The sequence below is a fragment of the Bos indicus genome, chromosome 3 (assembly GCF_029378745.1).
Source record: "Bos indicus isolate NIAB-ARS_2022 breed Sahiwal x Tharparkar chromosome 3, NIAB-ARS_B.indTharparkar_mat_pri_1.0, whole genome shotgun sequence".
NCBI lineage: Eukaryota > Metazoa > Chordata > Mammalia > Artiodactyla > Bovidae > Bos > Bos indicus.
The window spans coordinates 5052585-5196763 of record NC_091762.1 but is presented as its reverse complement, the minus strand read 5'-3'; positions in this window follow the sequence as shown (position 1 = coordinate 5196763).

Here is a 144179-nt window from a genome sequence, read left to right as displayed (position 1 = left end):
AGACATCATTTATTGCCCACTTTGTTCTATATCTTCAACCTCTTCTTTACTACTGGCTCTATCACCTCAGACTATTAACATATTAATCAAGAATAACATTAACATGAAATAAAACCAGAAATGTCAACTCTCCTATCTACCACCCATTGATGTCCCTTTAGCCAAGCATCTTAAAATATATGCATTCAATTATTCATTCATTTATATTTATCAATCCCCTGCTCTGCACTATTCTGAGTACCTGATTATATTGGTAAATAAAACAAATAAAATTTCACATTCTCCATGGAGGCTACATTCTAGTGAGAAGATGTAAATAATAATCAGATAGTATGTTGCAGGATGAAAATTGGTATGGTGAAAAATTAGGGCCTGGCAAAAGACAGTACAAGAGTGAAAAATTGTAAAAAATTACAATTCAAAATAGCACCAAAACCATTAAATTCATGGGGATAATTATAATAAGACCTCTATAGAGAAAGATACATAGTATTATTGAGAAAAATAAGTAAATTTGCTAAGTTCTTGTATTAGAAATTTAAATATTATATAACTGTTATTTCTCTTCAAATTTATCTTTACATTCAGTGCCACATTAATAAATTTTCTATTCAAAATGGAAACAATCAAAAAGACCCAAGACAATCATGAGGAAGAACAAAACTGAACAATTTACAGAAATTAAGACTGTGAGATATTGGCATGAAAATAGACAAATCAATGCAAAAAAAAGGGAGTATAGATACACACCTATACATATTTTGTTACTTGATTTATAAGAAAGATGGTACTGAATAGATGTAGAGAGAAATTAAGGGCTTAAGTCACTGTTGTGGGGCCAACTGGATAGACAGATACATTAGAGCGATAGATATTAATACATCAGTTCAGTTCAATCATTCAGTCGTGGCTGACTCTTTGCAACGCCATGAATTGAAGCATGCCAGGCCTCCCTGTCCATCACGAATTCCCAGAGTTCACACAGACTCACATCCATTGAGTCAGTGATGCCATCCAGCCATCTCATCCTATGTCGTCCCCTTCTCCTCCTGCCCCCAATCCCTCTCAGCATCAGAGTCTTTTCCAATGAGTCAACTCTTTGCATGAGGTGCCCAAAATATTGGAGTTGCAGCTTTAGCATCAGTCCTTTGAAAGAACACCAAGGACTGATCTCCTTCAGAATGGACTGGTTGGATCTCCTTGCAGTCCAAGGCACTCTCAAGAGTCTTCTCCAACACCACAGTTCAAAAGCATCAATTCTTCAGTGCTCAGCTTTCTTCACAGTCCAACTCTCACATTGATACATGACCACTGGGAAAACCATAACCTTGATTAGACGGACCTTTGTTGGCAAAGTAATGTCTCTGCTTTTCAATATGCTGTCTAGATTGGTCGTAACTTTCCTTCCAAGGAGTAAGTGTCTTTTAATTTCATGGCTGCAGTCACCATCTGCAGTGATTTTGGAGCGCCCCGCCCCCACAAAAAAAATAAAGTCTGACACTGTTTCCACTGTTTCCCCACCTATTTCCCATAAAGTAATGGGACCAGATGCCATGATCTTCGATTTCTGAATGTTGAGCTTTAAGCCAACTTTTTCACTCTCCTCTTTCACTTTCATCAACAGGCTTTTTAGTTCCTCTTCACTTTCTGCCATAAGGGTGGTGTCATCTGCATATCTGATGTTATTGATATTTCTCCCAGCAATCGTGATTCCATCTTGTGCTTCTTCCAGCCCAGGGTTTCTCATGAAGTACTCTGTATATAAGTTAAATAAGCAGGGTGACAATATACAGCCTTGACGTACTCCTTTTCCTATTTGGAACCAGTCTATTGTTCCATGTCCAGTTCTAACTGTTGCTTCCTGACCTGCATATAGGTTTCTCAAGAGGTAGGTCAGGTGGTCTGGTATTCCCATGTCTTTCAGAATTTTTCGCAGTTGATTGTGATCCACACAGTCAAAGGCTTTGGCATAGTCAATAAAGCAGAAATCGATGTTTTTCTGGAACTCTCTTGCTTTTTCTATGATCCAGCGGATGTTGGCAGTTTGATATCTGGTTCCTCTACCTTTTCTAAAACCAGCTTGAACATCTGGAATTTCACAGTTCATGTATTTGCTGAAGCCTGGCTTGGAGAATTTTAAGCATTACTTTACTAGCGTGTGAGATGATTTCAGTTGTGCGGTATTTTGAGCGTTCTTTGGTGTTGCGTTTCTTAGGAATTGGAATGAAAACTGACCTCTTCCAGTCCTGTGGCCACTGCTGAGTTTTCCAAATTTGCTGGCATATTGAGTTCAGCACTTTCACAGCATCATCTTTCAGGATTTGAAAGAGCTCAACTGGAATTCCATCACCTCCACTAGCTTTGTTTGTAGTGATGCTTTCTAAGGCCCACTTGACTTCACATTCCAGGATGTCTGGCTCTAGGTCAGTGATCACACCATCATGATTATCTGGGTGATGAAGATCTTTTTTGTATAGTCTTCTGTGTATTCTTGCCACCTCTTCTTAATAACATCTGCTTCTGTTAGGTTCATACCATTTCTGTCCTTTATCGAGCCCATCTTTGCATGAAATGTTCCCTTGGTATCTCTAATTTTCTTGAAGAGATCTCTAGTCTTTCTCATTCTGTTGTTTTCTTCTATTTCTTTGCATTGATCGCTGAGGAAGGCTTTCTTGTCTCTCCTTGGTATTCTTTGGAACTCTGCATTCAGATGCTTTTATCATCTTTTTCTGCTTTGCTTTTCACTTCTCTTCTTTTTGCAGCTGTTTGTAAAGCCTCCCCAGACAGCCATTTTGCTTTTTTGAGTTTTTTTTCCCATGGGGATAGTCTTGATCCCTGTGTCCTGTACAATGTCACGAACCTCCATCCATAGTTCATCAGGCACTCTGTCAGATCTAGTCCCTTAAATATATGTCTCACTTCCACTGTATAATCATAAGGGATTTGATTTAGGTCATACCTGAATGGTCTAGTGGTTTTCCCTACTTTCTTCAATTTCAGTCTGAATTTGGCAATAAGTCGTTCATGATCTGAGCCACAGTCAGCTCCTGGTCTTGTTTTTGCTGACTGTATAGAGCTTCTCCATCTTTGGCTGCAAAGAATATAATCAATCTGATTTTGGTGTTGACCATCTGGTGATGTCCATGTGTAGATTCTTCTCTTGTGTTGTTGGAAGAGGTTGTTTGCTATGACCAGTGCATAATAGATATGATACATCTAGCTAAACAGATGGACTTTGATCTCACACCATACACAACAACAGATTCCAGATGGATTTGAGACCTAAGTGTGAAATTCTAGAAGAAAATATAGAAGCATATCATTACAATCTTGAAGTATTCAAAAATATTTTTAGAGAACATACATACCACTAACAACAAAAAAGATAAAATATCAATAAGTAAGACTACATTAAAATTTAAAATTTCTGTTATACCAAAAGAGAGGGCATTAGAGAATTTTTAACAGAGAGGTGAGTTGATGTTACTCCTTTTTAAAGGACTTACTCTTGGTACTGTCTTGACAGTAGAATGTAAGGAGTCAAATGTGGCAATGAGGAGAGGACTTAGCAATTGGAGAGAATGTGAGTGGTTAAATTCTAGTGAATGTGCAGCTAATGAGATTCACTAAAAAATTCTGAAGTGTGGGAGACAGAGAAGAGTCAAACATGAACCCAATTTTTTTTTTTTATCCAAGTCAAATCAATCAAATAATTTTCAGACTTCTCTGACTATCCAGAAAACATCCTCACTGCTTTATGTGATATTAGCAACTTGCTCATTCTAAAAACATCCTGTTTATCTGTTACTGGTGATGCCCTTTCCTTCTGGCTCTTCTCTTATACCTCTAACTTCTCCCTTTCAAGTCCTCTCATAGCTCCCTGCTCTTTCTCATTTTTTCAGACCTTCATCCATAGGAGTCTGACTCCAGACCACTGCTCTTCCTCTTCTCTATGTATTCTGATCATGATTTAATCAACTCTGGTTTAATTACAACCACATGCTTATGATTACCAAAGATATATTTGTTCACCTGGACATTCATTCAAACTTTAAAATTATGTATGGGGTTTCCTGCTAGATATGTCATCAGATGTCTTCCTAAGTACATCATACTGAAAAATTCAGAACTAAACACAATTTTATTACACTTCACAGTGATGTGCAAGTCCTCCAGGTCTCAGTTCACCCGGTTACTTAATCCCCAAACCAGGGAGTCATCTGAGATTTCTTCTTGTCTATTACTTACTCAGCCCTAATAACTAAGGATTAAGAGTTTTACTTCCTAAATATGTCTTGAACCTATTCCCTTGTATCAAATTTATGTTATTCTGACAAGCCCACCATGGTCTTTCATGCTGATGTAGTGTAATTGTTTTCTGATTGTAATTTTATATTCTTACTCTTGGAATACAATCTGCATATGTACATGGATGACTAATCCAAAAACTGTGATCTTGTCATTCCTCTGCTGAAAACCTTTCTTCTTAAATAAAATTATATTTATAGCATCATTGGAGAACAAAATACTGAGATGAATTAACAAATATTTAAGACCTCTACACTAAAAACTACAAAACACTACTAGAAGAAATAAAGACCTAAACAAAGATCTATATATATCATGTTCAATAAATGGAGTATTAAAGATTTTATTCTTCCAGAACCTATTATTAATTTAATACCACACCATTCAAAATTACAATGGAAATTTTATGCAACACTTACATACAGATTATTTTTTAATTCATTAATTTATTTTAATGGGAAGATAATTGTTGTTGCTGTTGTTCAGCCACTAAGACATGTCAAACTCTTTGCGATCCCATGAACTACAGCATGACAGGCTTCCCGGTCCTTTACTGTCTCCCAGAGTTTGCTCAAACTCTTGTCTGTTGAGTCAGTGATGCCATCCAATAATCTCATCCTCTGTCACCCCTTCCTCTTCTTGCATTCAATCTTTTCCAGTTTCACAGTCTTTTCCAAAGAGTCAGTTCTTATCAGGTGGGCAAAGTGTTGGAGCCTCAGCTTTAGCACCAGTCCTTCTGATGAATATTCAGGGTTGATTTCCTTTAGTACTGACTGGTTTGATCTCCTTGCAGTCCAAGGGACTCTCAAGAGTCATATTCAGTACCATAGTTCAAAAGCATCAATAATTCCTTGCTTAGTCTTCTTTATGATCCGACTCTCAGATCCATACAAGACTACTGGAAAAACCATAGCTTTGACTATATGGATATTTAGCCATAGTAAACAAAGTGAAGTCTCTGCTTTTTAATATGTTGTCTAGGTTTGTCATAGCTATTCTTCCAAGAAGCAAGCATCTTTTAATTTCACAGTTGCAGACACAATCTCCAGTGATTTTGGAGTCCAAGAAAATGAAATCTGACACTGTCTTCACATTTTCCCCATCTATATGCCATGAAGTGACAGGACCAGATGGCATGATCTTCCTTTATTGAATGTTGTGTTTTAAGCCAGCTTATTCACTCTTCTCTTCCACCTTCAACAAGAAGTTCTTTAGTTCATCTTCACTTTGTGCCATTAAACTGGTATCATTTGCATATCTGAGGTTGTTGGTATTTCTCCAGGAAAACTTGATTCCAGCTTGTGATTCATTCACTCTGGCATTTCTGATGATGTCCTGTGCATAGGAGTTAAATAAACAGTATGGAAATATATAGCCTTGATGTACTCCTTTCTGAATTGTGATGGTTTTTGCCATACATAAATTGAATGGGCCATGGGTATATATGTGTCCTCCCCATCCGGAACCCCCTCCCACCTTGCTTCCCACCCTAGGACTCTAGGTTGTCCCAGAGCACTGCCTTTGGGTGCCCTGCTTTGTCATTGTTGCTGTTGAGTTGCTCAGTCCTGTTCCACTTTTTTTTGACCCCATGTACTACAGCACACCTGACTTCTCTGTCCTTCACTATCTCCCAGAGTTTGTTCAAACTCATGTCCATTGTGTCGATGGTGCCATTTAATCATCTCATCCTCTGTCACCTGCTTCTCCTCCTCCCCTCAATCTTTCCCAGCATCAGCGTCTTTCCAAATGATTCAGCTCTTCTTATCAGGTGGGAAAAGTGTTGGACCTTCAGCTTCAGCACCAGTCCTTCCAATATTCAGGGTTGATTTCCTTTAAGATTGATTGATTTGATCTCCTTGAAGTCCAAGGGACTCTCAAGAGTCTTCTCCAGGACTGCAGTTTGAAAGCATCAATTATTCAGTGATCAGCCTACTTTATGGTCCAACTCTTACATCTGTACATGACTACTGGGAAAACTGTAACTTTGACTACATAGACATTTGTCAGCCATGTGATGTCTATGTTTTTTAATATGCTGTCTAGGTTGGTCATAGCTTCTCTTTGAAGGAGCAAATGTCCTTTGATTTCATGGCTGTATCACCATCCACAATGATTCTGGAGCCCAAGAAAATAAAGTATGTCACTGTTTCTATTGCTTCCCCATCTATTTGCCATGAGGTGATGGGACCAGATCCCATGATCATAGTTTCTTGAGTGTTGAGTTTTAAGTCAGCTTTTTCATTCTCCTCGTTCAGCTTCATCAAGAGGCTCTTTAGTTCATCTTCACTTTTGTCATCTGCATATCTGAGGTTATTGATATTTCTCCTAGCAGTCTTGATCGTATCTTGTGATTCATCCTGCAGGAAATTTCACATAATGTACTGTGCATAGATGTTAAATAAGCAAAGTGACAATATATAGCCTCGACATACTCCTTTTCCCAACTTTGACTCAGGGCAGTGTTCCATGTCTGTTTCTAACTGTTGCTTCTTGACCTGCATACAGGTTTCTCAGGAGGCAGGTATGGTGGACTAGTATTCCATCTCTTTAAGAATTTTCTGCAGTTTGTTGTGATTCACACTGTCAAAGGCTTTAGTGTAGTCAATGAAGCAGAAATAAATGTCTTTCTAGAATCCCCTTGCTTTTTTATGATCCAATGGATGTTGGCAATTTGATCTCTAGTTCTTCTGCCTTTTCAAAATCCTACTATACCTCTGGAACTAGGTTCATGTACTGTTGAAGCCTAAAATGAAGGATTTTGACCATTAACTAGCTAACATGTGAAATGAGTGAAATTATGAGGTAGTTTGAATATTCTTTGGCATTGCCGTTCTTTGGGATTGAATGAAAATTGATATTTTCCAGTCCTCTGGCCACTACTGAGTTTTCCAAGTTTGCTGGCATATTGAGTGTAGCATTTTAACAGTATCATCTTTTAGAATTTGGAAATAGCTCAACTGGAATCCCATCACTTCCACTAGCTTTGTTCATAACAATGCTTCCTAAGACCCACTTGACTTCACACTCCAGGATGTCTTGCTTTAGGTGAGTAACCACGGTTGTGTTGTCCTTAGTCACTCAGTCATGTCTGATTCTTTGTGAACCCATGGACTGTAGCCCTCCAAGCTCCTCTGTCCATGAGGATTCTGCAGCCAAGAATACTTGCGTGGGTTGCCATGCCCTCTTTCAGAAGATATTCCCAACGCAGGGATCAAATGCAAGTCTCTTGCACTGCAGGTGGATTCTTTAGTGTCTGAGGAACAAAGGAAGCCCGAGCATTGTGGCATGTGTAGCCTATCCCTTCTCCAGGGGGTCTTCCCAACCCAGGAATTGCACTGGGCTCTTCTGAATTACAGGTGGACTCTTTACCAGCTGAGCTACTAGAGAAGCCCTCCATCATGGTTATCTGGGTCATTAAGAATTTTTTGTACAGTTTTGTGTATTCTTGCCACCTCTTCCCAATATCTTCTGCTTCTCTTAGGTCCAAATCATTTCTGTCTTTTATTGTGTCCATCTTTGTATGAGTTTCCCCTTGGTATCTCTAATTTTCTTGAAGAGATCTCTAGTGTTTCCCATTCAGTTGTTTCCTTTATTTCTTTGCATTGTTCACATAAGAAGGCTTTCTTTCTTCTCCTTGATCTTCTTTGGAACTCTACATCCAGATGTGTATATCTTTCCTTTTCTCCTTTGCCTTTCACTTCTCTTCTTTTCATAGCTGTTGGTAAGGCCTACTCAGACAAACATTTTGCCTTGTTGCATTTCTTTTTCTTGGGTATGGTTTTGGTTACTGCTTCCTGTACAATGTTACAAACCTCTGTCTGTAGTTCTTCAGGCACTCTAATCTATCAGGTCTAATCCCTTGAATCTATTTTTCACTTCCACTATATAATTGAAAGGGATTTGATTTAAGTGATACTTTAATGGTCTAGTGGTTTTCCCTACTTTCTTCAACTTAAGTCTGAATTTTGCAATAAAAGATTCATGATCTAAGCCACAGTAACCCCCCAGGGTTGTTTTTTTTTTTTTTTTCTGATTCTATAGATTTTCTCCATCTTCAGCTGAATATAATCAACCTGATTTTGTACCGACCATCTGGTAATGTCCATGTGTAGAACTATCTCTGTGCTGTTGGAAGAAGGTGTTTGCTATGGCCAGTACATGCTCCTGGCAAAACTCTGTTAGCCTTTGCCCTGCTTCAGTCTGTAATCCAAGGCCAAACTTGCTTGTTACTCCAGGTATCTCTTGACTTCCTATTTTGCATTCCAGTCCCCTATGGTGAAAAAGATACATTTTTTTGGTGTTAGTTCTATGTCTTCTACAGATAATTAAATTTATATGAAATGCAACCAATCTAGAAAAGCAAAAAGGATCCTGGAAAAGATGAACTACATTGGAGAACAAACAGCTCCTGATTGCAAGACTCATACAAATCTACACTAATAAAAGAAAAATTGATCATTTTTTAATTTATTTAAATTTATTTATTGAAGTCAGGATAGGCAAATAGATCAATGGAACTAAAGATAAAGTCCATATAATGACCTACCCCTTGGATAGGTCCAAGGCTATGGTTTTTCCAGTAGTCACGTATGGATGTGAGAGTTGGACTATAAAGAAAGCTGAGTGCCAAAGAATTGATGCTTTTGAACTGTGGTGTTGAAGAAGACTCTTGAGAATCCCTTGGACTGCAAGGAAATCCAACCCATCCATCCTAAAGGAAATCAGTCCTGAGTGTTCATTGGAAGGACTGATGTTGAAGCTGAAACTCCAATACTTTGGCCACATGATGCGAAGAGCTGACTCACTGGAAAAGACCCTGATGCTGGGAAAGATTGAAGGTGGGAGAAGAAAGGGACAACAGATGATGAGATGGTTGGATGACATCACCAACTAGATGGACATGAGTTTGAGCAAGCTTTGAGAGTTGGTGATGGACAGGGAGGCCTGGCGTGCTGCGATTCATGGGGTCGCAAAGAATCAGACATGACTGAGTGACTGAACTGAGCTGAACTGACCCACTGGATGTGGAAAATAAAATCATGTTATATGTGCTGGAACAACTAACAAACAAATAAATCTTCATTACTCATGAAAGTGAAAAATGTGAAAGTGTTAATCTCTCAGTTGTGTCCGACTCTTTGTGACCCCATGCACCATATAACTCACCAGACTCCTCTGTTCATGGAATTCTCCTAGCAAGAATAATAAGAATACTGGAATGGGTAATCATTCTTCTCCAGGGGATCTTCTAAACCCAGGTATCGAACTCAGGTCTCCTGCACTGCAGGCAGGTTATTTACCTTCTGAGGCATCAGGGAAGCCCCTACATTACTCATACTCCATGCAAAAAGAAATTTCAAATAGCTCATATGCACGAAGATAAAGTCTAAAATTCTAAAGCCTCTAGTACAGTGATTGATCAGTTTCACTGTCCCTTCCCCCCATCCTTCCTCTCAGTAACCATAAATTCATTCTGTAAATCTGTGAGTCTTTTTCTGTTTGTAAATAAGCTATTTGTATCATTTTTTTTTAGATTCCACATATAAGTGATATCATATGATGTTTGTTTTTCTCTGAATTCACTTAGTATGATAATCTTGAGGTCCATCATGTTTTTGCAAATGACATTATTTCATTCTTTTTAATGACTGAGTAATACTCTCTCTCTATATATATATGAGTAATATTATATATATATATATATATATATATATATATATATATATATATATATATATTTGTAAGGCCTCCACAGACAGCCATTTTGCTTTCTTGCATTTCTTTTCTATGGGAATGGTCTTGATCCCTGTCTCCTGTACAATGTCACGAACCTCATTCCATAGTTCATCCGGCACTCTATCTATCAGATCTAGGCCCTTAAATCTATTTCTCACTTCCACTGCATAATCATAAGGGATTTGATTTAGGTCATACCTGAATGGTCTAGTGGTTTTCCCTATTTTCTTCAATTTCAGTCTGAATTTGGCAATAAGGAGTTCATGGTCTGAGCCACAGTCAGCACCTGGTCTTGATTTTGCTGACTGTATAGAGCTTCTCCATCTTTGGCTGCAAAGAATATAATCAACCTGATTTCTGTGTTGACCATCTGGTGATGTACATGTGTAGAGTCTTGTGTTGTTGGAAGAGGGTGTTTGCTATGACCAGTGCATTTTCTTGGCTAAACTCTATTAGTCTTTGCCCTGCTTCATTCCGTACTCCATGGTCAAATTTGCCTGTTACTCCAGGTGTTTCTTGACTTCCTACTTTTGCATTCCTGCCCCCTATAATGAAAAGGACATCTTTTTTGGGTGTTAGTTCTAAAAGGTTTGTAGGTCTTCATAGAACCGTTCAACTTCAGCTTGTTCAGCGTTACTGGTTGGGGCATAGACTTGGATTACTGTGATATTGAATGGTTTGCCTTGGAAACGAACAGAGATCATTTTGTCGTTTTTGAGATTGCATCCAAGTACTGCATTTCAGACTCTTTTGTTGACCATGATGGCTACTCCATTTCTTCTGAGGGATTCCTGCCCGCAGTAGTAGATATAATGGTCATCTGAGTTAAATTCACCCATTCCAGTCCATTTCAGTTCGCTGATTCCTAGAAAGTCGACATTCACTCTTGCCATCTCCTGTTTGACCACTTCCAATTTGTCTTGATTCATGGACTTGATATTCCAGGTTCCTATGCAATATTGCTCTTTACAGCAGCAAAGGAGAAAAGGAAAGACATAAACATCTGAATGCAGAGTTCCAAAGAATAGCAAGAAGAGATAAGAAAGTCTTCGTCAGTGATCAATGCAAAGAAATAGAGGAAAACAACAGAATGGGAAAGACTAGGGATCTCTTCAAGAAAATCAGAGATACCAAAGGAACATTTCATGCAAAGATGAGCTCGATAAAGGACAGAAATGGTATGGACCTAACAGAAGCAGAAGATAATAAGAAAAGATGGCAAGGATACACAGAAGAACTGTACAGAAAAGATCTTCACGACCCAGATAATCACAATGGTGTGATCACGGACCTAGAGCCAGACATCCTGGAATGTGAAGTCAAGTGGGCCTTAGAAAGCATCACTATGAACAAAGCTAGTGGAGATGATGGAATTCCAGTTGAGCTATTCCAAATCCTGAAAGATGATGCTGTGAAAGTGCTGCACTCATTTTGCCAGCAAATTTGGAAAACTTAGCTGTTGGCCACAGGACTGGAAAAGGTCAGTTTTCATTCCGATCCCAAAGAAAGGCAATGCCAAAGAATGTTCAAACTACTGCACAATTGCACTCATCTCACAGGCTAGTAAAGTAATGCTCAAAATTCTCCAAGCCAGGCTTCAGCAATATGTGAACTGTGAAATTCCTGATGTTCAAGCTGGTTTTAGAAAAGGCAGAGAAACCAGATATCAAATTGCTAACATCCGCTGGATCATAGAAAAAGCAAGAGTTCCAGAAAAACATCTATTTCTGCTTTATTGACTATGCCAAAGCCTTTGACTGTGTGGATCACAATAAACTGTGGAAAATTCTGAAAGAGATGGGAATACCAGACCACCTGATCTGCCTTTTGAGAAATTTGTATCCAGGTCAGGAAGCAACATTTAGAACTGGACATAGAACAACAGACTGGTTCCAAATAGGAAAAGGAGTTCGTCAAGGCTGTATATTGTCACCCTGTTTATTTAACTTATATGCAGAGTACATCGTGAGAAACGCTGGACTGGAAGAAACACAAGCTGGAATCAAGATTGCCAGGAGAAATATCAATAACCTCAGATATGCAGATGACACCACCTTTATGGCAGAAAGTGAGGAGGAACTCAAAAGCCTCTTGATGAAAGTGAAAGTGGAGAGTGAAAAAGTTGGCTTAAAGCTCAACATTCAGAAAACGAAGATCATGGCATCCATTCCCACCAATTCATGGGAAATAGATGGGGAAACAGTGGAAACAGTGTCAGACTATTTTTCTGGGCTCCAAAATCACTGCAGATGGTGACTGCAGCCATTAAATTAAAAGACGCTTACTCCTTGGAAGGAAAGTTATGACCAACCTAGATGGCATATTCAAAAGCAGAGACATTACTTTGCCAACAAAGGTTTGTCTAGTCAAGGCTATGGTTTTTCCTGTGGTCATGTATGGATGTGAGCGTTGGACTGTGAAGAAGGCTGAGAGTCAAGGAATTGATGCTTTTGAACTGTGGTGTTGGAAAAGACTCTTGAGAGTCCCTTGGACTGCAAGGAGATCCAAGCAGTCCATTCTGAAGGAGATCAGCCCTGGGATTTTTTTGGAAGGAATGATGCTAAAGCTAAAACTCCAGTACTTTGGCCACCTCATGCGAAGAGTTGACTCATTGGAAAAGACTCTGATGCTGGGAGGGATTGGGGGCAGGAGGAGAAGAGGACGACAGAGGATGAGATGCCTGGATGGCAACACTGACTCGATGGACGTGAGTCTCGGTGAAATCCAGGAGTTGGTGATGGACAGGGAGGCCTAGCATGCTGCGATTCATGGGGTTGCAGAATTGGACACGACTGAGTGACTGATCTGATGTGATCAGATATATATATGGATATCTCCAGGTCATGGCTATTGTAATGTGCATGGCTAGTGCAGTGAACACTGGGGTGCATATACCCTTTCAAAAAACATATTTTTTCCAGATATATGCCCAGGAGTGGGATTTCAGGATCATATGGTAGCTTGTTTTTTAAGGAATCTTCTTACTGTTCTCCATAGTGTCTGTACCAATTTACATTCCCACCAACAGTGTAGAAAACTTTCCAATGGCCTTTTATCATTTAAAGGATAAAGCAGAAGTTCTATACCTGTCACTTAAGACCCTCTATAATTTGGTACCTTTTTACTCTCCAATAGCCTTTTCCACTTTCTGTCTTGAATTTTGTGCTTAAATAACTCCAAAATGAAAGTTCTCCCACAAATTTTCCTCCTTTTTTTCTTATAAATACAATTTCCTGTATTTGCAAATCCCTTTTCTTTCTCTTTTCATTCACTACTCACTCACTAATTTCTTCTTATTCTTCTTTGGGACTCAAATCAAATCTAGAATTTAAAATAAAATGATTTGAATTTGAAAAAAAATAATTCCTTCATTTACTAGATAAATGATTTTTATGTCTCCACTTTTTCCTTTATACATCTGGGATAATGAAACTTCAGAGTGTGGGTATAAAGACTGAGATTAGATATTTAAAGTATTTATCTCACTAAGAGTCTATTAAATGTTAAATTTTATCATTGCTAATCTTATTATTATTAAACTTCTAAAGGAGGGCTTCATTCAACTACCAGCTTCAGAAAAGTATTCACATCCACATGCTAGGGTACACTAAAATTAAAGTGCACATATTACATTTACTATATTACAATATATTGATACTTTTTTACATACCATTTCTCCTACCACCAGATTACATAAAATTATGAGAAATGTGGCAGATACTGCTTGATAACCTATGATGTCTACTCTTCTTCCTTTACTATTTGAATTCTATATTTAACTGTGTGTAATGCTTCTGGGAATATTTCCTGTTTTCTTTCTCTTATTTCTTCAAAAAATCATCTTAAAATTTGGTGATTCAAAGCAATACTCTAATTTCATTATCACCTCACATTTTTATGAATAAGAAATTCAGGATATGTCACTCAAGTCATCTGGCTCAGATCTTACATGTATTTTCAAGCCAGCTAGATACAGACTAGGGTGGACTAAACATTAGATGAACTATACAAAAAAAGATCTTCATGACCCAGATAACCAGAATGGTGTGATCACTCACTTAGAGCCAGACATCTTGGAATGTGAAGTCAAGTGGGTCTAAGAAAGCATCACTATGAACAAAGCTAGTGGAGGTGATGGAATTCCAGTTGAGCTATTTCAAATCCTAAAAGATGATGCTGTAAAAGTGTTGAACTCAATATGCCAGCAAATTTGGAAAATTCAGCAGTGGCCACAGGACTGGAAAAGGTCAGCTTTCATTCCAATCTCAAAGAATGGTAATGCCAAAGAATGTTCAAACTATCACGCAATTACACTCATCTCACAGGCTAGCAAAGTAATGCTCAAAGTTCTCCAAGCCAGACTTCAACAGTACATAAATTGTGAACTTCCAGATGTTCAAACTGGATTTTAAAAAGACAGAAGAAGCAGTGGCCAAATTGCCAATATCTTTTAAATCATTGAAAAGGCAAGAGATTTCCAGAAAAACATCTGCTTCCACTTTATTGACTATGCCAAAGCCTTTGACTGTGTGGGTCACAACAAACTGGAAAATTCTTAAAGAGATGGGAATACCAAACCATCTGACCTGTGTCCTGAGAAATTTATGTGCAGGTCAAGAAGCAACAGTTAGAACTGGACATGGCACAGCAGACTGGTTCCAAATAGTGAAAGGAGTACATCAAGGCTGTATATTGTCACCCTGCTTATTTAACTTATATGCAGAGTACATCATGCAAAATGCCAGGCTGGATGAAGCACAAGCTGGAATCAAGATTGTTGGGAGAAATATCAATAACCTCAGATATGCCGATGACACCACCCTTATGGAAGAAAGCAAAGAACAACTAAAGAGGCTCTTGATGAAAGTGAAAGAGGAGAGTGAAAAAGTTGGCTTACAGCTTAACATTCAAAAAACTAAGATCATGGCATCTGGTTCCATCACTTAATGGCAAATAGATGGGGAAACAATCGAAACAGTGAGAGACTTTGTTTTCTTGGGCTCCCAAATCACTGCAGATATTTCACGCAGCCATGAAATTAAAAGACGCTTGCTCCTTGGAAGAAAAGTGAAGACCAACCTAGACAGCTTATTAAAAAGCAAAGACGTTATTTTGCCAACAAAGGTCTGTCTGGTCAAAGCTATGGTTTTTTCAGTAATCATGTATGGATGTGAGCGTTGGACTACAAAGAAAGCTGAGCACTGAAGAATTGATGCTTTTGAACTGTGGTGTTGGAGAAGACTTTTGAGAGTCCCTTAGACTGCAAGAGCAAACCAGTCAATCCTAAAAGAAATCAGTCCTGAATATTCACTGGAAGGACTGATGCTAAAGCTGAAACTCCAATACTTTGGCCACCTGATGAGAGGAACTGACTCATTGGAAAAGACACTGATCCTGGGAAAGATTGAAGGCAGGAGGAGGAGGGGATGACAGAGGATGAGATGGTTGGATGGCATCACTGACTAGATGAACATGAGTTTAAGCAAGCTTTGGGAGTTGGTGATGGACAGGGAAGACTGGAGTGCTGTAGTCCATGGGGTTGCAAGGTGTCAGACACAACTGAGTGACTGAACTAAACTGAACTGAAACATTAGATGAGCAACTGAGAATGTCTCTCCTTATGCAGCTTCAGGGTCTTTTTATGTGGCCCTTATATGGTCTTTTTGGCCATGATCACAGGCCTCAGGACAATCCGATTGTTCTTTCATTCAAAAGAAAGATTTACAAGAGAATCATTTGGAAACCCTATTGCTTATTATCCATCCTCTTAGTGTTACTAAACTCAAGTTTGGTGTCTCACCACTTGAAAGCCAATACTTGAGACAAGTGTTTTTTGGAAAAGGAAAGGTTGCTTTATTCAGGAGGTCAGCAACCTGGGGAGAAGGGAAACTAGTTTCCAAAAACCAACTCCAGAGATTCTGCTTGACCAGAAAAGTTTTTAAAGGGAGAATCATTTGGGCAGGGGGTCAGAGTCTTCTTTGAAATAAGGGGGAGAAATTGGAAGCTTCTTTGAGGAAGTGTGGAAATAATCAGCATCTGCCATCGGGAAGGGAAGTTTTCAAAACATGATTTATTGTACTTTGTTGGATATTACAAATTTTATATTTACCACTTTACTAGGATATGTGTGAACAATTACAAAATTGCAACGTATTTTCTTCAGGAACGTGTGTCCCAGTAGAGTTGAAATTCATGCTGTGTCTGATTCTCATACTATCTGGGAATAGGGGTCTATACTCACTGTGAATCATAACTATCTCTAAAAGAGAATAATGTTAATTAGGCTAGAGCAGATCTGAAGAGACATTACATACAACCACCAAATCCAGCCTCTCCTGCAGGAGAATCGTGGTCCTCTTTGCTTGTTCTTCCTGATGGTGAGGATCTCCCAATCCATCCAATCTTCACTTCAAGCAGGAGATTTTTTTTAACAAGCACAAGCCACATTTTTTCTACCCTAGTCCTTCTCTTTTGAATTTGTGTGCCAACCTCTACTGTTAATGTCTTGGCCACATCATCAAATGCCTATATCCTGACTTCAAATCTCAAACCCTTTCTAGAGCTTACTTATCCTGCACACCATGTTACTTGATACCATCTATTCTCATATGCTCTGATTCTTCATCCTTACTATAGTTTAGACTTGACACTGAAATTGTTCTCATAGCTTGGACTTGGACGTTTCTAAAACCAATAATAAGCCTCCAGTTTAGCTTCATTGTCTCTGGCTACTGGGAATCCATCCCTGTAAGAGTGAACATCAGGCAGCATGGAATTATCTTCTTTGATAGTCTCATTATGGGATTTTTCATGAGACCAAGAGACAGTATATTACATTTGTTAAAAGCTAGACTCTAAGAAAACAAGCAACAACAACAACAAAAAAGGATAGGGCTTTACAGCCAGATGCCTGAAAAGGAATTTCTTTTTAACCTTGACCTTTTGAACTGTGGTGTTGGAAAAGACTCTTGAGAGTCCCTTGGACTGAAAGGAGGTCCAACCAGTCCATCCTAAAGGAGATCAGTCCTGGGTGTTCATTGGAAGGACTGATGAAGCTGAAACTCCAATACTTGGCCACCTGATGTGAAGAGCTGACTCATTTGAAAAGACGCTGATACTGGGGAAGATTGAAGGCAGGAGGAGAAGGGGATGACAGAGGATAAGATGGCTGGATGGTATCACCGACTCAATGGACATGGGTTTGGGTGGACTCCAGGAGTTGGTGATGGGCAGGGGCATGCTGCAGTTCATGGGGTCGCAAAGAGTCAGACACAACTGAGCAACTGAACTGAACTGAACCTTTGACAAGACTTCCTTCTAGCTCCTATAACTGGATCTGCTCTCCAAACATCTGCTGCACTTTACTTCTAATTTCAAAGTCTGGCCCATTTGAACTTACTTCATTTCACTTAAAAATAACCTGCTTCCCCATATTTTAATATATGCAATGGCTAAATTCAAAGTCATATACAAGTTTACATGCTTGTATATTGATTTATCTCATGAAAAAATAAATATTAAAATGCTTAAAGCTTTTTAAAAAAAAATGTCTTGGCATTTATTTTTGGACTTTTTTTTTTTTTACTCTAAAATAAACACTTGACATTTTTCATCTTGAAAAATAATATTAATTTTCATCTCTAGAATATTTTAATTTTAAATCAACTTACTAGCTTTAGTGCATTTGTTCTTCATAACTGCCTTTTAAAAAGTTTGAACCAAAGATCAGAAAGTTTATATAATTTGCTCCAAAATAAAAATAGCGAGAGGCAGAATTTAAAACTAAAGCCAAAATCTCCTGAATTGAAGGTGAGTTCTTTTTTAGTGAAATCGGCTTCTCAAAAAGTGTTAAATTGTGATGGACATGGGAATGAACATAAAAATTATTTTATTATCCATTATTTAGTCAAAATAATCGAAGAATACTTGTGTCCATTTATAAATTTTCTATGTTTTGTCTTCATTTAGTCAGAACAGGGCTAAGGCCTCATGCATGTGCATTGGGTCTTAATTAAATCTGCGAGGGACTCTTTTCTCCTAAAAAGTCCCATATTTTATAGATCTCATACACTAAGAAAGATGATGACAGCCATTCTTCGGACTCATAAACAGTCCTTTCTTTTAGGTCAAGTTTCCAACTAAAAATGTCTTTTAGTGATGCCAAGGGGCAACAAATAAGCTATAGTATATACCTCCTAAACAAAATATTGAATAAGAACTCCCTTTGTGCTTCATGCCATTGTTCTTAGCACTTGAAACGAAATCATAGTAATAGAGAACTTGGTTTTCGAAGCAATGCATGTCACAACTCAGGATGAAGTTGTATGACTGGAGTGTGTCACCTTAATCAGAAGGTGTCAGAAGAAGAGAAAGTTAAAGAGATGTAAATGTTCTGTAATATTATTTTAACAATAGGGCCATCTGGGAAGTGTATATTATAGACAGCACATCCTGAAAATTGAGAAGATAGCCATTAAACATCTCACAGAGAAAATTAGATTTGGCCAAATGATATGAATGAAAAGTATCCAAAAAGAATGTGAGCCTCCCTGAGGACTTTGCCAGCTAGAACAATTTTTGAGTAAACTTTTTAAGCACAAAATACTATACTATATATGGCTACTCAGGATGCATTCAACAGAAACCAAAGTGGTAGCACCAACCTTAAGTTTATATTGGGAAAATATATATTTAAAATGACATAATTAAACACACATATAATATTTATACATATCAACCAATATAGCACACATTGATACACATATGTTGAAAGAGAAATATACAGTATAGAAATGGTCAGGGTTGAGTAAGAGGTAATGAAAGAAGGTTTCTAGAGAGATGTTTCACATGTGTCTTTGAACTAGGGCTCAAAATACTGTAGAGAACAGGGAAAGTGACTTCCATTTAGGGTGAATTGAATAAGGAAAGATAAACACAGTTTAAATATGAGAAATGGCAAAGCAGTTAGCTTGGTTCCTGTAGAAATGACTCTATTGACAAAAAGAGAGAGAGAGAGAGAAATCATATTGACATATAATAATTTCATTTTGATATGAAAAAAAATGATGTGTAACTAAACTAAAAATCCTACCATACCAGAATCAATCTTCTGATAGCACTGTTTAGATCATATTACTCTTCTGCACACAAGCCTATATTGACTCCCACTATTTGTTAAGCAGAGGAGTGAGATCATCAGAAGTGAGTTCCATAGTCAGACCTTTGGCTGCATCCTGCATTTCTAATTTACTTTCTCACTACTCACAACCCCCAACACCATACTCTGATCATTTTCTTCAGCCAATTAGACAACTTACCATTCTTTGAAATCACCTTACATAGTCCCATTTCTCTGCTTGTTGTTGTGACATCCCATCAGCCTATTTTATTTTCTTAAGCATCTTTGGAGTATAAATTCATTGCATAAAATGTACCCATTTAAAATGTATACTGCAACAGTTTTAGTGTGTTGAGAGTGTGCAATCGTCACCATAATCTATTTAGAACATTTGCATCATATTCAATAGAAACTCCTATCCAATAGCAGTTACTTTCCATTCTTATCACTCTTTATCCCTTCCTTAGACACTTGCTAATCTACTTTTAGTATATAAATTCACCAATTCTGAACTTTTTATATAAGGAGAATCAGAAAATACATCATGTTTTCTGACTAGGCTTCTTTATGTAACACATTTTCTTTCTTTCTTTTTTTTTTTAATTGGAAGCTAATTACTTTAAAATATTGTGGTGGTTTTTGCCATACATTCACATGAATCCACCATGGGTATACATATGTTCCCCATTCTGACCCTCCCTCCCACCTCCCTTCCCATCCCGTCTCTCAGGGTCATCCCAGTGCACAGCCCTGAGCACCCTGCCTCATACATCAAACCCAGACTGGTGAACTGTTACACATATGATAATATACATGTTTCAATGTTTTTCTCTCAAATCATCCCACCCTCGCCTTCTCCCACCAAGTTTAACAGTCTGTCCTTTACATTTGTGTCTCTTTTGCTATCTCCCATATAGGGTCATCATTACCATCTTTCTAAATTCCATATATATGCATTAATATACTGTATTACAGTTTTTCTTTCTGACTTAATTCGCTCTGTAAAATAGGCTCCAGTTTCATCCATCTCATTAGAACTGATTCAAATGCATTCTTTTTAATACCTGAGTAATATTCCATTGTGTATATGTACCACAAATTTCTTATCTGTTTGTCTGCTGTTGAACATCTAAGTTGCTTCCGTGTCCTAGCTATTATAAACAGTGCTGTGATGAACATTGGGGTACATGTGTCTCTTTAAATTCTGGTTTCCTTGGTGTGTATGCCCAGCAGTGGGATTGCTGGGTTATATGGCAGTTCTATTTTCAGCTTTTTAAGGAAACTCCACGCTGTTCTCCATAGTGGCTGAACTAGTTTGCCCACTAGTTCCCACCAACAGTGTAAGAGGGTTCCCTTTTCTCTACACCCTCTCCAATGTTTATTGTTTGTAGATTTTTGGATAGCAGCCATTCTGACCGGCGTGAGATGGTACCTCATTGTGGTTTTGATTTACATTTCTCTGATAATGAGTGATGTTGAGCATCTTTTCATGTTTGTTAGCCATCTGTATGTCTTCTCTGGAGAAATGTCTGTTTAGTTCTTTGGCCCATTTTTTCATTGGGTCGCTTTTTTTTTTTTTTTTTCCTGGAATTGAGCTGCAGGAGTTGCTTGTATATTTTTGAGATTAATTCTTTGTCATTTGCTTCTTTTGCTGTTATATTCTCCCATTCTGAAGGCTGTCTTTTCACCTTGCTTATAGTTTCCTTTGTTGTACAGCAGTTTTTAAGTTTAATTAGGTCCCATTGTTCATTTTTACTTTTATTTCCATTATTCTGGGAGGTGGGTCATAGAGGATCCTGCTGTGATTTATGTCAAAGACTGTTTTGCCTGTGTTTTCCTCTAGGAGTTTTTTGTTTCTGGTCTTACATTTAGATCTTTAATCCATTTTGAGTTTTTTATTTTGTATGATGTTAGAAAATGTTCTAGTTTCATTCTTTCACAGGTGGTTGTTGAGTTTTCCCAGCACCACTTGTTCAACAGATTGTCTTTTCTCCATTGTATATTCTTGCCTCCTTTGTCAAAGATAAGGTGTCCATAGGTGCGTGAATTTATCTCTGGCAATGCTACTTTGTTTCACTGATCTATGTTTCTGGTTTTTTGCCAGTACCATATTGTCTTGATGACTGTGGCTTTGAAGTATAGCTTGAAGTCAGGCAGGTTGATTTCTCCAGTTCCATTCTTCTTCTTTTTTTTTTTTTTATTTAATTTTTTATTTTTATTTTTTATTTTATTTTTTTTCTAATTTTATTTTATTTTTAAACTTTACATAATTGTATTAGTTTTGTCAAATATCATTCTTCTTTCTCAAGATTTCTTTGGCTATTCAAAGTTTTTTTTGTATTTCCATACAAATTGTGAAATTATTTGTTCTAATTCTCTGAAAAATATCATTAGTGACTTGATAGGGAATGCTTTGAATCTATAGATTGCTTCATGTAGTATACTCATTTTCACTATATTGATTCTTCTGATCCATGAACATGGTATATTTCTCCATCTATTTGTGTCATCTTTGATTTCTTTCATCAGTGTTTTATAGTTTTCTGTATATAGGTCTTTCAGTTTTTTAGATAGATTTATTCCTAAGTATTTTATTCTTTTCAGTGCAATGGTGAATGGAATTGTTTCCTTAATTTCTCTTTCTGTTTTCTCATTGAGAGTGTATAGAAATGCAAGGGATTTCTGCATATTAATTTTACTCATTGATTAGCTCTAGTAATTTTCTGGTGGCATCTTTAGGGTTTTCTATGCAGACGATCATGTCATCTGCAAAAAGTAAGAGTTTTACTTCTTCTTTTCCAATCTGGAGGCATTTTATTTCTTTTTATGCTCTAATTGCTGTGGCCAAAACTTCCAAAACTATGTTTAATAGTAGTGGTGAGAGTGGGCATCATTAACTTGTGGGGAAATGCTTTTAATTTTTCACCACTGAGGATAATGTTTGCTATGGGTTTGTCATATATGGCTTTTATTATGTTGAAGTATGTTCCTTCTACACCTGCTTTCTGAAGGTTTTTTTTTTTTTTTTAATTGTAAATGGACGTTGAAATTTGTCAAAGGCTTTCTCTGTGTCTATTGAGATAATCATATGGTTTTTATCTTTCAATTTGTTAATGTGGTGTATTACTTTGATTGATTTGCGAATATTGAAGAACCCTTGCATTCCTGGGGTAAACCCCACTTTGTCACAATGTATGATCTTTTGAATATGTTGTTGGAATCTGTTTGCTAGAATTTTGTTAAGGATTTTTGCATCTGTGTTCACCACTGATATTGGCCTGTAGTTTTCTTTTTTGTGTGTTGCACCTTTTTTTGGGTTTGGTATTAGGGTGATTGTGGCCTCATAGAATGTTTGGAAGTTTACCTTCCTCTGCAATTTTCTGGAAGAGTTTGAGTAGGATAGGTCTCAGCTCTTCTCTAAATTTTTGGTAGAATTCAGCTGTGAAGCCATCTGGTTCTGGGCTTTTGTTTGTTGGAAGATTTCTGCTTACAGTTTTGATTTCTCTGCTTGTGATGGGTCTATTAAGATTTTCTATTTCTTCCTAGTTCAGTTTTGGAAAGTTATATTTTTCTAAGAATTTGTCTGTTTCTTCCAAGTTGTCCATTTTATTGGCATATAGTTACTGATAGTAGTCTCTTATGATCCTTTGTATTTTGGTGCTGTCCGTTGTGATTTCTCCATTTTCATTTTGAATTTTGTTGATTTGATTCTTCTCCCTTTGTTTCTTGATGAGTCTGGCTAATGGCTTTTCTATTTTATTTATCTTCTCGAAGAACCAGCTTTAACCTCTGTTGATTTTTCCTATAGTCTCTCTCTCTCTCTTTTGTTTTTTTTGTATTTATTTCTGCCCTAATTATTGTGATGTCCTTTCTTCTACTAACCGAAGAGGTGGAAAGAATACACAGAAGAACTGTACAAAAAATATCTTCATGACCCAGATAATCATGATAGTGTGATCACTCAACTAGAGCCAGACATCCTGGAATGTGAAGTCAAGTGGGCCTTAGGAAGCATCACTACGAACAAAGCTAGTGGAGGTGATGGAATTCCAGTTGAGCTATTTCAAATCCTAAAAGATGATGCTGTGAAAGTGTTGCACTCAATATGCAAACAAATTTGGAAAACTCAGCAGTGGCCACAGGACTGGAAAATGTCAGTTTTCATTCCAAATACAAAGAAAAGCAATGCCAAAGAATGCTTAAACTACTGCACAATTGCACTCATCTCACATGCTAGTAAAGTAATGCTCAAAATTCTCCAAGCCAAGCTTCAGCAATAAGTGAACCGTGAACATCCAGATGTTCAAGCAGGTTTTAGAAAAGGCAGAGGAACCAGATACCAAATTACCAACATCTGCTGAATCATGGAAAAAGCAAGAGAGTTCCAGAAAAACATCTATTTCTGCTTTATTGACTATGCCAAAGCCTTTGACTGTGTGGATCACAAAGAACTGTGGAAAATTCTGAAAGAGATGGGGATACCAGACCACCTGATCTGCCTCTTGAGAAACCTGTATGCAAGTCAGGAAGCAACAGTTATAACTGGACATGGAACAACAGACTGGTTCCAAGCAGGAAAAGGAGTACGTCAAGGCTGTATAACGTCACCCTGCTTATTTAACTTATATGCAGAGTACATCATGAGAAATGCTGGGCTGGAGGAAGCACAAGTTGGAATCAAGATTGCTGGGAGAAATTTCAATAACCTCAGATATGCAGATGACACCACCCTTATGGCAGAAAGTGAAGAACTAAAGAGGCTCTTGATGAAAGTGAAAGAGGAGAGTGAAAAGTTGGCTTAAAGCTCAACATTCAGAAAACTAAGATCATGTCATCCAGTCCCATCACTTCATGGCAAATAGATGGGGAAACAGTGGGAACAGTGGCTGACTTTATTTTTTTGGGCTCCAAAATCACTGCAGATGGTGACTGCAGCCATGAAATTAAAAGACGCTTACTCCTTGGAAGGAAAGTTATGACCAACCTAGATAGCATATTAAAAAGCAGAGACATTACTTTGCCAACAAAGTTCTGTCTAGTCAAGACTATGGTCTTTTCATTGGTCATGTACTGATGTGAGAGTTGGACTATAAAGAAAGTTGAGCACCGAAGAATTGATGCTTTTGAACTGTGGTGTTGGAGAAGACTCTTGAGAGTCCCTTGGACTGCAAGGAGATTCAACCAGTCCATCCTAAAGGAAATCAGTCTGGGTGTTCATGGGAAGGACTGATGTTGAAGTGAAACTCCAAAACTTTGGCCACCTGATGCGAAGAGCTGACTCATCTGAAAAGACCCTGTGCTGGGAAAGATTGAGGGGAGGAGGAGAAGGGGATGACAGAGGATGAGATGCTTCAATGGCATCACTGACTCGATAGACATGGGTTTGTGTGGACTCCAGGAGTGGTGATGGACAGGGAGGCCTGGCGTGCTGCAGTTTATGGGGTCACAAAAAGTCAGACATGACTGAGCAACTGATGTGAACTAACCCTGTGGTTCTTCATTTCTTCCTTTTCTAGTTGCTTTAAGTGTAGAGTACTTATGTGATTTCTTTCCTGTTTTTTGAGGTAGGCTTGTATTGCTATAAACCTTCCCCTTAACACTGTTTTTACTGAATCCCATAAGTTTTGGGCTATTGTGTTTTCATTTTCATTCATTTCTATGCATATTTTTATTTCTTTTTTGATTTCTTCTGTAATTTGTTGGTTTTTCAGAAGTGTGTTGTTTAGCCTCCATGTGTTTGTATTTTCCATAGTTTGTTTTTCCTGTAGTTGACATCTAATCTTACCACATTGTGATCAGAAAAGATGCTCGAGATGATTTCAATTTTTTTGAATTTATCAAGGCTAGATTTATGGCCCAGGATGTGATCTATCCTGGAAAAGGTTCTGTGTGCACTTGAGAAAAAGGTGAAATTCATTGTTTTTGGGTGAAATGTCCTATAGATATCAGTTAGGTCTAACTGGTCCATTTTATCATTTAAAGTTTGTGTTTTCTTGCTAATTTTCTGTTTAACTGATCTATCCATAGGTGTGAGCGGGGTATTAAAGTCTCTCACTATTATTGTGTTACTGTTAATTTCCCTTTTCATATTTTTTAGCATTTGTCTTACATATTGCAGTGCTTCTATGTTGAGTGCATATATATTTATAATTGTTATATCTTCTTCTTGGATTGATCCTTGGATCATTATGGAGGGTCACTCTTTGTCTCTTTTCACAGCCTTTATTTCTAAGTCTATTTTATCTGATATCAGTATTGCTATTCCTGCTTTCTTTTGGTCTACATTTGCATGAAATATCTTTTCTGAGCCCTTCACTTTCAGTTTGTATGTGTCCCTAGGTTTGAGGTGGGTCTCTTGTAGATAGCGTATATAGGGGTCTTGTTTTTGTATCCATTCAGCCAGTCTGTGTCTTTTGCTTAGGACATTCAACCTATTTACATTTAAGGTAATTATTGATAAGTATGATCACTAAGTGCAGGTGGCCGCGACTGGCGCGCTAAGCGCAGGCAGTCACGACCGGCGCGCTAAGCGTGGCCGAAAGGAGCTACCCCACGTCCGAGGTCAGGGGCAGAAGCCAGGAGGACCCGATGCCCGAAGGCCGGTGGCCAAGAGGAGTTACCCCACGTCCAAGGTCAGGGACAGTGGCCGAGAGTGCCAGGCTGCGACGGCACAGGAACGGCCGAGAAGAGCTATCCCGAGTCTGAGGTCGGGGGAGGGGGGTCCCGAGAGGAGCTACCCCGCATCCGAGGTCAGGGGCAGCGATGAAAGGAGTTATCCCGCGTCCCAGGTCAGGGGCGGCGGCCAGGAGGAGCTACCCCACGCCCCCAAGCCCAAGCCCAGGGGCAGTGGCCTGGAGGAGCTACCCCACGCTCCAATGCCCAAGGACAGGGGAGGCGGCTGGAAAGACCAACCCCACGTCCAAGGAGCCATGGCTGCGTGGGTGCAGGAGGGCCTAGAGGAGCTATCCCACATTGAAGGTCAGGAACGGCGGTGGTGAGGAGATACCCCTCGTCCAAGGTAAGGAGCAACGGCTGTGCTTTGCTGGAGCAGCCATGAAGAGATACCCCATGCCCAAGGTAAGAGAAACCCAAGTAAGATGGTAGGTGTTGCAAGAGGGCATCAGAGGGCAGACACACTGAAACCATACTCACAGAAAACTAGTCAATCTAATCACACTAGGACCACAGCCTTGTCTAACTCAATGAAACTAAGCCATGCCCATGGGGCAACCCAAGACGGGCGGGTCATGGTGGAGAGATCTGACAGAATGTGGTCCACTGGAGAAGGGAATGGCAAATCACTTCAGTATTCTTGCCTTGAGAACCCCATGAACAGTATGAAAAGGCAAATGATAGGATACTGAAAGAGGAAATCCCTAGGTCAGTAGGTGCCCAATATGCTACTGGAGATCAGTGGAGAAATAACTCCAGAAAGAATGAAGGGATGGAGCCAAAGCAAAAAGAATACACAGCTGAGATGTGACTGGTGATAGAAGCAAGGTCCGATGCTGTAAAGAGCAATACTGCATAGGAACCTGGAATGTCAGGTCCATGAATCAAGGCAAATTGGAAGTTGTCAAACAAGAGATGGCAAGAGTGAGCGTCGACATTCTAGGAATCAGCAAACTAAAATGGACTGGAATGGGTGAATTTAACTCAGATGACCATTATATCTACTACTGCGGGCAGGAATCCCTCAGAAGAAATGGAGTAGCCATCATGGTCAACAAAAGAGTCTGAAATGCAGTACTTGGATGCAATCTCAAAAACGACAAAATGATCTCTGTTCGTTTCCAAGGCAAACCATTCAGTATCACAGTAATCCAAGTCTATGCCCCAACCAGTAACGCTGAACAAGCTGAAGTTGAACGGTTCTATGAAGACCTACAAACCTTTTAGAACTAACACCCAAAAAAGATGTCCTTTTCATTATAGGGGGCAGGAATGCAAAAGTAGGAAGTCAAGAAACACCTGGAGTAACAGGCAAATTTGACCATGGAGTACGGAATGAAGCAGGGCAAAGACTAATAGAGTTTAGCCAAGAAAATGCACTGGTCATAGCAAACACCCTCTTCCAACAACACAAGAGAAGACTCTACACATGTACATCACCAGATGGCCAACACCAAAATCAGATTGATTATATTCTTTGCAGCCAAAGATGGAGAAGCTCTATACAGTCAGCAAAAACAAGACCAGGAGCTGGCTGTGGCTCAGATCATGAACTCCTTATTACCAAATTCAGACTTAAATTGAAGAAAGTAGGGAAAACCACTAGACCATTAGGTATGACCTGAATCAAACCCCTTATTATTATACAGTGGAAGTGAGAAATAGATTTAAGGGCCTAGATCTGATAGATAGAGTGCCTGGTGAACTATGGAATGAGGTTCATGACATTGCACAGGAGACTGGGATCAAGACCAACCCTGTGGAAAAGAAATGCAAAAAAAGCAAAATGGCTGTCTGGGGAGGCCTTACAAATACCTGTGAAAAGAAGAGAAGCGTAAGCAAAGGAGAAAAGAAAAGATATAAGCATCTGGATGCAGAGTTCCAAAGAATAGCAAGAAGAGATAAGAAAGCCTTCCTCAGCGGTCAATGCAAAGAAATAGAGGAAAACAACAGAATGGGAAAGACTAGAGATCTCTTCAAGAAAATTAGAGATACCAAGGGAACATTTCATGCAAAGATAGGCTCGATAAAGGACAGAAATGGTATGGACTAACAGAAGCAGAAGATATTAAGAAGAGGTGGCAAGAATACACAGAAGAACTGTACAAAAAAGATCTTCACGACCCAGATAATCACGATGGTGTGATCACTGACCTAGAGCCAGACATCCTGGAATGTGAAGTCAAGTGGGCCTTAGAAAGCATCACTACGAACAAAGCTAGTGGAGGTGATGGAATTCCAGTTGAGCTCTTTCAAATCCTGAAAGATGATGCTGTGAAAGTGTTGAACTCCATATTCCAACAAATTTGGAAGACTCAGCAGTGGCCACAGGACTGGAAAAGGTCAGTTTTCATTTCAATTCCAAAGAAAGGCAATGCCAAAGAATGCTCAAACTACCGCACAATTGCACTCATCTCACACGCTAGTAAAGTAATGCTCAAAATTATCCAAGCCAGGCTTCAGCAATATGTGAACCGTGAATTTCCTGATGTTCAAGCTGGGTTTAGAAAAGGCAGAGGAACCAGAGATCAAATTGCCAACATCCGCTGGATCATGGAAAAAGCTAGAGAGTACCAGAAAAACATCTGTTTCTACTTTATTGACTATGCCAAAGCCTTTTACTGTTAATCATAATAAACTGTGGAAAATTCTTCAAGAGATGGGAATACCAGACCACCTGACCTGCCTCTTGAGAAATCTGTATGCAGGTCAGGAAGCAACAGTTAGAACTGGACATGAAACAACAGACTGGTTCCAAATAGGAAAAGGAGTACGTCAAGGCTGTATATTGTCACCCTGCTTATTTAACTTATATGCAGAGTACATCATGAGAAACACTGGCTGGAAGAAGCACAAGCTGGAATCAAGATTGCCGGGAGAAATATCAATAACCTCAGATATGCAGATGACACCACCCTTATGGCAGAAAGTGAGGAGGAACTAAAAAGCCTGTTGATGAAAGTGAAAGTGGAGAGTGAAAAAGTTAACTTAAAGCTCAACATTCAGAAAACGAAGATCATGGCATTTGGTCCCATCACTTCATGGGAAATTGATGGGGAAACAGTGGAAACAGTGTCAGACTTTATTTTTTTTTGGCTCCAAGATCACTGCAGATGGTGACTGCAGCCATGAAATTAAAAGACGCTTACTCCTTGCAAGGAAAGTTATGACCAACCTAGATAGCATATTCAAAAGCAGAGACATTACTTTGCCAACAAATGTTCGTCTAGTCAAGGCTATGGTTTTTCCAGTGGTCATGTATGGATGTGAGAGTTGGACTGCAAAGAAGGCTGAGTGCCGAAGAATTGATGCTTTTGAACTGTGGTTTTGGAGGAGACTCTTGAGAGTCCCTTGGACTGCAAGGAGATCCAACCAGTCCATTCTAAAGGAGATCAACCCTGGGTTTCCTTTGGAAGGAATGATGCTAAAGCTGAAACTCCAGTACTTTGGCCGCCTCATGCGAAGATTTGACTCATTGGAAAAGACTCTGATGCTGGAAGGGATTGGGAGCAAGAGGCGAAGGGGACGACAGAGGATGAGCTGGCTGGATGGCATCACTGACTCGATGGACGTGATTCCGGGTGAACTTCGGGAGTTGGTGATGGACAGGGAGGCCTGGCGTGCTGTGATTCATGGGGTCACAAATAGTCGGACACGACTGAGCGACTGAACTGAACTGAACTGAACTGATGATCCTGTTGGCATTTACTTTGTTGTTTTGGATTCAAGTTTATACACCTTCTCTGTGTTTCCTGTCTGGAGAAGATCCTTTAGCATTTGTTGAAGAGCTAGTTTGGTGGTGCTTAATTCTCTTGGTTTCTCCTTTTCTGTAAAGTTTTTGATTTCTCCTTCATATTTGATTGAGATCCTTGCTGGGTACAGTAATCTGGGTTGTAGGCTTTTATCTTTCACCACTTTAAGTATGTCCTGCCATTCCCTTATGGCTTGAAGAGTTTCTGTTTAAAGATCAGCTCTTATCCTTATGGGGATCCCCTTGTGGGTTAATTGTGGTTTCTCCCTTCCTGCTTTTAATATTTGTTCTTTGTGTTTGATCTTTGTTAATTTGATTAATATTTGCCTTGTGGTGTTTTGCCTTGGGTTTATCCTGTTTGGGACTCTCTGGGTTTCTTGGACTTGGGTGACTATCTCCTTCCCCATTTTAAAGAAGTTTTCATCTATTACCTTCTCAAGTATTTTCTCACGGCCGGTCTGCAGCTGGCTAGCTCTCCTCTGGTATTCACTCAGTCCTTAATGCATATGGTGATTTCAGTCATGAAATTAAAAGACGATTACTCCTTCGAAGGAAAGTTATGACCAACCTAGATAGCATATTAAAAAGCAGAGATATTACTTTGCCAACAAAGGTCCATCTAGTCAAGGCTATGGTTTTTCCTGTGGTCATGTATGGATGTGACAGTTGGACTTTGAAAAAGCTGAGCCCTGAAGAATTGATGCTTTTGAACTGTGGTGTTGGAGAAGACTCTTGAGAGTCCCTTGGACTGTAAGGAGTTGCAACCAGTCCATTCTAAAGGAGATCAGTCCTGGGTGTTCATTGGAAGGACTGATGTTGAAACTGAAACTCCAATACTTTGGCCACCTCATGTGAGAGTTGACTCATTGGAAAAGACCCTGATGCTGGTAGGGATCGTGGACAGGAGGAGAAGGGGACGAGAGAGGATGAGATGGCTGGATGGCATCACTGACTCGATGGACATGAGTTTGAGTGAACTCCAGGAGTTGGTGATGGACAGGGAGGCCTGACATGCTGCGATTCATTGGTGTCACAAAGAGTCGGACATGACTGAGTGACGGAACTGAACTGAACTTTGTTCTGTGAGCTGGCCAGCAGTGCCTTCAGTTCAGCGGATGTTGACAATTTGATCTCTGGCCCTCTGCCTTTTCTAAAGCCAGCTTGAACATCAGGAAGTTCACGGTTCACATATTGCTGAAGCCTGGCTTGGAGAATTTTGAGCGTTACTTTACTAGCATATGAGATGAGTGCAGTTGTGCGGTAGTTTGAGCATTCTTTGGCATTGCCTTTCTTTGGGATTGGAATGAAAACTGACCTTTTCCAGTCCTGTGGCCACTGCTGAGTTTTCCAAATTTGCTGGCATATTGAGTGCAACACTTTCACAGCATCATCTTTCAGGATTTGAAAGAGCTCAACTGGAATTCCATCACCTCCACTAGCGTTTTTCATAGTGATGCTTTCTAAGGCCCACTTGACTTCACATTCCAGGATGTCTGGCTCTAGTCAGTGATCACATCATCCTGATTATCTGGGCCGTGAAGATCTTTTTTGTACAGTTCTTCTATGTATTCTTGCCACCTCTTCTTAATATCTTCTGCTTCTGTTAGTCCATACCATTTCTGTCCTTTATCGAGCCTATCTTTGCATGAAATGTTCCCTTGGTATCTCTAATTTTCTTGAAGAGATCTCTAGTCTTTCCCATTCTGTTGTTTTCCTCTATTTCTTTGCATTGATCGCTGAGGAAGGCTTTCTTAGAGCTTTTCGAGGGAAAGTTCTCTCTCTCTCTTTCTTGTTCTTCTTTTTTTTTGTTGTTCCTCTCTGGCTATCCCATGGTTTGGGTTTCTATCTCACGTTGGCTCCCTCAGGTTGCCCTCAGGGCATTCTCGCCTGGTTCTTACCTTGAGCAATGCAGCCCATGTCTCCCTGTTCAGCCCCTGCTTGCTGCTGGTGGAGGTCAACATCTGGGCTACTTCTCCACTAGGAGTTATAGTTAGACCCATAATATGTGAGTTTTATTTATTTATTTTTTCCTCCCGGTTATGTTGCCTTCTGAGATTCCAAAACTCCCCACAGAACCACCAGTGAGAGGATCTCCTGGTGTTTGGAAACTTCTCTTTTAATACTCCCTCTCCAGGATGGGTCTCCATCCCTATCTCTTTTGTCTCTCTTTTTATCTTTTATATTTTGTCCTACTTCCTTTTGAAGACAACGGGCTGCCTTTCTGGGTGCCTGGTGTCATCTGCAAGCATTCATAAGTTGTTTTGTGGTGTTTGCTCAGCATTCAAATGATCTTTCAATGAATTTGTGGGGAAGTAAATGGTCTCCCCGTCCTATTCCTCTGCCATCTTAAGACCGCCACCCTGTAACACGTTTTCAAGGTTCATCAGTGTTTTCACATAAATGTGTAGTTCATTCTTTTTTTATTGCTGAATTATATTTTATTATATGGACATTTACACTTATAAATCACCAGTTGATGTACATTTAGGTAGTTTTGTCTTTTTGTCTATGATGAATGATGCTGTCATAATTGCTATTTTATAAGTCTTTGGGTGGACATATATTTTCAATTTTTCCAAGTATATACTTAGGAATGGAATTGCTGGATCAGACAGTAACTAGGCAAAACATTTTGAAGAAATGCCAAACTGTCTTCCAAAATGGCTGCACCATTTTACATTGTCAACAGTATGTATAAAGTTACTGATTTCTCTACATCCTCACCAGTACTTGTTATTTTCTGGGTTTGGATATCTATGGTGTTTTTTATTTGCATTTCCCTAATAATTTAACATGTTGTGTGTGCTTTCACATGCTTATCATCCATTTGTCTAGGTGGGCTTATATCTATGGGGTCGCACAGAGTCAGACATGACTGAAGCAACTTAGCAGCAGCAGCAGCAACTTGGATACTTGTCTAGGCAAATACTTCACCCATTTTTAAATGGGGTCATTTGATTATTTTTGTTTCATGAGTTTTAAGATATATTCTGTATATCAGTTTCTTATTAGATATAAGATTTCCAAATATTTTCCCCATTCTGAGGGCTATCTTTTCTGTCTTGAAGATACAATTTGTAGCACAAAAGATTTTCATTTTAATGCAGTCCAATTTATACATTTTTTTCCCTTTTCACATTTTTAGGTGTCATATCTGAGAAATTGTTGCCTAATTCAAGGTCATCAAATCTACTCCTACATTTTCTTCTAAAGAGTTTTATAGTTTTAAATCTTACATTTAGATCTATAATCCATTTTGATTTACTTTTTGTCTGATGTGAGGTAAGGGATAAAGTTCATTCTTTTGCATGCAAATATCTATTTGTCCCAGTATTTTATGTTCTAAAGGCTGTACTTTTCCCCACTGAAACATCTTGGTACCTATGTCAAAAGCAATTGACCGTAATTATAAATATTTATTTCTGTATTGTCAAGTCCATTGTTGTGTTGTTGTTTAGTTGCTAAGTTGTGTCTGACTCTTTGTGACCCCATGGACTGCAGCCCACCAGGCTCCTCTGTCTGTTGGATTTCCCAGGCGAGAATACTGGGGTGAGTTGCCATTTCCTTCTTCAAGGGATCTTCCTGATGTGGGGATGAACCTGTGTTTCCTGTACTGACAGGTGGGTTCTTTACCGCTGAGCCAACAGGGAAGCCCTGTCAATTCTCTTTTTCTATCCTCATGCCAGTATTGCATTGTCACCCTTGCCCTACAAGCAGGGAGAGTGTGCCACTGGCATTCTTAGCTTGCCCCAAAAACCTGTTGGGAACATGGGATTTCCACTGAATGAACATGGGATCATTTGCTTAGATAGGAGGTATTAGAGTCAAGTAATCTCAGTCTATTGCACCTGGGGGGAGCTTCTGCCCAGTGGCAAGTGGGTGGAGGAAGAAATCCCAGTCCTCTTGGTATGCAGAATAAAGCTTCTATGACACAAAGCTAGAAGAGAACAAACTAGTGGCTTTCCCCTCCCAGAGTAAATTTCTAGTCCCAGACTTGGAGTTAGAAAAACAAGGCACTCTATTTTCTTGATCACATCTATCTGGATTTGTTATCCAAGTAGTTTTCATAAAACAGTTTGCTGTATGAGGCCATGGATTGGGCTCAAATGCCACAGTCTCTTTGCTATTTACTGAGGTTTAATACGTTGTTTTAAGTAGGTGTACATTCATTTGGGGTATGCCCTTACAACAATGTTCAGAGACTAAAAGAATCCTTCAGTATTTTTAAAAATAACTTCCCCCAATAAAAGATTATTTGCTGAATAGAGAGTCTGTCCTACTCCTTACTCCTTTATTCTGGAAGGCAACTGAATATTTTAGCTTCAAGATAACCTATCCCTTGACTTCAATAAATTCTAAACTTATCAGTTCACCTATGATGCGCATCTCCCAACACCCTATCCTCACACAAACACAGAGCAAATTCAGGTTGCATTTCTTTTGGGATATCTATTTCCCTGTCAAATATAATATCATAAAGATTAAACTTATCATGCCACTCTAAACCATTACTTAACCTTTCTTTGCCTCTGCTTTATCTTAGTTTCATTAATCTCTCTTTTTCTAAAATACCGTTTTGGAAAAAAGCCAAAACAACATAAAGTTTAAATGTAGAAGTAAATTCAAAAAAGATATTTTTAATGCTTATTTGTCTCATTACAATAACTATTTGAGGTGCAAAGTTGAATAAAATGTGTTCACTACCATTTATCAATGGTAGTGAACTTATCAGCTCACAATAAAATGTAGATGGTAGACTTACAAAAATTACTGTAATTCAATGTGTTCACTGTCATAATAAAATGAAATTTGTGCTAATTGGGAAGAATTTATTGTTTTGTAAGGTACATATACACACACATATATATACCCTATAAATGTGTATAGGGTATATGTGTGTGTGTGTGTGTGTGTGTACATATACACACATACACCTTCTAGCATATGTGTATACACACGTATACTACAGTATATACAGTCCTGTTTTCTTGACACTACTTGTGGTATCCTTCTTACCCTTTTAGGCTTGCCAGGTGGTGCTTGTGATAAAGAAGCAGCCTGCCAGTGCAGGGGAGATAAGAGACAAGGATTTGAGCACTGAGTTGGGAAGATCCCCCTGGAGGAGGGCATGGCAATCCACCCCAGTATTCTTGCCTGGAGAATTCAATGGACAGAGAGCCTAGTGGGCTACAGTCCATAGGATCATTTCTTACCCTTTTAAATGTTTCTCAGTTTTCTTTATGGATTCTTTTCTGTTTCCCCTAAAGAGTAAAACCCCTCAAAATTTTCATCAGCTAACTTCATCACCTTCATATATTCAATTGCCTTCAACTTCTTCTTCTTCGTCTCATTTCCTCGACTTCTAGATCCATATTAAAAATCATCTTGGCTATGCTGTAGATCAACCCTCTAATGGCTAAACTAATTCTGTCTGGGGAAGTCATCATAAAGTTACACACTTTAATAAACTGATTGTCTTCCTATCCAATACAGACATTCAAGATTATCTGAAATTTATGTAATCAAATTAGACTCGGTCTCTGCAGCCATGATCCTGGTGACTTCTGTTTCATTTACTGATGATTCTAACATCTGCCCCTTTATTCTCTACTACTGTTTCCATCATGATGCTTGGTAACTTCCACAACCATTTTAATGATCCATCAAATGCCCTAGCCTCTCATTTTCTTGATCTTATTTCCATTGACCAAGTTCTCCACCTCTCTCACTTACTCAATTGTGTGCTACAGCCAATGGCACTATCTCTGGAATCTCACTTTCAATAACCTCTCTGTGTATGTCTCTCTCTGTCTGTCTCTCTAATACCTCCTTTGCTTAAAGCTTACTCTAATAACTTCAGTCCAACAACTTCTCCCACAGTTAAGGACCTCTAATTCTTTGATTGGCTTCCACTATCCATCCTAAATCCATACCCATTCTAAGGTACAATTTCATACTCATACACTGCAAACCTCACTGATTATTTTATTCTCCTATAACATCATAATACTGGCTTAAAAATTCTAAGCATGGATAAATCCAGTTGCATGTCTACTTCTCACTTAAACTCAAGCAGCATAATATGTGTACTTCTACTTCTTTCCTCAAATCTCCAAAACACTTCCTCACCCTTTATTTTCAATTGATACTTTACTTTGTAATCCTTTGATAAAATGATAGAAATAAGAAAGAAACAGCCTTATCTAATGACCACCATATCTACAAATCTACACTTTTCTATGTAGCTACAGCCTTCTTACTTGGTATTCTGTTGTCTTATTCCTTTATAATCAATCTATTTACTACACAGCAGCCAAAGAGAAGTCAGATTATGTCACTCATCTACTTATAGTCTTTCATTGTTTTCTCATATCTGTCACAATAAAATTTAAATTGCTTACTGAAGCCTAAAAGTCCCTTACTGTTGGGATCCCTGCTTGTATTATCTCATGACCTAGGACTCCCCATACCCATATATCCACTATGCTTTAACCACACTGATCTTTTGTTTCTGAATCATGTCAAATTCAATTCCAACTTAGAACTTCTTACTTATGGGTTCCTCTGTCTGGGATGCCATGCATCCTCAGGTCTTCTCAAGAGTAGCTCCATCTTATTGGAGAAGACTTCCTCCATCATTGAATTGTTATGCTTTCCAACCTGTAATCACCATCTATCACATTCCTGTCCTTTTCTTTCTTACCATTTTTGCATTCACATTTTCCATTTATCTCTTCAATAACTCACCACCATATAACTATTATATTTATGAGTATGGAAGTTTGTCAACTTAGCTTTCTCAACTGGAATATAAGCTATGTGAGGTCAAAATCTTTTTCTTCCTCAGTTTAGAACAGTATATGACCCAGTGGCTCGTGCTCAATAAATATTCTTCTATAATTTGTTTTATCTTTGGTATTCTTCTATTTCAAAGATGGCCTTAGCACCACTCCACCTGCCCATGTCAGAAATCTCAGCTGATCTTTGCTTCTCTCTATCCCTCAGTGGCCATATCACAAAGTAAAAATCCTATAAAATTTACCTCCAAAATATTTCTAAAATCTGTTCACGTCTCTGGATCCCCATTGGTGTTCTCTTAGTTTAAGCCACTAGCATCTCATTTCTGGATTAGAGTAATAGCTTCACACTCATCAATACACTAGCAAAGTAATGCTCAAAATTCTTTAAGCAAGGCTTCAACAGTACATGAACTGTGAACTTCCAGATGTTCAAGCTGGATTTAGAAAAGGCAGAAGAGCCAAAGATCAAGTTGTCAACATCTGTTGGATCATAGAAAAAGCAAGAGAATTCCAGAAAAATATTTACTTTTACTTTATTGATTACACCAAAGCCTTTGACTGTTTAGATGACAGCAAACTGTGGAAAATTTTTAGAGATGGGAATACTAGAGCACCTTACCTGCCTCCTGAGAAATCTGTATGCAGGTCAAGAAGCAACAGTTAGAACTGGACGTGGAACAACAGACTGGTTCCAAATAGTGAAAGGAGTACATCAAGGCTGTATTTTGTTACCCTGCTTATTTAACTTATATTCAGAGTACATCATGAGAAATGCCAGGCTGGATGAAGCACAAGCTGGAATCAAGATTGCCAGGAGAAATATCAATAACCTCAGATATACAGATGACACCACCCTTATGGCAGAAAGCAAATAAGAACTAAAGACGCTCTTGATGAAAGTGAAAGAGGAGAGTGAAAAAGCTGGTTTAAAACTCAACACTGAAAAAACTAAGATCATGGCATTCAGTCCCATCACTTCACTGCAAATAGAAGGGGAAGCAATGGAAAAAGTGACAGACTTTATTTTCTTGGGCTCCAAAATCACTGCAGATGGTGACTGCTGCCATGAAATCAAAAGAGAGCTCCTTGGAAGAAGAGTTATGATGAACTTAGACAGCATATTATAAAGCTGAGCCATTACTTTGCCAACAAAGGTCCATCTAGTCAAAACTATGTTTTTCCAGTAGTCATGTATGGATGTGAGAGTTTGACCATAAAGAAACCTGAGCACCGAAAATTGATGATTTTGAACTATGGTTTTGGAGAAGACTCTTGAGAGTCCCTTGGACAGCATGGAGATCCAACCAGCCCATCCTAAAGGAAATCAGCCCTGAATATTCATTGGAAGGACTTATGCTGAAGCTGAAACTCCAATACTTTGGCCACCTGATGAGAAGAACTGACTCATTGGAAAAGACCCTGATGCTGGGAAAAGTTTAAGGCAGGAGAAGGGGACAACAGAGGTTGAGATGGTTGGATATCATCACCGACTCAATGAACATGATTTTGAGCAAGCTCTTAGAGTTGGTGATAGGGAAGCCTGGCTTGCTGCAGTCCATGCGGTTGCAAAGAGTCAGACATGACTGAGTGACTGAACTGAATAGCTTCACACGAGTCTGTACTTCTAGCCCTCCCACTTCTTATCCAGGCACCACAAAGAAAAATGAAACATTTATCAAACAGAAGCAAATTAATTCTCTGTTTAAAACTCTTGTATTACTTTTATTATCATCCTTATAAAATTATGGTGTACAAAATATTATTAACATCAACCTGACTACTTCCCTCCACATAAAAGAATCAGTTCTATACATACTTTCTATAAATAATTAAATGCCATCTCCAGGCTTTCTCTTACAATCATCTGGAAAAGACATCTCTAACCATCATTCTATCTTGGCTTTGTTGCCTGTCATATTTGCTTCCATAGCACCTGTACTTAACCTAACCGTGTTTATCAGTGTCCTGATGTAGTCTCATTACTTTCCTGAATAGCAGTCTTTGAGGGGTTGTGTTTTATTCCCCTTTGTGTCACTCTATACCTGACACAGTTATTATATACCTGGCATTCAGTATACACTTGTTTACTGAATAAATTCATATATGCAGAAACAAATGGCTCAAGTAACCATTAATAATGTTAAGAGATTTGAGGGGAAAAACTATATATTTTTATTTAATATTGTGGCTAGAAAGTGACACAAACAACTAGCTCTTTAATAAACGAGTCTAAATTATTATGATAAAACATGCAGGAAATGTGTCCATGAGAGCTTGATAACTCTGAAAAAGCCACAGCTGAAGCCATTATCCTTATGTTGTTCATCTCTTGAACGATTTTAATTTCTGTGAGGCTGAACTCTTTTTTTTTTTCCCCTTCATTTCCTAAGAACAATTGACTCTGCTTGCCTGGCCTGAGGAAGGCTCCTGGGTATCATTGCTCTGGCAGGTGGTTTTCATTTGCCTGTCCAGAGATGCTGGCACAACTGCAAACACAGCTCCCATCTCACTCCCAGCCATATCCCCAATGCTGCCTGCAACTGATACAATGGCTTGTTACATCCTAGAATATATGGTTGCAACAGTAATGTAGCCCTATCTTCCTTCAGCATGTCTTTGAAAAAGCATTTATTGGATTATTTACTTAGCAATTTATTTTTAACTTAAATTAAATGAACTATTTGAAAAATGTTTCTTCTGAAATAATAATGGTTGTCCACTTAACCTCTGACAAAGGAGCTGAATTGGAATGGGACCTCATTGTTAAGCCCTGGCAGCTGCTGCCTAGGTTTAGTTTCCTAAGCAACCTGAAAACTTAATTATACCCAAACAACAAGGACAAGTATTTAGAGGAAGAAGATTTAGTGAAATCACCATCATCAAGTGCCTAAAAGCTGAGACCACTGAGAGAAAGAGAAGTACAAATGAGAAAATGCTATTCGATGATCAAGTAAATTAACCGCAAATCTTTTAAAACAGTAATTAAAAAAAAAAAAACTTAGTATTTTAAATCTCTATTAAATGATCCTCAGTGTTTCAGTGGAATATCACATTACAACTATTCATGCAGTCAGCTAAAATTGCATTGCCTGGGATAGTGCCTGCACCAAAGAGCTGTGGCATGTTAGGTACTGCTTAAGGGGACGGTTTTTGAACCAACCCTTGAAAAATGTATAGAATTTGGATACACAGAAGGTTGATATATGATCTCAACTAATCTGTTTATGCAATCATTGAATTTGAATTCCCAGTGTCTTGCCATCACTGTTTACTGTCATATTTCCTGATGGCCCCTGCATCATTCCACTTCCCCGCATCCCCTCAAACACAGGTTTTGGGCAGGGGTAAGGTGGCACTTGGGGTAAAGAACCCACCTGCCAATGCAGGAGACATAGATTTGAACCCTGAATTGAGAAGGTCCCCTGGAAGAGGACATGGCAACCCAGTCCAGTATTCTTGCCTGCAAAATCCCATGGACAGAGAAGCCCGAGGACTGCAGTTCACATGGTTGCAAAGAGTCGGACATGACTGAAGCGACTTACACAGCAGAAAGAATTATGAAATTCTAGCTCCTCTGTAATTCCATATTATTGTTAATGCAGTCTCAAAACATTGCTCTTCTTTTGTTGAGAGTCTTCAAGTTGAAAGACCTGTAAAGATCAGATTCTGAAACAAACTTCCAAGCAATTTACCAGTCCTTTCATCAGCCCTTTTACAGACAAAGAGATTCTGCTCTGACACATCCCATTGAAGGACTTTCTCCAATTCGTTTAACAATCTATTGTGGTACTAATTGAAAATATTCCTGACATTAAACCAAAATATGGCTCTCTGTATATTCTACCCATTGGTTCTAGTTATACGCACTCATCAAAACTAAATCCATTTCTATTTCAATGGATTTAGTTTCATTGGACACTTTTATACTCAAAGCTGATTCCATGTTCCTCATTTTCATTTTCTTCCCCATACTAATTTATCTCTTTCTTCCAAACATTTTTTGCAATATGAAGAATAAGATTTGAAAAGCAAAGGGGCATTTCCTCCATCATCACATTTAAGTCTTTCCCTTCCATAATTTTTCATCCTCTCAATTCTCAGTCTGCTTCCTGATACTGACTAAAACTGTTCAGTGTCTTTTACGACAAGACTCTAAGATGAAAAAGATTCTCATTGTTCCCACACTGAGCAGGAAGTCCTACACCCTTGGTTGTCATTTTAAACAATTCACTTCACTGCTCTGAATAAAAGGTGTTAGATCACCTTTCAGATTTGATTCCCCTGGAGAGCATCCAGAAGTATTTCCAGTGGTCTGTGGCACAACCTGAACTATTGTGCACCACCTGGAGCAGATTTGGGTCTCTGGAATGGCAGCGATGTGCTCCCCACATCTATTCTGCTTACTGTAGAAAGTAGAAGAGAATGATTATTCATTCAACCATTTGCTCAGCGTTTTGTGGCCAGAATGACTTGCTTACTAACCCCTAAATAACTCTTCCCAATTACAACATTGGATCATTTCCTTGTTGAGTTTTTATTTCTGGAATTTATTTTATGCTTCTCTTTGTGTTGATTCATTTTTGCTTATTCAGTGGAGATTTTTAGATTTTTTGAAATATTTATTTGCTTATCTGGCTGTGTCTGGCCTTAGTTGTGGCATGCAGGATCTTCCACTGTGGCAGACGGGCTTAGTTGCCCCTAGGCATATGGGATCTTAGTTCACTGATCATGGATCGAACCCAAGTACTCTGCACTGAAAGATGGATTCTTAACAACTGGAGCACCAGGAAAGTCCCTAGATTCTTTTTATGCACATTGTTATACTCCTACATTTACTTTATAAATGCTGTATAACTTCTGTATGTGTGTATCCTTAGAGCTGTTGAATAGGAACATAGATATCTATTACTGATGAAGATATTCATATGTGTTTTTCCATATGTTTGTCTAAGTAGATTGAACACCCCTCAAAATTAATTAATATTTTCTTCACTTCTCCTACTTCCATCTCTAATTAGGACACAGTTCAGAACTTCTTGTTGCCTGTCAAATCCTTGAAGAAAAGAACTAAGGATATTTTTCAGATATTTAACTTTATTTTTTAATAAATACATAGCTGATATAGGTATAGTTATAGTAGCAAATATATCTTTAAACCAAAACTGTGATAAATATGTGAAAATAAAATATACCTAGATAAAATGATATGGGTGTATAAACTGAGTATAAAATAGCACATTTAAAGCCAGAAAACTTGAAAAAAAATAGACTGAAGGTCATAATCCTGTATATTAAACCATTTAAATAGATGGATTTCTATTCAAATTTTAAGAGATAAACAGAAGCATGTCTTCATTCTGATGTTTAATTAATCCTCATTAACACAAAATCCTTCTGCTTGTTTAGATATACACAGCTCTCCCTCCCATCACAATTCTCTAAAGCATCATGAAAACAGCATCTCTTCATATAAATGCAGAGTCACAAAAACCAGTTCCGTGGGTGGCTGCTAAATGATATCTCTAGAAATCTTACTAATTTGTGACTCCTCAGTTTTAGCAGAAGTAGTGAGTAAAACTAGTTGGTCTAAACTTCTGGTGCTGCTCAAGTTTCCAGCCGTGTCTGAGCTGTTCTCCTGTCTGGATGAGTGTTAAGTAGTTCATGCAATGTCTGAATATTTATCGAGTTGTTTTTATCAAGGTTTCCTTTGATGACTTTGAGCTTCATGACTCTCATATCACACCTCCTAGATGAAGCACTGGACTGTGAAATGGCTTATAGAATTACCCCCTCCCCCTGCTCTTCTCAAGGAGCCAGTGTTCACCATCGTCATATAGGTTCTCAGTGTAGGAAGAAAAATACATAAAATATTTTGTTCCCCTTAAATAAGAGATGGATTAGAAAATTTGATCTCCTCATTGGTAGGAATTTCTTTATGCCTTAAATCCAAACTATATGCAGAAGAACAAATAAACTACAGAGTATTTAACTGGTCTTCACAAAAGTGAAAGTGTTAGTCAGTCGTGTCTAACTCTTTGTGACCCCATGGACTGGCCAGCCAGGCTCTACAGTCCATGAGATTCTCCAGGCAAGAATACTGAAGTGGATTGCAGTTTCCTTCTCCAGGGGATCTTCCCAACCCAGGGATAGAACCTGAGTCTCCTGCATTGCAGGCAACTGCTTTACTGTCTGAAATGCCCTTTAACTGGTCTTCACAAAACTGAGCCATATAAAAGGACTCTAAGTTGGAACAACTCATTCACTGGCATAAAATGCACAAGTTTTGAACTATTATGAGATCTATAACAGTATAAACAAGAAGCACCCATAGATGAACAATAGCTTGACCAATGGGAGAAAACTGTCTGCAGCAGCATTAATTTTTAAAGTCTTTCTCTTACTGCCAAATATAGGGGCAACATGTAAGCCTAGTAGTCTATCTGCTACTTGCCATAGCAGATAGAGATATAAGCACCCCCTCCCCAGGCATCCATATTAGGCATATTCAGCAGGTATACCCTAGAGGAAAATAGAATTTTAATGTTCCATTGATGAGTAGTGTTGAAAATGAAAAACAAGTGGATTTATAGATTTTCAGCTATGGAAACTTTAGACCTCACATACTGAATCTTGGTCAATGGCAGATACATTTATTGGTTTCTCAGGGAATATCCCATTATAAGGAAATAACCAGTCTAAGTGAGCACCAGCATAATACATAGACCAGGATACCCAAGCAGTTTGACAAATAGCACAGAACCAGTCTGCAAAATGAAAAAAAATAAGAGAAATTAAATAAGAAGAGTAAAGAAGTTTATGAAATAACACTGGCACTGCATTATAGACATATAAGTATATTAACTATGGTTAGTTAAATACTCATTTTTATGATATTATCTGTATAATAAACTGTATGTGGTACATTAAAAGAGCTTCAATTCTCCTCTAGTTGTATTTTTTATTATCCTTTTATACAGAGTCCCAAGAAAAGAACACCCTTGAGAATTGTTATAGTTTTATATCTTGAAAAGAGCTCACTGAAGTAAGTGGACAAAACTGTCAATTACACCCAACACTTTTTTTTTTTTTTTTTTTGCTTAAATAAGAAGACAGTACACCAGTTCCCTGAATCACTTGGCAAATCCCCACTGGCTATCTAGTTCACGTAGGTAGTATATTTGTTTTCATGTTATTCTCCTTTGATCCCAGGAGGGAGGTTCAAGAAAGAGGGGACATATGTATATCTATGGCTGACTCATGTTGATGTATGGAAGAAACCAGCACAATATTGTAAAGAAATGTTAAAAATAAATTTCAATTTATTGAAGTTAAAATTCATTTAAAAATAAATTTTTAAAAAATCTAAAAAAAGTAGATAGTACAATGGAGTGGTATCCAAAGAAAATCCATTTGCAGTTGAGTCTTCCTGATATTACAGTAGAATCTGGAAAATGGTGAACACATTGGGAAAGTAACCAAACCACTGTCTTGTATATTCCATAGTAGTTATTATTTGGTTTACTGTCTCCCCTCCTCCACCTTTCCCCCACCCACACTATCTCTCAATTTTCATCTTCTTTTACTCTGTCTAGCATGTGCTGAGTATATCTCATCTCAAAAGTGGTTTTTAAAAATCAGAATCATGGGGGGAGAACAAGATGGTGGAGGAGTAGGTGGACGTGGAGTACATCTCTCTCCATGGATACATTGGGAACACAGAAGTGCTTGCAGAACACCAGTTGAGAGCAGACAGGAGTACCTGGCCATCAGAAAAGAATATATAGGACTATGCAAAACTCGGTAGGGTGAAGAAACTAGGGGGGAAAACAGGAATGTCAGTAGGACTGGACCTGCACTTGGAAGGTGGGGGAACTTAAGCAGGAGTCTGATCCCCATATCAGGACAATTGTCTGGGTCAGAAGAGAAATATTTAAGTCTGAGAGTGAAGCAGTTGATCTGTGGCAGCCTAAATGGAATGAGAATCAAACAGTCGTTGCTGTAGCCATAGTACCCTGGACAGGGACACAATTCCCCTAGAAAGCACAGCAGCTGGAAGCTGGAGTGTAGTGATTGTGGAGCAATCCCAGGACAAGGGCTGCTTTGACTGCAGAAAGATAGACCAAGGAGATGTGAGGGAGGAGATTGGGATGGGAAATGCTGGTGGAGGAAAGCCAGACAGCCATGGAAGCAAGGCGATACTACTGAGTCATGCCATCACCATAGCCTCTCTCTTCCCACACAGCCAGTATCAGCAGCTGAACCACAGAGAGGCTGGCCCATCAAGCACCTGACACACCAAACTACAGAGTAGGACTCCACCCAGGGTGCCCCTTTAAGTGCCTGACACACAGATTTACAGATTAGGACCCCAGCCAGGGGTCACCTATATGTACCTGATGCACCAAGCAACAGAAAAGGACCCAAGCAAGGGAGCCCTCTAAGTGCCTGAATGGGCAGAGCTACAGAGAAAGACTAGCCAAAACAGACTTCTGATCACCAGCTACCAGAGGCTCAATAAAAGACTCAGATAGGGACATAACTCCTGCGGCTGAGGCAGTCCATGTCCCTGAATACTTGGTGCCATCAGGGTCCCTGTGACCCAAGCAGCTGCAACACTTTCATTCTCAACCCTCACTGGGGCAGAGTTGCCACAGGTCACAAAAGGCTTGTGTCTATGCATGCAGGGTCACTTAGATCATGTCCAACGCTTTGAGACCCTGTGGTCTGTGGCCTGCCAGGCTTATCTGTCAGTGAGGTTCTCCAGGCAAGAATACTGGACTGTATTGACCAATACTGCTCACCATACTCTTCTAGGGCACTATATTTCCGGCTTCCCCAGCCGCCAACTCCCCTGAGTACCTGGTGCTGCCAGAACCCCCATGACCCAAGCAGCTGCACCACCTCCACACCTGACTCTCACTGGGGCAGACCCAAGTCCTCAAAGGCAGCCTCAGGAGTAAACCCCAGTGGATGACCCACATACAGAGATGGAAATAAAACCACAATTGAAACCCAGGTCTGTAACTAAGGAAACTGAAAGTGAAAGTGAAGTTTCTCAGTTGTGTCCAACTCTTTGTGATCCCATGGACTGTAGCCTACCACACTCCTCCATCCATGGGATTTTCCAGGCAAAAGTGCTGGAGTGGCTTACCATTTCCTTAAGATGATCCAAAACCTTCTCACCAGCTGTACAAGCTGCAGATTAAATCCACATGATCAACTAGGCAGACTCTATGCTGGCCCCACAGCAGGTCCAGAGACAAGCACAGCCTTGGAGGGCATCCTAGGGAGGCAAGGTGGACTGAGACTATCAGTGAGGGAAAGGACTCCAACAGCAGTGACTCAAGAAAATCAGTTACTATTCTTATGTTTTGACTTGTTCTGTCATTTCTTTTGGACTTTTTTCTTTTTCTTTTCTTTCCCTTCTTTGTTGTAGTTGTCAGTGTTATTAGCACTATGAAATCTTTTAAGCTTTTGAGTTTTTTTTTTTTTTTCCAATCACACTTTTTATTGCTGTTATAAACCTCTGCCTCTATTTTGGCTTTTGCAGTTCTGCGGAGTTGTGGAGTTTTCCTCCTTCTTCTTCTTTGTTCTGTTTTTTTTTTTTTTTATTTTAATTTTTAAAAATTTTAAATCTAATATTATTTTTTCTACATTTATTCTTTTATTTGCTTTTTCTACTGTTCTTTTCCCCTTGCAGTTAATCTTCAATGTATGTAAATATTCTTTATCTACCTATATGTAACTTTGCATTTCTAGTCTTTCTTTCTTTCCTTTCTTTTTCTCACCATATTTGTTAGTTTTGTTTTCATTGCTTTATTCCCCAGTTGGCAACTTGCTTTAGTTTTGTTTTCCAGTTTGTACTTTAGTTAGTTTTGTTCTTAACTTGTAGATATAATATTTTATTTCCTTTGTTTGCCAGGCCAATCTATTGTACTTTATTTTAATTGGATTGTTTTGATTTTGCTTATGGGTATATGTGTATATATGTGTGTGTGTGTGTGTGCAGTTATTTTAATTATTACTTGCCTGATTTTGTAAATGTCATTTGTCTGGGGTTTACTCCAGTACTTTTGCCTGGAAAATCCCATGGATGGAGGAGCCTGGTAGGCTGCAATCCATGCGGTCGCTAAGAGTCGGACACGACTGAGCGACTTCGCTTTCACTGTTCACTTTCATGCACTGGAGAAGGAGATGGCAACCCACTCCAGTGTTCTTGCCTGGAGAATCCCAGGGACGGGGGAACCTGGTGGCTGCCATCTACAGGGTCGCACAGAGTTGGACACGACTGAAGTGACTTAGCATAGCATAGCATATCTTTGATTTCTCATTTTTGTGTATTTGTTTTCATCTCATTTAATGCCATAACAAACCACCTGTGGAATCTCCATTCCTGGCCAGAGATCAAGCTCTGAGAATTCGGAGAGGGAGCACTGACTGCAAGATCCTAGACTATCATAGAACTCCTAACATGAGGGAGTACCGAATAGTGAGAATACCCAGAGAGGAAACCACTTAAATACAAGACCCAGCATCACCCCACTACAAGTAGTATCACTGTGAAGGACACCTCATACAAACAACAAACAAGACAAAAATATAAACTCAATCATCAGCAGAGAGGATTACCACCTCACTCAGCCCTGTCAATCAGAGGGAAAAAAAGAAAAACTCAGTGAAAATCTCACCCTATACAAAGCTTACACAAACCACTGGACCAACCTTAAGAGGGCAGAAACCAAAAAAGAGAAAAGATTTAACCTTTAAGCCTTTAAAACGAGACCTCAAATACAATACGTTTAAAAAATGATAATAATGAAAATGCTGAGAAATACTGCACAAATGAAGGAATAACCTAGAAACATAGAAGTCCAAATTAATGAAGAGGAGATAAGCAAACTACCTGAAAAAGAATTCAAAATATTGTAGTAAAGATGATCAAAAACCTTGAAAATAGAATGGAGAAAATGCAATAATCAATTAACAAGGACCTAGATGTATTAAAGAATAAACATACAGACACAAACAACTCAATTACTGAAGTTAAAAATACTCTAGAAAGAATCAGTAGCATAATATTTGAAACAGAAGGATGGATCAGTGAGCTGAAAGATAAAGTGGTGAACACTGATGAAAGAAATCAAAGAGAACATAAACAGATGGAGAGATATTCCATGTTCCTGGGTAAGAAGAATCAATATTGTGAAAATTACTATACTACCAAATGCAATCTACAAATTCAATGCTATCCTTATCAAATTACCAGTGGCATTTTTCACAGAATTAGAACAAAAAATTTTTACAATTCATATGGAAGCAGAAAAGTCCGTGAAAAGCCAAATCAGTTTTGAGAAAGAAGAATGGAGCTGGAGGAATCAACCTTCCTGACTTCAGATTATGCTACAAAGCTATAGTCATCAAGATGGTATGGTACTGGCATAAAAACAGAAATATAGACTAATGGAACAAGATAGAAAGCCAAGAAATAAACTCAGAAATAAATAGCCAGAAATAAGCCCAGAAATAAATAAGGTGCCCATAGGTGTATACCTATGGGCACCTTATTTTTGACAAAGAATATGCAAAGAATATACAAAGGGGCAAAGACAGCCTCTTCAATAAATGGTGCTGGGAAAACTGGGCAGATACATGTAAAACAATGAAATTAGAATACTTCCTAACAGCATACACAGAAATAAACTCAAAATGGATTAAAGACCTAAGTGTAAGACCAGAAGCTATAAAACTCTTAGAGGAAAGAGAACACTCAATGACATAAATCAAAGCAAGATCCTCTATGACCCACCTCCTAGAGTAATGGAAATAAAAACAAAAGTAAACAAATGGGACCTGATTAAACTTAAAAGCTTTTGCACAGCAAAGGAAACTATAAGCAAGGTGAAAAGACAACCCTCAGAATGGGAGAAAATAATAGTAAATGAAACAACTGAAAAAGGATTAATTTCCAAAAGAAACAAGCAGCTCATACAACTCAATACCCGGAAAACAAACAACCCAATCAAAAAGTGGGAAAAGACCGAAACAGACATTTCTCCAAAGAAGACATACAGATGGCTAACAAACACAGGAAAAGATCCTCCACATCACTCATTATTAGAGAAATGCAAATCAAAACTACAATGAGATATCACCTCACACTGGTCAGAATGGCCATCATCAAAAATTCTACAAACAATAAATGCTGAACAGGGTGTGGAGAAATGGGAACTCTCTTGCACTGTTGGTGGGAATGTAGATTGATTCAGCCACTGTGGAAGATGGTATGGAGATTCCTTGAAAACCTAGGTATAACACCACCATATGACCCAGAAATCCCACTCCTAGGCATATATCCTGAAGAAACATTCCATTGTTCATTGCAGCACTACTTACAATAGCTAGAACATGGAAGCAACCTAGATGTTCATCGACAGATGAATGGATAAAGAAGTTGTGGTACATATACACAATGGAATATTACTCAGCCATCAAAAGGAATGCATTTGAGTCAGTTCTAATGAGGTGGATGAACCTAGAGCCTATTATACAGAGTGAAGTAAGTCAGAAATAGAAAGATAAATATCATATACTAGCACATATATACAGAATCTAGAAACATGGTGCCAAAGAATTTATTTGCAGGGCAGCAGTGGAGAAACAGTCATAAAGAACAGACTTATGGACACAGGGAGAGGGAAGGAGAGGGTGAGATGGATGGAGAGAGTAACATGGAAACTTACATTACCATATGTAAAATAGATAGGCAAGGGGAATTTGCTGTATGGCTCAGGAAATTCAAACAGGGGCTCTGTATCAACCTAGAGGGGTGGGATTGGGAGAGAGATGGGAGAGAGTTTCAAGAGGGAGGGGATCTATGTATACCTATGGCTGATTCATGTTGAGGTTTGACAGAAAACAACAAAATTCTGTAAAGCAACTATCCTTCAATTAAAAACTAAATTAATTTTAAAAAGTCAGAATCATGTTATAAAGGTGTTGAGACGTGGCCATGAATCCAAATTGCCCAATTTAGTTGACAGATATAATGATGTTCCAAAAAAGATTGATACTGAAAATAATGTCTTCTCTGTGTATATTACTATCAAATTAGAGTGCTTTTGATTGAACAACAAAAGCTTTTGTTGAACAATAACAAATCAAGTGCTCAAGTGCCCAAGATATTTGAGCTTTGAAACATCGGAATTTAAGATTGGAAGATACACTAGAGTACATGTGGTATCTAAGCTCCACACTAGTCATTCTAGGGAAAAAGATGGATTCAGATAGATCCATAACTCAATATCTTCAGTATAGCAATCTTTTTACTACACCACATTTGTCTCTCTGCTGTTGCTAAGTCACTTCATTCGTGTCCGACTCTATGCGACCCTATAGACGGCAGCCCCAGCAGGCTCCCCCGTCCCTGGGATTCTCCAGGCAAGAACACTGGAGTGGTTTGCCATTTCCTTCTCCAATTTTGTCTCACTAGTGCAAAACAATTATAAAATGACTGTCTATGCTGTTCTATTTGTCTGTCTCTCTCCTCCGTTCTGTTTCTCTCTCATTTTCTTTTCCAATGGGTATGGAATGTAGTATTTAAAAGGTTAGACTCTGGGGTCAGACCCTGTCTCCATCACTTATTAATCTCAGGAATTTTTTAAAACCACAATTTTTAAACTTACAAAGTAGATACCAATGTTACAGGGTTGTGGTATTAAATGAGATAATTTATGTATTGATTTCAGCTTAGTGTCATAAATAAGTGCTTAAAAATGTTAGCTATAACTGTTATTTCTGTAACTAATGCATGATTACAATAAAAAATGTGGAAAGACTAGGAAAGTTGGTGGCAGTGGTTTAGTCACTAGGTCATGCCCTATACCCTATGGACTGTAGCCTGCCAGGTTCCTTTGTCCATGGGATTCTCCAGGCAAGAATACTGGAGTGGGTTGCCATTTCCTTCTCCAGGGGATCTTCCCGACCTAGGGATTGAACCCAGGTCTCCTGTATTGCAGGCAGTTTCTTTGCCAAGGAAACTACAAGGAAAGCCCTAGGAAAGATAAGATTCATTATTAAAATGGCCATAACTTCTCAATTTAAAGATAACTGCTGTTAATGTACACACACACAAATACACATATATGCAGGAAAAACTACATGTACTTATTGTTGTTGTTCAGTCGCTCATTCATGTCTGACTCTTTGTAACCCCATGGACTGTATAGCCCACCGGGCTCCTGCATCCATGGTATTTCCCAGGCAAGAATAATGGAGTGGGTTGCCATTTCCTTCTCCAGAGGATCTTCTCCATTCAGGGATTGAACTTACATCTCCTGCATTAGTAGATGGAATTTTTACTGCTGAGCCACCAGGAAGCCACCACATATTTTTGTATATACATTTAATATATTACTTTTTCATATCATTGAGTTCACAAAATTGAATGAAATTAATTTACTAAGACAAATCCTTTTGCAATTAGTTACCAACCTGTTATTTTCTATTACTATCTTCACCCTGGCAAATTTAAAAATTAATCAAGGAATATCATTCTTGGTGGTTTTGTTATCTGTTTTGGGTTAAAAACAAAGCAGAAAATAATAAAGTGACAGACCATCACTAATTATTAGAAAACTGCAAATGAAAACTACAATGAGGAACCACTTCACACCAATCAGAATGGCCATCTCCAAACAATCTCCAAATAATAGGTACTGGAGAGGGTGTGGAATTACCATATGATCCAATAATCCTGGGCATATATCTGGAAAAGATGAGAACTCAAATTGAAAAACATTATAGCACTTGTATATTCATAGCAACACTATTCACAAAAATCAAGATATGGAAGCAACTTAAATGTCCATCAACAGATGAATGGCTTAAGAAAATGTGATATAGACATAGAGATATATGCACTGGAATATTACTCAGTCATAAAAAAGCAATGAAATATTGCCATTTGCAGCAACATGGATAGACCTAGAGATTATCATACTTAATGAGGTATATCAGATAAAGATAAATAGTGTATATCACATACATGTGGAACCTAAGAAAATAATGCAAATCAACCTTTTTTTTTTTTTTTTCTATGAAACAGAAACAGACTCACAGACATAGACAACAAAATTATGGCTACCAAAGGGGTAGGGGAAGGGTAAATTAGGAGTATGGGACAGAGTGCCTGTAGAACTACGGATGGAGGTTTGTAACATTGTAGAGAAGGCAGTGACCGAAATCACCCCAAAGGAGAAGAAATGCAAGAAGGCAAAGTGGTTGTCTAAGGAGGTTTTACAAATAGTTGAGGAAAGAATAGAAGTGAAAAGCAGAGATAAATGGAAAGATATGTTCAACTGAATGCAGAGTTCCAGAGAATATCAAGGAGACATAAGAAGGCTTTCTAAAGTGAACAATGCAAAGAAAAATAGGGAAACAATAGAAATGGGAAAAACTAGAGATTCCCTCAAGAAAATAGGAGGTATCAAGGGAACATTTCATGTAAGGATGGGCCTGATAAAGGACAGAAATGTTGAAGACCTAACAAAAGCAGAAGAGATGGAGAAGTTGAAAGAATACACAGAACTATATAAAAAAGGTCTTAATGACCCAGATAGCCATGATGGTGTGATCACTTACCTACAGCCAGACATCCTAGAGTGTGAAGTTAAGTGGACCTTAGGAAGCATTACTACAGAGCTAGTGGAGGTGATGGAATTCTGGCTGAGCTATTTCAACTCCTAAAAGATGACGCTGTTGGAGGGCTACACCCAACATGTCAGCAATTTTGGAAAACTCATCAGTGGCCACAGGACTGGAAAAGGTCAGTTTTCATTCCAAACCCAGAGAAGAACAATTCCAAAGAATTATCAAGCTACCATACAATTGCCCTTATTTCACATGCTACTAGGTTATGCTCAAAATCCTTCAAGCTAGATTTCAATGTTACATGAACCAAGAAATTTTAAAAGTACAAACTAGGTTTAGAAAATGCAGAAGAAGCAGAGATCAAATTGCCAACATTCATTGAGTCATATAGAAAGCATGGGGATTCCAGAAAAAATATCTGCTTCTGCTTCATTGACCATGCTAAAGTCATTGACTGTGTGGACCACAACAAACTGAAGAAAATTCTTAAAGAGATGGGAATACAAGACCACCTTACCTTTTTTCTGAGAAACTTGTATATGGGTCAAGAAGCAACAGTTAGAACTGGACATGGAACAAAATTGATTCCATGGAACAAAACTGGACTGTTTCAAAACTGAGAAAGGAATATGACAAGGCTGTATATCGTCTCACTGCTTATTTAACTTCTATACAGAGTACATTATGTGAAAATCACAATATGGAATCCAGTTTGCTGGAAGAAATATCAACAACCTCAGATATACAGATGATACCACTCTAATAGCAGGAAGAGAAGAGGAACAAGAGCCTCTTGATGAGAGTGAAAGAAGACAGTGAAAAAGTTGGCTTAAAACTCAACATTCAAAAAACAAAGATCATGGCATCCGGTCCCACCACTTAATGGCAGATAGAAGGCAAAGAAGTGAAAACAGTGATAGATTTTCTTTGGCTCTAAAATCACTGTGGATGGTGACTGCAGCCATGAAATTAAAAGATGCTTGCTCCTTGGAAGGAAAACTCTGAACAACCTAGACAGTTTATGAAAAAGCAGAGACATCAGTTTGCTTGCAAAGGTCCATATAGTCAAAGCTACAATTTTTTCTGGTAGTCACATCCAGGCATGAGAATTGGTCCATAAAAAAGGCTGTGGACCAAAGAATTGATGCTTATGAATTGTGGTGCTGGAGAAGACTCTTGAGAGCCCCTTGGACAGAAAGGAGATCAAACCAGTCAATCTTAAAGGAAATGAACACTAAATATTCATTTGAAGGACTGATATCAAAGCTGAAGCCCCAATACTTTGGCCACTTCATGTTCAGAGACAACTCATTGGAGAAGACCCTGATGCTGACGAATATTAAATGGATAAGGGGGCAGCAGAGGATGAGATAGTTAGGTAGCATCACCAACACTTTAGACATGAGTTTGAGCAAACTCTGGGAGATACTGAAGGACAGAAAAGCCTGGCAGTTCATGAGGTTGCAAAGACAACATAGTGACTTAGTGACTGAACACCAATAAATGGGATTAATAGATGAACACTGCTGCTGCTGCTACTGCTGCTAAGTCACATCAGTCGTGTCCGACTCTGTACGACCCCATAGACGGCAGCCCGCCAGGCTCCACCATCCCTGCAATTCTCCAGGCAAGAGTACTGGAGTGGGTCGGCAGTGCCTTCTCCAAGATAAACACTACTATATGTAAAACAGATTAATATTAATAATAAGAATTTACCATGTATCACAGGGAACTATATTCATTCTCTTGCAATAACCTATAATGTTAAATAATAAACATTTATCTTTAAATTATATTTCTTGTAAGGACTTTCAAGACTTTTATATTGATAATTGCAATGCCTCATTGTTTTTATATCTGTGGTATAATGTGTGTGATGAATCTAGCATTATGTAAAATTAAGCTTATCCAAGGAGAACCAGTGAAATTCACTGCACCCACCTAGAAAACCACATCATACAAGACAGCAATGAATGCTATGAGGTTGCATTTGGTTGATTTTGCGGTTCTTGGACTCTTCCCTCACCACCTCCAGTGGGTTTTATTCCCTAAGATATGACCTTGCCTTATTAATTTTTGTTATACTCATTCATTTCTTTACTCATTCATTCACTTATTCCATGTTTTTTTTGAGTTCCTACTACAAGTCCAATGTTATGCTAACAGATTTGGGACTAAAAAAAAATCACAAAATAAGGTCATTGTTTTAAAAGGTTAGAATTCAACCAAGGAAATCAACAACAAGTGCAGAGAAAATTTATGTCATGCATTGTGATAAGCATAAAAACAGAAGGAAGCAAAGAACACTGTAGAAATAGGCAGGTAGAGATCTATATTCAGCCAGGAGATAGTCAAAGAAGGGCCCTTGTAGGATATGACATCAAACGTAATTAAATCTTAAAGAATGTCTAGGAGACTACTGGTTGTGTGACCTTGAATATTTATGCTTGATATTTAAGCTCTCTTAACCTCAGTTTATGCATAAATATATTGCTTGTTTTAATATAGACTATGTGTATTTAAGTAGTGTCTGTTAATATGATACATGCAATAGAAGTTTGCATTTTTTTTTTTATTATTGACTTGTGTTGCTTCCCTGCTTCATTTTGTGCCTTTGAATACTATTCATTCTCTTCCAAATCAGTAAGTAATGTTCTTTTCTGGAAATAACTTATAACTTTGGAGAAGGATCCTACATTTAGATAGAATACAAATTTAACTATCACTAAAAATGACTGTCTTCATTCAGGAACAGCAGAGGACTTATAAATACCCATGGAATATTTACAGGGAAGCAGACAGTAAGTCTAGCATCATCACACAGTCCAGATGTTCCACTGGAATTTATAGTCACTTGTTGCTTCTTTTAGCCATAACTTGCCCCTAATTTAAGAGAAAATTTTATTCAGAGTTATCTTTTTAAGAAGCATTACTCTCTTTAAAAAATACCTTGAGTCATTTCAGTGTTTTGAGAGCAATATACCTAGTATATAGAAATAATGTTATAATAGATAGAAGAGTTCAGAAAGCCATCGATATTTAAGGACAACATGCTGTATGTTATTTTTAAAAATGAAGAAAAGTATAAGATACAAAATATAGGAAATCAATTGATCTTTCATCTTTACAAATTTGATCTCCCATCTTTACAAATGGCTGCTCCAAGTTCTGTTCCAAAATGGTGTCAGGGCTTTCACTGCTGACATCAATTGCCATCAGCATTGCCTTTAACTGACATAATCACTGATTGTTACAATTAGTGCCCATTAGTATAGAGTAAAATTAGAGTGTCAGTCATATAGAATTGCCCATTATGTCCATAGCATACACAAAGTTCATCACTTATATTAACATTACCAGAGTGAATTCAAAAAAATTGTGAAAGACCTGTCACTTTATAATGCTGCCAGATGTGAAATATCAGACATGATGTACAAACTGTCAAAACTCAATGTTCTGCTATTGAACACCCAGACTTTAGATGTAATGGCACGGAGAATTAGAGAAACAATGTGGTTAGTAAATAAGAACTTTGAGTGAATCAATAGACAAGGTAACTTGTAATTATCAAAAGAATATATAAAATGTATTCGATGTAGTTCAGTTCAGTTCAGTCGCTCAGTCATGTCCGACTCTTTGCAACCCCATGAATCCCAGCATGCCAGGCCTCCCTGTCCATCACCAACTCCCGGAGTTCACTCAGACTCATGTCCATCGAGTCAGTGATGCCATCCAGCCATCTCATCCTCTGTTGTCCCCTTCTCCTCCCGCCCCCGATCCCTCCCAGCATCAGAGTCTTTTCCAATGAGTCAACTCTCACATGAGGTGGCCAAAGTACTGGAGTTTCAGCTTTAGCATCATTCCTTCCAAAGAAATCCCAGGGCTGATCTTTAGAATGGACTGGTTGGATCTCCTTGCAGTCCAAGGGACTCAAGAGTCTTCTCCAACACAACCATTCAAACGCATCAATACTTCAGTGCTCAAATTTCTTCACAGTCCAACTCTCACATCTATACATGACTACTGGAAAAACCATAGCCTTGACTAGACAGACCTTTGTTGGCAAAGTAATGTCTCTGCTTTTCAACATGCTATCTAGGTTGGTCATAACTTTCCTTCCAAGGGGTAAGCGTCTTTTAGAGTCTTTTATCTCTTCACTTTCTGCCATAAGGGTGGTGTTATCTGCATATCTGAGGTTATTGATATTTCTCCTGGCAATCTTGATTCCAGCTTGTGCTTCTTCCAGCCCAGCATTTCTCATGATGTACACTGCATATAATTTAAATAAGCTGGGTGACAATATACAGCCTTGACGTACTCCTTTTCCTATGTGGAACCAATCAGTTGTTCCATGTCCAGTTCTAAGTGTTGCTTCCTGACCTGCATATAGGTTTCTCAAGAGGCAGGTCAGGTGGTCTGGTATTCCCATCTCTTTCAAAATTTTCCAAGTTTATTGTGATCCACACAGTCAAAGTAGTTAGATACCATTATAAAATCCTCCTCTGTTTGTTTTGTTTCACTAAACCCAAAGAGATGCCAAAGCACTGGTGAAAAATGTAATTTTTAACTCTTGACTTTATAACCTCAAAAAAAATCTACTGTAATTTTCTCGAGGTAGTGATTAATAACACTCAACTCTAACTACACATTCTTTAAATAGAGGACTCAAAACTTAAGAAAAAGTATGTGATGGCTCCAGGCTCCATCATGAACCATAGAGTTAACTTAATTTTGGGATCTGCTCGGATAGTATAACAGAAAGACAGGAGTCTCTGACGTCTGTAACTGTGGAGCCACCATTCCGGAATTGCAATACTTGTCAAATGCAGTTAGGTGATCAAACACCAGAATTAGTAACCAAAAAAATTTCCTCTTTGTAGACATCAATAGCTATGAAATATCATTTGTGTTTCAACAATGTGGCATCAAATCCTTTATATATTTCAAACATTTTAACAAGACCTTTGCTATAAAATTATAAGCTTATATGTGTTTGTAATAACAAAGGTGTCTATCCCATTCCCAGAAGTACCTACTTTTAACTATTGAATTTATATATTTTCAGGAATTTTCTAAGCATGTAAAGGTATTGGCATACTCTTTATATATGTTTATCAGATCAGTCGCTCAGTCATGTCCGACTCTTTGTGATCCCATGAATCGCAGCACGCCAGGCCTCCTGTCCATCACCAACTCCCTGAGTTCACTCAGACTCATGTCCATCGAGTCAGTGATGCCATCCAGCCATCTCATCCTCTGTCATCCCCTTCTTCTCTTGCTCCCAATCCCTCCCAGCATCAGAGTCTTTTCCAATGAGTCAACCCTTCATATGAGGTGGCCAAAGTACTGGACTTTCAGCTTTAGCATCATTCCTTCCAAAGAAATCCCAGGGCTGATCTCCTTTAGAATGGACTGGTTGGATCTCCTTGCAGTCCACGGGACTCTCAAGAGTCTTCTCCAACACCACAGCTCAAAAGCATCAATTCTTTGGCGCTCAGCCTTCTTCACAGTCCAACTCTCACATCCATACATGACCACAGGAAAAACCATAGCCATGACTAGACGAACCTTTGTTGGCAAAGTAATGTCTCTGCCCTTGAATATGCTACCTAGGTTGGTCATAACTTTCCTTCCAAGGAGTAAGCGTCTTTTAATTTAATGGCTGCAGTCACCATCTGCAGTGATTTTGGAGCCCAGAAAAATAAAGTCTGACACTGTTTCCACTGTTTCCCCATCTATTTCCCATGAAGTGATGGGACCAAATGCCATGATCTTCGTTTTCTGAATGTTGACCCCTAAGCCAACTTTTTCACTCTCCTCTTTCACCTTCATCAGGAGGCTTTTTAGTTCCTCTTCATTTTCTGCGATAAGGATGGTGTCATGTGCATATCTGAGGTTATTGATATTTCTCCCGGCAATCTTGATTCCAGCTTGTATTTCTTCCAGTCCAGCTTTTCTCATGATGTACTCTGCATATAAATTAAATAAGCAGGGTGACAATATACAGCTTTGACGTACTCCTTTTCCTATTTGGAACCAGTCTGTTGTTCCATGTCCAGTTCTAACTGTTGTTTCCTGACCTGCATACAAATTTCTCAAGAGGCAGATCAGGTGGTCTGGTATTCCCATCTCTTTCAGAATTTTCCACAGTTTATTGTGATCCACACAGTCAAAGGCTTTGCCAAAGTCATTAAAGCAGAAATAGATATTTTTATATGCTTATATATATTATAAATAATATATACATTTCATATTATACATATTTTATTACATTTTATATTATATATTCTTTATATATATATATTCTTATATTTATATATTGGTATATAAAGTTATTGGTATTGGTATACTCTACATACTATTTCCAGGATAAAGTTCTGGAAATAGTTATCTGCCTGCAATGCAGGAGACCCTGGTTCAATTCCTAGGTCAGGAAGATCCCCTGGAGAAGGCAAAGGCTGCTCACTCTAGTATTCTAACCTGGAGAATTCCATGGACTATATAGGACTTCCCTGGTGGCTCAGATGGTAAAAACATTTGCCTACAATGCAGGAGACCTGGGTTCAATCCCTCCATCAGGAAGATCTCCTGGAGAAGGAAATGGCAACCCACTCCAGTATTCTTGCTAGGAGAATCTCATGGACAGAGGAGCCTGTCGGGCTATGGTCCATAGGGTCACAAAGGGTTGGACATGACTGAAGTAACTTAGCACGCACACAAACATATAGTCCATGGGGTCACAAGGAGTTGGACACGATCACGAGACTTTCACTTTCACTTCTTGAAATAGCTGTTGGTTATATATATATATTTCAATATATATATTGAATATATAATAATATATAATATATATAAATATATATATATTTCAAATGTTCAGATGCTTTTATATCTATACCTACATCAACCTCTCATCCAGCTATCTCTTCAAATTGCCTTCCAAAATGTGTGCTCCCATTTACATTTCCACTGTTGTGTAAAAGAGCACTACCATTTTTTTAATACTTGCAAAAATAAATGGAAACATAACACTTTGTTTCAATCTAGCTTTTTCATCATGAAATAGTTTATTATCTCTATTATATTTAAAAGTAATTTATGTTCTTTTATCTGTGTCCTTAAGATTTTAAAAAATTATTTTCTCTATTGAGGTGATGGCACTTTTTTCTTTAACAGCTTTATTGATATGTATCTCATATCTGTGATGGATTCATTTTGATATTTGGCAAAACTAATACAATTATGTAAAGTTTAAAAATAAAATAAAATTTTAAAAAAATTAAAAAAAAAAGAAAATTTTCCTATTTAAATGATTTTCGTTTATTCACAGAGCTGTGTAAGCATTATCACAATCCAATTTTAGAATACTTTTAGCACCCTCACAAGAGCCATGTACACATTAGCAATCATCGCCTATTACTTCTTTCCTCACCTTGTTCCCAGTCACAAGTAAACATGAATTTACCTTTTATATCCATGAACTGTATTTCTAGACATTTCACGTAAATGTAATACCATATTAAGTCTTTATGACTGGATTTTTCGTGTAGCTTAATATCTTCAAGTTAATACACATAGCACATATCAGTACTTCATTTCATTTTTATTGCTGAATTATGTTCCATAGTATAGATATACCATTTTTGGTTATCCATCATCATGGATGATTGTTTTACCATTGTTCATGGTAGCATCCATCATGGCTATCTAGTGATGGACATTTAGACTGTTTCCACTTTGGGGCTATTATGAATAATAATGCTATAAACATTTGTGTACAATTTTGGTAAAGACATATTTTCATTTCTTTTGAGTATATCTACTAAGAATTACTGGATGACGTGGTTGAGCAATGTAAGAACAAAACTTTTCTGTAAAGAGATTACACCATTTTGTATTGGCAGAAACAATGTTTAAAGGTTCCATTTCCCCCCACACACACATTTTATTTACTTGTTATTGTCTTTCCCTTTTATTTTAAATATGGTAGTGAGTATGGAATGATATTGTATTTTTATTTACATTTTCCTAAAGACTAATGAAGATGAGTACCATTTCATGTGTTTGTTGGTCATTTGTGTATCTTCATTAGATAGATCTTCAACCATTTTTAACTGAAGTAATCTTTTTAATGATGGGTTGTAAGTGTTCGTATACCCCAAATATATGTCCTTTGTCAGTGTGAGTTGCCTTTTCACATTCTTGATGATATCCTTTAATACACAGAAGTTTTCAGTTTTGTGGCAGTCCAATTTACCTATATTTTTTCTTTTTTCATTAATGCATTTGGCATCATGTCTTAAAAACTATTGCCTAATCAAATGTCATAAAGATTTATTATTTATTATGTTTTCTGAGGAATTTTATAATTTTCTTACCTTTAGATCTATGATCCACTTGAGTTAATTATTGTGTATGGTTGGAGATAAGGGACAAAATTCATTCATTTATATACAGATTTCCAATTGTCTCACCACCATCTGTTGTGAAGATTACACTTCCCAATTGAACTGTCTTGACACCCTTGTTGAAAATCAGTTGATATTAAATATAAGGGTTTATTTGTACACTCAATTTCATATTGATTTATATATCTTTCTTTATAATAGCACCACACGGTCTTGATTACTAAAGTTTTATGCTTGAAATTGAGACAATTGAAAATTTATTCTATATCCATTTTTTCTTGTTGTTGATGATTTTGGCTAAAGTAAAGTGAAAGCCTCTCAGTCACATTCAACTCTTTGTGACCCCATGAACTATACAGTCTAAGGAATTCTCCAGGCCAGAATACTGGAGTTGGTAGCCTTTCCCTTCTCCAGGGTATCTTCTCAACCCAGAGGTCAAACCCAGTTCTCCCACATTGGCTATACTAGGTCTGCTGCATTTCCATATAAATTTTAGTAACAGACTGTCAATGTATGCAACAAACAAACACACCAAAAACTTAAGCTTTCTGAGAAACATTTCACTGATTCTGTAGCTCAGTTTTGGGAGTACCAACAACTTAAGAATGTCTTATAAGCATGAGTTATCTTTCCATTTATTTAATTAGTTCAACCACTCAGTCATGTCTGACTTTTTGGGACCCCATGGACTATGGTACTCCAGGTTTCCCTGTCCATCACCAACTCCCGGAGCTTGCTCAAACTCATGTCCATTGAGTCGATAATGCCATCAATTCATTCATCTTCGGTCATCTCCTTCTCCTTCTGCCTTCAATCTTTCCCAGCATTAGGGTCTTTTCAAATGAGCCAGTTCTTCACACCAGGTGGCCAAAGTATTGAAGTTTCAACATCAGCATCAGTCCTTGCAATGAATATTCAGGACTGATTTCCTTTAGTATTGATTGGTTTGATCTCCTGGCAGTCCAAGGGATTCTCAAGAGTCTTCTCCAACACCACAGTTCAAAAGCATCAATTCTTCAGTGCTCAGCTTTCTCTATGGTCCAACTCTCACATTCATCATGACTACTGGAAAAACCATAGCTTTGACTCGACAGACTTTTGTCAGCAAAGTAATGTCTCTGATTTTTAATATGCTGTCTAGGTTTGTCACAGCTTTTCTTCTAAGGAGCAAGAATCTTTTAATTTCATGGCTGCAGTCACCATCTGCAGTGATTTTGGAGCCCAGAAAAATAAAGCCTGTCATTGTTTCCATTGTTTCCCCATCTATTTGCCATGAAGTGATGGGACTGGATGCCATGATGTGAATTTTTTGAATGTTGAGTTTTTAAGCCAGCTTTTTCACTCTCCTCTTTCAATTTCATCAAGAGGCCCTTGAGCACCTCTTCATTTTCTGCCATAAGGGTGGTGTCATCTGCATATCTGAGGTTAGTGATATTTTGCCCAGCAATCTTGATTCCACCTTTGGCTTCATCCAGCCCAGCATTTCACCTGGTGTACTCTGTTCAGTTCAGTTTAGTTCAGTCGGTCAGTCGTATCTGACTCTTTGCGACCCCATGGGCTACAGCATGCCGGGCTTCTCTGTCGATCACTAACTCCCAGAGCTAACTCCCATTGAGTCAGTGATGCCATTCAACTATCTCATTCTCTGTTATCCCCTTCTCCTCCCAGCTTCAATCTTTCCCAGCATCAGGTTCTTTTCAAGTGAGTCAGTTCTTCGCATCAGGTAGCCAAAGTATTAAGAGTTTCAGCTTCAGCATCAGTCCTTCCAATGAATATTCAGTATTGATTTCCTTTAGGATGGACTGGTTTGATCTCCTTGCTGTCCAAGGGACTCTCAAGAGTCTTCTCCAACACCAGAGTTCAAAGCATCAGTTCTTCAGCGCTCAACTTTCTTTATTGTCCAACTCTCACATCCATACAAGACTACTGGAAAAACCATAGCTTTGAATACATGAATTTTGTCAGTAAAGTAATGTCTCTGATTTTTAATATGTTGTCCATGTTGGTCATAACTTTTCTTCCAAGGAGTAAGCATCTTTTAATTTCATGGCTGCAGTCACCATCTGCAGTGATTTTAGAGCCCCAAAATGTAAAGTCTCCCATTGTTTCTCCATCTATTTGCCATGAAGTGATGGGACTGGATGCCATGATCTTAGTTTTATGAATGTTGAGGGGTTTTTTTGTTTTTGTTTTTATTGTTTTATTTATTTATTTTTCTGGTCTCCATTGTATTTTCCCTTTTTTATTTATTTATTTTTTAAAATATAAATTTATTTATTTTAATTGGAGGCTAATTACTTTACAATATTGTATTAATTTTGCCATAGATCAACATGAATCCACCACGGGTGTACACATGTTCCCCATCCTGAGTTTTAAGCCAGCTTTTTCACTCTTCTCTTTCACTTCCATCAAGAGGCTCTTTAGTTCTTCTTTGCTTTCTGCCATAAGGGAGGTGTCATCTACAAACCTGAGGTTATTGATATTTCTACTGGCAATCTTGATTCCAGCTTGTGCTTTACCAGGCAGGCATTTCACATGGTCTGTTATGCATATAATTTATTTTTTTTTCTGGGTTCCATAATTTTAATTTTATTTTATTTTTAAACTTTACAATATTGTATTAGTTTTGCCCAATGTCGAAATGAATTCGCCACAGGTATACCCGTGCTCCCCATCCTGAACCCTCCCTCCCCATACCCTCCCTCTGGGCCGTCCCAGTGCACCAGCCCCGAGCATCCAGCATCGTGCATCGAACCTGGACTGGCGACTCGTTTCATACATTATATAATTTAAATAAGCAGGGTGACGATATACTGCCTTGATGTACTCCTTTCCCAATTTGGAACCAGTCTGTTGTTCCATGTCCAGTTCTAACTGTTGTTTCCTGACCTACATACAGATTTCTCAGGAGGCAGGTAAGGTGGTCTGGTATTCCCATCTCTTGAAGAATTTTCAATAGTTTGTCGTGATCCTCACAGTCAAGGACATTGGCATAGTCAATAAAGCAGAAGTACATATTTTTCTTGAACTCTCTTGCTTTTTCTATGATCCAGCTGGTGTTGACATTGATCTCTGGTTCCTCTGCCTTTTCTAAATCCAGCTTGAACTACTGGAAGTTCTCAGTTCACATACCATTGACATCTTGCTTTGAGAATTTTGAGCATTACTTTGCTAGCATGTGAGATGAGTGCAGTTGTGCGGTATTTGAACATTCTTTGGCATTGCCTTTCTTCAGGATTGGAATGAAAACTGACCTTTTCCAGTCTTCCAAAATTTTTTTTTTTAAATTTTCAGTGTACAAGATTTGCAGTTCTTTTGCTAAATTTATTACTAAGAATTTTATTGTTTCTGATGCTTTTTTAAATGGAATTTTTTCCTTCGTTTTGGGTTGTTTATTGCTCATGTTCAGACATACAATGCGTTTTTGTATGTTGCTCTTATATTCTACCAAAATGATAAACTCATTTATTAATTCTAATAGAGTTTTGTGGAATCCTTAATTATTATGCTTTTCTACATATAAGGTTACATAATCTGTGAATAACTATAGTTTGTTTCTTTCTTTCCAATAAGCATGTCACTCATTTATTTATTTATTTGCTTATTTAGCCTATACCTTAGAAGCTCAGTACAATGTGAGTAGAAGATTAGACTCTGTTGTTAGGTTCACATATATTTATACTCATCCTTTCTTCTTGATGAATTAACCTTCATATCAATATAAAGTATCCTTCATTTTCTCTAGTAACAATTTTTGTTTTAAAATCTAATTTTTCTCTTATTAGTACAGCTACTCCAGCTCTCATTTTTGTTACTGTTTCATGGTTTATCAGTTTTCATTCTTTCACTTTCATATTTCATTCTTTTACTCTTTTTCTTTGAATATGATGTGTATCTCTTAAAGACATATATATATAGATAGATAGCTGTTATGTTTTAAAAATGTGTTTTGCTAATTTTGTCTTTTGATTTTCATTTTAATTCATTTATTGTAATACAATTACCCATAAAATAGAATTTACATTTGCTATTTTGCCATTTTTTTCAATATGTCTTTTATATTTTTTGCTCTCTTTCTTAATTCCTGTTTTTTATTTTTTTTAATGCGTGTTGAATAGATATATTCTAATGTGTGTGTGTGCATGCTAAGTTGCTTCAGCCATGTCTGACTCTCTGCAACTCTATGGACTGTAGCCCTCCAGTCTCCTCTGTCCAAGGGATTCTCTGGGCAATAATACTGGAGTGGGTTGCCATGCCCTCCTGCAGGGGATCTTCCCAAACCAGGGATCAAATCTGCGTCTCTTATATTTCCTTCATTGGCAGGTGGGTTCTTTATCACTAGTGCCACCTGGGAAACCCATATTCTAGTGCATTTGAAGTGTTTTGACTAGTGTCCCTCAATATTTCACATCCACCTGGAACCTCAAAATGCAACATTATATAGGAATAGGATCTTGGCTGCTGCTCCTGCTGCTAAGTTACTTCAGTCGTGTCCGACTCTGTGCAACCCCAGAGAGGGCAGCTCACCAGGCTTCCCTGTCCCTGGGATTCTCCAGGCAAGAACACTGGAGTGGGTTGCCATTTCCTTCTCCAAAGCACGAAAGTGAAAAGTGAAAGTGAAGTCGCTCAGTCGTGTTCGACTCTTCACGGCCCCATGGACTGCAGCTTACCAGGCTCCTCTGTCCATGGGATTTGCCAGGCAAGAGTACTGGAGTGTGTTGCTATTGCCTTCTCTGAGGATCTTGGCAGTTGTAGCTGAAGTAGGAATCCAGATGAGATTCTACTGTATTAGTAGATCAGTAAAAAGACCATGTGAAGATGGATATGGAGATTGGACTGATGCTACTACTTGCCAAGAACTAACAGGAGCCACCAGGAGGTGAAAGGAAAAGAAGGATTCTCGTTTAGAGCCCTGAGGGGAAGTGTTGGCTTGCCAATATCTTGATTTTGGATTTCTGGAATCCTGAACTTTGGTAAAATAAATCTGCTATTTTAAGTCACTCAGTTTATGATTGTTATGAATGCCCTAGGAAACTACATAGTATCTTCTAAATTGCTCTATTTTTGCTTTTACTATGTTTTTAAGAGTTTTTTTTTTTTTTCCTCCTAGTGGTTGCCCTAGGAAAGACAATTGGTATCTTAACTAAAAAAAAGAAAAAAAAAAACCTAGTTCAGACTAACATTAGTTTAGTTTAGTTTAGTTCAGTCACTCAGTCATGTCTGACTCTTTGTGACCCCATGAATTGCAGCATGCCAGGCCTCCCTGTCCAACACCAACTCCTGGAGTTCACTCAGACTCACGTCCATCGAGTCAGTGATGCCATCCAGCCATCTCATCCTCTGTCGTCCCCTTCTCCTCCTGCCCCTAATCCCTTCCAGCAGCAGAGTCTTTTCCAATAAGTCAAATCTTGGCATGAGGTGGACAAAGTACTGGAGATTCAGCTTTAGCATCATTCCTTCCAAAGAAATCCCAGGGCTGATCTTCAGAATGGACAGGTTGGATCTCCTTGCAGTCCAAGGGACTCTCAAGAGTCTTCTCCAACACCACAGTTCAAAAGCATCAATTCTTCGGCGCTCAACCTTCTTCACAGTCCAACTCTCACATCCATACATGACCACAGGAAAAACTTAATTTAAATAGTAACAAATTTTTTGCTTCAACATACTTCTATTCTCTCCTTTTATATTACTATTGCTATATAAATTACATTTGTATACTTTAGAAACCCATTATCACCTTTTATAATTATTGCTTTATGTAGTTTTCTTTTAAAAATACGTAGGTAAAGAAGAGTGAAACAAACAAAAACGCTTTTTACTTTCTTTCACACTACCTATGCCATCTGTTGATTAGCGTGTTTTTTTTTTTTTTTTTTCCTCATGTGGTTTCAAATTACCTTCTAGTGTTCTTTCATTGAAGCTTCAGTTCAGTTCAATTCAGTCACTCAGTCGTGTCTGACTCTTTGTGACCCCATGGACTACAGCATCCCAGGCCTCCCTGTCCATCACCAACTCCTACTAGAGTTTACTCAAACTCATGTCCATTGAGTCGGTGATGCCATCCAACTATCTCATCCTCTATTGTCCCCTTCTCCTCCCATCTTCAATCTTTCCAGCATCAGGGTCTTTTCAAATGAGTCAGTTCTCATCAGGTGGCCAAAGTATTGTAGTTTCAGCTTCAGCATAAGTTTCAGATTCAGGTTGAAGGGATGGACTGGTTGGATCTCCTTGCTGTCAAAGGGACTCTCAAGAGTCTTCTCTTTTTTGAACGCCACAGTTCAAAAGTATCAATTTTTTGATGCTCAGCTTTCTTTATAGTCCAACTCTCACATCCATACATGACTACTGGAAAAACCATACCCTTGACTAGATGAACCTTTGTTGGCAAAGTCATGTCTCTGCTTTTTAAAATGCTGTCTAGGTTGGTCATAAGTTTTCTTCCAAGGAGAAAGCGTCTTTTAATTTCATGGCTGCAGTCACCATCTGCAGTGGTTTTGGAGCTCCCCAAAATAAAGTCTGCCACTGTTTCCACTGTTTCTCCATCTATTTGCCATGAAGTGATGGGACCGGATGCCATGATCCTAGTTTTCTGAATGTTGAGTTTTAAGCCAACTTTTTCACTCTCCTCTTTCACTTTCATCAAGACGCTCTTTAGTTCTTCTTCACTTTCAGCCTCAAGGACTCAGCAATTTTTGTCGAGTAGGGATGTTTGTAACACACTTTCTCAGTTTTTTAAAATCCAGAAATATCTTAATTTCTCCTTCATTTTTAAAAGAGGTCATAAGTGAATATAGAATTTTTCCTTGACAGCTTTTTCTGTCAGTACTTTTAAAGTGTCATATCACTATAATCTGGCCTTTATCACTTGTGAAAAGAAGCCAGCTGTTAATTTCACTGTGAAGTTTTGGTATGTGATAAGTCACTTTTCTTTTGCTACTTGTGAGATTTTCCTTTTTTCTTTGTCTTTCATCAGCTTGACTATAAAGTGTCTTGGTGTGGATTGCTTTGATTTATTCTACTAGGAGCTTGTTTATCTTCTTGAATGTGTATGCTAATATTTTTAATCAAAATTGGGAAGTTTTCAGCCACTATTTGTCAAATATTTTTGTCTTTTTTCCCTTTCTCCTAATCTTATGGAACTCTCATTATAAGTATGTTTTATATCATATCTCTGAGGTTCTGTTCACTTTTTTTTTTCATTCATTTTCTTCCTACTTCCAGACTAGATAATCTTTATTGAACCCAGGTCTCTCACATTGCAGGCAGATTCTTTACAGACTGAACCACCAGGGAAGCCCAACTTCTACTCACATATCCTCAAATTCACTGATTCTTCTATCAACCCATATCTCTTGTTGAGTGCATCTAGTGAATTTTTTATTTCTGATATTTTATTTTTCTGCTCTAGAATTTCTATTCAATTCTGTTTTATATAATTCTATCTCTTAATTGACATTCTCTATTTGATTAGATATGATTATCATCTTTTCCTTTATTGTTTTATATGTTGTCCTTTGTATATTGTCCACTAGACCATCAGGTATGACCTAAATCAAATCCTTTATGATTATACAATGAAAGTGACAAATAGATTCAAGGGATTAGATCTGATAAACAGAGTGCCTGAAGAACTATGGACGGGGGTTTACAACATTGTACAGGAGGTGATGATCAAAATCATCCCCAAGAAAACAAAATGCAAAAAGGCAAAATGTCTGAGGAAAGTGATGTGAAAGTGAAGTCTCTCCGTCATATCCAACTCCTTATGACCCTGGGGACTATAGCCTACCAGGCTTCTCTCTCCATGGGATTCTCCAGGCAAGAATACTGGAGTGAGTTGTCTTTTCCTTCTCCAGAGGATCTTACCAACTCAGGGATTGAATCCAGTTCTCCTGCAATGAAGGCAGATGCTTTAACCTCTGAGCCACCAGGGAAGCCCAGGGTTGTCTGAGGAGACCTTACAAATAGCTGAGAAAAGAAGAGAAGTGAAAGGCAAAGGAAAAAAGGGAAACTATATCCAGTCTGAATGCAGAATTCCAAAGAATAGCAAGGAGAGATAAGAAAGACTTCCTAAGTGATCAATGCAAAGAAATAGAGGAAAACAACAGAATGGCAAAGACTAGAGATCTCCTCAAGAAGATTAGAGATACCAAGGGAACATTTCATGCAAAAATGGGCACAATAAAGGATAGAAATCGTATGGACCTGACAGAAACAGAAGATATTAAGAAGAGCTGGCAAGAATACACAGAACTATACAGAAAATGTCTTAAAGACCCAGATAACCATGATACTGTGATCACTCATCTAGAGCCAGACAGTCTAGAGTATGAAGTCAAGTGGGCCTTAGGAAGCACCACTATGAACAAAGCTAGTGGAAGTGATGGAATTCCAGCTGAGCTATTTCAACTCCTAAAAGATAATGCTGTTAAAGTGCTGCACTGAATATGCCAACACATTTGGAAAACTCATAAGTGGCCACAGGACTGGAAAAAATCAGTTTTTATTCCAATCCCAAAGAAAGGCAATGCCAAACAATGTTCAAACTACTGCTCAATTGCACTCATCTCATATGCTAGCAAAGTAATGCTCAAAATTCTCCAAGCTAGGCTTCAACAGTACGTGTACTGAGAACTTCCAGATATTCAACCTGGATTTAGAAAAGGCAGAGGAACCAGATATCAGATTGCCAGCATCTGTTGGATCATAGAAAAAGCAAGAGTTTTTCAGAAAAACATCTACTTCTGTTTCATTGACTTCGCTAAAGCTATTGACTGTGTGAATGACAACAAACTGTGGAAAATTCTTAAAAAGATAGGAACATGAGACCATCTTACTCACCTCCTGAGAAATCTATATGAAGGTCAAGAAGAAAAAATCAGATCTGAATATGGAACGATGGACTGGTGCCAAATTGGGAAAGGAGTACATCAAGGCTCTATATTGTCACCTTGTTTATTTAGCTTTTGCGCAGAGTACATCATATGAAATGCTGGACTGGATGAATCACAAGCTGGAATCAAGACTGCAGGAAGAAATATCAATAACCTCAGGTATGTAGATGATACCACCCTTATGGTAGAAAGTAAAGAGGAAATAAATAGCTTCTTGATGAAAGTTAAAGAGGAGAGTGAAAAACCTGGCTTAAAACTCAACATTCAAAAAACTAAGATCATGGCATCCAGTCCCATCATTTCATAGCAAATAGATGGGGCAACAATGAAAACAGTGACAGACTTTATTTTCTTGGTCTCTAAACTCACTGCATATGGTGACTGCAGCCAAGAAATTAAAAGACACTTGCTCCTCGAAAGAAAAGCTATGACAAACTTAGATGGCATATTAAAAAGCAGAGACATTTCTTTACCAACAGAGATCTGTTTAGTCAAAGCTATGATTTTTTTAGTAGTCATGTATGGGTGTGAGAGTTGGACCATAAAAAAAGCTGAGTGTGGAAGAATTGATGCTTTTGAACTGTGATGCTGGAGAAGACTCTTGAGAGTCCCTTGGACTGCAAGGAAATAAACCAGTCAATCCTAAAGGAAATAAGTCCTGAATATTCATTGAAAGGACTGATGCTGAAGCTGAAGCTCCAATACTTTGGCCACCTGGTAGAAAGAATTGATTCATTGGAAAGGACCTCGTTTCTGGGAAAGGAGGAGATGTTGAAGGCAGGAGGAGAAGGTGACGACAGAAGGTGAGATGGTTGGATGGCATCACCAATTTGATGGACATGAGTTTAAGCAAGCTCTGGGAGTTGGTGATGGACAACTCCCAGATGAGGAGGCCTGGTGTGCTACAGTTCATGAGATCTCAGAGTCTGACATGACTGAGCAACTGAACTGACTGACTGATGTTGTCTTTTAGTCTTTTTAATGTGTTTATAATAACCAAGTTATTATGATGCTGGGAAAGATTGAAGGGGTAGGAGAAGGGGACAACAGAGGATGAGATGGTTGGATGGCATCACTGATTTGATGGACATGAGTTTGAATAAGCTCCGGGTGTTGGTGATGGACAGGGAAGCCTGGCGTGCTGCACTCCATGGGGTCGCAAAGAGTCAGACACGACTGAGCGACTGAACTGAACTGAATAGACAATAACCAAGTTAAAGTCTTTACCTACTAATTCCAAAATCTGGGCCTTTCAGGGAGATGTTCTGTTGGCTTCACCAACCCCCTCTCATGAAGCATCCTTTACTATTGTTTTTCATGCCTTGCTAAATTTTTGTTGAAACTAGACAGTTAAAAAAAAATTTTTTTTTTTAGTTTTTGTTTTCATATTGGAGTACAGTCAAGTAATGATGTTGTGGTTAATTCAGGTGTACAGCAAACAGATTCAGTTATACATTTATACATGTATCTATTCATTTTCAATTTTTTTCCCATTTAGATTGTTACATAATATTGAGCAGAATTCTCAGTGGTATTCAATAGTTCTTTGTTGGTTATCATTTTAAATACAGTAGTTTATACATGTTAATCCCAATTCCCCTAACTATCCCCTTTCAGATAGTATGGAAACTCAGATATCAGATTGCCCCATCTTACAAGGTATGTGTTGTTTTTCTTGATGTTTATTTGTTTGGTGACTTTCTAGGACTACTACTGTGCATTCCACTATCTCTACAATGTAGCTTATAAGTTTTCTGTTAGTTTTTTTTTTTTTTTTAAAGCGCTTATTTATACTTTAAGCCCGGCTTCCTAAAAGTCATCCTGGATTAATATAATTTAGTGGTCAGCCAGTAATTGGTCAGAAGGTTTTATTAACTAGCATGCTTGTGTAACTTTCACTTTTGCCAAAAAGATTTGTATGAGAAAGATTTCTTTTTTTTTTTATAACAAAACTCCCAAACGTTGAAATCAGTTGATGGTTGGAAAAAAATTTCTTTTTTTTTTTAATTTAATTTTATTTAACTTTACAACATTGTATTGGTTTTGCCATATATCAAAATGAATCTGCCAGAGGTATACATGTGTTCCCCATCCTGAACCCTCTTCCGTCCTCCCTCCCCATACCATCCCTCTGGGTCATCCCAGTACACCAGCCCCAAGCATCCAGTATCGTGCATCGAACCTGGACTGGCGACTCGTTTCATATATGATGTTATACATATTTCAATGCCATTCCCCCAAATCATCCCACCCTCTCCCTCTCCCACAGAGTCCAAAAGACTGTTCTATACATCATGTCTCTTTTGCTGTCTCGTATACAGGGTTATTGTTACCATCTTTCTAAATTCCATGTATATGCGTTAGTATACTGTATTGGTGTTTATCTTTCTGGCTTACTTCTGTCTGTATAATAGGCTCCAGTTTCATCCACCTCATTAGAACTGATTCAAATGTATTCTTTTTAATGGCTGAGTAATACTCCATTGTGTATATGTACCACTGCTTTCTTATCCATTCATATGCTGATGGACATCTAGGTTGCTTCCATGTCCTGGCTATTATAAACAGTGCTGCAATGAACACTGGGGTACACGTGTCTCTTTCCCTTCTGGTTTCCTCAGTGTGTATGCCCAGCAGTGGGATTGCTGGATCATAAGGCAGTTCTATTTCCAGTTTTTTAAGGAATCTCCACACAGTTCTCCATAGTGGCTGGACTAGTTTGCATTCCCACCAACAGTGTAAGAGAGTTCCCTGTTCTCCACACCCTCTCCAGCATTTATTGCTTGTAGACTTTTGGATCACAGCCATTCTGACTGGTGTGAAATGGTACCTTGTTGTGTTTTTGATTTGCATTCCTCTGATAATGAGTGGTGTTGAGCATCTTTTCATGTGTTTGTTAGCCATCTGTATGTCTTCTTTGGAGAAATGTCTATTTAGTTCTTTGGCCCATTTTTTGATTGGGTCATTTATTTTTCTGGGATTGAGCTATAGGAGTTGCTTGTATATTTTTGAGATTTGTTGTTCGTCTGTTGCTTCATTTGCTATTATTTTCTCCCATTCTGAAGGCTGTCTTTTCACCTTGCTTATAGTTTCCTTTGTTGTGCAGAAGCTTTTAAGTTTAATTAGGAAAGATTTCTTTCCAATTTAGACAAGTATAATGATAATCTCCCACAGCTTCCATCTCCTTACACAGGGTCTCAAGATGAGCCTCCACTTTTCCTGTGTCTTTCCTGGATATGAGCATAGTATGGCATGTGTGCACAGCCTTATGAAAACCTTCAGTTTCAGAGGTTTTCAAATTTTCTTTTATTTGTTTATTTGTTTTTACAGATCTAGACAGGCTCTTATTTGCCCCAATTGAATTCACATACCTAGTCACCTAAGAGGTATCCTAGCATTTTTCCTAGATGATCATTAGAATTGTTTAAATTAATCCTTTGGAGTAAGCATTTTCCCACACTTCCACTGTGTTCTGGGGATGATGCTTTTAACACAATATAAGAACCATCAGATCTCTTTGTTGTTTGCAATTAAGACAGCTTTTGGCTATCATGCCTCTGAGCTAGGAAAAGGAGAAATATACATAGTCCCAAGTTAGAACACTATAGGTTCTGTTGTCTTAATGATTTTTGATAGTGTCTCTTATATATATGATTTGTACCTCATTCTTTGGCTTTGGTTACTAGCTAGAAATCTGAAATTCGTGACTTTAGTATTTTGTTCATTCAGCGTTAGTTGCTTAGTCATGCCTAACTCTTTGTGACCTCCAGGATTGTAGCCCTCCAGGCTCTTCCATCCATGGAATTTCCTGGGCAAGAATACTAAACTGGGTTGCCATTTCCATCTCCAGGGAATCTTCCAGACCCAGGGATCAAACTTGGGTCTCCCACATTGCAGACAGACTCTATACTGTCTGAGCCACTAGGGAAGCCTTTTTGTTGATGCTTTCATTGTTTTATAGGGAGAACAAGTTCCTTGCAGTCCACACTCTGTTATTCCATTTATATTGATTTATAAGTGCCCTTATTATATGAAGGAAATCAGCCCTTTTTTTGTCTGTCGTATACTACAATTTTTCTCATTTTTGTTTTAATTTTGTTATCATATTTTTATAAATACCACTAAGAATTTTCTTTTTAAATGTTTTAGTCAAATATAGAAATATTTTAACTATCTTAGTATTACTTTTATCATTTTTACATATAAAACTATGATTCATGTGGCTCTTCCAAACAGCTGACCAGTTAATCCACTTTTTAAAAAAAATTGATCGTCCCCTCCCCCTCCCTTTATTTGAAAAGTCATATTTTTCTTACTATATTTACATATGAACAAATATAGCTGCATATGAACTAACTGAGTTGACCTTTAAATAACATGGATTTGAACTGCCCAGGTACAATTACATTCCTTTTTCACCCCCCTCCCCCCAATAAAGGGGTATTATAGCACTAACTTCTATGCAGAGTTCAGTTCAGTTGCTCAGTCGTGTCCGACTCTTTGCGACCCTGTGAACCGCATCATGTCAGACCTCCCTGTCCATCACCAACTCCCGGAGTCGGTGATGCCATCCAACCATCTCATCCTCTGTCGTCCCCTTCTCCTCCTTCCCTCAATCTTTCCCAGCATCAGGGTCTTTCACCTGAGTCAGCTCTCTGCATCAGGTGGCCAAAGTATTGGAGTTTCAGCTTCAACATCAGTCCTTTCAATGAACACCCAGGACTGATCTCCTTTAGGATGGACTGGTTGGATCTCCTTACAGTCCAAGGGACTCTCAAGAGTCTTCTCCAACACCACAGTACATCATGAAAAATGGTGGATAAATCACAAGCCAGAATCAAGATTGCCAGGAGAAATACCAACAACCTTAGATCTGCCACTATAATGTCAGAAAGCTAAGAGGAACTAAAGAGCCTCTTGATGAGGGTGAAAAAGCTGGCTTAAAACTCAGCTTTGAAAAACTGAAAATGATGGCATCTGGTCCCATCACTTCATGGCAAATAGATGGAGAAAAAGTGGAAACAGTAACAAATTTTACTTTTGTGGGTTTCCAGACTGCAGCCATGCAATTAAAGATGCTTACTCCTTGGAAGATAAATTATGACAAACATAGACATCATATTAAAAAGCAGAGACATCACTTTGCTGACAAATGTCCATATAGTGAAAGTTACGGTTTTTCCAAGAATCATGTACAAATGTGACAGTTGGACCATAATGGAGGCTGAGTGTCAAAGAATTGATGCTTTCAAACTAAAGTGCTGGAGAACACTCTTGAGAGTCCCTTTGCCAGCAAGGAGATCAAAGCAGTCAATCCTAAAGGAAATCAATCCTGAATATTCATTGGAAGGACTGATGCTGAACCTGAAGCTTCAATATTTTGGCCAACTTGTGTGAAGAGCTGACTCATTGGAAAAGACCCTGATGCTGGGAAAGATTGAGGGCAGGAGAAGAAGGGGTGACAGTAGATGAGATGGTTGGATGGCATCGCCGAATGAGTGGACATGAGTTTGAACAAATTCTGGGAGATAGTGAAGGACAGCAAAGCCTGGTATTCTGCAGTCTGTGGGGTTACAAAGAATCAGACACGATTTAGCCTGAACAACAGCAACAGCAGTACTACCCGATCCACAGTTGGTTGAATTCATAGACAAAGAACGGCGGATTCAGTGGGCCAACTATAAAGTCAGGTGCCAATTTTTAACTGGCCTTGTGGCAGTTTAGCACCCTGGCCTTCATGCTATTAAGGATCATTTGTATTTATTTTTATTCCAATAATCTGACATTTTCTCCACCAGTCATATGATTTTTAAACTATTGTACCCTAAAATAATTTTTAGTATCTGGTAGGAATAGTTTGTCATTTGTAACATTTTTTCATATTTTTAAAAGCTATTCTAGCATTTTCCCCCAAACAGTAGAAACATTTTGACAAGTTTTTAAAAAATCCTGTTAATATTTTGATGGGGTCCATACCTCATGCAAAGAGTTGACTTACTGGAAAAGACTCTGATGCTGAGAGGGATTGGGGGTAGGAGGAGAAGGGTATGACAGAGGATGAGATGGCTGGATGGCATCACTGACCTGATGGACGTGAGTCTGGGTGAACTCCGGGAGTTGGTGATGGACAGGGAGGCCTGGCGTCCTGCGATTCATGGGGTCGCAAAGAGTCAGATATGACTGAGCGACTGAACTGAACTGTACTGCTAGTTATAGATAAGCTTTGGGAAAAACATCGTTCAAAAGTAGGTGTCCTACCCAAGAAAAAAGACACTCCTTTTAAATTGTATATATATTTATACTCCTAACTAGTATCAACTTTCTTTTATACAAATCTTTTCACATTCTTTAATTTACTTAGCTGTACTTTTCCCTTTTTGCGAATGGAGTTTTCTATCTCCTTGTCTTTTTTCACATTGTTATTTTTGCAATCGTTCTCTTTATTCTTTAACCTTAATGGGCTTCCTGTTCCTTTAAAGTCTAAATGAAAAAGTGGAGAATTCTCACCATATAATAGTAGTATGCTAATGGCTTCTTCCCCATATACACACATATTTTCTCTGGTATATTTGAAAAGATTATTATTTTTTTTTTCATACTGGTTCCTGAGTAGGGTCTACTGTGCCTCTCACTGTTTCTTGCATCTCCTGAAAACTCTGATCATTTTAATGCTTCTAATGCTTGAAATTCTGAGACTGTAACCCTTTTGTTTCTTTCTTTATAACACTAAATCAATGCTGCTAATTATACAGATTTTATTGAAGGTTGTGGTGAACTGTAGGCAGAGTTCAGACATAAAATAACTTCCATTCTAATTTCTAATAGACTTCCTATAAATTCTACATATCAGAAAAGCTGAGTTTAAAAACTGATTTCATTAATTTTTATCTGTGAAGTGTTAAATAGTCTTGGTGATAGATTTTTTTTGGGGGGGGGTCACTGTCCTCAGTGGGGTTACTTCTACTGTGTTATCATTACACATGATGTTAGATTTTGGTTTAATATGTTATCAAAGATGTGTGTGTGTGTGTGTTGTGGCTTAGTTCTTCTGCTTTGATGTTGATATAATTCTTTCTTGGTCCTTGAATCTTGAAGATCATAACTTCTCAAATTGTGTTACTCTTGAATTTTTCAGCTAATTGTTGTTATTTAACTCATATTCCTTTGATCTATAATTTCAGTTTTTTATTCCAGAAAAATATTCTTTTATTATACTTTTGAGTATTTAACTTTTCCATTTGTTCCATTCTCTTCTTGAGGAAGATCAATTATGCAAATTGGATCTCTATTTTCTCTCTTGTAATAATATCATCTCATGGCTTTTTACTCTTTTCTACTTTCTTTTATAAGATTTTTCCAAGCCATATTCCATGCATTCATTCTTTTCAAACAATGTTTATTCTAATTTTGAGTATTTTAATGTGTTTTTATTTCCAAAATCAAAAAATATATATATATATATGTATATATATATAAACAATTCTATTTTGACTTTTTTCATTGGCATATAGTTGATTTACAGAATTGTGTTAACTTCAGGTGTACAGCAAAGTGAATCAGTTATACATATACATGTGTCCACCCATTTTTAAACTCTTCCCATATAGGCCATTACAGAGTATTGAGTAGAGTTCTCTGTGCTATACAGTAGACCCTTATTAGTTATCTGTTTTATGTATAGTAGTGTATATATGTCAATAACAATCTCTAAGCTTATCCCCTCCTCCTTTTCCCTTTGGTAACCATAAGTTTGCTTTTTATATCAGTGACTACCTCTGTTTTGTAAATAAATTCATTTGTGCCTATTTTTTAGATTTCACATGTAAGGGGTGATATCATATTTGGCTTTCTCTGACTTACGTCACTCAGTATGATGATCTCTAGGTCCATCCTTGTTGGTGCAAATGGCATTATTTTATTCTTTTTATAGTTGAGTAATATTCTGTTGTATACATGTACTGCATTTTTATCCATTCCTCTGTTGATGAAAATTTGGGTTACTTTCATGTCCTGACTACTGTAAAGAGTGCTACAATAAATATTGGGGTGCATGTATCTTTTTGAATTTTGAGAATTTCACCTAATCCCACTAATAAAGATCAATTGATAAAATGAACTGGGGAAGTCAGCAACACTTTAATTCAAGTATGGTGCCTTAAAATACTCCATTAAATTTTCCATATCCTTCAATTTCAGTGAAAAAGTCTCCTGAGCATGGCAAGTTTACATTTTGAGATGAATGGTTTACCCTGTTAAGAAGACTGTGTGACACATTAAATATTTTGTTTATCTTATTTTGTTTATTAGATTTTTATATATCTCTATTCAGTTGACTCTTGTCAGCAACTTCAGTGTTACCTACTGTGCAGTTCTCTCTTTCTTAACATTCTGCCCCTTATATTTCCTGAGAGGATGTGTGGTGAATGAATTTGGCAAATATGGACAAATCCTTCCATGAGTAGCCTTCAACTATATTATTTTCCTGGAAATGAACTGCTCTAAAAATGCCTTCTATGACTTATATTCACCTCCCTTAAAACATATATAGCCATTTCTCATCACTCCAGAGAAATCATTACTTGAATCTTTCAAGACTCTAACTTATTGCAGGAAAATGTGGCACACTGAATGAGATCTGGAGTAGTGTGTGTTATTACACAACATGTCTAAATGTTCAGTTTTTACTCTGTTTGGCAGATTTTCTTATCTCTGTGGGAAGTAGAATTTTCTCTTTAAAAAAAATGTTTTTACTTCTGTGGAGCTACTTTCAGGAAATGGTATGGAACAAACACTTTATTCTGCTTTCTTTTACCAGCAGTCTTAAAAATAAGACATTTAAATATAATATGCAGAAATACAATAATTCTTCCATTGCCTACATTGTCAAGCAAATATTGAGGTACATTTTTAATATATTTTAAGATAAATTTTTAGTCTTCCATTTGACTTGAGAGAATGAATTTCTCAAAGGTGAATTCTTCATGGACAGGAACTTGTCTTTTGCTGTTAAAAACATAGTGCTTGTGAGCTGAAATATATCTTATCCTGTAACATGGCTGTGATGAGAAGCCTAAAGTTATTCTAACACATACACACAGTATGCCTTTGGTTCTCAGAGTTTCAGACTTATCTAAAAACAAACCCCAATTTTTTCAGAGAATAGTTTTGCCTTGTAATTTGATGAATTTGCCATTGTGGGAGTTAAATATTGGAGATTTGACTTGTGATAGGTCTTCACTTCTTGACTTCTGTGCAGTGTGGCCTCTGCTAAATCTCACTACGCTTTTCCTGGGGGAAGCCAGGCCTTAACTTCCTCATAACCTTCTGCTCTTCTGTCAGCTAGTCCTCTTCACTCAATATTTATCCATGACATTGTTTAGGAAGGGCCAGCAGTCCAAGTCTTTATCAGTTTGACCCAAGCCAGGGATTTGTCAGATCAGAGAATGCAGCCACAGCCTCTTGCCGCTGCTCTGGTCATAAGCTTATAGTTCAGGCTTCTCTTCGTAAAGGATCATCAACATCAACATGTTGTTTCCAGGGTCATAAATTTGCAATGTGATGAGACACAACCAGATGTTGCCAAACGTGAACTGACTCATAAAGCAGCCTCTCTCCTGCTCTTTCTTCCCAAGTCATAGAAACTGGTGGTCCATTTAGTTCTTCATCCTCAGCTGAGGGGCTTGTTTGTCTAAATTGAAGTCAATCACTTTCCAGAACAAGTATATCTTTCAATATGAATAATGAAGTAGTTGTTATCACCGACTCCACAGATATTTCCTGTTACTTAATGCTCCTGTGTGGAGTTCATTGCCATTCTTTGGGAACACTCTTGCTGTGCTGTGTTGTGAGAAAATAGCATGTCTATCTATGGTCCTTACTCACCCCAAGATGTATGGTCTGATTTTACATATGATTCCTATTCTTTCAAACTTATTAAGACATATTTAACACTTTAAGGAAATAATGAATTGTAATATATTTTCCAAAGTGTAGTTCTAGAAATAGCAAAGCTCAAAGACCCTTTGGGCTTTGGCATATTCTCGTCATTTTAAGTTGAAGCAACTGAGGCCATGGAAGTTAAGCAAATTATCAAGATTATGCAATCTGATATTCAAACCCAAGGCTCCAGCTACCTGTTTGGGCACATTGTTGTGCCTCTTCAGGAAACTAATAATATGATATGTGTGCACGTGTTCAGTCACTAATATAATATAAATACATAATTATAATCTCAACCCTTTATATTTGAAGCCAGGCTAAATTTAAAGCAAAAATCAATGGAAATAGAAACAGATTTTAAAAATCAGATATCATAATCCTTCATGATAGATAATTCCTTTTCTGAATTTCATTCTCTTTTAAATAACTTGGGTGATGAAACAATGCATCACTCTATCATAATATTGTTGATAATGAATATTGACTAAGGGTACTCAAGGGTTCTTTGAATTGTACTGTGAAAACTTACCACAATGTAATTTATGTCTAAAGTTTTTTCTCTCTACTGTCTGTTCTTGACTTGGCTTGTTTTGTTAACCGATAATTTGGAGAAATTAACTCTTATGACCTGCAGAGCCAGCAACGCATGAGAAATACAGCTAACATGAGAATCAAGCATCTTTAATAAGCCACTTCAGTTTTTCAGGGGTGGTGGGGAATGTCACCAAATGTTTATGTATGCTGCCTTTGTTGTTTTATTATATATTATTTGTGTTGTTCTTAATTTAAGTGGCTTTAATTTTCTCAAATATGTATTCTCCAGATAAAGCCTTGATTTTTTTTGAAGTTACCACTTTTTTTCTAGTTTAAAATCGAAAAATTCTCTTTATTCTGTTGTTTCCATTCTTCTTAATTAATACCTGAGAAAATTGAAGTCAAATTTTGTATTCCAGGAATTATTCTTACTAGTTTAGCAGAAAGTGAAAACAGTGTCTTTTCTGTAGGTTTATTTTAATTACTACGCATTCATGTACACTAAGTCAGTTTAGTCGTGGCCAACTCTTTGTGACCCTATGGACTGTAGCCAGCCAGGCTCCTCTGTCTTTGGGATTCTCCAAGCAAGAATACCAGAGAGAGCTGGCATACCCTTCTCCAGGGGATCTTCCTAACCCAGGGATCAAACCCACATCTCTTATGTCTCCTGCATTGGCAGGCAGGTTCTTTACCACTACCACCACCTGGGAAGCCCTTAACTACTATAAACAGCCTTAAAGATATTTAGGAGACTGGCTTTCAGTGCTTCAGATTTAACTGAATTTGAAGAATTTAGGGGACTACACCCCTTCTGAGCAATTTGAATTTAATTTATGGAGAATTTGGGCCCAGGTATTGGTAGTTTTCAAAAGCATACAGGTGAGTTTAATATGCAGCCAGGGATGAGAATCTTTAATGTGGTACAACTCTTCATTGATAAAACAAAGTAGTAAAGAAATTCGAGTTCATTGAGGTTCTGTGACTTCCCAAAGCAGTGACTAAGCTAGGTCTACCACCCAGCTTTCCTGTCATTTATTCTATGTTCTCACTCACCAAAAACATTTGCAGAACAAGCCTATAACATTTTCCAGTGACCTCTCAGTGCCATGCACAATGTCAAGTACATGAAAAGTATTCAAACATTTGTTAAATGTAGAATGAATAAATAATTGAATGAATGTCAGAAGGTTCCCTGTGTCTTATTTGTAATTTCAATAAAATAATAATGCTTATTGCTGAGCATTCAGACAAGTAAAGAACACTGGACTTGGTAGAAGCCCAATATACTCTCAGAGATGTTAGGAATGTTGTCACATTTTGAGGTCATGAAGAATTCCCAATTGGCTTAAGAGGTGGAAAGAGATAAACTTACAGTGAAGGAAAGTCTGCTCCACATTGAGGGTGATGGCCAAAGGAGAAGAGTCTTGAGAACACTTTAGATCTCAAAAGAGATGCTATAGCAGTTTCCACAACCAAACACACAAATGCAGAGAAATTTATCAATCTGAACATTAAGAATTCAAGAAGGAAGGCACTCCAGGCTCTCAGGGACCAAGGCCTGACTATTGTGACTGCTAATCCAAGTGAGTTTGGGTTAAAAGGGGTTAACAGCCCTCTGCTGTAACACATGATTGGTCTTTATGAGGTTGAAGCTCTTGTCTGTTTGAGGCCTACAGATGATGCTAAAGAGCCAATAATGACAGCAATTCAAAGCAATCTAATTATGCAAACGGGAGGCTAAACAATTTCATCATCCTTAAATTAGATTGTCCTAATGAGATAAAGACACCAATTAATCCTGAATTAATTTCAATAGCCTATTTCAGGCAAACACTTTAATATGCAAATGTAAATGAGAAACAAAGCCTACTGTAGAATGCCAGAGTTCAGAACCTCTCTCTTCGCAGCTGCAGCGGGTGTAAATAGTGCCTAATGAGTTTGCATGGAAAGATACAACCAGTTGAAAATTTTAGACTTCATAAAGCACAGCCGGTGCCTCAGGTATACTGGATGTGATCTGGAGCCAGATATGAAAGGAGGGGGAATTTTTCTGGGGAATAATGTAGTATTGAAGGTGTACACAGCTGAGTCATAAACACCTTTCTCTACACAAAAACTGTGCAGTCCTTCCAACTCACCACTCAACTGTGTGTGTGTATGTGCGTATGTACCTGTGTGAGCTCACCTCTGTGTGTGTGTGTATGTGTGTGTGTGCACGTGTGTGTGCTTTGAAGGGGAGGTAAGGCATGGAAACAGTGAAGTAAGAGGAGCAATATGGAGACATTTTAATGAGTTGATATTTGGAGCGCCAAGTTGTCATAACACACACCTGGATAGAAGTCTCTTCTGGACATAAAATTGATTTTAATTAGTGACCACTTAATCATCTTAAATTAGCCATTCCCAACCCATTTAATATTTCTAAATAATTAATTTCCTAAATAAGACTTGGGAACAGATTCAAAATCTTAGGTGCCTATGCTGAATCCAAAGATCTGTGATTTTAATGATATTTGGCGGAGGGCTCTTCAATGAGCTAATTCCTTTTATAACTACCAAAATAACCCCACAGGTAATAACCTGGGTAATAATTTCTTCTGTCTAGAAAAAAAAGTGCTAGCTGATATTGTGAGTGAATCCAAACTGAAATGTAGGGAGAAAACATACTGTTCAAGCCTGTCCATATTAAATGAAACTGCCCGGATTTAGTTTAAAATGACCAGAAACGATGACTAGTTTCCTTCTTCTTCATGACACTAGAACCTTTGGGGTAAAAAATAATGCTCAGGGTTGCCATGTAAAATCCATTTTTACCGTGCAATATTTGGGACATACATAAGCTTAAAAAAGTGTTAATTGTTTGTCTGAGATTTAAATATAGCTGGATGTCCTATACGTTATTTGCTAAATTGAGCAACCTGAATAATGCCATGTGCATAATAGGTGTTCAATAAATATTTGTGGGATAGAATCAAATTAACCTGTGAGATATGGAATTCCATTTGCATTGTAATCAGAGATTTGGAATATCATTTGCAAAGGAGAGTATAATAGACATATATTGGTGTGTGAGTCTCCATTTTCAGAAAATGGATCGTTCCTCAGTAAAGATCCTCTGTAGCAGATGAGTCCTCATTTACAAAGCATGACCATCCCCATCAGAAATTCCCATCTCACTCAATCTTGACCAGGCAGATATTGACCCTCAAGGGCTGAGAATTGAACCTGAGGAATTAGAATTATACTTTTCCAGTACCTTGATCTCTTATGAGATATTTAAAGAGGGAGAGTACTTATTTTGCCAGGTAGAGGAATTTTCCTTAGTGGTTAGAAGTCCCAGAGTCAGAATGACTTATTTTCAAAACTCTCTTCTAAGAGTTAAGAGCTTGGGAAAATTATTTAACATCTCTGGGCCTTAATCTCTTCATCTGTAAAATAGGATTATCTCCATAAGGGTGGACTTCCCTGGTGGCTCAGACAGTAAAGCGTCTGTCTACAATGTGGGAGACCCAGGTTCGAGCCCTGGGTTGGGAAGATCCCCTGGAGAAGGAAATAGCAATCCACTCCAGTACTATTGCCTGGAAAATCCCATGGACAGAGGAGCCTGGTAGGCTACAGTCTAAGAGGTCGCTAAGAGTCGGACACAGCTGAGTGACTTCACTTTCACTTTCATAAGGCTGTAGTTGGCATTAAATTAGCGGAGAAGGCAATGGCAACCCACTCCAGTACTCTTGCCTGGAAAATCCCATGGACGGAGGAGCCTGGTAGGCTGTAGTCCATGGGGTCTCTAAGAGTCGGACACGACTGAGCGACTTCACTTTCACTTTTCACTTTCCTGCATTGGAGAAGGAAATGGCAACCCACTCCAGTGTTCTTGCCTGGAGAATCCCAGGGTCGGGGGAGCCTGGTGGGCTGCCGTCTATGGGATCGCACAGAGTCAGACACGACTGAAGTGACTTAGCAGTAGCAGCAGTAGCTATTATGTAAATGATATGCATGCTCAGTCATTCAGTCATGCCCAACCCTTTGCGAGCCAGCAGACCATTGCTCGCCAGGACCCTCTGTCCAAGGGATTTTTTCAGCAAAAATTCTGGAGTGGTTGTCATTTTCTCCTCCAGGGAACCTTCCTGACTCAGGGATCAAACCCACATCTCCCACATCTCTTGCATTGGCAGATGGATTCTTTACCACTGAGCCACCAGCTCCCTCCATGTAAATGAAGCATAGAGTAAATGCTTAATGTGATAGCTAGTCACAATACTATTTTGTGATGATCAGAGAAAGATAATCTACAAGTAGAAAAGAAAGAAACAAAGTTGTATATGAAATGGAAATGAGAAACCTCAAAAAATATCTATCAATTTCTTCATGGCTTCCCCATTTCCAAGTATATTCTGGGCTTTGAGTTTCAATAGCCATCTATGGTCCTCTAATTCACACCCAGATCCCATTTCTTTTCTTCTTTGGTTTGATTGCTTCTAACTAAAGTAAAGATATTTCAAGTTTTATCAGCCTCAGTGGAAGTTTAGGCTGACAGTCAAGCTAGGAGATGCCTCATAGAAGCCAACTTCCAAATGTTCTAAATCTATATGACTAAAAGGATCATCAAAAGCACCCTTATCGTGCCCACTTTCACCATTACTATTCAACATAGTTTTGGAAGTTTTGGCCACAGCAATCAGAGCAGAAAAAGAAATAAAAGGAATCCAAATTGGGAAAGAAGAAGTAAAACTCCCACTATTTGCAGATGACATGATCCTCTACATAGAAAACCCTAAAGATTCCACCAGAAAATTACTAGAACTAATCAATGACTATAGTAAATTTGCAGGATATAAAATCAACACACAGAAATCCCTTGCATTCCTATACACTAATAATGAGAAAACAGAAAGAGAAATTAAGGAAACAATTCCATTCACCATTGCAACGAAAAGAATAAAATACTTAGGAATATATCTACCTAAAGAAACTGAAGACCTATATATAGAAAACTATAAAACACTGGTGAAAGAAATCAAAGAGGACACTAATAGATGGAGAAATATACCATGTTCATGGATTGGAAGAATCAATATAGTGAAAATTAGTATACTAACCAAAGCAATTTATAGATTCAACGCAATCCCTATCAAGCTACCAACAGTATTCTTCACAGAGCTAGAACAAATAATTTCACAATTTGTATGGAACTACAAAAAACCTCGAATAGCCAAAGCGATCTTGAGAAAGAAGAATGGAACTGGAGGAATCAACCTACCTGACTTCAGGCTCTACTACAAAGCCACAGTTATCAAGACAGTATGGTACTGGCACAAAGACAGAAATATAGATCAATGGAATAAAATAGAAAGCCCAGAGATAAATCCATGCACCTATGGACACCTTATCTTTGACAAAGGAGGCAAGAATATACAATGGATTAAAGACAATCTCTTTAAAAAGTGGTGCTGGGAAATCTGGTCAACCACTTGTAAAAGAATGAAACTAGAATACTTTCTAACACCATACACAAAAATAAAATCAAAATGGATTAAAGATCTAAATGTAAGACCAGAAACTATAAAACTCCTAGAGGAGAACATAGGCAAAACACTCTCTGACATACATCACAGCAGGATCCTCTATGACCCAGCTCCCAGAATATTGGAAATAAAAGCAAAAATAAACAAATGGGACCTAATTAACCTTAAAAGCTTCTGCACATCAAAGCAAACTATTAGCAAGGTGAAAAGACAGCCTTCAGAATGGGAGAAAATAATAGCAAATGAAGCAACTGACAAACAACTCATCTCAAAAATATACAAGCAACTCCTACAGCTCAACTCCAGAAAAATAAACGACCCAATCAAAAAATGGGCCAAAGAACTAAATAGACATTTCTCCAAAGAAGACATACAGATGGCTAACAAACACATGAAAAGATGCTCAACATCACTCATTATCAGAGGAATGCAAATCAAAAACACAACAAGGTACCATTTCACACCAGTCAGAATGGCTGCGATCCAAAAGTCTACAAATAATAAATGCTGGAGAGGGTGTGGAGAACAGGGAACCCTCTTACACTGTTGGTGGGAATGCAAACTAGTCCAGCCACTATGGAGAACAGTGTGGAGATTCCTTAAAAAACTGGAAATAGAACTGCCTTATGATCCAGCAATCCCACTGCTGGGCATACACACTGAGGAAACCAGAAGGGAAAGAGACACGTGTACCCCAATATTCATCGCAGCACTGTTTATAATAGCCAGGACATGGAAGCAACCTAGATGTCCATCAGCAGATGAATGAATAAGAAAGCCGTGGTACATATACACAATGGAGTATTACTCAGCCATTAAAAAGAATACATTTGAATCAGTTCTAATGAGGTGGATGAAACTGGAGCCTATTATACAGAGTGAAGTAAGCCAGAAGGAAAAACACCAATACAGTATACTAACGCATATATATGGAATTTAGAAAGATGGTAACAATAACCCGGTGCACGAGACAGCAAAAGAGACACTGATGTATAGAACAGTCTTATGTACTCTGTGGGAGAGGGAGAGTGTGGGAAGATTTGGGAGAATGACATTGAAACATGTAAAATATCATGTAAGAAAGGAGTTGCCAGTCCAGGTTCAATGCACGATACTGGATGCTTGGGGCTAGTGCACTGGGACGACCCAGAGGGATGGTATGGGGAGGGAGGAGGGAGGAGGGTTCAGGATGGGGAACACATGTATACCTGTGGCGGATTCATTTTGATATTTGTCAAAACTAATACAATTATGTAAGATTAAAAATAAAATTAAATTAAAAAAAAAAGAAAAAAAAAGCACCCTTATCACCCAGAGTTATCTGAACTGTCAAGCCATTTTCTCCTTATTATTTCTTTCAAGTTTTTCAGATATAAATATCTGAAAATCATATTATCTTAAAATTTCTGCGTCTTTTTTTCATATTTTATCATAAAATTAAAACATATGGTCTGACAGCATGAGTATACTTATGGGGGACAACAGGACAATCTGATAGTAGAACTGTCCTGAAAAGTCTGAGACATATGGTTCCTTACTTCTACATCCTTTGCTACGTCGTTTACATTTGCTTAACTCTAAACTACACTCTGATTTTCAAGTGAAACAGGTAGCATTCCTCTGCCACATCCCAATCTTTTGGGAATCAAAGTATAGGGTCTCTAAAGAAATTCTCTTCACAGTCTTTACTCCAGTTTATTTTATTGATCCATTAAAGGGAAAATAATTATAGATAACCTGATATGTAGATATTTCCTTTGTAGTTTTTACGTAGGGTTGGTGGAGGCTAAGTGTCTTTCCCACAATGACTTTAGTACTTTACTTCTATTTTACTGGTCTTGGGGGAAATTTGAGTTGAGAGGCCCATCTTTACATCCTATTACATCCAACGAAACAGGTTTAGTCTACTACTGAGAGCTACCTTTCACACAGTCATGAAGCTAGGTATCTAGGATTCAAAACTAAATTTTTAAAGTTAACAAGAGTTCCAGGAGGTAGTGGAAAAAAAAAAAAAAAACCTATTTATAGTTTCTTGCAGAAAAAGTGTCATGTGCATAATAAAGCAGGCATAGAGAAGGGCAATGTCAACACGATAGAGGAGATAAGACACTATGCCTAGGAGGGATATGGAAGGTTTCTTTAGGGAAAAGTTGTAGTTTATAAGGCTAGTCAAATATTTTATGACTTGAGGTATAAAAAGTAAAGTTTATATGGTTACAAGTTGAATCAGAAGACAAATGTAATCAATGAATAGGCAAAGCTGATTATTATTTGACATTTCTGATCTTATACATAAACCCATAGAAAATATACAACTGGAGTAAAAATAGTAGTATAATACCACTGGCCTTCTTCTTCCTCTTTCTTTCCTCCCCCACCCCTCACCCTCTTCTTCTTCCTCTCCTTCTTCCTCCTCCTCTTTGTTCTCCTCATTTTCCTCCTCTCCTCCTCCTTTCTCTTCCTCCTCCTCCTCTTCCTCTTCTTTCTTTGCCCCCCTTCTCCTAGTTCTTCTTCCTCTCCCCTCTCCTTTCTTCTCAGTGGTCCAATAGGGAAACTACCTTCGTGTTGCATTTGATGAATCTACAACTGTGATGAGGAATACGGGTTGAAATGGCACGTACCAATGAAGAGTCTATATATTTAAGAAAGACATTTGCTGCCCTAGAAAATAGAGTATGTGTGTGAACAATACAGTACTTCACCTGTTGTGGGTGATAACCCTAAGGATAATATTGTTGCTAAGATTGCACCCTAACTGCCCTCATTTAAGCAAGGTAGTTTATTTTTGTGTGCTCAGTCACTCAATTGTGTCTGACTCTTTTCCTCCTTTTGGATTGACTTGACAAACATTTGGACTGCAGCTCACCAGGCTCTTCTGTCCTTGGGACTTCTAAGGCAAGAATACTGGAACGAATTGCCATTTACTCCTCCAGGTGATCTTCCCAGCCCAGGAATAAAACCTGCATCACCTGTGTCTCCTTCATTGCAGGCAAATTCTTTACCTGTTGAGCCACTGGGGAAGCCCCAAAAGCTATGTATAGTTCTATGTGCAAAATACTAGAATAAACTTAAGCTGATGATAAAATTAAAAATAAAATAGAATTTTTACAATATAACAACAAGAAAATTAATTATAGTAGTTATTTCCCTAGGAAGAGACAAAGCCTAAGAATTTTTTTTCTGTTAAAAATAATATAAATAAATAAATAAAAATAGTAAGCCATAGGGGGAAAAAAAAGGATCAAACTATAATCTATTTCCTTTTGTATGCACAATTCACTGCCCTGACTCTACTGCACATTGAATAGAGTCTCTAAAGCTTTAATGGAATGCCAGTCATATTTTAAGCATGGATGTAACATGCTATTCACAGACTGCTGTTGTAAGATAAAGTGGGATAGAGTTTTGATAACAGATCCACACATCCTGGCCAGATAAACCTAATAAAATAGTAGAGCTTATTGATGTTGCAGCTCTATGATGTTAAAAAGCCTGAGATTGTCTGTCCTCTGGCATTGAAGTTGAACTCAAAGTAGTGGAGAGGAATGACTAGTGAAGCCAACTGTCCTGGTGGTGAGGGTGGCTCTGGGCCCTCAATTTGACAGTGTCACAAATTCATTATATCCTGTTGTTAACTCTGAAGATAAGGAGAGCTTCTTTACAAATGTCCTGTCTTAACAGGAGCAATTTGTGTCTTTGATTCCTGTCTGTATTCCTCAGGCTGTTTAACATCATAGAGCTGCAACATCAATAAGCTCTACTATTGTATTGGTCTTGGCAGGACATTACAGAATGGGGTATGGGTGAAACAGGGCTTCCCTGGTAGCTCCGCAATAAAGAATCAAAATAATCTTCTTTTTGATATAATTTCAAACTTTAAAAACAAGTAGCAAAGTAACGAGATTAGTACAAGGAATTTCTGTATACCCATTAAAGAGATTCACCAATTTATTTACAAACTGTTTTATCATTATTTATCTAATTATCTGATTTATGTCTTGAACAATTTAAGAATAAACTGGAAATAGCATGCCTCTTTGTGTCCAAATATTTCAGTGTATATTTCCTAACAACATGAACAATGTGTTAGATAACCATAGAATGATTATCAAGATCAGGAAACTTAACATTATGTAATATTATTATCTAATCCACTGTCCATATTCAAACTTTATCAGCTGTCATGGCATCTATAGGTCTTTTTTTTTTTATATTATCATTCAGGATGCAATGCAAACTTAAGCATGTATATAGTTGTCATGTCTCTGTAGTCTTTTTTAATATGGAATGAGCCCTGTCTTTCCTGCTCTTATTGATCTTTACATATAAAAAGAACATGCTAAGTATTTTATAGAATGTCCCTCACTAGTGTTTTTCTGAAGTTTTTCTTGTTTTTTTGTTGTTCAAATGCTCAGCCATGTCCGACTCCTTGCAACCCTATGGACTGCAGACGCCAGGCTTCCCTGTCCTTAACTATCTTCCAAAGTTTGCTAAAACTCATGTCCATTGAGTTGGTGACACCATACAACAATCTCATTCACTGTTGTCACCTTCTTCTCCTGCCCTCAATCTTTCCTATCATAAAGGTCTTTTCCAATAAGTCGGCTCTTCACGTCAGGTGGCCAAAATAGTGGAGCTTCAGCTTCAGCATCAGTCCTTCCAATGAATATTTAGGGTTGATTTCCTTTAAGATTTACTGGTTTGATCTCCTTGCTGTCCAGGGGACTCACAAGAGTCTTCTCTTTTTCTCCATCAATTTGCCATGAAGAAAGCCGAGTGCTGAAGAATTGATGCTTTCTAACTGTGGTGCTGGAGAAGACTCTTGAGAGTCGCTTGGGAAGCAAGGAGATCAAACCAGTCCATCCTAAAGGAAATCAGTCCTGAATATTCACTGGAAGGACTGATGATGAAGCTGAATCTCCAATACTTTGGCCCCCTAATGAGAAGAACAGACTCATTGGAAAAGAGCCTGATGCTGGGAAAGATTGAGGGCAGGAGTAGAAGGGGACAACAGAGGATGAGATGGTTGGATGGCATCACTGACTCGATGGGCATGAGTCTGAGCAAGCTTGCAGAGTTGGTGATGGACAGAGAAGTCTGGAATGCTGCAGTCCATGGGGTCAGAAAAAGTCAGACATGACTGAGCAACTGAACTGAACTTATTTGCCATAAAGGGATGGTACCAGGTCCCCACATTTTCTGCAGAATCTATGGAGAAGTGTCATATTACTTTTCCCCGAGAATATCGAGAAACAAATAATGTCTGAATGTCAGTTTGTCCCAATATTGATATTACAAAATTTGATGACCTGATAAAGACGATGTCCACCAGGTTTATTCATTATAATGTTACAGTTTTCTCTTTGCAAATTAATAAAATTGTTGAGAGATATTTTGAGACTGTAATAACCTGCCTCTCATCAAATTTTACCCATTAATTTTAGCTACTGATTCTTTAATTCCTTTCATGTTTATTCTATAGGCTTCCATAAGCCTTTTATCCTTATTCATCAGAGGGCAGACAGAATGAAAGCCACAATCACAGAAAATTAACCAAATCGATTGCATGGACCACAGACTTGTCTAACTCAATGAAACTATGAGCCATGTCATGTAGGGCACCTCTAGATGGACAGGTCATGGTGGAGAATTCTGACGAAATGTGATCCAATGGAGAAGGGAATGGCAAACCACTTCAGCATTCTTGCCTTGAGAATGCCATGAACAGTATGAAAAGGCAAAAAGATAAGACACTGAAATGAACTTCCCATGTCGGTAGATACCCAATATGCTACTGGAGAAGAGTGGAGAAATAACTCCGGAAAGGATGAAGAGACAACGCCAAAGCAAAAACAATGCTCAGTTGTGGATGTGACTGGTGATGGAAGTAAAGTCTGATGCTGTAAAGAAAAATATTGCATAGGAACCTGGAATCTTAGGTCCATGAATCAAGGTAAATTGGAAGTGGTCAAATAGGAAATGGCAAGAATAAACATTGACATTTTAGGAATCAGTGAACTAAAATGGACTGGAATGGAATAATTTAATTCAAATGACCAGTATATCTACTACTGTGGGCAAGACTCCTTAGAAGAAATGGAGTAGCCCTCATAGTCAACAAAAGAGTTCAAAATGCAGTGCTTAGGTGCAATCTCAAAAATGACAGAATAATCTCTGTTCCTTTCTGAGGCAAACCATTCAATACCACAGTAATGTAAGTCTATGCCCCAACCACTAATGCTGAAGAAGCTGAAGTTGAATGGTTCTGTGATGACCTACAAGACCTTCTATAACTAACACCCACCCACCCCAAAAAAGATGTCCTTTTCATCATAGGGGAATGGAATGCAAAAGTAGGAAGTCAGGAGATTCCTGGAGTAACAGGCAAGTTTGGCCCTGGAGTACAAAATGCCAGAGGGATGGTATGCGGAGGGAGGTGGGAGGGGGTTCAGGATGGGGAACACGTGTACACCCATGGCAGATGCATGTTGATGTATGGCAGAACCAAAACAATATTGTAAAGTAAATAAATAAATAAATAAATGAAATAAAATCAGAACAACATTAAAAAAAAAAATGAAGCAGGTCCAAGGCTAACAGAGTTTTTCCAAGAGAACGTACTGGTCATAGCAAATACCCTCTTCCAACAACACAAGAGATGACTTTACACATGGGCATCACCAGATGGTCAATACCAAAATGAAATTGATTGTATTCTTTGAAGATGAAGATGAAGACGCTCTATACAGTCAGCAAAAACAAAGCTGAGAGCTAACTGTGGCCCAGATCATGAACTCCTTCTTTCAAAATTCAGAATTAAACTGAAGAAAGTAGGGGAAAGCACTAGAATACTCAAGTATGACCTAAATCAAATCCCTTATGATTATGCAGTGAAAGAGACAAACCGATCCAAAGGATTATATCCGATACACAGAGTGCCTGAAGAACAATGGATGGAGGTTCATGACATTGTACAGGAGGCAGAGATCAAGACCATTCCCAAGAAAAAGACATTTAAAAAGGTAAAATGTTTGTCTGTGGAGGCCTTACATATAGCTGAGGAAAGAAAAGAAACTAAAGGCAGAAGAAAAAGGAAAGATATATGCATCTGAATGTACAGTTCCAAAGAATAGTAAGGAGAGATAAGAAATCCTTCCTTGGTGACCAATGCAAAGAAATAGAGGAAAACAATAGAATGGGGAAGACTAGAAAGCTCTTCAAGAAAATTAGAGATACCAAGGGAACATTTCATGTAAATATGGGCACAATAAAGGACAGAAATGGTATGGACCTAAGAGAATCAGAAGATATTAAGAAGCAGTGGCAAGAATACAGAGAAGAACTATACAAAAAAGTTCTCAATGGCCCAGATAACCATGATGGTATGATCACTCACCTAGAGTCAGACATGTTAGAGTGCAAAGTCACTTAAGTGGGCCCTAGGAAGCATCACTATGAACAGAGCTAGTGAAGATGATGGAATTCCAGCTGAGCTATTTCAATCCTAAAAGATGATGCCATTAAAGTGCTGCACTGAAAATGCCAACAAATCTGGAAAATTCAGCATTGGCACAGGACTGGCAAAGGTCAGTTTTCATTCCAATCCCAAAGAAGGGCAATGCCAAAGAATGTTCGAACTACCACATAATCTCACTCATTTCACATGCTAGCAAGGTAATGCTCAAAATTCTCCAAGTGAGGGAGGCTTCAACAGTATGTGAACAAAAAAATTCCTGATGTTGAAGCTGAGTTTAGAAAAGGCAGAGGAGCTAGAGATCAAATTGCCAACATCCGTTGGATCCAGAGTTCCAGAAAAATATCTACTTCTGCTTTACTGACTATTCCAAAGTCTTTGAATGTGTGTGGGAAATTCTTGAAGAGATGGTAATACCAGACCACCTTACTTGCCTCCTGATAAATCTGTATGCAGAAACCTGTGTGCAGATTTCTGTATACAGCCTTGATGTACTCCTTTCCTAATTTGTAACCAGTTTGTTTTTCCAACTGTTGTCAAGAAGCAACAATTAGTACCAGACATAGGACCATGGACTGGTTCCAAATTAGGAAAGGAGTATGTCAAGGCTGTATATTGTCACCCTGCTTATTTAAATTACATGCAATGTACATGATTGTACATGATTTACTCAGTTGGTAAAGAATCCACCTGCAATGTGGGAGACTTGAGTTAGATCCCTGTGTTGGGAAGATCCCCTGGAGAAGAGAAAGGCTACCCACTCCAGTATTCTGGCCTGTGGCAAAGAGTCGGACATGACTGAGCAATTTTCACTTCACTTCACATCATGCGAAATTCTGGGCTGGATGAAGCACAACCTGGAATCAAGATTTCCTGGAGAAATATTAATAACTTCAGATATGCAGATGACACCACCTTTATAGGAGAAAGAAGAGAGGAACTGAAGAGCCTCTTATTGAAAGTGAAAGAGGAAAGTGAAAAAGCTGGCTTAAAACTCAATATTCAAAAAAACGAAGATCGTGGCATCCAGTCCCATTACTTCATGGCAAATATATGGGGAAACAATGCAAACAGTGACAGACTTTTCTTTCTTGGGCTCCAAATTCACTGCAGATGGTAACTGCAGCCATCTGCAGTTACCATCTGAAATTAGAAGATGCTTGGTCCTTGGAAGAAAAGCTATGACTAAACTAGACAGCATATTAAAAAGCAGAAACATTACTTTGCCAACAAAGGTCCATTTAGCCCATGCTATGATTTGTCCAGTAGTCATGTATGGGTGTGAGAGTTGGACCATAAAGAAAGCTGAACACCAAAGAATTTATGCTTTTGAACCGCGGTATTGGAGAAGACTCTTCAGAGTCCCGTAGACTGCAAGGAGATCAAACCACTCAATCCTAAAGGAAAGCTGTCCTGAACATTCATTTGAAGGACTGATGCTGAAGCTGAAGCTCCAAATCTTTGGTTCCCTGATGTAAAGAACTAACTGATAGGAAAAGACCCTGATGCTGGGAAATATTGAAAGTGGGAGCAGAAAGGGATGACAGAGGATGAGATAGTTGGATGGTATCACCGAATTGATGGGCATGAGTTTGAGCAAGCTCCTGATGAGTTTGAGCCAGCTCCTGGGAGTTCCTGAAGGACAGGGAGGTCTGGTGTGCTGCAGTTCATGGGATCACAATGAGTTGGACACAACTGAAGTGACTGAATTTAACTAAATTTCATGATTCTTCGCTGTCATTCTACTCTAGTAAAAATCCTTTTTTCTCTCTCTCTTTCTTCCTCACCTTCTTCTTCACTTCCTTCCTTCCTTCATCCTTTACTCCTTCCCTTCCTTCCTTCCTTTTTGTCATGACCTATGCTTCCTCCAAATAACCCTTAAAACTAGCAGTATCTGAGGTTCAATTCAGGATCCTGATCATGTGCCACATACCTACCGTGGATGACTTCATCTACTCTCATTGCTTGAGCTACCATCTGTATTATGACTTACAAATGTACATCTATAACCTAGATCTCCCTGTTAAGCTTCAAAACTCTATGAGCTGCCAGACACTTCCATTTAAATGTTCCACAGACATCTCAATTTGCACAAGTACAAAACTTAATTTCTTGTCTTTTCCCAAACACCTTTTTCTCCTCTTCTATGTTTTTCATTAGTGAAAATATCACCACACATCTAATCATGGAAATAAAAAAACCTGGTATTCATCACAGACTTCTCTCTCCCTCTCAATCATTCATCCCCCAAATGTAATTACTCACCAGCACCTATAATTCTACTAGGTAAATGTCTCTCAATGCTATCATTATTTCTCCTTTTATAATATCAGGACCTGAAGATCAGACTCTCAATATACTTTTCCTGGATTGTTATTGTACTCTAATGACGTTCTTCATTTCCAGTTTTGCTTGCTTAGGACCATTCTCTATCTTTCTACCAAGATGATCTTTCTAGAATGTTTGTCTATTCATAACATTCCCTTGCTCCCATAGTTTTCAGAACACTGTTCAAATGCATTAGCACAACAACCAAGCAGAGTTCCTTCAAAGTTTAGTTCAAGCCTTTATCTATATGATTTACTTATATATGTGTGTGTATAATATATAATCCCCTATAAAATTTTGATAAATGTCTTCTTTCTAGTTATTCAGAACTTTGTGATTATGAGTTTCAAGCATCAGGAGCTTTGCACATGCTAAATACTTCCTCATCTAGGAAGTGTTTCTAATCTTACTGATTCCCTACTTATTTAGATGACACATCTCTACTTCTCTGGTCTCACATATCACCCCAGGTATACTTTTATGTGTACCTCAATACAGAGAATTATATTTATTAATTTAATTTTCTCTCTACACCATGATACTGAAACTCCTTAAGAGTAAAGCTATTGTCTTCTCTATGTTTGAATCCCAAGGCCTAGCATGATACCTGCCCAAAAGTGGGTGGGGAATAAATTCTGAGCAATGAAAGAATATGCAAATATGAATAAATTCTAACTAGATGAAGCTAAAATATAATGGATCTGCAGATAGAGTTGATGAATAATAGTGTTCACAGTATGTGATAAATAGAAGGATGTCCCAGAGGAATAAACATAGTGTTATGCCTAGGATCCTACCAGTTGGCTTAGTTAAAATAGCATTAGAAAATGTTGAAAAAGCTAAATCATGGCATCCAGTGGAACTAAAAAGCATAGAAAAGACTGGATCTTAGGCTATCTGGATAAAGTCCTATGTCGGTTATTTAATAATTATATTAATATAAGAATAGGAATAATGACTTAATGACAAATACAAAACCAGAATAATAGTCTTAGTAGGGAAGGAGAGCTGGACAAATAGCCCCATCATTAACCAAAGAATTTTATCTAATCTAAAATATGAGAAGCCTCTCCAAAGCAAGAACAGATATACATTTTTCCTTTTACAGTTGTGGTACAACTAACACTGCAGAAGGTGACTGAAGCCATGCAATTAAAAGATGCTTGCTCCTTAGAAGAAGAGCTATGACAAACATAGACAGCATATTAAAAAGTAGAGATGTCACTTTGCAACAAAGGTCCTTATAGTTAAAGCTATGGTTCTTCCAGTAGTCATGTACAGATGTGAGAGTTGGACCATAAAGAAGGCTGAGCACTGAATTGATGATTTTGAACTGTGGTGCTAGAGAAGACACTTGAGAGTCCCTTGGACAGCAAGGAGATCACAGCAGTCAATTCTAAAGAAAACTGGTCCTGAATATACAATGGAAGGACTAATGCTGAAGGTGAAGCTCCAATAATTTGGTCACCTGATGCGAAGAGCCAAATCATTGGAAAAGACCCTGATGCTATGAAAGATTGAGGGCAGGAGGAGAAGGGGGCAACAGAGAATGAGAAGGTTGGATGGCATCACCTACTCAATGGACATGAGTTTGAGCAAATTTTAGGAGATAGTGAAAGAAAGTGAAGTCTGGCATGCTACAGTTCATGGGGTTGCAAGGAGTGGACATGACTTAGTGACTGAACAAGAACAACTAACACAAAAGAGAAATCAAGGACAGTAGCAAATCTGGTGATGATTAGTAAAAATCTACCTTGTGGTAAAGGATAAGTTGATTTTGACATTCTAGCAGGACATCAAGAAAACCTCTGGAAATCAGAATTAGCTTTCAGAGAAGCAGCCAAGACTGGTGGTGCAGGTTTGATATTTGTTCCCACAAGAGTAGCAGTAATACCTGTCCAATCACTCCTTCATTGCTAAGACTGTTCTTGTAGATTTGCTTCGCCTTCAGTTTTTTATCTGTTTTTAAATATATATATATATATATATATATATATATATATATATACACACACACATATATTTTGAATAATTAACCAATATTCTTGCTCTAATATTCTAAAATTTTGCTGTTACATTGTTTTATAGATCAATTTGAACTTAATATTTTAACTATCCCTACATTGCATAAAGTAAGATATAGCTAGACCTAGGAAGAAATCATAACACAAGTGGTACAAACAGCATTTACTCAAGAGCAAAAACAAAATCATGACATGAGATTTTACAAAAAGAAAGGAGGAAACTATAGACTAAATCTTAGAAAATTTCAATTTCATTAGGGAAAGGACAAAGAAAATAATGAAAGGAAGTCTCAGAATATCAAGAATAAAACATGGAGAGTACATTTTCATGAAACATGAAAAGGCAAAAGGGCCTCTGATAAAAGGGCCATCTTCAGTTTCAGTAGTAAAGGAAATGTAAATATCATAAAAATTGAGGAAAGGTCACAGATTTTTGTACCCAGAAGATTAGCAATGACCTTCAAAAGAGCATCTTGTTCTTCTCAATTTAGTGATTGAGTTTGATTGCTGGCCTCTTCAGGTGGTAATAAAAGATTTGTATGTGACCCAAAGTATCACCAAGATCAATTGGAAAAAAGTGTTGTCATAGAATATTACCACAAAAGGTCAATTTCTCAATGCCCTTATACATTTTATTGTCAAGATGAAATACAGTAACTGTTGCTTAATGGGCATTTGGTTTGAGCCTCCATTTCTAAATGCATTAATCCTGACTTATATCTTCTTTGTGAAAATAGCCTCTTTTTAATTAAAGCAGATATTTGATTTTGATAAACTACTTATGCAAATAACTTTATTGTAATATAACAGTTGTATAGATAGATATCAATGTTCTGAGTGCAACAGATTTGAGCACATTTTTTAATGAACTGAATGTAAGTAAATATTTTGTCCAAATAAACATTGAGTTTTTCTACTTGGCTTCGAGGGGTACTACCCACATGTGCACATATACACAATATACACACAACACACATTAAGACTTTTAATTCAGCATGTATCACGAACCGTTGTTTTATAAAGCTTTAAGGTTTTTCTGAAACCCAGCTATTCTCACTCTCTGTGACAGATGCCAAAAATTGATCACAAGCATTAGAATCCCAGAACCCAACTGAATTGAATGAATAGATGGTCCCAGTGTCATTTTTAAAATGATACATACTCCAATTTTGTAAAGATGGCCCATGGGAAACAGGAAATGACCCAGAGATGTTATCTTCCCCATTCTAGTCCAGATATCTCTGAAGTAGAAGGTTTGTAACTCTCTTTCTGAAACCCAGTCATACTCAAAATGCTGAAAAGAATGAATTTCCCTCTTTGAAAATGTCACAGGGCATCCAGGAAATCTCTTTTAGCTTTATCTTGGCAAACAAATGTCCACTGATCAATATAAATGAGGAACAGGCACATCAACATCAATAGGAAATGACTTTTGTGAAGTATGATCTGATTCATGGCCCGGAGTGGCCCTTACCCAGTTCTGTGCTATTATCAGTTTGAAAGAAGAAGATATCATAAAAGGGGCCTTCAGATGACTGTCGTCTTCAAGTGGGGTGTTCTTAAGTTATAGACTTCTGCCACCTCTGAGATAAATGACTGGCTGCCCTTGACTGACCTTGTCTTTAAAGAAGGGAAAGCTGTCTTTACAGACACAGGAATGTATCCAGGAAAACTTTGAAAGACATAGTATTTAGAGACAATTTTACTTCTTTATCAACTGATAGTTCTCTATTTCACTTCTCAGGTTTTTATCACTTGCTGGTATGTGTGTTGAAATGAGATCATGAGGTCTCAGCACTCTTTTTCCTTGGCTTCTTAAAGACTGGCTCCATTGAAAGTACAACCTTGTATTTAGTGGAGGTAGCAAACATTATGATGTCACACCCCAAGGGCAATGCCTAACTTTGTGCTTGCTGAGCAGTCTGAAGTAATTATTTAACCATAACATCCTGTTTTCTTCATAGTATTTTTCATAGTATGAGAGTAAAATAACCACTTTGTGGTCTGTAGTTACTGATGAGATTATATAGAATATTTTACCATGCAGTGACAAATATTTCATGGTAATCTAATCCAGAAAGTTGGAATAGTACCTACTAGTTTGTTGTAATTGTTATGGGACCAAAATTACTTTCTATCTAGTTTTGAGAGAGAGAATAGGAGAGGAGCTGACGTCTGGACCCTGAAACCAGAGCAACTGGGTTCAATTCCCAGGTCCAACTCTTAATATCTCTGTGATCTTGTGCAGACTCTAGCTCCCCATTCCTAGGTAGCTTCGTGCAGAGTAAGGATAATGCAAGACCTGTTCATGTTGTTACTGGGAAAATAAAATGCAAAGTGGTTAAGTGCTCAACATCTATTAGCTGCTACTATTCATATTTTTTTCTTTCCCTTCTCCTCTTCTTCCTCTGTCTCCTCCTCCTCTGTATTATTATTACAATTACAGAAATTTGACAGCTTTTATTTTTAAATAGGACATTCCTAAAAAGTAATCAGGCTAAATTCCAAATGGTGAAAAGTTATGCATGTCCTGAAAGCACTTTAATAAGAGTTTTATGAACCTGTGGTCAGAGCAACTACTGAAGAAGCAACTTCTAAATGCTACAAATGCCACCGAAGCTTTCTGCTCCATCATCAACCTCCACTGAGCTTTAATAAGCCCTGTCTTTATAATAAATGATATGAGGTCAACATATCATTTATCCTTTACTGTTTTAAAACACATAACTTCTTGTTGATGGCATGGTGTAGGAAACTTTTTTTAAAATTTTTCTTTTGATTACAGCCCATAGTAAGGAATATATTTCACACCCTGATTCAGCACACACATATGTTTGTATAGAGGCACTGCTACTTTTTATGGCATCTTTGTGAAAATTGTTCAAAGGTGCTCCCTCTGGGTGGGCAAACTAGAAACAGGTGCTATCTCTTGCAGACATAGACACTGGGGCACATGACTTGATCTATGTGAAGATGGCTGCATGTATTCCCTGTGACCCCAGAGCTGGGTGCCTCTGTGAAGTACCCAAAACGTACAACTTTACCAGTGAAACTGTTTTATGCTTGCACATATCTCAAACAAGTGTTTCACAAAAAAAAGAAAAAAAAAAAAAAAAGAAAGAAAATTCCTTTATTTTGAGAAGTACATTCTAAGACTTTCTGCCTTTTAAAATTCAAGACACAAGCCTGAACTAGTTTGAAATTCATTACATGTCATTATTTGGAATTAAAAAAAAATATTGCAATAGGCATGTGAAGAAGTGGGATCCAACCAGAAAGACTGGTGTGATTCCTCTTCTACCATTTATAACCTGTGTCCTTGGGCAAGTTTCTTAGCCTTCCTCAGTCTTAGTTTCCTGCTCCATCAAAATGAATAGATGTTGTTGTTCAGTCCCTCAGTTGTGTTCGATTCTTTGTGACTGCTCAGACTGCAGCATACCAGGCTTCCCTGTCCTTCACCATCTACCAGAGTTTGCTCAAACTCATGTCCATTGAGTCAATGATGCCATCCAACCATCTCATACTCTGTCATCCCCTTCTCCAGCCTTCAGTGTTCCCTAGAAGCAGGGTCTTTTCCAATGAGTTAGTTCTTCGCATCAGGTGGCCAAAGTATTGGAGCTTCAGCTTCATCATCAGTCCTTTCAATGTATATTCAGAGTTGATTTCCTTTAGGATTGACTGGTTTGATCTCCTTAGGACTCTCAAGAGTCTTCTCCAGCATGACAGTTCAAAAGCATCAATTCTTCGGTGCAAGTATCTTTTGGTCATACTCTCACATCTGTACATGACTACCAGAAAAACCATAGCTTTGACAATATGGACCTTTGTCATCAAAGTGATGTCTCTGCCTTTTAATACGCTGTCTAAGTTTTTCACGGCTTTTTTTCCTGAGCAAACATCACTGAGCAACATCTTTTAAATTCATGGCTATAGTCACCATCTGTAGTGATTTTGGAGCCTAAGAAATAAAGTCTGTCACTATTTCCATTATTCCCCCATCTATTTGCCATGAAGTGATGGGACCAGATGCCATGATCTTAGTTTTTTGAATGTTGAGTTTTAAGCCAGCTTTTTCACTCTCCTTTCACTTTCATTAAGAGGCTCTTTAGTTCCTCTTTGCTTTCTGCCATAAGGGTGGTGTCATCTGCACATCTGAGGTTACTGATATTTCTCCAAGCAATCTTGATTCCAGCTTGTGATTCATCCAGCCTGGCATTTTGGCATTTTACATGTTTAAGTACAGCACTCACTATGCCAGCAAACAAGTTAAATAAGCAGGGTGACAATATGCAGGTTTTACATACTCCTTTTCCTATTTGGAACCAGTCTGTTGTTCCATGTCCAGTTCTAACTGTTGCTTCCTGACCTGCATACAGGTTTCTCAGGAGGCAGGTCAGGTGGTCTGGTATTCCCAAGTCTTTCAGAATTGTCCACAGTTTATTGTGATCCACATAGTCAAAGGCATTGACATAGTCGATAAAGCAGAAATAGATGTTTTTCTGGAATTCTCCTGCTTTTTTGATGATCCAGTGGATGTTGGCAATTTGATCTCTTGTTCCTCTGCCTTTTCTAAAATAAGCTTGAGCATCTGTTAGTTAGAAACTTGGCTTGGACAATTTTAAGCATCACTTTACTAGCGTGTGAGATGAGTGCAATTGCACGGTAGTTTGAGCATTCTTTGACATTGCCTTTCTTTGGGATTGGAATGAAAACTGACCTTTTCCAGTCCTGTGGTCACTGCTGACTTTACCAAATTTGCTGGCATACTGTGTGCAACATTTTCACAGCATTATCTTTCAGGATTTGAAATAGCTTAATGGAATTATATTACCCCCACTAGCTTTGTTCATAGTGTTGCTTCTTAAGACCCACTTGACTTTACATTCCAGGATGTCTGGCTCTAGGTGAGTGATCACACCATCGTGATTATCTGGGTCATGAAGATCTTTTTGGTACAGTTCTGTGTATTCTTGCCACTTCTTCTTAATATCTTCTGCTTCTGTTAGATCCCTACCATTTCTGTCCTTTATTGAGCCCATCTTCGCATGAAAAGTTCCCTTGGTATCTCTAATTTTCTTGAAGAGATCTGTAGTCTTTCCCATTCTATTGTTTTCCTCTATTTATTTGCATTGATTGCTGAGGAGAGCTTTCTTATCTCTCCTTGCTATTCTTTGGATCTCTGCATTCAGATGGGTATATCTTTCCTTTTTTCCTTTTCCTTTAGCTTCTCTTTCTTTCCTCAGCTATTTGTAAGGCCTCCTTAGGCAACCTTTTGTCCTTTTTGCAGGTTTTTTTCCTTGGGGATGATTTTGATCCCTGCCTTCTGTACAATGTTATGAACCTCCATCCTTAGTTCTTCAGACACTCTGTTTCTCAGATCTAATCCCTTGAATCTATTTGTCACTTCCACTGCAGTAAGGACTTCAGATCATGAAGTCCTTACTGCAAAATTCAGACCTAAGTTGAAGAAAGTAGGGAAAACCACTAGGCCATTCATGTATGATCTAAATTCAATCCCTTATGATTATACAGTGGGAGTGACAAATGAATAGATGAATACAAACTTTGTATGTATGATGTGAGAATAGATGAGTTAATGTGTGTAAAGCATTTATAATGTGGCCTGAGACAGAGCAGCTATGTTAGCCATTATTAGTATTACTGATTGACAATTATATGTCCACTGAGCATTCTCTTCCGAGCCCAGTTCTTCCTATACCACTACCACACTGAGAAATAAAAAGGCAAGCAGGATATGGGGATGTATGAAGCAGATGGCATCAGTAGTCACCTGGTCTGGTTCTGAAAGTTTGAAAGAGGCTACATTATTGCAGGTAGATGCAGCTGTAGGATATCTCTTTTTTTCTCATAAGGAAGCTTACAAAATCATAAGACTTTGCATGTGAAAGTTTGCTGTAAATTGTAGAACACTCTACAGACATTGATGCTTGCCATTTAATAAACATGTATTAAGCAGTTGCTTGGGTCAAACATTGGGCACCATGCTGGAAATGAAGAGATTTTATTCTGGAGAAACCCTAGAAGAGTCAGACTTCTAAATAATTAGAGAGGCAGCACGCCCGTCCTCTTGTCACCCAGCCTGTGTCACGCACATGCTCTCAGGCCCTGGAGAAAAGAACTGAGACTTAAGAGTGGTGGCTCACTTGGTAAAGGGCACAGCCTAGATCAGACTCCAAGTCATATGCCCAGACTGCCACTCACCAAACAAGAGTTGACACCATGGTTGATACTTCAGGTCCACCATCTGCTAATATCCTCATTCCAGGGATGTTAGGGGTAGCAATGCTGTCCTAAGCCTTATAGAATTTCATTCACATGCGGAAGATGAGGGGATGGAGTGATACCCATATTTTGGCTTAGGTGACTGGTAGTTTGTTGGTAAGATAATTTGAAGTAAGAGATGCAATTTAAAAGAGGTGCAGGAGGCGGTCCTAAGATGGCAGAGGAATAGGATGGGGAGATCATTTTCTCCCCCACAAATTCATCAAAAGAACATTTAAACACTGAGCAAATTCCACAAAAGAACTTCTGAATGCCGGCAGAGGACATCAGGCACCCAGAAAAGCAGCCCATTGTCTTCTAAAGATGTTTTATCAACGGTGCTGTATAGAAGGAGAAGTCTTGAGACTACTGTAAAAATAAGACTGAAAACCAGAAGCAAGAGGCTTAAGTCCAAATCCTGAGAACACCAGAGAACTCCTGACTCCAGGGAACATTAATCGACAGGAGCTCATCAAATGCCTCCATACCTACACTGAAACCCAAGCACGACCCAAGGGCCAACAAGTTCCAGAGCAAGACATACCATGAAAATTCTCCAGCAACACAGGAACACAGCCCTGAGCTTCAAGATACAGGTTGCCCAAAGTTACTCCAAAACCACTGACATCTCATAACTCATTACTAGACACTTCATTGCACTCCAGAGAGAAGAAATCCAGCTCCACCCACCAGAACATTGACACAAGCTTCCCGAACCAAGAAACCTTGACAAGCCACCCATAAAACCACAGCAAGGAAACTGCACAATAAAGAGAACTCCACAAACTGCCAGAATACAGAAAGGTCACCCCAAACTCAGCAATATAAACAAGATGAAGAGACAGAGGAATACCCAGGAGGTAAAGGAACAGGATAAATGCCCAACAAACCAAACCAAACAAAAGAGGAAGAGATAGGGAATCTACCAGATAAAGAATCCCGAATAATGATAGTGAAAATGATTCAAAATCTTGAAATCAAAATGGAATCACAGATAAATAGCCTGGAGACAAGGATTGAGAAGATGCAAGAAAGGTTTAACAAGGACCTAGAAGAAATAAAAAAGAGTTAATATATAATGAATAATGCAATAAATGAGATAAAAAAACACTCTGGAGGCAACAAATAGTAGAATAACGGAGGCAGAAGATAGGATTAGTGAAGTAGAAGATAGAATGGTAGAAATAAATGAATCAGAGAACAAAAACGAATTAAAAGAAATGAAGACAATCTCAGAGACTTCCAGGACAATATTAAACGCCCAACATTCAAATCATAGGAGTCCCAGAAGAAGAAGACAAAAAGAAAGACCATGAGAAAATACTTGAGGAGATAATAGTTGAAAACTTCCCTAAAATGGGGAAGGAAATAATCACCCAAGCCCAAGTAACCCAGAGAGTCCCAAACAGGATAAACCCAAGATGAAACACCCCAAGACACGTATTAATCATATTAGTAAAGATCAAACACAAAGAACAAATATTAAAAGCAGCAAGGGAAAAACAACAAATAACACACAAGGGGATTCCCCTAAGGATAACAGCTGATCTTTCAATAGAAACTCTTCAGGCCAGGAAGGAATTGCAAGACATACTTAAAGTGATGAAAGAAAATAACCTACAGCCCAGATTACTGTACCCAGCAAGGATCTCACTCAAATATGAAGGAGAAATCAAAAGCTTTACCGACAAGCAAAAGCTGAGAGAATTCAGCACCGCCAAACCAGCTCTCTAACAAACACTAAAGGATATTCTCTAGACAGGAAACACACAAAGGGTGTACAAACTCAAACCCAAAACAACAAAGTGAATAGCAACAGGATCATACTTATCAATAATTATCTTAAACGTAAATGGGTTGAATGCCCCAACCAAAAGACAAAGACTGGCTGAATGGATACAAAAACAAGACCCCTATATATGTTGTCTACAAGAGACCCACCTCAAAACAGGAGACACATACAGACTGAAAGTGAAGGCTCGAAAAAGATATTTCATGCAAACGTAGACCAAAAGAAAGCAGGAATAGCAATACACATATCAGGTAAAATAGACTTTAAAACAAAGGCTGTGAAAAGAGACAAAGAAGGACACTACATAATGTTCAAAGGATCAATCCAAGAAGAAGATATAACAATTATACATATATATGCACCCAACATAGGAGCACTGCAATATGTAAGACAAATGCTAACAAGTATGAAAGGGAAATTTAACAATAACACAATAATAGTGGGAGACTTTAATACCCCATTCACACCTATGAATAGATCAACTAAACATAAAATTAACAAGGAAACACAAACTTTAAAAGATACAATAGACCTGTTAGACCTAATTGATATCTATAGGACATTTCACCCCAAAACAATGAATTTCACATTTTTCTCAAGGGCACACAGAACCTTCTCCAGGATAGATCACATCTTGGGCCATAAATCTAGCCTTGGTAAATTCAAAAAAAATTGAAATCATCCCAAGCATCTTTTCTGACCACAATGCAGTAAGATTAGATCTCAATTACAGGAGAAAACCTATTAAAAATTTCAACATATGGAGGCTGAACAACACGCTGCTGAATAACCAACAAATCAGAGAAGAAATCAAAAAAGAAATCAAAATTTGCATAGAAATGAATGAAAATGAAAACACAACAACCCAAAACCTGTGGGACACTGTAAAAGTAGAGCTAAGGGGAAAGTTCATAGCAATACAAGCATACCTCAAGAAACAAGAAAAAAGTCAAATAAACAACCTAACTCTACACCTAAAGCAACTAGAAAAGGAAGAAATTAAGAACCCCAGGATTAGTAGAAGGAAAGAAATCTTAAAAATTAGGGCAGAAATAAATTCAAAAGAAACAAAGGAGACCATAGCAAAATACAACAAAGGCAAAAGCTCGTTCTTTGAAAGGATAAATAAAATTGACAAACCATTAGCCAGACTTATCAAGAAACAAAGGAAGAAAAATCAGATCAATAAAATTAGAAATGAAAATGGAGAGATAACAACAGACAACACAGAAATAAGAGGATCAAAAGAGATCATAAGAGACTACTATCAGCAACTATATGCCAATAAAATGGACACCGTGGAAGAAATGGACAAATTCTTAGAAAAGTATAACTTTCCAAAACTGAACCAGGAAGAAATAGAAAATCTTAACAGAGCCATCACAAACACAGAAATTGAAACTGTAATCAGAAATCTTCCAGCAAACAAAAGCCCAGGTCCAGACGGCTTCACAGCTGAATTCTACCAAAAATTTAGAGAAGTGCTAACACCTATACTACTCAAACTCTTCCAGAAATTTACAGAGGAAGGTAAACTTCCAAACTCATTCTATGAGGCCACAATCACCCTAATACCAAAACCTGACAAAGATGCCACAAAAAATAAAACTACAGGCCAATATCACTGATGAACATAGACGCAAAAATCCTTAACAAAATTCTAGCAATCAGAATCCAACAACATATTAAAAAGATCATACACCATGACCAAGTGGGCTTTATCCCAGGGATGCAAGGATTCTTCAATATCCGCAAATCAATGTAATACACCACATTAACAAATTGAAAAATAAAAACCAAATGATTATCTCAATAGATGCAGCAAGCCTTTGACAAAATTCAACATCCATTTATGATAAAAACTCTCCAGAAAGCAGGAATAGAAGGAACATACCTCAACATAATAAAAGCTATATATGACAAACCCACAGCAAACATTATCCTCAATGGTGAAAAATTGAAAGCATTTCCCATAAAGTCAGGAACAAGACAATGGTGCCCACCCTCACCACTACTATTCAACATAGTTTCAGAAGTTTTGGCCACAGCAATCAGAGCAGAAAAAGAAATGAAAGGAATCCAGATTGAAAAAGAAGAAGTAAAACTCTCACTCTTTGCAGATGACATGATCCTCTACATAGAAAACCCTAAAGACTCTACCAGAAAATTACTAGAGCTAATCAATGAATATAGTAAAGTTGCAGGATATAAAATCAACACACAGAAATCCTTTGCATTCCTATACACTAATGATGAGAAAATAGAAAGAGAAATTAAGGACACAATTCCATTCACCATTGCAACGAAAAGAATAAAATACTCAGAAATATATCTACCTAAAGAAACTAAAGACCTACATATAGAAAATTATAAAACTGGTGAAAGAAATCAAAGAGGACACTAATAGATGGAGAAATATACCATGTTCATGGATTGGAAGAATCAATATAGTGAAAATTAGTATACTAACCAAAGCAATCTATAGATTCAATGCAATCCTTATCAAGCTACCAACGGTATTTTTCACAGAGCTAAAACAAATAATTTCACAATTTGTATGGAACTACAAAAAAACCCAAATAGCCAAAGCAATCTTGAGAAAGAAGAATAGAACTGGAGGAATCAACCTGCCTGACTTCAGGCTCTAGTACAAAGCCACAGTCATTAAGACAGTATGGTACTAGCACAAAGACAGAAATATAGATCAATGGAACAAAATAGAAAGCCCAGAGATAAATCCACGCATATATGGACATCTTATCTTTGACAAAGGAGGCAAGAATATACAACGGAGAAAAGACAATCTCTTTAACAAGTGGTGCTGGGAAATCTGGTCAACCACTTGTAAAAGAATGAAACTAGAACACTTTTAACTCCATACACAAAAATAAACTCAAAATGGATTAAAGATCTAAACATAAGACCAGAAACTATAAAACTCCTAGGGGAGAACATAGGCAAAACACTCTCCAACATACATCACAGCAGGATCCTCCATGACCCAGCTCCCAGAATATTGGAAATAAAAGCAAAAATAAACAAATGGGATTTATTTAAGATTAAAAGCTTCTGCACAACAAAAGAAACTATAAGCAAGGTGAAAAGACAGCCTTCAGAATGGGAGAAAATAATAGCAAATGAAGCAACGGACAAACAACTAATCTCAAAAATATACAAGCAACTCCTGCAGCTCAATTCCAGAAAAATAAATGACATGATAAAAAAATGGACCAAAGAACTAAATAGACATTTCTCCAAAGAAGACATACAGATGGCTAACAAACACATGAAAAGATGCTCAACATCACCCATTATCAGAGAAATGCAAATCAAAACCACAATGAGATACCATTTCATGCCAGTCAGAATGGCTGTGATCCAAAAGTCTTCAAGCAATAAATGCTGGAGAGGGTATGGAGAACAGGGAACCCTCTTACACTGTTGGTGGGAATGCAAACTAGTACAGCCACTATGGAGAACAGTGTGAAGATTCCTTAAAAAACTGGAAATAGAACTACCTTATGATCCAGCAATCCCACTGCTGGGCATACACACCGAGGAAACCCGAATTGAAAGAGACACGTGTACCCCAATGTTCATCGCAGCACTGTTTATAATAGCCAGGACATGGAAGCAACCTAGATGTCCATCAGCAGATGAATGGATAAGAAAGTTTTGGTACATATACACAATAGAGTATTATTCAGCCATTAAAAAGAATACATTTGAATCAATTCTAATGAGGTGGATGAAACTGGAGCCTATTATACAGAGTGAAGTAAGCCAGAAAGAAAAACACCAATACAGCATACTAACGCATATATATGGAATTTAGAAAGACGGTAACGATAACCCTGTATGAGAGAGAACAAAAGAGACACAGATGTATAGAACAGTCTTTTGGACTCTGTGGGAGAGGGAGAGGGTGGGATGATTTGGGAGAATGGCATTGAAACATGTATAATATCATATAAGAAATGAATTGCCAGTCCAGTTCGATGCAGGATACAGGATGCTTGGGGCTGGTGCACTGGGATGACCCAGGGGGATGGTATGGGGACGGAGGTGGGAGGGGGATTCAGGATGGGGAACACGTGTACACCCCTGGCAGATTCATGTTGATGTATGGCAAAACCAATACAATATTTTAAAGTAAAAAAATAAAAATAATAAAAATAATTAAATAAATAAAATAATAATAATTAGAGAAATAAGATGGCTGAAATTTAAAGGTCCAAATGCAACTATATAGAGAATAGAGAAAGGGGAGAAAGCTAAAATAACTGATGCTTAAATGGAGTATAGAGTGGGACATTTCAGTCAGATGACAGTGGGACTTCAGCTACATTTATACTCATTAATCATTGCTATTATGATTACAAACAGTGCTGAAGTGAAACAATTCATGAACTCCTTGGATTTAAGTGGAATTGATATGGCCGGAAATTAGGTTTGTGAAGGATTATGGATTGGGAGGGTTAGTAAGAAAAGATAAGTAAAAACTGGATCTCAAATCACATAAATTAAAATGTTTTATGTTATCTCAAGTTTGGCTTGCTACTTACTCTCTGTGGTATTATTTTCCTTAACTTCCATCATTCTATTTCAGCCTCTATCCTAATTTCTTGTGATGAAGATGCAAATCAGTATTGCACAACCAGTTAGTGAGTGGATTGGGTTAAAATTTAGTTTGTTTGAAAGGAGTTTGAGGATTTAGGAGGTGAAATAAATGGGTAATAAAAGGTGGTATAAAGTAGACATAAAGTAGACATGGTACATTGGCTATTCATTTAACTTTTGTGTGAAATTAAGTAGTATTTTTATTCAATTAATTACTTTCAGTTATTTTTAAGTCATGCTGTTGTTCCTGTTCAGTCACTAAGTTGTATTTGACTCTTTGCAGCCCCATCAGTACAGTTCAGTTCAGTCGTTCAGTTGTGTCCAACTCTTTGCGACCCCATGAACCACAGCATGCCAGGCCTCCCTGTCCATCACCAACTCCTGGAGTCCACCCAAACCCATGTCCATTGAGTTGGTGATGCCATCCAACCATCTCATCCTCTGTCACCCCTTTCTCCTCCTGTCCTCAATCTTTCCCAGAATCAGGGTCTTTTTCAATGAGTCAGCTCTTCACATCAGGTGGCCAAAGTATTGGAGTTTCAGCTTCAACATCAGCACTTCCAATGAACACCCAGGACTGATCTCGTTTAGGATGAACTGGTTGGATCTCCTTGCAGTCCAAGGGCCTCTCAGGAGTCTTCTCCAACACCACAGTTCAAAAGTATCAAGTCTTTGGCACTCAGCTTTCTTTGTAGTCCAACTCTCACATCCACACATGACCACTGGAAAAACCATAACCTTGACTAGATGAACCTTTGTTGACAAAGTAATGTCTCTGCTTTTCAATATGCTGTCTAGGTTGGTCATAACTTTCCTTCCAAGGAGTAAGGACCTTTTAATTTCATGGCTGCAGTCACCATCTGCTATGATTTGGGAGCCCAGAAAAATAAAGTCAGCCACTGTTTCCCCATCTATTTTCCATGAAGTGGTAGGACCAGATGCAGCATATCAGACCTCCCTGTCCTTCACTCTCTCCCAGAGTTGGACCCAAGTTCATGTCCACTGAATCACTGATGCTATCTAACCATTTCATCCTCTGCCACCCTCTTCTCATTTTGCCTTCAATCTTTCCCAGCATCAGGGTCTTCTACATTAAGGCAACTCTTTGTATCAGGTGGCCAAAATACTGGAGCTTCAGCTTCAGCATTAGTCCTTCCAATGAATAGTCAGGGTTGATTTCCTTTAGGATTGACTGGTTTGATTTCCTTGCTGTTGAAGAGACTCTCAAGAGTCTTCTCCGACACCACAATTCGAAAACATCAATTCCTTGGCACTCAGCCTTCTTTATGGTCCAACTCTCACATCCGCACATGAATACTGGAAAAACCATAACTTTGGCTATACAGACATTTATCACCAAAGTGATGTCTCTGCTTTTAAATATGCTATCTACGTTTGTCATAGTTTTTCTTCCAAGAAGTAAGCATCTTTTTATTTTGTGGTGAGAGTCACTGTCCTCAGTGATTTTTGAGTCCAAGAAGAGAAAATCTGTCACTGCTTCCACTTTTTCCCCTTGTATTTGCCATGAAGTTATGGGACTGGCTACCATGATCTTAGTTTTTTCATTGCTGGGCATTAAGCCAGTTTTTCAGTCTCCTCTTTCACCTTCATCAAGAGGCTCTTTAGCTCATCTTTGTTTTCTGCCATCAGAGTGGTTCATCTGCATATATGAGGTTGTTATTCTCATAGCAATCCTGATTCCAGCTCGTAGCTCATCCAGCCCATCATTTAGCATGATATACTCTACATATAGGAAAAGGAGTATGTCAAGGCTGTATACTGTCACCTTGCTAATTTAACTTATATGCAGAGTACATCATGAGAAATGCTGGGCTGGAAGAAGCACAAGCTGGAATCAAGATTGCCAGGAGAAATATCAATAATCTCAGATATGCAGATGACAGCACCCTTATGGAGAAAGTGAAGAGGAATTAAAAAGCCTCTTGATGAAAGTGAAACAGGAGAGTGAAAAAGTTGGCCTAAAGCTCAACATTCAGAAAAGGAATATCATGGCATCTGGTCCCATCACTTCACAGGAAATAGATGGGGAAACAGTGGCTGACTTTATTTTTCTGGGCTCCAAAATCACTGTAGATGGTGATTGCAGCCATGAAATTAAAAGACACTTACTCCTTGGAAGAAAAATTATGACCAAACGATAGCATATTAAAAAGCAGAGACATTACTTTTGCCAACAAAGGTCCGTCTAGTCAAGGCTATAGATTTTCCAGTGGTCATGTATGGATGTGAGAGTTGGACTGTGAAGAAAGCTGAGCACTGAGGAATTGATGCTTTTGAACTGTGGTGTTGGAGAAGACTCTTGTGAGCCCCTTGGACTACAAGGAGATCCAACAAGTCCATCCTAAAAGAGATCATTCCTGGGTGTTCATTGGAAGGACTGATGCTGAAGCTGAAACTCCAATACTTTGGCCACCTCATGTGAAGTGTTGACTCATTGGAAAAGACCTTGATGCTGCAAGGGATTGGGGGCAGGAGGAGAAGGGGACAACAGAGGATGAGATGGTTGGATGGCATCACTGACTCAATGGAGATGAGTATGAGTAGACTCTGGGAGTTGGTGATGGACAGGGAGGCCTGGCGCACTGCAATTCATGGGGTCACAAAGAGTCAGACACAACTGAGTCACTAAACTGAACTGAACTGAACTCTACATATGAGTTAAATAAAGCGGGTGACAATATGCAGCCTTATCTCCCACTCCTTTCCCAACTTTGAACCAATCTGTTGTTCTATGTAAGGTTCTAATTGCTGCTTCTTAACCCACACACAGGTTTTTCAGGAGACAGCTAAGGTGGTCTGGTATTCCAATCTCTGTATGAATTTTGCAAAGTTTATTGTGATCCATACAGTCAAAGGATTTTGTGTAGTCAGTGAAATAGAAGTAGGTATTTTTCTGGAATCCCCTTGCTTTCTCTATGATCCAATGAATGTTACCAGTTTGATCTCTGGTTCCTCTGCCTTTGCTAAATCCAGCCTGTACCTCCAAAATTTTTGATTCAAGTACTGAAGCCTGGCTTGAAAATTTTTGAGCATAACATTACTATCATGAGGCTCCATGTTAGTAAGGTTGGGGCTTCCCTGGTAACTCAGCTGTAAAGAATCCGCCTGCAATACAGGGTTCTGGGTTTTATCCCTGGGTTAGGAAGATCTCCTGGAGAAGGGTATGGCAACCCTCTCCGGCATTTTTGCCTGGGAAATCTCATGAACAGAGGAACTTGACAGGCTAGAATCCATGGGGCAGCAAATAGACACAACTGAGTAACATTTACTAGCATGAGACGAGCACAATTGTCCAGTAGTCTGAACATTCTTTAGCACTGCCCTTCTTTAAAATTGGGAAGAATGCTGATTTTACTTCCGTTCTGTGGCCACTACTGGGTTTTCCAAATTTGTTGACATATTGAGTGTAGCACTTTAACAGCATCATCTTTTAGAATTTTAAATAGTTTAACTGGAATTCCATCACCACCACTAGCTTTGTTCATAGTAATGTTTCCTAGGGCCCATTTCACTTCACAGTCCAGGATACCTGGCTCTATATGAGTGACCACACCATCATCATTATATGGCTCATCAAGACCTTTTTGTACAGTTCTGTGTATTCTTGCCACCTCTTCTTAACCTCTTCTGCCTCTTTTAGGTCCTTACCTTGTCTGTCCTTTATCATGCCCATCTTTTCATGAAGTGTTCCTTTGATATCTCCAATTATCTTGAAAAGATCTCTAGTCTTTCCCATACTATTTTTTTTCCTACTTCTTTGCATCGTTCCTTGAAGAAGGCCTTCTTATCTCTCTTTGCTATCCTCTGAAAGTGCATTCAATTGAGCATATCTTTCTCTTTCTCTCTTGCTTTTCACTTCTCTTCTTTCCTCAGCTATTTGTAAAGCCTCCTCAAATAACCACTTTTCCTTCTTGCATTTCTTTTTCTTGGGGATGATTTTGGTCACTGTCTTCTGTAAAATGTTAAATGAACCTCTATCCATGGCTCTTCAGGCACTCTGTCTACCTGATCTAATACCTTGTATCTACTCCTCACCTCCACTGTATAATCATAAGGGATTTGATTTAGGTCAGACACCTGAATGGCCTAGTGATTTTCTCCACTTTTAATTTATGTCTGAATTTTGCCATAAGGAGCTGATGATCTGAAGCACAGTCTGCTCCAGGCCTTGTTTGGCTGACTGTATACAGCTTCTCCATCTTCAGCAGCAAAAAAAAAAAAAAAAAAGTAATCAATCTGACTTTGGTATTGACCATCTGATGATGTCCATGTGGAGAATCATCTCTTATGTTGTTGGATAAGCATGTTTGCTATGACCAGAGAATTCTCTTGGTAAAGCTCTGTTAGCCTTTGCCCTGCTTCATTTTGAACTCTAAGGTGAAACTTTTCTGTTACTCCAGGTATCTCTTGACTTCCTACTTTTGCATTCCAATCCTCTATGATGAAAAAGACATCTCTCTCTCTCTCTCTCTCTCTCTTTTTTTTTTTTTAATGTTAGTTCCAGAGGTCTTGTCACTCTTCATAGAACTGGTCAACATCAGCTGCTTCAATATAAGTAATTTGAGGATACACTTGGATTACTGTGATGTTGAATGGTTTGCCTTGGAAATGAACCAAGATTTTGCTGTCATTTTTGAGACTGGAGCCAAGCACTGCATTTTGGACTCTTTTGTTACTATGAGGGCTACTCCATTTCTTTTAAGGGATCCTTGCCCACAGAAGTAGATACAATGGTCATCTGAATTAAATTCACCCATTTTTGTCCACTTTAGTTCACTGATTCCTAAGATGTTGATGTTTACTATTGCCATCTCCTGCTTGACCACATCCAATTTACCTTGATTCATGGAACTCACATTCCAGGTTTTATTGTTCTTTAGAGCATCGGACTTTATTTTCACCCCCAGACATATCCACAACAGAGCATGGCTTCTGCTTTGGCCCAGCCACTTCTTCTTTCCAGAGGTATTAGTAATTGCCCTCTGCTCTTCCTCAGTAGCATACTGCACACCTTCCAACTTGAGGGGCTCATCTTTCAGTGGTATATCTTTTTGCCTTTTTATACTGTTCATCAGGTTCTTGGCAAGAATACTGGAGTGGTTTGCCATTCATTCTTCCAGGGGACCACATTCTGTCAGAACTCTCCACTATGACACATCTATCTTGAGTGGCCTTGCATGGCACAGCTCATAGCATCATTGAGTTATGCAAGCCCCTTCTCCACGACAAGGCAGTGGTCTATGTTTAACCAAAACATTTGCTTTTTAGGGAAAAACAAAACAAAACATAGTCTAGAATTTTTCATCAGTTCAGTTCAGTCAATTCAGTCACTCAGTCGTGTCTGACTCTTTGTGACCCGATGAATTCCAGCAGGCCAGGCCTCCCTGTCCATCACCAACACCCGGAGTTCACTTAAACTCATGTGCATCGAGTCGGTGATACCATCCAGCCCTCTTATCTGCTGTCATCCCCTTCTCCTCCTGCCCCTAATCCCTCCCAGCATCAGAGTCTTTTCCAATGAGTCAACACTTCGCATGAGGTGGCCAAAGTATTGGAGTTTCAGCCTCAGCATCAGTCCTTCAAATGAGTACCCAGGACTGGTCTCCTTTAGGATGGACTGGCTGGATCTCCTTGCAGTCCAAGGGACTCTCAAGAGTCTTCTCCAACACCACAGCTCAAAAGCATCAATTCTTTGGCGCTCAGCTTTATTCACAGTCCAACTCTCACATCCATACATAACCCTGGAAAAACTATAGCCTTGACTAGATGGATCTTTGTTAACAGAATAATGTCTCTGATTTTTAATATGCTGTCTAGGTTGGTCACAACTTCCCTTCCAAGGAGTAAGCATCTTTTTTTTTTTTTTTTTTTTTTACAATATATTTTATTTTATTTATTCATTTGACAGCACCAAATGAATTAGGTCTTAGTTGCAGTTTGTGAATGCTTAGTGCTTAGTTGCCACATCTGGGATCTAGTTCCCTGACCTATTATACAGAGTGAAGTAAGCCAGAAGGAAAAACACCAATACAGTATACTAAAGCATCTTTTAATTTCATGGCTGCAGTCACCATCTGCAGTGATTTTGGAGCACCCCCCCCCAAAAAAAAAATAAAGTCTGACACTGTTTCCATTGTTTCCCCATCTATTTTCCCATGAATGAAGGGACCAAATGCCATGATCTTAGTTTTCTGAATGTTGAGCTTTAAGCCAGCTTTTTCACTCTCCACTTTCATTTTCATCAAGAGGCTTTTTCGTTCCTCTTCACTTTCTGCCATAAGGGTGGTGTCATCTGCATATCTGAGGTTATTGACATTTCTCCCAGCAATCTTGATTCCAGCTTGTGCTTCTTCCAGCCCAGGGTTTCTCATGATATACTCTGCATACAAGTTAAATAAGTAGGGTGACAATATACAGCCTTGACGTACTCCTTTTCCTATTTGGAACCAGTCTGGTATTCCATGTCCAGTTTAAACTGTTGCTTTCTGACCTGCGTATAGGTTTCTCAAGAGGCAGGTCAGGTTGTGTGGTATTGCCATCTCTTTCACAATTTTCCACAATTTATTGTGATCCACAGAGTCAAAGCCTTTGGCATAGTCAATAAACCAGAAATAGATATTTTTCTGAAACTTTCTTGCTTTTTCCATGATGCAGCAGATGTTGGCAATTTGATCTGTGGTTCCTCTGCCTTTTCTAAAACCAACTTGAACATCTGGAAGTTCACGGTTCACATATTGCTGAAGCCTGGATTGGAGAATTTTAAGCATCTCTTTACTAGCGTGTGAGATGAGTGGAATTGTGCGGTAGTTTGAGCATTCTTTGGCATTGCCTTTCTGGCTCAAACAGTAAATAATATGTGAGGAAGGAGACCACAGTTCATTCCCTGGGTTGGGAATTTTCTCTGGAGGAGGGAATGGCAATCCACTCCAGTATTCTTGGTGGAGAATTCCATGGAAAGAGAAGACTGGCAGGCTACAGTTCATGGGATCGCAAAGAGTAGGACATGACTGAGTGATTAATATACATTATTTAACTTATATGCAGAGTACATCATGAGAAACACTGGGCTGAAAGAAGCACAAGCTGGAATCAAGATTGCTGGGAGAAATATCAATAACCTCAGATATGCAGATGACACCACTCTTATGGCAGAAAGTGAAGAGGAACGAAAAAGCCTCTTGATGAAAGTGAAACAGGAGAGTGAATAAGTTGGCTTAAAGCTCAACATTCAGAAGACTAAGATCATGGCATCTGGTCCCATCACTTCATGGGAAATAGATGGGGAAACAGTGGAAACAGTGTCAGACTTTATTTTTTTCGGGCTCCAAAATCACTGTAGATGGTGATTGCAGTCATGAAATTAAAAGACACTTACTCCTTGGATGAAAGTTATGACCAAACTAGATAGCATATTCAAAAGCAGAGATAATACTTTGCCAACAACTTTGCTGTCTAGTCCAGGCTATGGTTTTTCCAGTGGTCATGTATGGATGTGATAGTTGGACTGTGAAGAAGGCTGAGCACCGAAGAATTGATGCTTTTTAGCTGTGGTATTGGAGAAGACTCTTGAGAGTCCCTTGGACTGCAAGGAGATTTAACTAGTCCATCCTAAAGGAGATCAGTCCTGGGTATTCATTGGAAGGACTGATGCTGAGGCTGAAACTCCAATACTTTGGCCACCTCATGCAAGGAGTTGACTCATTGGAAAAGACTCTGATGCTGGGAGGGATTGGGGGCAGGAGGAGAAGGAGATGACAGAGGATGAGATGGCTGGATGGCATCACCGACTCTATGGACATGAGTTTGAGTGAACTCCGGGAGTTAGTGATGGACAAGGAGGCCTGGTGTGCTGCAATTCATGGGGTCACAAAGAGTCAGACACGACTGAGTGACTGAACTGAACTGAACTGAACAGAGTTAAATATATAGCACCAAAAAGTACTCCCTGAAATCTGATCTATATGGTTAAAGATTAATAGACACACAGAGATACACCTAAGTTATAAAAGAATCAATCCACATTATCTTTTAGTACAGTTATAGTTCCATTTTATAAATCAAGGTCACTGATCTCTTTAGAGCATATTCGTGTGGATAGTATAACACATAGTTCTATATTACCTCTTTCACATGCCTGTTCAGTTGTCCCCAAACACTTATCAGACAGCTCCAACTTTATCCCACTGATTAGATGCTCCACATATATCATACACAAAAGGGTCCTAAGGCATTTGGTTCTATTAGTGAATTCTATTTCATTAGTTGTTTGTTGATGTGCTGAGTACTATACTGTTTTAAGTATTAAAACTTTGTAGAATATTTTAGTATCTGATACCACTCCCTTTCTAGTGTTTTCCCATATATTTTTATGTGCCTATTTTTCCACAAGAACTGTAATATCAGTTTTCTAGAGTCATACAAACAACGTGCAATGTTTTGTATTGGAATCATTTCAAGCTTATAAATTAACCTAAGGGAAACTGACATCTTACTTAGACATTCCATCCAAGGATAAGGGAAATTTCTCCTTTTTGTGTTCAGAAATATTTTAAGTTTTCTTAATGCTGGCTTTGAACACTTTTAAAGTATGTTTTTAAGCATTTAAACTTGTGTGTTACTGTTGCTATTGTAAATCGATATTTTTTTCTTTTATAGTTTCTAACTGACAATTGATTTCTGTGCATAAATTTATATCCTCATATCTTGCTGAATTATTTGTTTGTTATAGTCTTGATTCTCAAGGTCAAGTTTTTTTCCATATCATAAGAAATTATCTACAAATAGTTTCCTTTCTTTTGCAATTCTTACACCTCTAAAGGTTCTTTTCCTATTGGATTGGTTAATTCCTCCAAAACACTGTAATGGAGATTCTGAACATTACCTCTTTTCTGACTATAGTGGGAATGTTTCCATTGTTTTCTCATTAGTAAATACTGGATTTTGTACTAAAGTCATCCTTGGGAATATTCCTCTTATAAAGAATATGTTGATTTATTCCAATGCTTTGTCAACATGTATGGGGATAATTATGATTGTTTTGTTCTGCTTAGATATATTTAAATGATAGAGTTCTTAATGCATGTTTGCATTCCTAGTATAAATTCTACTTAGTGATGGTATATTATTTGCTTAATTCGATGTTGGAGTCTGTTCACTAACACTTTATTTAGGATTTTTGCATTACTTTCCTAAGTGCTTTTGTTCTGTGTTCTTTACCTAGCCACATTTATCCAGTTGGGTATATCAATGTTTTATCTGCTTCATAAAAATAATTTGGAAGTTTTTCTTAATTTTCTATGCTTTGAAATAATTTATGTAGCATTGAGACAATCTCTAAAGATTGAATAGACAGACTTTCCCTCTGAAAATATCTGTATCTGGTAATTTTGTTTATTTGTTTTGGTTTTGATTTATATGTTTTAGTAGATAGGTAGTTCTTAGGCCTATAAATTTTTCTGTGATCACACATTTAAATCTCAATTTTGATTTATAGTGTTTCTATTATCATTATTTCCCAAACATCTGTTTATACGTTTCATTTAACCAAAAGTTTTTAAAAGATTTTTAACTTTCCAGATAGGGGTCCTCTTAAGCTTGATAGCTTTAATTTCTATTTTTGTTGCATTGTAATGAGAATGGTCATTTGTAATATGTTTATTTCATGAAAATTGTTGGTGCTTTATTAGTGATCAATTTTTGTTATAGTTCTGTATGTAAATGAGAATATGTATTCTCTGCTTTCACAGTGTTTCACACACATGCTGACTCACTTTCTATATGGTTTATCTGTTGACAATGTGGTTTATATCATCAGTATCCTTAGTTTTTGTCCATTTGGCTTGTGTTATACAGACAGTAATGTTTGTTTCCTTTTATTAATATGTGTTTACTACTTTCTCCTTTAATTACTGCTGAGCAGTTTCTGCTTTAGGTCACAGCAATGTTGTACTATGTAGAAACATTTATAAATATTATATCTTCATTGAGAGTCAAGGGTTTTAGCATTTAAAGTGTTCTATTTTATCTCAATTCATGCTTTTTGTTTGGTAGCCTATTTGCCTGGTAATAGCATTATGAAACTTTCTTTCCTTTTTTTCCCCCTCCTTTGACTGATACATCTTTGTTCATCACTTTAAATTTAATCTTTTTGAGTCTCTTTATTTAGATGTGTCTCTATACAACATCTCTTCAAGAACATTAGAGATACCAAGGGAACATTTCATGCAAAGGTGGGCTCGATAAAGGCCAGAAATGGTATGGACCTAACAGAAGCAGAAGATATTAAGAAGAGGTGGCAAGAATACACAGAACTATACAAAAAACAGCTTCATGACCCAGATAATCACGATGGTGTGATCACTGACCTAGAGCCAGACATCCTGGAATGTGAAGTCAAGTGGGCCTTAGAAAGCATCACTACGAACAAAGCTAGTGGAGGTGATGGAATTCCAGTTGAGCTATTTCAAATCCTAAAAGATGATGCTGTGAAAGTGCTGCACTCAATATGCCAGCAAATTTGGAAAACTCAGCCATGGGCACAGGACTGGAAATGGTCAGTTTTCATTCCAATCCCAAAGAAAGGCAATGCCAAAGAGTGCTCAATCTACTGCACAATTGCACTCATCTCACATGCTAGTAAAGTAATGCTCAAAATTCTCCAAGCCAGGCTTCAGCAATACATGAACCGTGAACTTCCTGATGTTCAAGCTGGTTTTAGAAAAGGCAGAGGAACCAGAGATCAAATTGCCAACATCTGCTGGATCATGGAAAAAGCAAGAGAGTTCCAGAAAAGCATATATTTCTGCTTTATTGACTATGCCAAAGCCTTTGACTGTGTGGATCACAATAAACTATGGAAAATTCTTCAAGAGATGGGAATGCCAGACCACCTGACCTGCCTTTTGAGAAATTTGTATGCAGGTCAGGAAGCAACAGTTAGAACTGGACATGGAACAACAGACTGGTTCCAAATAGGAAAAGGAGTACATCAAGGCTGTATATTGTCACCCTGCTTATTTAACTTCTATGCAGAGTACATCATGAGAAACGCTGGGCTGGAAGAAGTACAAGCTGGAATCAAGATTGCCAGGAGAAATATCAATAACCTCAGATATGCCGATGACAGCACCCTTATGGCAGAAAGTGAAGAGGAACTCAAAAGGCTCTTGATGAAGGTGAAAGAGGAGAGTGAAAAAGTTGGCTTAAAACTCAACATTCAGAAAATGAAGATCATGGCATGTGGTCCCATCACTTCATGGGAAATAGATGGGGAAACAGTGGAAACAGTGTCAGATTTTATTTTTCTGGGCTCCAAAATCACTGCAGATGGTGACTGCAGCCATGAAATTAAAAGTCACTTACTCCTTGGAAGAAAAGTTATGACCAACCTAGATAGCATATTGAAAAGCAGAGACATTATTTTGCCAACAAAGGTCCACCTAGTCAAGGCTATGTTTTTTCCAGTGGTCATGTATGGATGTGAGAGTTGGACTGTGAAAAAAGCTGAGCACCGAAGAATTGATGCCTTTACTGTGGTGTTGGAGAAGACTCTTGAGAGCCCCTTGGACTGCAAGGAGATCCCACCAGTCCATTCTGAAGGAGATAAGCCCTGGGATTTCTTTGGAAGGAATGATGCTAAAGCTGAAACTCCAGTACTTTGGCCACCTCGTGTGAAGTGTTGACTCATTGGGAAAGACTCTGATGCTGGGAGGGATTGGGGGCAGGAGGAGAAGGGGACGCCAGAGGATGAGATGGCTGGATGGCATCACCGACTTGGTGGACTAGAGTCTGAGTTAACTCTGGGAGTTGGTGATGGACAGGGAGGCCTGGCGTGCTGTGATTCACGGGGTCGCAAAGAGTCAGACACGACTGAGTGACTGAACTGAACTGAACTGAACTATACAACATAAATTTGTTTTTGCTCTATGGACCAATATGAAAAATCTTTGTCCTTCTACTATGCCAGTTTAAGTAGTTAGATTTTTTGATAAGGTAAATATATTTGATTCTTCTAATACCTCTAATGTATTCTTATCATATTATTTCATAATTATGCATGTATTATTTTGCTCTGGTCACAAATGGTATACCTTCACTGTTCTCTTTTTTCCCCTTATTCGGAGAGTGTTTTACATTTAAATTCTGGTGGTAACATGTATAGCTGTATATTCTAAAGTACTCTTAATCCACCTCCCCTTGTCTTCTTGTGTAACTGTTCACTAACTAGTTTGTTCAGGTTTACAAAGTGTCCTTTGACTCCCATAAATACCCCACTTACTGCAATGATTCTGTTCTACTCTCTTTCTTTCCCCTTACCTCACATTTCTAGTCATAATATTTCTATTTTGTCAGAACATATAATGTTTACATAATATTCTTTAACACTTTACTTTTATTTTTATTTTAAATGTTTGATTATATGCATAAATGCTCACCATCACATCGTTTTACCATTAATTCCTTAATTGGATAAATCTCATCCTCTTGTAGCAAGATTGGGCAAAGTGTTTGTAAACAAAGTATTGCTTGATTTATTCTAAGTTTAAAATAGTATCTATCCTCATGTATGAAGGGTAAGTTTTCTGGATATAAATTTTTGGGCTCATATTTTTCCTTTTTTTTTAAATTTCTTGTAAATATTTTGCACAGTTGCCCTATTCTCTTAAGAAATCTGATGCCAATCACATTTTCTTACCCTTTTAAGTATTTTTTTTTTTTTTAGCTTTTATTCCTGAAGACCTTGTAGGTATTTTTGTTTTTCTAATAGTTTACTAAAGTAAGTTCTAGAGTTTACCATTCTCATGTAACTTAATTGGCCCTTGTTAATATGAATGTGGTGATTTTACCTTATTTTAAGAAAGTTTCCCTTGATGATAACTCCAAATATTTGTTTTCTTTCATTGTATTATTTCCAGGAAAACCAAGTAAAAAATGTAACATCTACTTTTCCTGTTTTTTTTTTTTCCTTCAATTTTTATATCCAGTTCGGTTTAATCCTATTTTTGTCAGTTTCTCAGGTTTTGAAGTTCTTATCCTAGGTATATTGGTTTTTTTATTGTTGCATAATAAATCACCTTGATTCTATTCTGTTAATGTCCTTTCACAAAAAAAATCACAGTACAATTTCTAGGTGTCTAGTGATCTGGGGATATTAAAATATCCTTTCCAAGGTAAAAGGTAAACTGCTGGTCTGGTGCCTCCTGAAATGGACCTCTTTGCATTTTGATGTATGCCTCATGTGGATATACTACACTGACTCATTTATTAAGTGACCTGAAAGTTGCTATTAATAGATTTGAGAGACTTCCAGAACAAGAGAAGATTCTTCAACAGGTCCAGTCTGCCTTACAAACCGTGCTGACACTTAAACCATGTGATCCAACAGATAACAGTGCTTGCAATGTCAGCAACAGATAGAGATGCTGTTTGGAAATTTTGGCAGCTCCATATAAGTAAATTACAACACAGACCCTTAAGATTTTGGAGCAAAGCCATGTCATCTGTGAAAAGCTCTCCTTTTAGAATCAGTTTTTAGCATGTTACTGGCCCTTAGTAGAGACTGACTACTTTACTATGGGTCAATAAGTAACTATACAACCTGAACTGGTTGTTATCCATCAAACTACAGATCTGGGTGTGCACCTCCAGACTCCAATACTAAATGAAATTCATATATGTGAGATTGGACTGAAGCAAACCTTGAGCACACAAGTAAGATTCATGTGGAAGTGCCCCATATACACATACCTGACTCTTACTACACTACCTTTTCTCTGTGAGTCCATACCTATGTCCTCATGCAGAGTTTCCTACAACAAGTTGAATAAGAAAGAAACAAATAATTTGATCCAGATTTATTGCTGATTCTTTATGATATTGCAAGTGCCACCCACAAGTGGATAGCAGTAGAACTACAGTCCTTTTCTAAGGTAACACTGAAAGACAGCAAAGAGGAGAACTCCTTCCTTTGGGCAAAACTTCATATAGAGCACTTGATTGTTCATTTTGCTTTGAAGAAGAAATGGCCAAAGTCATGAGTGTATACCATTTCATGGACTGTGGCCAGTGGTTTAGCTGATCGATCAAGGCTTTAGGAAGAACGTGATTGGAAAGTTAGCAGTGAGAAGGTCCGGAAAAAGACTTATGTGGATAAACCTCTCCAAATGAGCAAATGACATGCAGATATTTGTGTCCCACGTGAATATTCACCAGAGTAATTCATCAGAGATGGATTCTAACAACCAAGTGAAGAGAATGACCGGTTCTATAGGTTTCAAGCAGTCTCTTTGTCTAGTTATCCCTCTAATTATCCAATGGGCTCATGGACAAAGTAGCCACAGTGGCAACAATGGAGGTTATGATTGAGCTCAACAGTCATGAACTCTAACTAACCAAGGCTACCTGACTAGAGCTAATGATGAGTGCCCAGTCTACCAGCATCATCACAAACATGGCTTTTCCAACATGGCAGCATTCCTTAGGGTGATAAGCTACCTGATAGAAGTTTGATTACACTTGGCCACTTCCACCATGGAAGGAGCAGTGTTTTTTTTTTAACTGGAATAGACATATATTCTAGATATGAATTTGTAGTCCCTGCCTGTACAGTGCAGTTCAGTCTCTCAGACGTGTCTGACTCTTTGTGATCTCATGGACTGCAGCACACCAGGCCTTCCTGTCCATCACCAATGCCCAGAGTTTACTCAAACTCATGTCTGTTGAGTTGGTGATGCCATCCAACCATCTCAACCTCTGTCATCCCCTTCTCCTTCCGCCTTCAAGCTTTCCCAGCATTAGGGTCTCTTCAAGTGAATCAGTTCTTCGCATCAGGTGGCCAAAGTATTGGAGTTTCAGCTTTAGCATCAGTCCTTCCAATGCATATTCAGGACTGATTTCCTTTAGGATGGACTGGTTGGATCTCCTTACTGTCCAACGGACTCTTAAGGGTCTTCTCCAACACCACCGTTCAAAAGCATCGATTTTCTGCACTCAGATTTCCTTATAGTCCAACTCTCACATTCCACACATGACTACTGGAAAAACCATAGCTTTGACTAGATGGACCTTTGCTGGCAAATTAATGTATCTGCTTTTTAATAAGCTATCTAGGTTGGTCATAACTTTTCTTCCAAGGAACAAGTGTCTTTAAATTTCATGGCTACAGTCACCATCTGCAGTGATTTAGGAGCTCCCAAAGATAAAGTCTCGAACCTGGACTGGCAACTCGTTTCATACATGATATTTTACATGTTTCAATGTCATTCTCCCAAATCTTCCCACCTTCTCCCTCTCCCACAGAGTCCATAAGACTGTTCTATACATCAGTGTCTCTTTTGCTGTCCCGTGCACCGGGTTATTGTTACCATCTTTCTAAATTCCATATATATGCGTTAGTATACTGTATTTATGTTTTTCCTTCTGGCTTACTTCACTCTGTATAATAGGCTCCAGTATCATCCACCTCATTAGAACTGATTCAAATGTATTCTTTTTAATGGCTGAGTAATACTCCATTGTGTATATGTACCACTGCTTTCTTATCCATTCATCTGCTGATGGACATCTAGGTTGCTTCCATGTCCTGGCTATTATAAACAGTGCTGCAATGAACATTGGGGTACACGTGTCTCTTTCCCTTCTGGTTTCCTCAGTGTGTATGCCCAGCAGTGGGATACTGGATGCTTGGGGCTAGTGCACTGGGACCCAGAGGGATGGTATGGGGAGGGAGGAGGGAGGAGGGTTCAGGATGGGGAACACATGTATACCTGTGGCAGATTCATTTTGATATTTGGCAAAACTAATACAATTATGTAAAGTTTAAAAATAAAATAAAATTAAAAAAAAAAAAAAAGATAAAGTCTCTTACTATTTCCATTGTTTCCCCATCTATTTGCCATGAAGTTATGGGACCAGATGCCATGATCTTAGTTTTCTAAATGTTGAGCTTTAAGCCAACTTTTTCACTCTCCTCTTTCACTTTCATCAAGTGGCTCTTTAGTTCTTCTTCACTTTCTGGCATAAAGGTGGTGTCATCTACATATCTGAGGCTATTGATATTTCTCCTGGAAATCTTGATTCCAGTTTGTGCTTCATCCAGGGCAGCGTTTATCATGATGTACTCTGCATGTAAGTTAAATAAGCAGGGTGACAATATACTGCCTTGATGTACTCCTTTCCCTCTTTGGAAACAGCCTGTTGTTCCATGTCCAGTTCTAACTGCAGCTTCCTGACCTGCATACAGATTTTTTCAGGAGGCGGGTAAGGTGATATGGTATTCCCATCTCTTTTAGAATTTTGCCAGTTTATTGTGATCCACACAGTCAAGGCTTTGGTGTAGTCAATAAAGCAGAAGTAGATTTTTTTCTAGAACTCTCTTGCTTTTATGCTGCCTGTAATTCTTCTTTCCAAATGACCATCTGTTGACTTACAGAATATCTTATCTTGATATTCCACACTGGATTGCTTTTAATCAAGACATGAATTTCACGGTAAATAAGCTATGGCAATTGACTCAGGCTCATGGAATTCACTGTTCTTAGCATCTTTCTCATCAGTCTGAAGAAGCTCATGTGATAGAATTGTGTAATGGTCTTTTGAAGACTCAGCTATGATGAAGACTAGCTGGCAATAATTTGTAGAGCAGAGGCAGTTTTCTCTCAGATGAGATACATACTCTGAATCAGCATCCAAGGTATGGTGCTGTTTCTCTTTTATCCAGGACTCACAGATCTGAGAATTAAAGTACAGAAATAGGAGTGACTCCTGTCACTATTAACTCTAGTGATACACTAGCAAAAGTTTTGCTTCCTGTTCCTATAAACCGCAGTTTTGTGGAAGAGTGTTTCTAGTTCTTAATAAGAGAATTCTTCCATCAGAGGACATAGCAATAATTCCACTGAACTGAAAGGTGAGACTGCCACCCAACTCACTTTGGGTTCCAAGTGTCTCTGATTCAACAAGCAAAGAAGTGGTTACTGTTGGGGGCAATTGGTCCCTACTAGCAAAGGGAAGGGGTCTGTTATTACACAGTGGAAATAGAGAGGAGTATGTCTGAACTACAGACGATAAATTAGAATCTCTCTTAGTTCTCCTTTGTTCTATAATTCAGTTCAGTTCAGTCACTCAGTCATGTCTGACTCTTTGCAACCCCATGAATCACAGCACGCCAGGCCTCCCCATCCATCACCAACTCTCAGAGTTCACTCAGACTCTAGTCCACCAAGTCGGTGATGCCATCCAGCCATCTCATCCTCTGTCATCCCCTTCTCCTCTTGCCCCCAATCCCTCTCAGCATCAGAGTCTTTCCCAATGAGTCAACTCTTCACATGAGGTGGCCAAAGTATTGGAGTTTCAGCTTTAGCATCATTCCTTCCAAAGAAATCCCAGGGCTGATCTCCTTCAGAATGGACTGGTTGGAACTCCTTGCAGTCCAAGGGACTCTCAAGAGTCTTCTCCAACACCACTGTTCAAAAACATCAATTCTTCAGCACTCAGCTTTCTTCACAGTCCAACTCTCACATCCATACATGACCACTGGAAAAACCATAGCCTTGACTAGGTGGACCTTTGTTGGCAAAGTACTGTCTCTGCTTTTCAATATGCTATCTAGGTTGGCCATAACTTTCCTTCCAAGGAGTAAGTGTCTTTTAATTTCATGGTGGCAGTCACCATCTGCACTGATTTTGGAGCCCAAAAAAATAAAGTCTGACACTGTTTCCACTGTTTCCCCATTTATTTCCCATGAAGTGATGGGACCAGATGCCATAATCTCCGTTTTCTGAATGATGATCTTTAAGCCAACTTTTTCACTCTCCTCTTTCACCTTCATCAAGAGCCTTTTTAGTTCCTCTTCACTTTCTGCCATAAGGGTGGTGTCATCAGCATATCTGAGGTTATTGATATTTCTCCTGGCAATCTTGATTCCAGCTTGTGCTTCTTCCAGCCCAGTGTTTCTCATGATGTACTCTGCATATAAGTTAAATAAGCAGGGTGACAATATACAGCCTTAACGTACTCCCTTTCCCATTTGGAACCAGTCTGTTGTTCCATGTCCAGTTCTAACTGTTGCTTCCTGACCTGCATATAGGTTTCTCAAGAGGCAGGTCAGGTGGTCTGGTATTCCCATCTCTTTCAGAATTTGCCACAGTTGATTGTGATCCACACAGTCAAAGGTTTTGGCATAGTCAATAAAGCAGAAATAGATGCTTTTCTGGAACTCTCTTGCTTTTTCCATGATCCAGCGGATGTTGGCAATTTGATCCCTGGTTCCTCTGCCTTTTCTAAAACCAGCCTGAAAATCTGGGTGTTCACAGTTCATGTATTGCTGCAGTCTGCCTTGGAGAATTTTGAGCACTACTTTACTAGTGTGTGAGATGAGTGCAATTGTGCAGTAGTTTGAGCATTCTTTGACATTGCCTTTCTCTGGGATTAGAATGAAAACTGACCATTTCCAGTCCTGTGGCCACTGCTGAGTTTTCCAAATTTGCTGGCATATTGAGTGCAGCACTTTCACAGCATCATCTTTCAGGATTTGAAATAGGTCAACTGGAATTCCATCACCTCCACTAGCTTTGTTTGTAGTGATGCTTTCTAAGGCCCATTTCACTTCACATTCCAGGATGTCTGGCTCTAGGTCAGTGATCACACCATCGTGATTATCTGGGTCGTGAAATCTTTTTTGTACAGCTCTTCCTTGTATTCTTGCCGTCTCTTCTTAATATCTGTTAGGTCCATACAATTTCTGTCCTTTATCGAGCCCATCTTTGCATGAAATGTTCCTTTGGTATCTCTGATTTTCTTGAAGAGATCCCTAGTCTTTCCCATTCTGTTGTTCTCCTCTATTTCTTTGCATTGATTGCTGAAGAAGGCTTTCTTATCTCTTCTTGCTATTCTTTGGAACTGTGCAGTTCAGATGTTTATATCTTTCCTTTTCTCCTTTGCTTTTCACTTCTCTCCTTTTCACAGCTATTTGTAAGGCCTCCCCAGACAGCCATTTTGCTTTTTTGCATTTCTTTTCCATGGGGATGGTCTTGATCCCTGTCTCCTGTACAATGTCACAAACCTCATTCCATAGTTCATCAGGCACTCTATCAGATCTAGGCCCTTAAATCTATTTCTCACTTCCACTGTATAATCATAAGGGATTTGATTTAGGTCATACCTGAATGGTCTAGTGGTTTACCCTACTTTCTTCAATTTAATCTGAATTTGGCAATAAGGAGTAATGGTCTGAGCCACAGTCAGCTCCTGGCCCCAGCTATTAAATCAAACATTAATTCTGGGGTAAGATGTAAGTCAATTATTCAGTTGACTTCAAGTAGGGAAGATTATCCCAGATGAGTTTGAAGAATCAGTTGAAAGATCTTAAAAATCTGGACTGTTCAACATTTTGTAATAATCTATTAGGGTCTTTCTGGTGGCTCAGATGGTAAAGAATCTGTCTGCAATGCAGGAGACCTAGGTTTGATCCCTGGGTTGGGAAATCCCCTGGAGAAGGAAATGGTAACCGACTCCAGTATTCTTGCCTGGAGAATTCCATGGATAGAGGAGGCTAACAGGCTATAGTTCACAGGATCACAAAGAGTCAGACACGACTTATCAACTAACAAATGCACATAATAATCTATAATGAAAAAGAATATATATATACATATTCATATATATAGATATAACTGAATCACTTTGCTGTATACCTGAATCATTGTAAGTTAAATACACGTCAATAAAAATTAATTAATTAAAAAACAAGGCTGAGACTTTCCCAAAAGAGAGAAGGAATTCTCACTAGAGAGAGCAATTTGAGTTTGTGCCCATGGAGTTCTCACGTGCTTGAGCTCTTCTCTTCCTTTCAATCTGCTCTAAAGACTTTGGACGTATTATACTTGGCCAGCGTAATAATGAATTCTATATGTCAATTTGGCCATGGGTTTTGCAGATTAAACACCATTTCCTGATGCTCTGTAAGTGTTTCTGAATGAGATTATCATCTGAATCTGTGGACTCACTGAAGTAGTAGTGTTCCCCAGCAAGGATGGGCAAACTGCAATCCACTAAGGGACTGCACAGAACAAACGACAGAGAAACAAGAAACTCACTCACTGTATTCTTGCTTCACTGTTTGAGCTAGAACATCTCATGTCACCTCCTCTGCCTGGGGACTGGGATTTATACCATTACCATCCTGGTTCTCAGGCCTTTGGATTCAGATTGAGTTACATCCCCAAAGTTTTCCTGGGTCTCTAGCTTACAGACAGCAGATTGTAGGACTTCTCAGCCTCCTTAATCACATAAACAATATCTTCATAATAAATCAATCTCTCTTCCCTCTCCCCCTTTCCTTATCTCTGCTTCTGTGGTTCTCTCTCTCTCCTTTATAACAGGGTTGTTCTGATCCCACTAAAATGAGTTCTGGAATATTTTCTTTCATTCCAGCCTCTGAAGAGTCTCTTCATGAATCAGGAATTATCCAGAACTTGAAAGTTTGGTGGAACTTTTTGTAAAATAATTTTTCCCATAACTGATTTTGCCAGAAATTTATTTTATTATTTATTTTCCTATTATATATTTTTTTCTGTTTGACTGATTTCTGCATTTTATCCTGTCCTCTGTTCTGTGGTTTTCCTAATACCTTACAATCAAAAACTTAGCAATTCATTTTTTATCTTGTTCCTTCCTAATAAGCATTGAAATTTATAAATTTAATTTGAAGTGCCACTTTTATTTCATCCTACACTTATATACAACAAAATTTACTAATATTTAGTTTTATAATTTTATATCTAATATGGTTTCATCTGTTACCACAAGTTAACTAGGAATATTTTGTAATATCCCAAATTGGAGTTTTCACTTGTCTTTTTTGTTACTAATTTCAAACTTAATTGCACTATTTTCAGAGAAGGTGATTTCTTTTATATTTATCAAATTTTGCTTTATGGCCTACTATCTTGTTACTTATTGTACACATTTTATAAACTTTAAGAATAATGTGGTTTTTTTGCATTGTTACAGAGGCCCGTTAAATTAGATTTATTAATGTCATTATTTAAACTTTCACTAATTTTCGTAGCTTTTGTCTAATTTATATCATTGATACTAAGACAAGTGTATCAAAAGCTTCAAGTCTGGTAAATTATTCAACTTCTCCCTATAGACTTTTCTCAATTTTTTGAGAAAATATTGAGCTTATTTTATTAAAAGTATACAACTTAGATATATCATATTTTCCAAGTGAACTGAACCTCTTTCTATCATTATGTAGTGACTATGCTTATCCTTTAATAATGTTCAGTTCAGTCACTCAGTTGTGTCTGACTCTTTGTGACCACATGAACTGTAGCACGCCAGGCTTCCCTGTCCATAACCAACTTCCAGAGTTTGCTCAAACGCATGTACTTTGGGTTAGTGATGCTATCCAACCATCTCATCCTCTGTCATCCCCTTATCCTCTTGCCTTCAACCTTTCCCAGAATAAGGGTCTTTTCCAGTGAGTCAGTTCATAGCATCAGGTGACCAAAGTATTGGACTTTCAGCTTCAGCCTCAGTCTTTCCAGTGAATAGTCAGAACTGATTTCCTTTAGGATTGACTGGTTTGATCTCCTTGCAATCCAAAGGACTCTCAAGAGTCTTCTCCAACAACACAGTTCAAAAGCATCGATTCTTCAGCACTCAGCTTTCTTTATAGTCCAACTCTCACATCCATACATGACTACTGGATAAACAATAGCTTTGACTAGACAGACTTTTGTTGGCAAAGTAATGTCTCTGCTTTTAAATATGCTGTCTACGTTTGTCATAGTTTTTCTTTCAAGGAGCAAGACAGGCTTCAAGAGTACATGAACCTTGAACTTCCAGATGTCCAAGCTGGATTTAGAAAAGGTGGAGGAACCAGAGATCAAATTGACATCGGCTGGATCATCAAAAATGCAAGTGAGTTCCAGAAAAACATCTAGTTTTGCTTTATTGATGACATCAAAGCCTTTGAATGTGTGGATCAAAAAAGCTGGGAAAAATTCTTAAAGAGATGGGAGTACCAGACCACCTAACCTGCCTCCTGAGAAATTTATATACAAATCAAGTAGCAACAGTTAGAACTGGACATGGAAGAGCAGACTGGTTCCAAAGAGGGAAAGGAGTATGTCAAGGCTGTATATTGTCACCCTGCTTATTTAACTTGTATGCAGAGTACATCATGCGAAATGCTGGGCTGGATGAGGCACAAACTGGAATCAAGATTGCCGGGAGAAATATCAGTAACCTCAGATATGCAGATGACAGCACCCTTATGGCAGAAAATGAAGAGGAGCTAAAAAGCCTCTTGATGAAGGTGAAAGAGGAGAGTGAAAAAGTTCACTTAAAGCTCAACATTCAGAAAACTAAGATCATGGCATCCAGTTTCATCACTTCATGGGAAATAGATGGAGAAACAATGGAAATAGTGACAGACTTTATTTTGGGGGCTCCAAAATCACTGCAGATGGCAATTGCAGCCATTATATTAAAAGATGCTTGTTCCTTGGAAGAAAAGCTATTACCAACCTAGAAAACATATTAAAAGCAGTCATTACTTAACCAACAATAGGTCCATCTAGTCAAGGCTATGGTTTTTCCAGTAGTCATATATGGATGTGAAAGTTGGACTATAGAAAAAGCTGAGCACCGAAGAATTGATGGTTTTGAACTGTGGTTTGGAGAAGACTCTTGCAAGTCCATTGGACTGCAAGGAGATCCAACCAGTCCATCCTAGAGGAAATCAGTCCTGGGTGTTCATTGGAAGGACTGATGCTGAAGCTGAAACTCCAATACTTTGGCCACCTGATGTGAAGAACTGACTCATTAGAAAAGACCCTGATGCTGGGAAAGATTGAAAGTCAGAGGAGAAGGGGACAATAGAGGATAAGATGGTTGGGTGGCATCACTGTTGCAAAGGACATGAATTTCAATAAGCTCTGGAGGTTGGTGATGGACAGGGAGGCCTGGCGTGCTGCAGCCCATGGGATAGCAAAGAGTCAAACACAACTGAGCGACTGAAGTGAACTGAGCAAGCATCTTTTAAGGTCATGGCTGCAGTCACTATCTGCAGTTATTTTGGAGCCCCCCAAAATAAAGTCTCTCACGGTTACCATTGTTTCCCCATCTATTTGCCATGAAGTAATGGGACGAGATGCCATGATCTTAGTTTTTTGAATGCTGCATTTTAAGCCAACTTTTTCACTCTCCTCTTTCACTTTCATCAAGAGGCTCTTTAGTTCTTCTTCACTTTCTGCCATAAGGGTGCTGTCATCTACGTATCTGAGGTTATTGATATTTCTTCCAAGAATCTTGATTCCAGTTTGTGCTTCATCTAGCCCAGCATTTTGCATGATGTACTCTGCATGTAAATTAAATAATCAGGGTGGCAATATACTGCCTTGACGTACTCCTTTCCCAATTTGGAACCAGTCTTCTGTTGCGTGTCCAGTTCTAACTGTTGCTTTTTGACCTGCATACAGATTTCTCAGGAGGCAGGTCAGGTGGTCTGGTATTCCCATCACTTTAAGTATTTTCCACATTTTATTGTGATCCACACAGTCAAAGGCTTTGGCATAGTCAATAAAGCAGAAGTAGATGTTTCTCTGGAACCTTCTTGTTTTTTGATGATCCAACGGATGTCGGCAATTTGTTCTCTGGTTCTTCTGCCTTTTCTAAATAATTAACAGCCTTAATAGTGTTGCTTGTCTTTTTTTTGTCTTTTGATGTGCATTTTTTGACTTTCTGATGGCTCAGACGGTAAAGTGTCTGCCTGCAATGCAGGAGATCTGGGTTTGATCCCTGGGTCACGAAGATCCCCTGGAGAAGGAAATGGCAACCCACTCCAGTACACTTGCCTGGAAATTTTCATGGACAGAGGAGCCTTGTAGGCTACAGTCCATGGGGTCGCAACGAGTCGGACACGACTGAGCGACTTCACTCACTTCAAATTATTTTAGAATTCAACTGGCATATCCAACATTCCATTCTTTGGTTTTTTAATAAATTTAATATTTTAATCAGAGGCTAATTGCTTTACAATATTGTAGTGGTTTTGCCATACATTTGACCTCATTATTTTTTCATCCTCAGGCTTTAAATATGTATCTAGTGAAAAGAATAGGTATAGACTTTTTCTTAAGTGGATTTTTGACCCTGTCTTTAAACAATTCTATTATATATATTAATATTATGGCTGTTAAACTATTTTGTTCTTTTTATAATTATTTTATTGTATTTTTCTATTCACCACACTTGCTTGATTTTTCTCTTTTTGCTTGTTTTGAACTGAGCTTTGAAAGGACTATCTAAAAAAATCTAAAGTGCTGAGCAACATAACTTAATGCCATTTTTTAAATGCATTACTGAATTAGCGATAAAGTAGAAAAAAAAAATTTCCACAAAAAGCTAAGTAGACGAAAAACAGTGAATCTAAAGAAGAAAGTAGAGAATCAAACCTGGTTTTATAGTGAAGATTTTTTATCAAATTGGGTGACTTTAGATGTCCAGTTTCCAGCCCCATCTGAGTATCTATTCAAGTGAGGAGGCTAAAAAGAATTTCAACCTCCACATCATATAAAATTAAGATTCCATTGTTTGCTTCTCTGTATAAAAGTAAATAAGAAACAAACCTACCACAACAGTTTAGAAAATTATCCACCTGGTACTTTCACATAAAGAAAAAGTAAGATATTTTTTACATTCTTTTGATATTTTTTCTACACTTTTGTAGTCTATTTTACTCAACCAATTAGAATCCTTGTTTAGAACATGTAGTAATATTAACAATTATATTTTTATTTCTAAAAATGATAGTATTTAAATATGTTTTATAGTCTCATGTTTTCTGCTTTTCTTAATTTCTTCTTTATTTCTTTAGGCACTCCATACATATATTAAATAATAAGTGCCTGATAATCCCAATATCTTAAGTTTTAGAGGGTATACATCTATTGCTCATTTTTTTACTATTACTTATGATATCTCATTTTTTTCTTTGTTGGAGAAATGTTCTATGTCCTCACATGTCACTGAATACAGTCTGGAAAAATTCTAAGGGTGTAAGTTGGATATAGTTTCTTACAGAGAGGAATTGCTTTTCTTTTTCCTGGCAGTACAAAGCTTAATAATCTGGAAACAAGTTTAGTGTCAAGTTCAATTCCCTCATGTTGAGGTGGGTCTAAGACTTAGTTTCCCTATTTCAGTGACTGCAGGGCAATCCTAGCTTTTGTTCTTGCTCACCCTTCCTCACTACTTTCTGTAGTTTCATCTACCGTGCTTCAAAACTGGTTGTTTGGCCCTTAGGAATTCCCTTTATTTATGCTAGAGTTGATAAGTGTATCAAAAATTAGTTTTGTTGTAGTATATTTAGAATATAGCTATGGATGTAGTTGGAAGGCCCTTCTGTGCATCATAACAAAATATCTGTAATTTTTTTGGTCCCTCATCAGAAATGGTAATCTTTCACTTTTCAAACAGCAAGAGTCTGAAGACTAATGCAATGTGGCTATAATACGCTCAGTCCTTACCAAGTTTTCCCCAGACATCTCTGGACACCTGTGAGGAAAGCTTTCATGTTACACGGGCCTAGCTACTTTTCATGTGTAACCTTGTAGGACAGACTGGCAACAACCCTCCCTGTTCAGCTCCCACAATCACTGCTTCCCACTGTGTAATGAGTTGCTGCTGCTCTTCTTATTCCATTTTGCCCTATAAGAATACATCTCTGCTCCTTAATTCACCAAAGCACTACCAAGGCCAGGCTTTTTAACATTTATCAAAACTTGACCAATAGCCTGGGACAACAAAGAAGAATTAGAGTTCTTGGGGAAAAGAAAATGAAACAAAACAAAGCAATCTTGATCTCCAATCTGACTGTCTGTATATACGGTCTCCTTCAAGGAAGTTCATTTCTGATACCCAGCAGAAGGAAAAAGTCTCAGTTTCCTTCTTATTCCAAGTCTAAGGCCAGGCTCTTCTTCAGTATATTTTCAGGGATGCTATCCATAGTGATAAACAACTTCCTGATGAAGGTGAATGAGGAGGGTGAAAAATCTGGCTTAAAACTCAACATTCAAAAACCTAAGATCATGGCATCTGGTCCCATCACTTCATGGCAAATAGAAGCGGAAAAAATGAGAAGAGTGATAGATTTTCTTGGGCTCTAAAATCACTGCTGATGATGACTGCAGCCATGAAATTAAAACATGCTGGCTTATTGAGAGGAAAGCTATGACAAAACTAAGCAGCATATTAAAAAGCAGAGGTTACTTTGCCAAAAAAGTTTCATCTAGTCAAAGCTATGATTTTTCCCGTAGTCATGAAGAGATGTGAGAGTTGGACCATAAGGAAGGCTGAGCACTGAAGAACTGATGCTTTTGAATTGTGGTGTTAGAAAAGACTTTTGAAAGTCCCTTGGACTGCAAGGAGGTCCAACCAGTCAATCCTAAGGGAAATCAGTCCTAAATATTCATTGGAAGGACTGATGCTGATGCTGAAACTCCAATACTTTGCCCACCTGATATGAAGAACTGGTTCATTAAAAAAGACACTGATGCTGGGGAAGATTGAAGGCAGGAGATGAAGGGGATGTGCTGCAGTCCATGTTGTTGCAATGAGTGGGACACAACTGAGTAGCTGAACAACAACAATCCATAGTGAAGATAACTGTTCATGTTTCCATGAGAATGCTTTAGGTTTTCATAGCATAAATCCTTGCCATTCTGGAATAGTAGCACAGATTCACCTTTGTACATTAAAATGTTAAATGATTTTTCCCTAAAATGCAACAGGATAATTTACCTTAAAAAAGAAGTCAAATATCTTCTCTATAGAAATGGAAGAATTGCCACCAGCTTTGGAGAATAATTTCATCTTTTTTAGCCATAATGCTTTAAAAAATATATTGAGTTCCATTCGTAACTAAACCACCCAATTTTCTTGCTACCACATTGGTCCTTCCCAAACAAAACACTTTGCAAGCTCTTCGAAGGCAAGGATCTTGTCTTATTATTTTTATTTTTATTCCTGGGTCATGTTCAATAGCATTGGAGTGCATCAATCAGTGAATGACCACATAAATGCATTTTCCATTAAATATATGGAGAAGTTCAGTAGGAGAAACTGTATGCCATTTTTACAAAATGTCTTGCAAAAGAAGAAAAAAAGGAGAGAAAGAGGGAGGAGAGAGAGAGAATGTGTGTTTATTTTCCTGATCAGAACAACAGGTTTGAATATTGATGAAGTGGAACCAAAGATCCGCTGTGTGCACTGAACTGGAGTGAGACAGAAAAATACAGCAGACTTGTGACCAAACAGGAAATGCCCTAGTCTGTTGACACAGCATATATTCTGAGTCCAACGAGTAAGCAGGAGAAACTGACATGAATGAATATGGTTAAACGCAAATGAAACAGCCATCAAAGAAATGTCTCTTCCTGCTTGGTGGCTGCCGGCTTTCAGAGGCGTCCAGCAACAAGGGATAGCAGAATCTGCATAAAATATTCTGAGCAGAGCATAGGTAGCTGGTTCCAGACTAGATAAACAATTTAGCAAACACCCAGGAAGAATGTCTGTAACCTTCATAAAACTGAAAGGACAGGCGAGAAATGAGATGGACGACACTGTCATGGAAATTACAGTCTCAGCGATTTGGAGACATTTCATTCTGCAGAGGAGCTGGCACACTGGAGGAGGGATGAACAGGAAGTTTGAAATCTGTCTGAAATGGCATGGCATATTTTTCTTGGGGTATGGTATTAAATGAGACTAAAAGTCTCTTCAGAAAATAATATCGCTTAAAGTTCAGCTCATCTTTTGAGTAACTTAAACAGTTGACTGGAGTTATTTAAAAGCAATTGCTACACGCCGGTTCCTAAAAATCATGAGACTAAATAGAGTCCTGGGAAAGAAGCTGCTGTGAGGAGAAGAAACATCAGTCTATCAATAAACCGAGAAATAAAAAAAAAAAAATCACGAGAAAGTCCATTTGTATGTGCAGATCTCTTGTACTTAGAGCACTATTCTAGACACTCTGAAAGGAAGACAACGGAGCAGGTTACCCATACCGTTGAAGGGTTTAGTTAAGGAGACAGGGTAATACATGGATATACCTGAGTCATTAACGCAGACAGATTCTCACCAGCTGAATACACAGAGTTCAAGAGTGATCAGAATACAGATATTACTTGAGGAAGCCGCTTTTAAAAATGTAAGTTTTACAGTATAATTTAAAGGATATATTTGAAAGATGCATTAACTGATATTCAAATCTTGAGTATAAATCATATATATATATATGCACACACATATATATAGTGATGTATAGTGAAGTCGCTCAGTCGTGTCCAACTCTTTGCGACCCCATGGACTATAGCCTACCAGGCTCCTCTGTCCATGGGATTTTCCAGGCAATAGTCCTGGAGTGGATTGCCATTTCCTTCTCCAGAGGATCTTCTCAAGCCAGGGATGGAACCCGGGTCTCCAGCGTTGTAGATAGACGCTTTACCGTCTGAGCCACCAGGGAAGTATATATAAATATAATATAATATAATATAATATATATATATATATATATATATGCGCTTTTTTAAGCTTCCTCCTCAAAGGCAACACTTTTCAACACAGAATCACATATTTTGGCCATAGAAATTAGTTGCAGCATTTCCAGAAGTGTTCAGTTGAATTCTGTTAATTAGGTAGTCAATGAAAGAATAAAAAATAACTAAATTGAGGTTTTTAGAAACTATTTTTTATTGCTTTTATTTTATTATTTAGAAAATATTATTTTCTTCTTGGACTTCTAAAACACATTGATTTATTAAAGATTTTAAGAAATCTTCCTGTGAAAAAAACTAATTTTTTTAACCCAGCAATTTGGGTTGTTTGACAGAATGCTTTTTAGGTATTTGGAAAGCCTATCAAAATGTAAGAAAACCAGTAAACATTTTGAAATGGATGATGTAGCTCAGCTTCTCACCTTATGAGATAAAGAAATGGAGCCAAGACTCTTGCCCCTGGTTAGCAGCACTAATGCCTAAAGTTTAGCAAGTTGTTTTCTAGATTGCCAGCTCTGCTCTCTTCTGCTTTTAATTGTAATGAAATTAAATTGTATTGACTTTAGTTTTTTTTGTTGTTGTTAAAACTAATGACTTTAAGCCTGATAATGAAATTTGGATAAGATGTAAAAATCTAAAGGAAAAAATTTGACTCAATATTATCATACATTTTCAAAATGGACTTGCTAGAAAATAGTGGCTCCTAATTTATCTTTCTATCCCCAGAGGTCTTCAAGCAGGATAATGATTTGTTGGAAGGGTTAGAAGAGACATAGCTAAATCAATTAGGTACACACGAACTTAAAAGGGCTATTTTTGCTCTAAGAGTTTGTTATTCTATTAATGCCTTGATATGGCTATGCTGACTACAATAGAACCGGGTAGCAAAGAATCCAAGGTCCAAAACTACCAACCCAGGACTTCCCTGGTGGTCCAGTGGTTAAGAATCTGCCTTCCAATGCAGGGAATGTCAGTTTCATCTCTGGGCAGGGTACTAAGATTTCACATGCTCTGGGCAACTAAGCCCTGTAACTACTAAGCCCATGTGTTCTGGAGCACATGTGCTACAAATAGAGAAGCCTCAACACTGAAACAAAGAATTGATATGCCACAACTGAGACTTGACATGGCTAAATAAATTAACAATTATTAAAAAAATACCAACACATTTGACCAGACAAGTGCCAGAGAGAAAGACTTAGTTGCTCATGTTTGAAGAAGACACAGCCTCCAAGCAGAGTACCATGTTCACAAAACCTGGCAGAAGACTATAGGTATTAATTCAGACATATAGTTACATGAGGGGTGGGCTGATGAAGCCAGAGTCAAGCAGCAAGCAAATACTTGGCATCTGGAAACATTTGAGCAGGTGAAAGAATTACCAATAAAGGGATGAGAGTCACCAGCAGAACTGTGACTCAATTCATTACATTCAGTTCAGTTCAGTTCAGTTCAGTTGCTCAGTCGTGTCCGACTATTTGTGACCCCATGAATCAGGCACGCCAGGCCTCCCTGTCCATCACCAACTCCCGGAGTTCACTCAGACTCACGTCCATCGAGTCAGTGATGCCATCCAGCCATCTCATTCTGTCGTCCCCTTCTCCTCCTGCCCCCAATCCCTCCCAGCATCAGAGTCTTTTCCAATGAGTCAACTCTTTGCATAAAGTGGACAAAGTACTGGAGTTTCAGCTTCAGCAGCATTCCTTCCAAAGAAATCCCAGTGCTGATCTCCTTCAGACTGGACTGGTTGGATCTCCTTGCAGTCCAAGGGACTCTCAAGAGTCTTCTCCAACACCACAGTTCAAAAGCATCAATTCTTTGGTGCTCAGCCTTCTTCACAGTCCAAGTCTCACATCCATACATGACCACTGGAAAAACCATAGCCTTGATTAGACGGACCTTTGTTGGCAAAGTAATGTCTCTGCTTTTTGAATATGCTATCTAGGTTGGTCATAACTTTCCTTGCAAGGAGTAAGCGTCTTTTAATTTCATGGCTGCAGTCACCATCTGCAGTGATTTTTGAGCCCAATAAAATAAAGTCTGACACTGTTTCCACTGTTTCCCCATCTATTTCCCATGAAGTGATGGGACCAGATGCTATGATCTTCGTTTTCTGAATAACATTACCAAGTGCAATCCCTATAACAGGCAGGTGGGATCTTCAGTAATTGCGTTTATATTTCTGGTTCTAGAATTGAGCAATCTGGAGAGAGAAGGCTGAGAAAGGTGGAATGGGGTTGGCACAATCAGGTATTCATTTAGGAATAGGCCACGGGATTCTTATCAAATTAAGGAATATAGCAGGAGCTCAGTCACCACAACTGGACTATGAAATATACATCAGAATAACAAGAAAAGTGATACAGTACTGAGCTGCTGTATCTGTCTACTCCAAGAAGTGTTTCTAAGACCAGAGTGGGACTGAGCATAATGGTAGAAGTAAAAAAATGTCTTCAGCTGTGGGAAGAGGAAGCAAACAGAAGCCAAGCTCAACAGCTACTTACATCTCCAAAATGTACCTCATCAAATAGAAAACATATAGGAACCAAACCTTTAATTACTTAAGTATGTTCCTGCCAACAATTTATGAGCAGACCCAGCAAGCCTAGAGAGTACGTCATGTTCAAGCTTATGTGTTAAACTGAGAGCTGATATTCTTTATTTCGGTAGTGTGAAGGAAAAATATGCAGAAAAGGGTGAGAACTTAGCCAAAAGAAGTAAAGGAATAGTTCTGTGTCCCATCATTAAACCACTGCTTTATTCTGGGACAGACAATATTGCTTTACTTTTTAAAACTTCAGGAATCAGACAAACCTAGGAAATCTTACTGTAATTAAAAGAGAAGATACTGTGATGGTTAAGAGCATGAATTTTGAAGTCAGTCCACCTATTTTACATCCTGGCCTCATTATTTATCAGCTTATGGCTTCAAGCAAATTACCTAACATTTTTGTAATTTCAACTTCTCATGTAAAAAAAAAATAAAAAAATAAAACCTGAAGACAACAAAAGCAAGTATTAATAAAGTTGTATGATATATATGTTTATATATATCTGTCTATATACCCAACAACTAAAATTTACAGTGTTTAGCAACACTACACAAACTCTTCAAGAAAATTGAAGAGAATATGTCCTCAACCCATTTTATAAGGTCAGCATTACTCTGATACTGAAACAAGACAAAAGTAGTACAAGAAGCAAAACCACTATAATTATGAGGCAGACCCAGCAACCTATAGAGTACGTCATGTTCAAGCTTAAGTGTTAAACTGAGAGCTGATATTCTTTATTTTCGGTAGTGTGAAGAAAAAATAATGCAGAAAAGGGTGAGAATCTTAGCCAAAAGAAGTAATAGGAAATGTTCTGTGTCCCATCATAAAACCACTGCTTTATTCTGGACAGACAATATTGCTTACTTTTTAAAACTTCAGGAATCAACAAACTAGGAATCTTACTGTAATTAAAAGAGAAGATACTGTGATGGTTAAGAGCATGAATTTTGAAGTCAGTCCACCTATTTTACATCCTGGCCTCATTATTTATCAGCTTATGGCTTCAAGCAAATTACCTAACCTTTTTGTAATTTCAACTTCTCATGTAAAAAAAAAAATAAAAAAATAAAACCTGAAGACAACAAAAAGCAAGTATTAATAAAGTTGTATGATATATATGTTTATATAATATCTGTCTATATACCCAACAACTAAAATTTCCACTAATATTGTAAAGTAATTAGCCTCCAATTAAAATAAATTTAAATTTTTAAAAAAGATACAAAAACAATAGCCCAATGTCCCAATAGAAATTTTTAACAAAATTTTAGCAAGTTAAACCCAACAGTATAGAGAAAATACTACATAACCAGGTGGGGTTTATCCTGGGAATGCAAAGGACTACTCAAAAATCAAATAATGTAATTCATCATATTCATACTCTTAAAAGAATAATGTAATTATCATCTCAATAAACACATAAAAAGTATTTGACTAAATCTATCATCTACTCCTGATAAAATCTCTTGTCAAATTAGGGAGAAAAGTGAACTCTTTCAACCTGATGATAGACATTTATAAAAATCTTGCAGCTACCGTCATACTTAATGGTGAAATCCAAAATTTTCTCAATAAAATCAGGCCAGGGATTTCCCTAGTGGTCCAGTGGTTAAGACTCCATGTTCCCAAAGCAGGACGCATGAGTTTGATCCCTGGTTGGGAAACCAAGTTCCTAATATGCCTCATGGCCAATAAATAAATAAAAGTAAATTAAAAAAAATAAAATCATACCAAAGATAAGGATTCCTATCTCACAATGTCTATGCAACATATAGGTTCTACTCATTTGTGTGTGTTAGTCGCTGAGTCGTGTCTGACTCTTTGCAACCCCACGGACTGTAGATTGCCAGGCTCTTCTGTCCATGGAATTCTCCAGGCAAAAAGACCAGAGTGGGTAGCCATTCCCTTTTCCAGAGGATCTTCCCAACCCAGGTCTCCCGCATTTCAGGCAGATTCTTTACTGTCTGAGCTACCAGGGAAGCCCCTACTCAGTACAATAAGGAAAGAAAATAAATAAGTGCATCAATATCAGAAAGAAAGAAATCTTTATTCTCAGGCATTATGATTATTCACATAGAAAACATAGGGAATTAGCAAAAATCTACTAGAACTAGTAAGTAAGATAAGCAAATTCTAGTTTCAAGTTCAACATACAAAAATAAATGGTAAATAGTAGCAATGAATAATCCAAAAAAAAATACCCTAAAAACTAATAAAAATGAATAAAAGTTTTCAAAGACAAGTTTTAATCTGGGAGAAATTATTTGCAAAGACTGCTGCTACTGCTGCTGCTAAGTCGCTTCAGTCATGTCCGACTCTGTGTGACCCCATATACGGCAGCTCACCAGGCTCTGCCGTCCCTGGGATTCTCCAGGCAAGAACACTGGAGTGGGTTGCCATTTCCTTCTCCAATGCATAAAAGTGAAAGTGAAAGACTACACATGATAAAAAATGATATAAAGATAACACAAAAAGTACTCTCAAACTCAGCAATAAGAAAAACTTGAAAACTAATAAAATGGACCAGAAGGTTGAAAGATACTTTCAAAACACACACACACACACACACACACACATACACATGAATAGCAACTAATGCCCATAAATAGGCCCCCATAAACATAGTCACTTCATGGCATCACTTCATGGCAAATAGATGGGGAAACAGTGGAAATAGTGACAGACTTTATTTTGGGGGCTTCAAAATCACTGCAGATGGTGACTGCAGCCATGAAATTAAAAGAAGCTTGCTCCTTTGAAGGAAAGTCATGACCAACCTAGACAGCATATTAAAAAGCAGAGACATTACTTTGCCAACAAAGGTCCATCTAGTTAAAGCTGTGGTTTTTACAGTAGTCATGTATGGATGTAAGAGGTGGACTATAAAAAAAGCTGAGAACCAAAGAACTGATGCTTTTGAACTGTGGTGTTGAAGACTCTTGTGAGTCCCTTAGACAGCAAGGAGATCCAACTAGTCCATCCTAAAGGAAATCAGTCCTGAATATTCAGGAAGTAGATACTGAAGCTGAAACCCCAATACTTTGGCCACCTGATGTGAAGAACCAACTCATTTGAAAACACCCTGATGCTGGAAAAGATTGAGGACAGGAGGAGAAGGGGAGAACAGAGGATGAGATAGTCGGATGGCATCACAGACTCAATGGATATGAGTTTAAGAAAACTCC